At 45.2% G+C, this 144,179-nt stretch overlaps 1 protein-coding gene and 1 non-coding gene across 2 annotated transcripts; one reads left to right on the top strand and one right to left on the bottom strand.

Annotated features, from left to right (window-relative positions):
- Positions 1 to 40,384: 40,384 nt before the first annotated feature.
- Positions 40,385 to 139,166, bottom strand: pax1b (paired box 1b). The gene is made up of 6 exons (XM_078230495.1): positions 138,946 to 139,166; positions 137,554 to 137,883; positions 49,037 to 49,725; positions 47,102 to 47,244; positions 46,710 to 46,947; positions 40,385 to 40,476 (listed from the first exon to the last, which is right to left on the bottom strand). Exons 1-6 carry the CDS (start codon positions 139,164 to 139,166, stop codon positions 40,385 to 40,387), a joined length of 1,713 nt encoding a protein of 570 aa, XP_078086621.1.
- On the top strand, positions 73,449 to 73,642 carry LOC144504949 (U2 spliceosomal RNA). The gene has a single exon (XR_013499735.1). It is a non-coding gene; the product is annotated as a U2 spliceosomal RNA (small nuclear RNA).
- Positions 139,167 to 144,179: the final 5,013 nt, after the last annotated feature.

Here is a 144,179-nt window from a genome sequence, read left to right as displayed (position 1 = left end):
AGATGTTAAGTGCGGAGTTCCTATATGGCACCAGTGAAACCCGACTGTAAACATACTTGTGACTTCTGCCCTTTTGTTGATCATCATGCTGCAAATATAATTGACCCCAAAAATGCCGCGACAGTAAATAGATTCACCCTCCAGTGATAAGAATCAAAGTTCAAAATTTGCAAAGAAAAAATGTTCTTGGGTAAACCATGCATGGGAGCAATTGACTGATTGGCACCTTCAGTCACCACAGGGTCCTTTCACTTCTTCAAGCTCTTGTCTGTGTACAATCTGTGTGTGGCAATGATGTTTTGAATTCACCATGAGCACAACACATAATGCATGACGCCTTTACAGCAATTGAGCAGAACAAAAGATCAATGGGTTCATCTCTATAAGCCTTCGAGTGTTGCCAATTAAATATCCACACAAACTCTACAAATAAAGTTGCATGCTATACTTGTGCAATGTTAGTGCTATAGAGAGTATATGAAAATGAATATCTGATGCAGTGGGGACAATTGGTGCTTATTTTTTATTGTGGAATGATACCGCGCTGAAAGGGATTGTACAAGCATGGAAATTGATTTCCTTGTTAGTCTGATAGAACACCCAAACAATCACAGAATCACAGAATACTACAGTGCAGAAGAGGCCCTTTGGCCCATCGAATCTGCACCGACGCATGAAACGCCCTGACCTGCCCACCTAATCCCACTTGCCAGCACTTGGCCCATAGCCTTGAATGTTATGGTGTGCCAAGTACTCATCCAGGTACTTTTTAAAGGATGTGAGGCATCCCGCCTCCACCACCCTCCCAGGCAGCGCATTCCAGACCGTCACCACCCTCTGAGGAAAAAGGTTTTTCCTCAAATCCCCCCAAAACCTCCCACCCCTCACTTTTAACTAGTGTCCCCTCGTAAATGACCCCTCAACTAAGGGGAACAGCTGTTCCCTATCCACCCTGTCCATGCCTCTCATAACATTGTACACCTCAATCAGGTCGCCCCTCAGTCTTCTCTGCTCCAACGAAAACAACTCAAGCCTATCCAAGCTCTCTTCAGAACTTAAATGTTCCATCCCAGACAGTATCCTGGTGAATCTCCTCTGCACCCTCTACTGAATGATACACTTTGCTTTTCAAACGGTGTTAAGAAATTTATCTCATCCTTTCCAGTAGTTATTTCTAGTGGAGCCAGGAAGACTTCTTCACAGAATAAAAACCCTTTCCAGTATCAGCAGACAGCACCTTAGGATGGTAGATTTAATGTTCTATTTACAGCAGTTTTCAGACCACGGTTCTGAAATCTATGATATACTCTACACCAGAGCAGCATATCAGGGAGTCCCTTGATTTTCACTATCCCTAATGTACAGACAACTCTTCCTGAAGTTTCCTCTCCCAGTCCCTTTGTGAGACAACAACAACTTGCATGAGTTCCCACCTTGTAAAGTTTATTTATCAGTGTCATAAGTAGGCTTACATTAACACTGCAATGAAGTTACTGTGAACATCCCCAATTCGCCGCACTCTGGTGCCTGTCTGGGTATTTTGAGGGAGAATTTAGCACGGCCAATGCACCTAACCAGCACGTTTGTCGGACTGTAGGAGGAAACCCATGCAGACACGGGGAGAATGTACAGATTCCGCACAGACTGTGACCCAAGCCAGGAATGGAACCTGGGTCCCAGGCGTTGTGAAGCAGCAGCACTACCCACTGTGCCTGATTTGCCTCATCTGAGCCAAGCCAAAAGTTCATGTGCTGTGAATGGGCATCTTACCCAGGTCTCATTCCCGTAATCCCTTGTATTTACTCTGCCGACCTACACACTAAGGGGCAATTTAGCAAGACCAATCAACCTAATCTGCACATCTTTGGAGTGTGGGGGAAAACTGAAAACCCACGCAGACACAGGGAGAACGTGCAGACTCCGCACAGGCAATGACCCAAGCCGGGAATCGAACCCAGGTCCCTGGTGCTGTGAGGCAGCAGTGCTAACCACTGAGACACTGTGCCGCCCTAGTCAAAGAGATCGCAAAATTAAAACAATTGGTTGCTGCCCTGAGGTTAGCTATTGTTTCCAAATGTTCATTTAGCATTATTTTACTTCTGTGCTTCATGCTAGCTTGGGTTTTTTTTCTTATTTATTTGTGGGACAGGGGCATCACTGGCCAGCATTTATTGTCCATCCCTAGTTGTCTGAGGGCAGTTGATAGTCACACACATTGCTGTGGCTCTGGAGTCACATGTAGGCCAGACTGGGTAAGGACGGCAGATTTCCTTCCCTAAAGGACATTAGTGAACCAGATGGGATTTAACGACATTGGACGATGGTTTCATGGTCATCAGTAGATTCTTAAGGGGGCGATTCTCACAAAAGTGCTGAATTGGCGAGAAAACTGTTCCAGACCATGACTGTTTTTTCAGTGCAACTTCAGACTTGAATCTCCGCACTCTGTGCGCTGCAGAGGTCCCAGTCGTGAATCTCATTAAAAGCCCAGGGGGGTGGGGCCTATTCACACGGGAGTCTGACAGTTCTGGAACTCTGCGCATGCGCAGTGGCCCCGATCTGTCAGTCTTCCCGTTCGCTGGCCAGCCCGGGGTCCCTGCAGTGCTGCCCCTCCAGCACCCCCCACAACCTGATCACGGCCCCCACAACAATTCCTGGGCCAGCCACAAACCCCGCCCCCTTCCATGCCCCCCACCCCTGCCACCCCCCGTCCCGGAGCACCCTGATGTCCAGCGCCCCACATGCAGCAGTGGCGATCCCCCCACCGCCTCACCCAGGCAGACCCCCACCCACCCCGCTGAACCCCCACCCCTTTGGAGGCAGACCCCTCCAATGGGAGGCAGCCCCCCCCCCCCCCCACCCGCCCCCCCCCCCCCCCCCCCCCCCCCCCCCACAGCCCGCCCCGGTTGCTGGACTCCCTCCAGCCCAGACCGCTCCCCAGGCAGAGTGGCAGCAGGACCCTCCAACCCCACCGATCACCCCCTACACCCCTCCCACAATAGGCCCCGCCCCTTGGCATTGCCCGATGCCCAATGGGCAGTGCTAAGATTCCCCCTGGGCGTGGACACTTTGCCCCTTGGGCAGTGCCAGGGACACAAGCCAGTACTGCCAGGGTGCCCATGCCCATGGGGCACCACGCCCCCACCGCCCGACCCCCTGGCGCGTCCCAATTGCCACCCCATTACTCCGGCAGGGTTTCCCACTAGTTCCCCGAACGTGGGGAGCTACTCTAAACCCCGCCGGAGTGAAGTACTCCTGGCGGAGTGGAAGATGCTATCGGGCCCAGCAAGTTCCGTGCCGGGCCCGATAATCACACTTAAAACAGATTAAAAATACATTAAGGAAAGATTTAAATCACTTACCTCTCTTCCCACCGGTTTCCAGCACAGTCCTGACTGCGACTGTTCTCCGGCTCTGGGAGACGCGCATACATCGGGAACGCATGCGCGAATCTCACGAGATGGCCAGCACGCGCATCTCCCGACCCGTCCCACCAAAAAATTTGTGGGTCACAACAGGAGAATCGCCCCCTTAATTCCAGATATCTTTTATTGAATTCAAATTCCACCATCTGCCATGGCGGGATTCGAACCCGGGTTCCCAGGACATTAGCTGAGTTTCTGGCCAAATAGTCTGGCGATAATACAACGCGACCATCACCTCCCCACTGAGGCGATCAGTATTCTTACTGATTACTCCTAGCTTCCAATCTGAACAAACATAGGTTAACTGAATGATTTGAGTTACTTCGCATTAATATTGTGCAAGTTTCAGACTAAAGGCATGAAAAGTTTATTCGTTAGTCACAAGTAGGCTTACATTAACACTGCAATGTAGTTACTGTGAAAATCCTCTCGTCGCCACACTCCGGAGCCTGTTTGGGAACACTGAGGGAGAATTTAACATGGACAATGCACCTAACCAGCACATCTTTTGGACTGTGGGAGGAAACCGGAGCACCCAGACACGGGAAAACGCGCAGACCCCACACAGACAGTGACCCAAGCCGGGAATCGAACCCAGGTCCCTGGCACTGCGAGGCAGCAGTGTTAACCACTGTGCCACCGTGCCATCCTATTCTGTGCGGCCACGTTTAGTCATTTATGCCAGGTCCTTACGATAAGGTACACTTCGGAGAAATACTCCGGCTTTTGCACTGGGAGAGAAACACTTGTTATCAAGATACTGCCCCTGTGTAAATTATAGCAATGAGTTGACCACTGCAGCTTCCTCCAGGCTGATCGGACGGATGAACTAATCGAAGACTGTCATGCTAGCACTCTCATCTCCATTCTTAAAATATCTTTAAAGATTCTTTTTAACCACAGAGCTCATAAACAGTTCTGAATTATAGGCCTTGTATTAAATACGGGCACTCTCCTCACAGCAGTAAGTTTCTCATTACCTCATCTTCCATTCTGAAAGTCACTTCTTTTAGTCAATTCAGGAATGATTTCTATTGATTCCATACAATTGAAGGTGATTTTTATCATGCCGCCTCTCTGTCCTATCAATCTGTTATCTAACAGAAGGTCTTTTTTATGGAGCAACTGGGCTTTGATGTAATGGGCCGCAGATGTTTGTTTTCAGATTACTGGAATGTCAGTCAGCATGGCTACATAACTCCATTTTAACTCCCACCTTATTGCCACTTTTTTATGCACAAATGATAGATCAAACGCTTTTGCATCTGGCTTTGTAATTATACAACCCTTGGAAAAGATTACTATTATGATCTGCCATTAATATTCTACATGTCAAAGAACGACTGATTTTTGCTTGAAATCTCGATGTGATACAATAGTCGACTGAAATGTTGATTTTCCACTGATGCTAACTTTTTTTTATTCATTTGTAGGACATGGGCGTCGCTGGCTGGCCAGCATTTATTGCCCATCCCTAGTTGTCCTCAGAGGGCAGATGAGAGTCAACCACATTGCTCTGGAGTCACATGTTGGTCAGACCAGGTGAGGACGGCAGATTTCCTGCCCGAAAGGACATCAGTGAACCGGATGGGGGTTTTCCCAGCAATCGTTTCACGGTCATCAGTAGATTCTTAATTCCAGATTTACTTATTTATCTTTAATTGAATTCAAATTTCACCATCTGCCGTGGCGGGATTCAAACGCGGGTCCCCAGAACATTAGCTGAGTTTCTGGATTAATAGTCTAGCGATAATATTACTAGGCAATCGCCTTCCCTTGAAAGAATACAAGAATGGTTGCAAAACTAATTCATTTTGGAAGCAAATAGGGAGTAAGTGTTTGATACTTTGTCCTTTTTAAGTCATACTTTGGGCTTTTACTCTGACTTACGATCCCATCAGAAATCAAACTGCTTTTGGGGGAGGTAGTGGCGCAGTGGTATTGTCGTTGGACCAGTAATTCAGACATCCAGGGTAATGCTCTGGCGACCTGGGTTCAAATCCCACCATGGCAGCACGGTGGCACAGTGCTTAGCACTTCTGCCTCACGGCACGTGGCTGGTTTCAATTCCGGACTCGGGTGACTCTCTGTGCTGAGTCTGAATGTTCTCCCCGTGTCTGCGTGGATTTCCTCCGGGTGCTCCTGTTTCTTCCCACACTCCAGACTCATGCAGGTTAGGTAGATTGGCCATGCTAAGTTGCCTCTTACTGTCAAGGGGACTAATAGGGTAAATATGTGGGCTATAGGGATAGGGCCAGAGTGGAATTATTATCGGTGCAGGCTCGATGGGCTGAATGGCCCCCTTCTGCACTATAGGGATTCTATGATAGATGGTGAAATTTGAATTCAATAGAAATCTGGAATCAGAAGTCTAATGATGACCATGAAACCATTGTCAGTTGTTGTAAAAATCCATCTGGTTCACTAATGTCCTATAGGCGAGGAAATCTGCCATCTTTACCTGATCTGACCTGCATCTGACTCCAGATCTATGGCAATGTGGTTGACTCTCAAATGCCCTCAGGGATGGGCAATAAATGCTGACCCAGTCAGCAATGCCCACACCCCATGAACAAATAAAAATAAGTATTGCTATTGTTCAGTTGCTCATTTAAGCAAACATTACAAAAGACACATATATCAAACCAGTGTTTGAACAGATAGAATCACAGAATCGCTACAGTGCAGAAGGAGGCCATTCAACCCATCGAGTCTGTACCAACCACAATCCGACCCAGGCCCAATCCCCATAACCCCACATTTTTACCCTGCTAATTCCCCCTAACACTAAGGGTCAATTTAGCATAGCCAATCAACCTAACCTGCATATCTTTGGACTGTGGGAGGAAATCAGAGCACCCGGAGGAGACCCACACAGACACGGGGGGAATGTGCAAACTCCACACAGACATTGACCCAAGCGAGGCCAGAATTGAGCCCGGGTCCCTGGTGCTGTGAAGCAGCAGTCCTAACCACTGTGCCACACTTCTTCCCCTTGTGGCCAATGTCAGCACGATATTATCCTGAGTATTCATTGACAAAATGGCAATACATATAATGCAGAATGACATAGAATTTATTGACAGAAGCAGACTATCTGGCATAAGTGGTCTACTCCATATGAGTCTTTTTAAAAATTCATTCATAGGACATGGGCGTCGCTGGCTGGCCAGCATTTATTGCCCACCCCTATTTGCCCATGAGCAGTTAAGAGTCAACCACATTGCTGTGGCTCTCGAGTCACATGTAAACCAGACCAGATAAGGACGGCAGATTTCCTTCCTAAAGGGCATTAGTGAACCACAATCCTATCCATCGGTTCCTTTCTTCCTCAAGCACACATTTAGCTTTTCCTTAAATGCAAACAATTACAGTAAGTATTCAACATGTAGAATATTAATGGCAGATCATAGAACCCTACAGTGCAGAAGGAGGCTGTTTGGCCCAGCGAGTCTGCACTGACCACAATCCCACCCAGGCCCTATCCCCGTCACTCCACATATTTACCCTTCTAATCCCCTGACCCTAAGGGGTAATTTATCATGGCCAATCCACCTAATCTTCACATCTTTGGACTGTGGGAGGAAACTGGAGCACCCGGAGAAAGCCCACGCAGACACGGGGAGAACATGCAAACTCCACACAGATAGCGACCCAAGCCGGGAATTGAACTCAGGTCCCTGGCACTGGAAGGTAGCAGTGCTAACCACTGTGCCACCGTGCCACCCACAGCCATAATAGTAAAAGACTTGCCTTCAAAGAGCACTTTTTATGACCTCGGGACACTCCAAAGCTTTTGACTGCCAGTGAAATATTTTCTTTTTTTGATGTGAAGTTACAGTTGTAATATCAGAAATGTGGTTTATTAGTGACTATCGCATATTCATGACTCCTACGGATCCCCTTCACAAGCCTAATGTTTCCTCTACTTCTACTCTATGAAGTGATGGTGGTAGAATGGCAGTGTCACTGTACTAGCAATTCAGACGCCCAGGCTTACCCCCTGGGAATAGTGTTCAAAACCCAGCACAGCAACTGGTGGAATTTAAATTCAATTAATAAATCTGGAATTGACAGCCAGTAGTGGTGACCATGAAACTATCTTTCTGGGTGCACAGCGGTTAGCACTGGTGCCTCAGTACAAGAGACCTGGATTCAATTCTGGCCTCAGGTGACTTTCTTTGCGGAGTTTGCACGTTCTCCCCATGTCTGCATGGGTTTCCTCTGGGGGCTCAAGTTTCCTCCCACAAGCCAAAGATGAGCAGGTTAGGTTGATTGGCCATGCTAAATCACCCCTTAGTGTCCCGAGATGTGCAGGATAGGTGGATTGGCCATGCTAAAGTGTCCAAAGATGTGTAGGTTAGGTGGATTGGCATACTAAATTGCCCCATAGTGTCCAAAGATGTGTAGGTTAGGTGGATTGGCCATGCTAAATTGCCCCTTAGTGTCCAAAGATATGTAGGTTAGGGGAAGTAGCGGGGTAATTACGTTTGATTATGGGGATAGGACCTGGGTAGGATTGTTGTCGGTGCTTGTTTAATGGGCCAAATGGCCTCTTCTGCACTGTAGGGATTCTGTGATTCTTCTATGAAAGTACCTTTATAATTTTAAAGATCTCGGCCATCAATCTGAAACAAGCCACCTCGCTCCGACCTCCTTAATATAAATGACGCTCTCGCCATTCTCATCGTCGGTCGAAATCTTCCATCCTCTTTTCCGGCTGGGATTTTCCGGTGCCGATGGAGTTTTGACTGGAATGACAAGTTTTCCATGCTCACTCACAATGGGTCCCACTGTGTATCCCAAGCAAGTTTGTGACAACATGAAAGGAAAAGAAGGGAAACGTATAGTTATGTATGTCTTCAAGCTCCAATAAACCACTAATGTATTGCCATCTCTAGTGCTTGAAATCTTCAGCCATATCAACCATGACTGAATGGTGGAGCAGACTCAATGGGCTGAGTGGCCCAGTTCTGCTCCTATCTCTTATGGTCTTATCTCAGTCATAACTTGAATGTTCATGGAAGATATTTTTCACTTGGCCATGTCCAATCTACACTGATAGAACAAGGGATCCTGATCTTAAATGTGGAGCCAAATCAGTTACACCAAACACACGAACAAAATAACATGGAAGCTCGAAATATAAAATGCAAATAGAAGCTGCTGGAAAGGTCATCACCCAGACCAGCTGTTTCTCCCACCCAGACCTGTTGAGTACTTTGTGATTTAATTTCTGGATCTCTGACCATATTGTGTTCGGCACGACCGGGGTCATTTAAACTCCTGCTGACAATGTGGAAGGGGCGTTGTTGGATTGCCTGCCCGGGAGCCACCTCTCCCAAGTTTCCTACCTGTTCAAGACAAGTAAATCTTCTTTCCAATGGGATTATTTACGGAATGGACGATTAAGGGTCACAAAATCAGCTGCTGATCCAAAGGGACAGGAAAATGTTGAATTGAACAGTTTTTCAGGCCCAGCTGAAGTGCTCTTAGATATTCTGTAGAGTCATAGAATTCCGACAGTGCATAAGGGGGCCATTCAGCCCATCGGGTCTGCACCAACTCTCCAACAGAACATTTTACCCAGACCACCCCCCCTGCCTTATCCCTACAACCCCATCTATTTGCCCCACTAATCCCACAAACCCCACACACCTTAGGACACGATGGGGCAATTTAGCATGGCCAATCCACCTAACCTGCACATCTTTGGACGGTGGGAGGAAACCGGAGCACCCGGAGGAAACCCATGCAGACACGGGGAGAATGTGTAAACTTCGCACAGTTACCCATGCTGGGAATCGAACCCGGGTCCCTGGTGCTGTGAGGCAGCAGTGCTAACCCCATTGTGCCTCCCCATTCTGTGGAAGAACTTTATTTTCTTGCATAAGACATATAAATTATATTTTCATAGGTGATCATACAATTCCCTAATATCCTTATTGGCACCTGCCCTGCCTTAATAAGCATTCCTTTGATATGTTGGTACCATCTACTTCACATAGCATTACATAATTACATGGTATTGAGCTCAGAAACACAGGCCATTCAGTCCATAAGGTCCATGCCATTGACCATACTCTATTTGAGCCATCATCACAGGAGTGTTCCCTCTAGGCATGGTAGAGCTAGGTTGCAACCAAATTTAGTATATTTAAGGTGATGCGTGTGTGTATGAGTTTGCTCTTTGCTGCAGCAGTATCGCCTTGGTGACAAGGTGGTGCAGTGGTTAGAACTTCCGCCTCACAATGCCAGGGACACAGGTTCAATTCCGGCTTTGGGTAACTGACTGCGTGGAATTTGTACATTCACCCCGTGTCTGCGTGGGTTTCCTCCCACACTCTAAAAATGTGTAGGCTAGGTGGATCGACCATGGTAAATTGCCCCTTAGTGTCCAAAGATATGTAGGTTAGGGGGTTTGGCCATGCTAAATTGCCCCTTAGTGTCCAAAGATGTAGGTTAGGTGGATTAACGGGGCATATACATGGGGTTAGTGGAATAGGTTCTGGGTGGGAGGCCCCATCAGAGAGTTGGTGCAGACTTGATGGGCCGAATGGCCTCCTTCTGCACTGTACGACTTCCACGAACCTTCTTAATGCATTCTCTAGAATTTAATGCCGTGCTGCTGAGAAGGTATTGAGCAGGTTAATGTGGAAAAGCTATTTCCCTCTTGTGGGGAATGAAGAACTAGGCGGCACTGTTTAAAAATAAGGGATTACCCATTTCGGACAGAGGTGAGGATTTTTTTTTCTCTCTCTCAGGGTTGAGAGACTTTGGAATTCTTTTCCTCAAAAGGCAGAGTTTTTGAATATCTTTAAGGCAGGGGTAGATAGATTCTTGACAAGCCAAGGGTGAAATGTCAGAGATGGGCTGGAAGGCGAAGTTGAGGTTAAAATTAGATCAGCCATGATCTTATTGAATGGTGGAGCAGGCTCGAGGAGACTGAGTGGCCTACCTTTGCTCCTGGTGTGTATGTTCCTATGTCCTCTTGAGTGCATTCCCAGAGGCAGTTTGATGGAGTCAACAAGCATTGAAAGGTGGCTTCTTGTCTCCTCATTGTGGACATTGAGTGGCTTGTTGGCCTCACTTACTTGCTGACACATCCACTGCTGTTTGACGATGGGCCAGATGCCATCATTTTGCTAAGGAACAGCGACCTTGTATGTATAACCCGACTGCTGGCTTCTCCTCAGCATATCTGGCAATGGAGAAAACCTCTGGGTGACAAATGTTGCAGCAGGAAGGACATTAGTGATTCATTGCCCTTCTCCATCTTATTCCCCCGGCATCCAGAGGGTCATAAACAGAACTGATCCATGTTAGAGAGAGTACAGAAGAGATATACAAGAATGGGATGCAAAACTTCGGTTATGAGAAAAGGTTGGATCTGGACTCCTTGGAGAGAAGAAGATTGTGAAGGGGTCTGATATAGTTGCTCAAAATCATAGAATCCTCCAGTGCAGAAGAAGGCCATTCGGCCCATCGAGTCAGCACCGACAGCAATCCCACCCAGGCCCTATCCCCAGAGATTTACTCCACTAATCCCTCTCACCTACACATCCCAGGACACTAAGGGGCAATTTAGCATGGCCAATGCGCCTTATCCATACTTCTTTGGACTGTGGGAGGAAACCTGAGCACCCAGAGTGCACCCACGCAGAGAACGTGCAAACTCCACACAAACAGTGACCCAAGCCGGGAATCAAACCCACGTCCCTGGAGCTGTGAGGCAGCAGTGCTAAGCACTGTGCCACTGCGCCCCCTGTTATGAGGGGGCTAGACAGTAGATAGGGAGAAACTGTTCCTGTTCATAAAAAGGATCGAGAATGAGAGGGCACAGATTTTAAGTGATTTGCAACTGAAGCTTTTTCACACATCGGGTGGTTCGGGTCTGGGATGCACTGGCTGCAAGTTCAATCAAGGCATTCAAGAAGATATTGGATGATTATTTGAATAGAAGCAATGTGCAGAGGTAGGGGGAAGAGGCAGGGGAATGGCACTAAGTCATAATACTCATTTGGAGAGCCAGTGCAAACAAGATGGACTGAATGGCCTTAACAATTCTGTGATTGGAAATTGGATCTCAATGTCTCTGATGCAGTAGTGTGAGGATTCATGAACTAGATTTTTTTCTGTACAAAGGATTTCTAGCACTAGAGGTACTAGTGCTGGTTCCTTGTAGTTGCTGTACACTGGATGGAGAACTGCCTTTTCAAAACATGCTCCAGTGAAAATGCAGAGATGGAACCTCCCCATAGTCATCACCAAGCTTGGCAGGGAGTTTGGAGAACATTTTCAAATGACGATACGAAATGTTTGTGATCAGCAACTCCTTTTAAATGCAGGCATCTCTCGACCAGGATGAATACCAGGGCCATCTTATTAAGAAATGGTATTAACTGGCTATTCAGCCCACATATTCCTGCTTTCCCACTGCCATCATTACAGACACTTGTTTCGTCATTGTAATAGCTGCAAGGAACCAACAAGGGACCAACGCGACAAATAAACCAACGGGGGTTTATTTTGAGGAGAATGTCAATCTAGAAGACAGAGATCAGAATCTTTCTGAACTCCAGGGCTCCCAGACTCCAACTACCAGAAAGCCCGTGTTCCTGCTCTCGATTCACTTGCCTTGCCATGATTGGCCCAAAGAGTCATGTGACCCCCCACCAATAACTTGCCCCTTATTGGAGCATGCGACCACGGTCATGCTCTGTGATTCGCCTAGTGTCTATCTACATCCCAAGGGGCAAATATGCATGTGTTGATGCTTGATGGAGAATAATTCACTGCCAGATTCGTCTGAGGTGCTGGCTCCTTGTACAGTGAATCATAGAGTCCCTACAGTGCAGAAGAAGGCCATTCGGCCCATCGAGCCTGCACCAACCACAATCCCATCCAGGTGCTATCCCCATTACCCCATGTATTCACCCTGCTAATCCCCCTGACACTAAGGGGCAATTCAGCATGGCCAATCCACCTAACCAGCACATCTTTGGACTGTGGGAGGAAACCGGAGCACGCGGAGGAAACCCACGCAGACACGGGGAGAATGTGCAGACTCCGCACAGACAGTGACCCAAGCTGGGAATCGAACCTGGGTCCCTGGCGCTGTGAGGCAGCAGTGCTAACCACTGTGCCACCGTGCCGTCCATCATTTCGACTGTCACCTGAGTTTCGGGAAGACTGGCACTGGTTCGTTCCACCCAGTTTCCATTCAGCATCGCCCTCCCTAGGGATTTCTCGCATCGTTCCCTCTCCCTGGAGTTTATCAGTGCAGAAACCACCTGCCCTGGGTGGGGGTGTGAGGAAGTGGTCAACAGGCAATTCCGTCGGGTGACACAGGACCCAAATATGGCAAACTGCAAAAGAACAGAGAAGTATTTCTAATCTGTACAAGAGTCACGGCTGTGCGTGTGTTGCTACAACGTGAGTTGTTCTGTTCCGCATTTTTAAAAATGTTATTGAACAGACCTGGGAGTGAATCGGAAATATCTCTGCCTCTCTCCAGTGTTTCTGCTCGAGTTGCCCGTTTCAGAAAAAAGGTGTTCAACCAGTCACAATGCCTGCTCTGCACCGACCCACAAGGAGAAGTGTCCATAGTTCAAACTCCCGCTTTCCCCTGCTGAGGTCAGAGGTTAGGCATGGTGCTCAGGAATGACAACTTTACACAACACCTCAAACCCTGGAAACCACACGTGCGCTTTCGGCTTAGCTTTCCTCACCCGCTTTTAAACACGCACCATCAACCAAGCCTCATCTCTGTCCAACCGGCCCCCGTCCCTGCCCAATGGAAGGATTCTTGGAGTTGTGATGGTACTGTGCCTTTAAGAGGTGTACTTTGATCGTGTTTCTCTGCAGGATGTTTCGAGCAGGCCCTGGAATTTTGTTGGCACCGCGTTGTCTGTGACCGGTGTCCTTTATTAATGCTGGAGCAGGATATTTGAAGCAATGTTGATTTTAATCTGAACTAATGCAGTGTTCTGTGCTTTAATGCATCCACTCGGATTGCTAAGTGGAGCTTGGTTGGGGTTGATTGACAAGTCATGTCATGTGGCTCGGGGGCAGCTGTTTTTCACAGAACATGCCAAGCATTAGTTTCATTTTCAGAAGCTGCCTGAAGCTGTGAGAGAAACAAGTTTTTCCCCCTCTCTGGAGTCTGAAGACTGGAAGTCACCAGAGATTAATTTTACCCCTCTGAAGTTTGGCTGTTTTGATTATATCCTTCTCTGAAAACTGCCATAAGTGTTACAAAGCTGAAAATCCAGCATTACATGAGCATACTTGTTCTTCTGCCAAGTCTGAAGAAGTATGTCTGTGGGATGGTGTTTACCTTGGAACAACAGAGATAGCTAGCTGTTAAGGATGATACTGTGTCATGTTTAAGTCTTGTAATTGGTAAATTTATGCTAATCCTGTTATATTTTAATGTGTTAATAATATTATGATGCAGAGGTTGATCCCCTTTTGCGAAGCCACGCTGAATCCCAAAGAGGAATACCTCGCTTCGTAATCTGTTAAAAGTGTTTGGGAAGGTGTTAACTGTCTTCATTAACATTTAGAAATTCATTAACAGAAAGACCTGACACTCACTTTAAGTGAACAATTAACAAGTTATTTATTTAACCAACCTGGAACTTTAACTAAACAAGTAACACATCAATTAAAGTAAGGTTCTACTGGAATGCTGTTCAAATGAATACAAGGATCATTCATTACTAAAAAAAAAAATTTCGTCATTCTCAAAAAAATATACAACCAGGTGTCTTGGCTTTGCAAAAAACATTTGGAGTTCTTCTGTCGATTCCGCTATCTGGAAGCTCTTTCTGATTTTTGGTACCCTTTATTATGTAGATGGAGAGTTCTCTTGAGAGATATTTTAAGCTGGGAGGGAGTTGCTCTTGCCCACTCTAGGTGTTGAGAGGTGGCAGCCCTTCCATTGAACTACTGCAGACAGGCAGTTGAGTTTGTCTTTATAACTCTGATGACTGTCAATTTTCCCACACCAGGATTGGCCTGATGTTGTCAAAAACAGCAACTTCAAATTTGATAGGTTCCTGATAGCTGAGTGTCTCCCTTAAACTGATAGGCTGTCAAAATTCAAAAGTCTGAAAAGCCTGTTACCAAGGCAACCCTGATGCTTGGTCCTTGTTACAGATGTTGCAATCTGTGTACCCTGTGTTTTAAACATCGAAGCACTGACACAAAACCAGTTTTTAAAGGGACCACACTTCACAAACTCATCATCACAAAAATAAATAAACTTTGTTTGATAAAAGCTTTCTAGTGGGTCGCTTGAATCATAAAGGAATGAAACACCTTATGCTCACCAATGCCAAAATCAAACATAAAACTTAGGGTCTTGGCTAACTTCACAAACCACCTTGGAGTCCCTGGGTCTTAACAGAGGCTTCTAGAGTAGAAGGACAAACCTCAGAAAACAAGACTTGAAACACCCCTTCCAACATATAATGGTGTCATAACAGACGTGCTGGGATGTAGTATGAGTGACTGAGCTTGAGAAGGCTTCTGATTTCAATTTCCCTCACTTCCACTGCCCTCCGCATGCTTGCCTTCATCGGCCAGGGCATTGAGTTTAAAAATTGGCAAGTCATGTTGCAGCTTTATAGAACCTGAGTTAGGCCACACTTGGAACGTAGTGTTCAATTCTGGTCACTACACTACCAGAAGAATGTGGAAACTTTGGACAGGGTACAGAAAAGATTTACCAGGATGTTGCCTGATATGGAGGGAATTAGCTATGAGGAGAGGTTGGAGAAACTTGCTTTGTTCTAACTGCAATGACAGAGGTTGAGGGGGATAAAAGTCTACAAGATTATGAGGGGCATGGACAGAGTGGATAGTCAGAAGCTGTTTCCCAGGGTGGAAGAGTCAATTACGAGGGGGCATAAATTTAAGGTGGGAGGGGAAAGCTTTAAAGGAGATGTACGAGGCAAGTTTTTTACACAGAGAGTGGTGGATGCCTGGAACTCACTGCCGGGGGAGGTAGTGGAAGCAGACACGATAGTAGGTTTTAAGGGGCGTCTGGACAAATACATGAATAGGATGGGAATAGAGGGATATGGTCCCCGGGAGGCTAGGAGATTTTAGTTCAGTCGGGCAGCATAGTTGGTGCAGGCTTGGGGGGCCGAAGGGCCTGTTCCTGTGTTGTAATTTTCTTTGTTCTTTGTCCTCTCCAGACTCAGGGTTTTCAGTCTGGGCTCGGAGAACTTGAAGACTTGAAGTTGAAGAGCTGCTCCTCCTGTGTGAGTTGTTCCCTTCTGATTTGTGCCCCTCTGTCCTCGTCATGTTTCCGGATGCTGCATCTACTCTTGCCTGAAATACAGCTTGAATTATTTTCAAATATGTTTTGTGTTTAAGCTGACTTTTCAGGTGTTTTTTTCTGAGGGACTAGGTTGTGGTTCCAAAGTCAGATGAAAAAAGTGATTGATATGCAAATCAGGAGTTATTTTCCCCACAGACTATGGTGACTTTTCTACATTACAAATAAACACTCATTGACTTTGATTTTACGACCCACCTTCACTGCCGTTCCCCTCCCCCAACATCGGATTCTCTTTTTTGTTCATTCATGAGACATGGGCATCGCTGGCTGGCCAGCATTTATTGTCCATCCTTAGTTGCCCTACTGACCTATACATTTTTGGACACTAAGGGGCAATTTAGCATGGCCAATCCACCTAACCTACATATCTTTGAACACTCAGGGGCAATTTAGTATGGCCAATCCACTTAACCTACACATCTTTGGACACTAAGGGATGATTTAACATGGCCAATCCACCTAACCTACACCTTTTTGGACACTAAGGGATGATTTAACATGGCCAATCCACCTAACCTACACCTTTTTGGACACTAAGGGATGATTTAACATGGCCAATCCACCTAACCTACACCTTTTTGGACACTAAGGGGCAATTTAGCATGGCCAATCCACCAAACATACACATCTTTGGATATTAAGGGGGAATTTGAACATGGCTATTCCATCTAACCTACACAACTTTGGACTGTGCGAGGAAACCAGAGCACCCGATTGATTTAATATTATATGAGGCACATTCATTAATTCCATCATAGAATCCCTACAGTGCAGAAGGAGACCTTTTGACCTATCAAGTCTGCACCAGCTCTCTGACACAGAATCTTACCAAGGCCCACCACCAGCCCAAACCTGTAACCGCATCCATACATTATTACCCTGCTAATCCCCCTATCCGACACATCTTGGGACAAGAAGGGGCAATTTATCATGGCCAATCAACCTAACCTGCACACCTTTGAAATGTGGGAGGAAACCAGAGCACCTGGAGGAAACACACGCAGACACAGGGAGAACATACAAATACCACACAGACAGTGACCCAAGGCTGGAATTGAACCCAGGTTCCTGGCGCTGTGAGGCAGCAGTGCCAACCACTGTCCCACCATGCAAATGTAGCACATTTCAAGCACACATACAGAGAAACCCAAGTATCATCCTCTGACCCATCAACACTGAGTAAGTGCAGTTAGGTTACTTCAAATTTACAACATTAAGCCACTTTAAAATTGCAGTCCAGCAAAAGTTTAGGTTGTAAGTCGCAGTTTTGAATGTTCACCCTGCCCCAGTATGGCCATGAATACTACCTCCCTTGCATTAAGTTGATCTTTCTCTACACCCTAGCTATGACTGTGACACTACATTCTGCACTCTCTCGTTTCCTTCTCTATGAACAGCATGCTTTGTCTGTATAGTGTGCAAGAAACAATACTTTTCACTGTATACTAATACATGTGACAATAATAAACCAAATCAAATCAAATTGAACACTAAGTGGGGAATTTTCCAGTCCTGCCCACCATGGGAATCGTAGCAAGCGGGACACGGACCATGCAAAGGTCCATTGACCTCAGGTGGGATTTCCAGATTTGGGGCGAGCGCGACTGGAAAACCCCACCCTAAGTGCTGGTAATGTGTGCAAGCATCATATTTACAGTGCATCTAGTTTAAGTTTTTAAGTTTATTTATTAGTGTCACAAGTAGGCTTACATTAACATTGCAATTAAGTTACTGTGACAATCCCCTAGTTATCACACTCCAGTGCTTGTTCGCGTACACTAAGGGAGAATTTAGCACGGCCAATGCACCTAACCAGCACGTCTTTCAGACTGTGGGAGGAAACCGGAGCACCCAGAGGAAACCCACACAGACAAGTGGAGAACATGCAGACACCGCACAGACAATGACCCAAGCTGGGAATCAAACCCGGGTCTCTGGCGCTGTGAGGCAGCAGTGCTAATCACTATGCCACCGTGCCACCCTGATCTAGTTCTGTGACCTAGTCCCACAGTCCCAATGCCAGCAGTGGCAAACTAAAGTTAAAGTTAAGGTTTATTTATCAGTCACAAGTAAGGCTTACATTAACATTGCAATGAAGTTACTGTGAAATTCCCCGAGTCGCCATAGTCGCGCCTGTCCGGGTCAATGCGCCTAACCAGCACGTCTTTCAGAATGTGAGAGGAAACCGGAGCACCCGGAGGAAACCCGCGCAGACACGGGGAGAACGTGCAAACTCCACACAGACAGTGACCCAAGCCGGGAATCAAACCCAGGTCCCTGGCGCTGTGAGGCAGCAGTGCTAACCACTTTGTCACCCTGCCGCCCGAACATGAACACTGCCAGGGTACAATCACGGGAACATGGGACTTGAAAGGTTAAGCTTATAAATTCAGCTAATCAGCCAGTGTAAATTGAAATTAGTCTCGGGGAGGGCCACTTTGAAGTTTCACTACTGTAATAATGTACAAAACACTTAATATGTTTGTACAAAGTAAATCATATAACATGAAACGAACAGAAGAAAATGCTCAACTGAATCTCTACATTTTTTTTTCCCATGCAAGAAAGAATTGAACTTCGAACTTCCGTTCAAATTTTGTGGAAACCACTGAAGTTTATTTATTTATTTTTTTAAAGTTTCTCTTTAATTTTCGACAATTCTTTCATTCTTGTTTGACACGCAATGGTCCCTGCGAAAATTGTGCATTCATTGTACATCTTTTGCAAAAGTTTGATCTTTAAAAAAAAGCACTTTGAGTTAATCTGCCACATTGTAAATGTTTGAACCCCTCTGGGTCCAACATTTCTGAAGTGCCTTTTTAACCAACTTTTGTTTCCTAGCCCGGACTACTTACAAAGATAGTAGACATTTAGCATTAATAATTTTACATCTGCTGACATGGTTTCAAGGCTGGTACATAACCGTCATGTGTTGAGGTCATCAAATAAGACTGTTTCTCAGATATAATATGTTTTTAATTAATGGGCATGCTACCATAGAACTTTGATTTGTACCCAGTGTTCAAGCCAAATGATGGGCATGTTTAGCATGTCAGTGTGGACTACTTGCCAGACGTACATCCTCAATTCACTTTGTACGTTTTCTGGCTGATATTGTAATCTGGAACATCGTAAGATATTATTGTGTGCCTGTTGGAATGTGAACCGCATACTTCAGCCAATCACAAAATCTCTTCAGATGTAAATATGCAAAATATCAGCTCCATCGTCCGTTATTTCCACAGAAACGCTGGTCCACATGTCAAAAAAAGACTTGCATTAAGATAAGTGATGGCCTAGTGGTATTATTGCTAGACTATTAATCCAGAAACTCAGCTAACGTTCTGGGGACCCGGGTTTGAATCCCGCCACAGCAGATGGTGGAACTTGAATTCAATACAAATATCTGGAATTAAGAATCTACTGATGACCATGAAACCATTGTCGATTGTCGGAAAAACCCATCTGATTCACTAATGTCCTTTAGGGAAGGAAATCTGCCGTCCTTACCTGGTCTGGCCGACATGTGATTCCAGAGCTACAGCAATGTCGTTCACTCTCAACTGCCTTCTGAAATGGCCTAGCAAAGCCACTCAGTTCCACGGCAACTAGGGATGGACAACAAATGCTGGCCAGCAAGTGATGCCCATGTCCCACAAATGAAAAAAAATTCAGTGAAACGTAGAGTGGTTACATGACAGAAAAGTAAAGTTAAAGTTTATTTATTAGTCGCAAAGTAGGCTTACATTAACACTGCAATCATGCTACTGTGAACATCACCTAGTCACCACACTCCGGCGCCTGTTTGGGTACACTGAAGGAGAATTTAGCACGGCCAATGCATGTCTTTGGACTCTGGGAGGAAATCGGAGCACTCGGAGGAAATCCATGCAGACATGGGGAGAGCATGCAAACTCCACACAGACAATGACCCAAGCCGGGAATTGAACCTGGGTCCCAGGCGCTGTGAGGCAGCATGCCAATCACTGTGCCACCATGCCGCCCCATCAGCCCATCATGATTCAGCCCATCATGCGCCTGCTAACTGGAGAAAAACTAGCCACCACATAGCACTTTTCATAACCACCGGATGTCTCTACGCACTTTTTAGTCAATGATGTGCTTCTTGAAGTGTAATCACGGTTACAATGTAGGAAATGCAGCAGCCAATTTACATGCAGCAAGCTCCCACAAACAGCGATGTGACAAAGACCAGATAATCTGTCTCTGCGATGTTGGTTAAAGGACAAATATCAGTCAGGACATCGCTGCATGCTCTTCCAGGAGCACCAGGGGATCTTATATATCCACCTGGGGGGAATGTCAGTTTAACGCCTCCTCCAAAAGTCAGCTCCTCCGACAAGGCAGCACTCCCTCTCAATGCTGAACTGGACTGTCAGTTTTGAATCTTCCACTGGTACTTTGAGCTCTCAGCCTTCTGACTCTGAGGCAGTGGAGCTACCAACTTAGCCAAGGCTGCCCCACAATCCCACCAGTAAAATGTCTTTACAGAACTCCCCAGAGTAACAAAGTCATCAGGAATCAATTGTGGTTCATTGTCTGAAAACGGAAGGCTAGTCCCTTAAATCAAACAGCTGCAAAGAAATTTTTATAAATATTTGCACATTTGATTTTTTCTGTGATTTTTTTGACCAACTTCCCTTTAAATGTTGAATGATGCTGGCATCATGGAAGGTACGGGCGGCAGATCACAGCAGTGTGAGGGGAGCTGCACTGGCATTCACAGAGACATTAATTAACCCAGAATGTTTCTCTAACAGTCCTATTCCAGCCATGTAAGTACATTTCGTTTCCTCGCTCTGCTGGGTTCAGTCGCTCTGCCAAGCCAGTTCCCAGGAGATGCCATCACTATTAAAGTGAAAATATTCTAAAAGAATTCAACAAGCGGAATCGCTGCCCTTTGATTTCTGGAGGAGGTATTGCAGATCGGAAATGTGGAGCTAATTATGTGGTGCACATTTGATGATCTCATGATCACATGGCACAGCGTCAGCCATGTAACTGCTCTCAAAATTAACATTGAACCTCACAAATCCAATTTCACATGCTCTTTGGAACTTGGTGAGCAGAATTTAATGGCCCCCTTGCCCCTTTCTTGGGCAATTCAGGGGGATGGTTTTATTGGCTGGTAGGATACAGGGTGGAAATCCCACCCCTTACCAGACAACACCCTGATCAAGCTCAGGGTGGGAAGAACATAAGAACTAGGAGCAGGAATAGGCCATCTGGCCCCTCGAGCCCTGCTCCGCCATTCAATAAGATCATGGCTGATCTTTTTGTGGACTCAGCTCCACTTACCCGCCCGCTCACCATAACCCTTAATTCCTTTACTGTTCAAAAATTTATCTATCCTTGCCTTAAAAACATTCAATGGGGTAGCCTCAACTGCTTCACTGGGCAGGGAATTCCACAGATTCACAACACTTTGTAAAGGATAGAGGGTGACCTTCCTGCCAAGAGACTATTCAGGCCCTTACATGGTCACTTAAGGGCCTCATCCCTTAAGAGAGATGGTGGCGTAGTGGTATTGTCACTGGACTATTAATCCATAGGCCCAGAGTAATGCTCTGGCAATCCAGGTTCGAATCCCACCATGGCAGATGGTGAAATTTGAATTCAATAAATATCTGGAATTAAAGGTTCAATGATGACCAAAAAACAATTGTCGGTAGTCATAAAAGCCCATCTGGTTCATTAATGTCCTTAAGGGAAGGAAATCTGTCATCCGGGCCTGGTCTGGCCTACATGTGACTCCAGAGCCACAGCAATGTGGTTGACTCTTAAATGACCTCAGGGATGGGCAATAAATGCTGGCCCAGCCAGTGACGCCCACACTCCATGAACGATTCAATAAAAAAATCCCACCATCTATGGTGTGGTGGATTTTTGGGGGACTTGTCATCTGGGATGGTCATCTGCCATTTTCAGTGGCCTTGTTAATTCTGTGCCTGATCAAGGGACAGCATCTGAAAGAGGGAACCCAGCCTGAAAACCAACCCGCAGGCCTTGTTCCCGACCTGCTCCTCAAGACCCCCTTCCTGTCCACCCTCACCTCCATCTGGGGATCCATGGCTGATCCCTCCTGCAGGCCAAGCTGTAATACTGGTAGTGGCCATCGCCCCCGCTGGCACTGGCAATACGGGACAGCTGCCAGCCTCTAACTGGCCAGTAGCTCTCGGGAGCAAGATATCTCCCCTGCCTGGTGCTTAATTTGAGGTAGGTGCTTGATTACCCCATAATTGTGTCAAGCTTCCTAGGCAGAAGCGACACAGCCTACCATCAGTTCTGCAACTGATGCACAAGGCTTCACCACCACTCTGTTGCCCTCACTAAATACCGCCCAGTGCATCACTTTCCTTTGCACAGGGCAGGCGGCACAGTGGCACAGTGGTTAACACAGCTGCCTCATAGCATGAGGAACCCTGCTTGGGTCACTGTCTGTGTGGAGTTTGCACATTCTCCCCATGTCTGTCTGGGTTTCCGTTAGGTGCTCCGGTTTCCTCCCACAGTCCAAAGGTGTGTGGAGTATGTGGATTGGCCATGCTAAATTGACCCTTAGTGACAGGGAGACTAGCCAGGGTAAATGCATGGGGTTATGGGAATAGGGCTTCAATGGGATTGTGGTCAGTGCAGACTCGATGGGCCGAATAGCCTCCTTCTGCACTGTAGGAATTCTATCCTATTCTGCGATTATGAATGTGAGAAGTCTAATATAACATGCTGCATTGTCTTTCTGAAAATGTTGAAACCTGTATCAATATATCTTCAGCACTTACAAATACACATCAGTTTCTTATACAGTACATAGGTTAAAGAGAAAGCCAGGCATTCTGTAAAATAAACTCAAAACAAACACTTTCAGAAATGTTCAACTCTATCAAAACACCAAAGTATCTTTTTGCCACAGATGATATTTTTTTTTAAGGTTTATTTAGTAGTGTCACAAATAGGCTTACATTAACAATGCAATGAAGTTACTGTGAAGGTGCCACACTCCAGCGCCTGTTTGGGTACACTGCACGGCCAATCCACCTAACCAGCACATCTTTTGGACTGAAAGAGGAAACCGGTGTTCATCCAGAAAGAACTCTTCAAATGTAGACAATAAAAATATAACAAAACTTACTCCAACTTATAAATCAAAGAAAAGGTTTATTAACAAAACTTCATTACTGCACCCTGAGCCATTCCAAGCTCCCCACAATTCCCAACATGTTCTAATTTATACTGAGTCAGCTGGCCAGCTTATCATCACATCATTCTGTCATTGGTTACAGAGTTTACTGAATCAGCTGACCCTTACAGCTTGTTACCATTGGTCACATTACAACAGATGCAATGGTTACAGAATGATTATATTCTAACAACTGGAGCACCCAGTGGAAACCCACACAGACACGGAGAGAACATGCAAACTCCACACAGACTCTGATCCAAGCCAAAAATCGAACCCAGGTCCCTGGTGCTGTGAGGTAGCAGTGCTAACCACTGTGCAACCGTGCCCGCCAATTCCTTGTTTCTTCCCCGTTGCCCTGGCGCTGTGAGGCAGCAGTGCTAACAACTGTGCCACCATTGCGCCCACTCCTTGTTTCTTCCCAGTTTTCTCAGGCTTTTACATAGAATAATGTGATAGTCATGTTTCAATGTAAAAGCCTGAGAAAACTGGGAAGATACGTTCGATTCCCGGCTTGGGTCACTGTCTGTGTGGAGTTTGCATGTTCTGCCCGTGTCTGTGTGGGTTTCCTCCGGGTGCTCCGGTTGTTAGAATGTAACTGGTGATAACATTGGATCTGTTGTAGTGCGACCAATGGTAACAAGCAGTAATGGCCAGCTGATCCAGTAAACCATGTAACCAATGACAGAATAATGTGATAGTCATGTTTCAGTCATTGGTTACATGGTTTACTGGATCAGCTGGCCATTACTGCTTGTTACCATTGGTCGCACTACAACAGATCCAATGTTATCACCAGTTACATTCTAACAACCGGAACACCTGGAGGAAACCCATACAGACACGGGCAGAACATGCAAACTCCACACAGACAGTGACCCAAGCCGGGAATCGAATCCAGGTCCCTGGCACTGTGAGGCATCAGTGCTAACCACTGTGCCCCCTTGCCGCCCACTCCATGTATCTTCCCAGTTTTCTCAAGCTTTTACATAGAAACATAGAAACTAGAAGCAGGAGGAGGCCATTCAGCCCTTCGAGCCTGCTTTGCTATTAATTTTGATCATGGCTGATCATCAAATTCAATATCCCGATCCCGCCTTCCTCTCCCATATCCCTTGATCCCTTTAGCCCCAAGAGCTATATCTAATTTCTTCTTGAAATCACACAACGTTTTGGCCTCAACTGCTTTCTGTGGTAGTGAATTCCACACGCCTTCACTTCTGGGTGAAGAAATCTTTCCTCAACTCTGATATCTCGCAAATTGGCAGAAGTGCTGTTCAGTTAATGGAAATATAGAAGATAGGAGCAGAAGGAGGCCATTGGGCCCTTCGAGCCTGCTCCGCCATTCAGCACGATCATGGCTAATTGTCCAACTCAATAGCCTAATCCTATAGAAACATAGAAGATAGGAGCAGAAGGAGGTAAATGATGCATGGTGCTGGAAGAAATTTTCTTAAGAGATCTACATAGAGAGCAAGTGATAAAGCTTGGTTGGTTGCTGAGAAATATTGACTTAATCAGAATTTCCAGATTTGGCATAATTTGCTTTTGTGACATCTCAACGCTTTTATAATATTCTTTCCAATCTTCTGTGACAATGCCCGGTGGGGAGAAGTGACGTAATCTTTCAGTGAGAGGAGTTTAAAGGGCAGGGTATAATGTGACCAGGGCAATTCAATCCCCACTTTAAAGTTGTACATTCTGTCTTTATTGTTGTACGATACTCCAACCAAATGTGGAGCAGCTTGTGAAACAGAGGTGAAGAATTAGTTGCAGATTAGGGTTTTCTCTGCAACACAGACTGAGGAACTCAGAGGTGCAAAGTAGAGGGGCTACAGCACCACCACAAACAGGATGCTGCAATTACATTGTGATACCTCCGTGCAGGCAGGCTTCATTATGGACAAGTGCGTAAGAATTTATATTGGAAAAAGGTTGATACAGAAACTGCAGCAGACATAAATTTTTAATACAATCTAGATATACCCATATCATATATGCAGTGCTGTAGATGGAACTTTGCTGTCAGAAATGACATACTCAGGACAGCGACAATGCCAAAATTTCTCAGAAGTGTGTTAATTTTAGAAGAATGCTAACATTTTATTTTGCAAAGATCAAAATTAGGCAAAAGCGACCATTTATACACAATAGACACTTGTCTATTGGTGCAGGAGGACACCATTCAGCCCATCGAACCTGCACTGGTTCTCCAAAAGGGCATTCCACCTAGTCCCACTCCCCTGCCTTATCCCCGTAATCTTGCACATTCTTTCTCCTCAAATATCAATCCAATTCCCTTTTGAATACCTCGATCGAACCAGTCTCCACCGCTCCCTCAGGAAGTTCTTTCCAGACTCCACCCACCCTCTGGGTGATAGAATCTTTCCCCCTATTACTTTTGCATCTTATTTTGATTCTATGCCTTCTTGTCCTTGATGCTTCCTTGAGCGGGAACAATTTCTCACTATTTACCCTGCCCATAATCCTTAGGATTTTGAGGTGCTCTATCAAGTCTCCTCTCAGCATTCTTTTCGCCAAGGTAAACAGTCCCAATCTCTCCAATCTATGCTCATAGCTACACTTCCTTGGCCCTGGAACCATTCTGGTGAATCTTCTCTGTTCTCTCTCCAGTGCCCGGAGGCAATGGAAAAAATCTGATGCAACAAATGCAAATATTAGCAAAGAACAAAGAAAATTATAGCGCAGGAACAGGCCCTCCGGCCCTCCAAGCCTACACCGACCATGCTGCCCATCTGAACTAAAGCCCCCTACCCTTGCGAGGACCATATCCTCTATTCCCATCCTATTCATGTATTTGTCCAGATGCCCCTTAATAGTCACCAGTCACTTAAGGTATAAGACTTGTTCAAGGTTAGCGTTAATTTAAAATACCCCCTTCTTCAGGAAAAAATAAAAATCTGTGGCACTTTTCACCTGACAAATGAAGAGTTTTCCCTTGGTTCCATTCAAATATTGGATGTGGCTCATTTGGTAGCATTGGCACCTCTGAATCACAAGATTCCAGGTTCAAATCCCATTCCAAGCTTTGAGTACAAAACTCAAAGCTGACAAGCTTGTGTATAATGATGGAGACTATCAGAAGTGCTCTCTTTCAGATGAGATGTTAAACTGAGGCCTCATCTACCTGCTCAAGTGAAAGTAAAAGATCTCAGTGGCGGCACGGTGGCGCAGTGACCGACTCAAGAACAGCTTCTTCCCTGCTGCCATCAGACTTTTCAATGGACCCACCTTGCATTAAGTTGATCTTTCTCTACATCCCAGCTATGACTCTGCATTCCGTACTCTCTATGAACGGTATGCTTTGGCTGTATAGTGCAAGAAACAATACTTTTCACTATGCAATAATACATGTGACAATAATAAATCAAATCAAATCAAATCAGTGGTTAGCACTGCTGCCTCGCAGTGCCAGGGATCCGGGTTCAATTCCGGCCTATGGTGATGGTGTGGAGTTTGCACGTTCTCCCTGTGTCTGCGTGGGTTTCCTCCGGTGCTCCAGTTTCTTGCCACAGTCCAAACATGCGCGTGTTAGGTGGATTGGCCATGCTAAGTTGTCCCTTAATGTCCAAAGATGTGTAGCTTAGGTGGATTAGCCATGGTAAATGCACAGGGTTATGGAGATAGGGAGGGACCGAGATAGAATGGATGTGGAGAGGATGTTTCCACTAGTGAGAGAGACTAGAACTCAAGGGCACAACCTCAAAGTGAAGGGACGCTCCATTAAAACTGAGATGAAGAGGAATTTCTTAGCCAGAGGTAGTGAATCTGTGGAACTCATTGCTACAGAGGGCTGTGGAAGTCAGGTCATTGAGTGTCTTTAAGACAGAGATAGATAGGTTCTTGATCAATAAGGGGATCAACAGTTACGGGGAGAAGGCAAAAGAATGGGGATGAGAATCATATCAGCCATGATTGAATGGCGGAGCAGACTCAATGGGCCGAATGGTGTAATTCTCCTCCTATATCTTATGGTCTTATGGACCTGGGAAAGATGCTCTGTTAGAGAACTAGTGCCAATTCAATGGGCTGAATGGCCTTCTGCACTGTGGGGATTCTATGGACTACTGTGAAGAAGAAGAGTAGGATTATCCCCAGTGTCCGAGGCAATATTTATCCCTCAATTAGCATAAAAAAAACAAATTATGATGTTCCCTTTTCCACATCATTGGAGACCAGTGCACAGGTGCTTTATCAACCACTATTTGTAGCATGTGATGGTGATAGAGGGACTCTTGTTTGTCATGACTGCAGCCAAGTATTAGAAGGAGATGATTTACAGATATGGAAACTCAAACCAAACTTCACGTCAAGATGTGACAGAGTCACTCGATTCAGATCATTTAGCCTTCAAAGGAGAAATGTTTGTGTGTTGGGTAGGGGTTGGAGATTTCAAACACCAGATCGGTCACTAGCACATTGCTGTTTGTGCAAGATTGTGTGCAAATTGGCTGCCATGTTTCCTATATTATAACAGCGACTACAATTCAAAGAAAGTGCTCCATTGGTTGTAAGGCATTTTGAGACATGGTTGTGTAAAGCGCTATGTAAATGCAAGTCTTTTTGCTTCATTGAAAAAGTTGTAGTTCCATTTATAAAGCTGAGAGGATTAGACAAAATCATTTTTACATGCTCACTGAAGCGTTTAATTCATTTTGTGTTAAAACTCGGAGGTTTAAATCGTTGCTTACTGCATCAACCACGAAGAACAGCTTGTTTTAAAAAATCCATTCTTAAGAAACTCAGTACTGACTCATATGAGGTCTTATAACAAGTATTCAGTAAGAAGTCTCACAACACCAGGTTAAAGTCCAACAGGTTTATTTGGCATCACGAGCTTTCGGAGCACTGCTCCTTCATCAGGTGAGTTGCCTGATGAAGGAACAGCGCTCTGAAAGCTCACGATTGCAAATAAACCTGTTGGACTTTAACTTGGTGTTGTGAGACTTCTTACTGTGCCCACCCCAGTCCAATACCGGCATCTCCACATCAACAAACATTCAATGTTGGAATGTTTTCACATTTATATCCAGAAAAGGCTGGCCCTCTGGTAAATCATCTAATTTTAACTATATTTCCTTCATGTTAACCTGTATGTGAGTAGGTGTGCTTCAGACCATGAGTATCATGTTATAAAGCCTAATCAACTCACCTACTCTACACATGTAATATATACAATCTTCACATGTTCTCCCTCAAATTACAAAAACTAGCAGGCAAGAAAACATGTCGCTAATGGACAGTTAACTGGTGCATAATAAGGCTTGTTTAATATAAGGCACAAAATGGCAATGTGGTGTCTTATTCCAATTTCTTTTTATTAGAGTCACAAGTAGGCTTACATTAACACTGCAATGAAGTTACTGTGAAAATCTCCTAGTTGCCACACGCTGGCGCCTGTTCGGGTACACTGAGGGAGAATTTAGCATGGCCAATGCATCTAACCAGCACGTCTTCCGGACTGTGGGAGGAAACCGGAGCACCCGGAGGAAACCCACGCACCAATGGGGAGAACGTGCAGATTCTGCACAGACAGTGATTCAAGCCAGGAATTGAACCCGGGTCGCTGGCGCTGTGAGGCAGCAGTGCTAACCACTGTGCCACCATGTCGTCCATATGCCACCATACCACCCATTTTGTTCAAAATGCAAAGGGAAAATTGCCTGCTGACAGGTTATTTTTGTTTACAATTTGAGTTGCAAAGGTTCAATATCTTCCCAGTGTTTCAGGTGGACCCCGGCTTTTCTCCTTGACTGCAGGAGGCAAATTTCCCTCCGCCCATGGGTCTGTTTTGGTGTCAAAGCATCGGTGGGTGGTAACAGTGTAGTTATGGCTGCAGGAGGAGGCCATGACTAACTCTGTCATACTTCTGGTTTTCTGTTCATGCAAAGTAGTTTCAGATATGCATTAATGCAAGACTGTGGTACACCTCGTAAGTCCCCCATCTTATTATGTATCACAGTACAGATAATAGTCCCAGACCCCACAGTGTAACGTACCATTTGGAAAACATGGATTATAGCTGTATACATCTGGTACTCCACCCACTGATGTAAGAGTGCTATTTGGAACTCTGCTCCACAGCCAGATAGATTTAAATATTAGAATCATAGAATCCCTAGTGTCGAAGGAGGCCATTTGGCCCATTGACTCTGCAGCAACTCTCTCTGGCAGAATACCTTACCTAGGCCATTTCCCCCAACATATCTCTGTAATACCACACAGTTACCATGGCCAATCCATCCAACCTGCACATCTTTGGACTAGGAAAGCATGGCTTGAAGTGTGTGTTTTCTCCTGATATTGGGGTGGCACGGTGGCACAGTGGTTAGCAATCCTGCCTCACAGCTTCAGGGACCAGTGTTCGATTCCCAGCTTGGGTCACTGTCTGTGTGGAGTTTGCAAATTCTCCCTGTGTCTGCGTGGGTTTCCTCTGGGTCCTCCGGTTTCCTCCCACAGTCCAAAGATGTGCAGGTTAGGTGCATTGGCTATGCTAAATTGCCCCTTAGTGTCCCGGGATGTATAATTTAGAGGGATTAGCGGGGTAAATTTATGGGATTATTGGGATAGGGCGTGGGTGCAGACTTGATGGGCTGAATGGCCTCCTTTTGCACTGTAGTGATTCTATGATTAAATGTAATTCTGCCAAATGCCAATTTCCTGTCACCAAAACCCTTTATTGTGCACCAAAAGAAGAGGTCACTCCTGCGACTTACAGTCAGGTAGTCTTCACCCTGGGACCTACAACTCCGGTCCGGGGAAAGTTGTAGGCTTAAAGACCCCCTCATTGGGCGAGCCTCCATTCCTTTAATAAGGTACCTCCATGAAGCCCCCAGGTAGATCTATTGATGATCTCCCATGGCCTTCATAATCATCAGTGTTTCCCCAGAAGGAACTCTTCAAATGCAGACAATAAAAATATAACAAAACTTACCCCAATTTATAACTCAAGGAACGGGTTTAATAAAGAAACATCATTAGTCCAAACTTGGGGCCTTACCCTAGGCCAATCCAAGCGTCCCCCACAAGTCCCAACAGGTTCTTATTTATATTGTCAGTTGGTCAGATGACCATCACATCATTCTGTCATTGGTTCCATGGTTTACTGGGTCAGCTGACCCTTACAACCTGTTACCATTGGTCACATTACATCCAATATAAAGTTGTCATCGGTTATATTCTAATAATCATAACATGTTTTAAAAAGACTCAGTGGACCTCCTGAACTCTTAAAATATGGCTTTGCACCACCTTGTGTGATTGATGCCCATGCAAAACCCAGTGTGAGATTGCTATAAACTTACACCTCTTGGCTTCACAGAGCTTTTGAAAAGCCAGATTACCTCTTCACTCCTTTCTGCATTAATCAGGCCGAAAAAATGTTTACATCGCCACATAAAGACACTGTAAAGGCAAGAGGTGTGACACTGTCGAGGTGTTCCACTAACTTATCATATCTATATTCCACAGTGGAAGTCAAGCTTAGAAAGTTTTGATGATTGACTGCCTTCAGGTGTTTTATTGGAAATGTGTTCATCCGTGACAGTGATTCCAGTCCAAATATTAGAAATGTCACTGGCAGTTTCAGGCTGCTAAACAGACAGAGCTCTCAATGCGTGTGCTTTCAACCCTCTGATGCAGAACTCATGAATGGACTGTGGTGTCAGTAAGCAGTATAACTCCGCACTACCCACTTTACATGGGGTTAAATTGCCTTATTAGGATGTCTTTCTGGGTGGCACAATGGTTAGCATTGCTGCCTCACAGTGCCAGAAACCTGGGTTCGATTCCCGGCTTGGGTCACTGTCTGTGTGGAGTTTGCACATTCTCCCCGTATCTGCGTGGATTTCCTCCAGGTGCTCCAGTTCCCTCCCACAGTCTGAAAGATGTGCTGGTTAGGTGCATTGACCCAAACAGGTGCCGGAGTGTGGCGATTCGGGGAATATCACAGTAACTTTATTGCAGTGTTAATGTAAGCCTTACTTGTGACTAATAAACAAACTTTAGTTTGCCTGGATATCCGAGATCGCCCTCACCCTTTACCCACCTAACATCAAACATGTGTTTATCTATTGAAACTGTCGAATATTTATCATAGAATCCCTACAGTGCAGAGGGAGGCCATTCGGCCCATCGAGTCTGCACCAACCACAATCCCATCCAGGCCTATAACCCCATACATTTACCCTGACTAGTTCCCCTGACACTAAGGGGCAATTTAGCATGGCCAGTCCACCTAACCCGCACATCTTTGGACTGTGGGAGAAAACCGGAGCACCCGGAGGAAACCCATGCAGACACACATAGAATGTGCAAACTCCACACAGACAGTGACCCAAGCCAGGAATCGAACCCGCGTCCATGGCACTGTGAGGCAGCAGTGCTAACCATTGTGCCACTATGCCGCCCCAAGTGCTTCAATTCTCCAGTGCTTTGAGGTGCCTGATGTAAGGTTGTTCATGTCTCCAAAGCATATAGGAGCATGGGGTTCCCTGCTCCCCTGGATTACCACGACCTTCCTTCTCTTTCTTCCCAAATTGTAAGTTGCATGATTCTCCCTATAATGCAGATGTTATGGTTTCTTTTATTAATATGGCAACTCAATGTTACTTGTGATGATGATTGCAGAGCTGAAACATCACAGTTATTTTCAGTTGCTTTTTCTTGGAAACTAGTATTCTACGTAGGTGTACTGGCATGTATTTTAACATGTTTCTTTGCTTCATTGCAATCTATATACTTGCCGATATTTACCAATCTACAATGTGGCAGGAGAAGATGGAAGATATCACCTTAATGATGAAGGGGAAATGATTTAATTTTGCCACAAGAGGTAGGACACAGCAATAGGATTGACTTTGAACTGCCCCCAGAAATGGCCAAGCAAGCCATTCAGTTGAAGGGCATTCTTTCTGGATGTGTCACAGCTTGGTATGGTTCCTGCTCTGACCCAGACTGCAAGAAACTACAAAGAGTTATGAACTAAGCCCAGTCCATCATGCAAACCAGCCTCCCATCCATTGACTCCATCTACACTTCCTGCTGCCTCGTAAAAGCAGCCAGCGTAAACAAGGAGCCCACGCAACCCTGGGCATTTGCTCTGCCAGCTTCTTCCGTTGGGATAAAGATACAAAAGTCTGAGGTAACGTACCAACCGACTCAAGAACAGCTTCTTCCCTGCTGCTGTCAGATTTTTGAATGGACCTACCTTATATTAAGTTGATGTTTCTCTACACCCTAGCTATGAGTGTAACACTACATTCTGCACTCTCTCCTTTCCTTCCCTATGTACGGTATGCTTTGTCTGTATAGCACACAAGAATCAATACTTTTCACTTTATAACAATACATGTGACAATGATAAATCAAATCAAATCACTTAGGGATGGGTAACAAATATTGGCTCAGCCAGCGACATCCACATCCCGTGAATGAAACTTTTAAAAATGATTGGCCGCGCAATGAAATGTTTTGATCTGGGGAGATACAGAACAGGCTAGTGGTGCAGTGGTTAGCACTGCTGTCTCACAGTGCCAGGGACCTGGGTTCTATTCCGGCCTTGGGTGACTGTCTGTTCGCACGTTCTCCCCGTGTCTATGTGGGTTTCCTCCGTGTTCCTCCCACAGTCCAAAGATGTGTGGGTTAGGTTGATTGGCCATGCCAAATTGCCCCTTAATATCAGGGAGATTAGCAGGGTAGATACTTTGTGTTACGGGGATAGGGCCTGGTTGGTACTGTTGTCGGTGCAGGCTTGATGAGCCAAATGGCATACTTCTGCACTGATATTTCTTATTGGACAATACATGGTCAAGGCAAGGCAGAAGGTGATATTCATTGCATCTGGTTATGCTATATTGGCCTGGGTGCCTACAATGAAAATCTGTTCTGTTTAGGTACCATGAATTTTTAAGAAGTAGAGTTGAAAGAAATTGCAAATATTTAAGCAATTGGAAGAATTGTGGCAAATTTATAAGAATATTGCCAAAAACAAAAGAAATGGTGTAACATATTTACATTATGTTGAATAGAATTAAATTTTCTGTTGAGATGCTTCCATTCAGAGACTGGGTTAGAGTAAAGCACAACTTGGCCTTTCATTATGTTACAATCCCCATAAAAACCAATAACTTTCTTTAAAACTTTGAACTTCCAATGAATGGCTGAGAGGATCGCATGGACTGAATTTCAAGTTTTAAGACTTTCACTGTACCACATAAACTACAAACAATATTCACTCAACACTATTTCAGTAGGCAACGTATATTCTAAACTACAGAAAAGATCCCCCATTTAATATTTAAAATGCCTGAAACTCGCCCTCTGCAGTTAGAGTTTAATCAGTCCCTAAAGAAGACATTAGATTCTCCAGGAACCAATCCAAAGTGATGCTTAGCTCCTTTATTCCTTTTCCAACTGGATAACTTCTAATCCTCAAACTGACTTTCACACTGTGGGTCACCCTGGAAATCCCTCCCTCTAGCCAAAGCTGGATGAATCTAAACACTTATGACCTGGGTCTCTTCAATTTAAGCACAAATTCATTTTGAGTGGTGAACTTTCTCCAGCTATTTCTCTACTTTTGCTCTCTCACTCAGATTTTTGCAGACTGATCATTTCTGTGAGCTTCAGTGATATCACACCGCAACCAGTGTGATTCACGTGGGCCTTATATCCAGGCAGAAATGCTAATTAGCTAACTTGTTTACCCCCTTCCCTCCAAAGCCGCCTAACTCCATTCTATCTTGGAATTAAATAGACAAATTAAAGTACAACAGTTTGCAAAACCTGACCGTCCTATCGCCTCCCTGAAACTTGGAGACTAAGGGCGGGATTTTCGAGCTGCACTCGCTCCAAGACCGGAAAATTCTGCCCGAGGTCCTTTGCATGGTCCGTGCCCCACCCATTACAATCGCCGTGGTGGGAGACATGGGAAAATTCCGCCCTATCCACCATCAGCACAGCCGCTCTGGTAATTGTTTATAGACGTGAATATCTTGCACCTTCTTCCCAATGGGATGACCTGAGTTCTCCCTTTAATATTTAACAACCAAACCATCCAAGCTTGTTGCTCGTCCGCATTCAGAACAGGTTGCTTGGCTTCCCTTTAGCCCTCCATTTTATCCTAAATTAAAGGGATGGCCTTGAACCACAGCAATTTTATAAACCTCACATTTGCACCCATTCCAAACGCATAACCCTCCAGACATTCCCATGTTCTAAGCAGTATAAAGCACTGGTTGCAATCAATGTAAATGGCTAAACTAGTGTTAACTCGCACATGCAACAAAATAAAACTAATCTTTCCTGCATTTTCCAATGTAGGAGAACAATTGAATTCTATTACTCGGTCGTAAATCCTTCACATGATTTCATCTAATAAGTGCTGGTGTCTTTTTCTGCTGTTTTCAAATAGGTGAACAAACGCTTTTGATTTTGTGCGACATGACTGAAAGTAGGTGGGGAGCGGCATTGCATTGAGTGGTTACTGGTAAAGTAACAAAAATATCAATGATAAAGTTGGAAAATTAGCCCTGAAACATTTATAATGATCTGAATAGCCAGTCTATGCAGTTACAATGCATTGGCAGACACAGGGACTACGTTTGATAGAACAACCCAACATGTGGTCTCGGAGTAATATTCCGTTCTCTCACTCTCATCAACATGCTAATGCTATTGGATGCCTATTTCAATAATCAGAAACATAAGACTCTATAAAATACGGTCCTAAGGCTGAAATAGAAAATAATCAGCAGCGCATACCCCAGTAAGGCAAAACAACAGAGGTCCTTTATTTAAAGAAATTATGTGAAATATAATCAAGATGCCACAAATTATACATTGCGGCGTCACTTTTCACCCGTTAAGTGTTACCTTACATGTTCAAGAGACCAGTATGTAAAATAGCCGAAGTTAAGAATGAAACTTTAGATTTACATGCCGTTATGCATCATATAGTTTCTTAATAACATATCTAAAGGCATACATATAGTCCTGAATAACTGTGAGGAAAGATTGATGTTCCTGGATGATTGCACACATTCACTGAGGGAGGCGATGGCCTAATGGTATTATCGCTGGGCTATTAATCCAGAAACTTAGCTAATGTTCTGGGGACCCGGGTTCAAATCATGGTAGATGGTGGAATTTTAAAAATCTGGGAATTGAGAATCTACCGATGATCATGAAGCCATTGTCGATTGTCAGAAAACCCCATCTGGTTCACTAAAGTCCATTATGGAAGGAAATCAGCCATCCTTACATGGTCTGGCCAACATGTGACTCCAGAGCCACAGCAATGCAGTTAACTCTCAACTGCCCTCGGGCAACTAGGGATGGGCAATAAATACTGGCCAGCCAGCAATGCCAATGTCCCAATTTCAATATTTAGTGATACACTGAGGGAGAATTTAGCATGGCCAAATGCACCTTTTGGACTGTGGGGGGAAACCTAAGCACCCAGAGGAAACCCACACAGACACAGGGAGAATGTGCAAACTCCACACAGACAGTGACTCAAGCTGGGAATTGAACCCAAGTCCCTGGTGCTGTAAAGCAGCAGTGCTAACCACTGTGCCACCAGAGGAACACAGTAAGGAGTCTAACAACACCAGGTTAAAGTCCAACAGGTTTATTTATCCCCACCAGAGGAATACAGCGATCTCAGAGCTGTGAGTCAGGAGGAGATTACAGAGATAAGGAGGGATTTGAGGACAAGGATGAGAAAATCAAAAATCAAGAACTATTCTCTTGAATAAATTATTCCACAGCAAAACTTCTCGTTTCTGCGTGTGGGTTTCCTCCGGGTGCTCCAGTTTCCTCCCACATTCTGAAAGACGCGCTAGTTAGGTGCATTGACCCGAACAGGCGATGGACTGTGGCGTCGAGGGGAATTTCACAGTAACTTGATTGCAGTGTTAATGTAAGCCTTACTTGTGACTAATAAATAAACTTTAACTTTAAAAAACTGAGAACAAAGAAATCCCCAAATATCATCCTAATCACAGAACTTAAACCTCTTTTTGCAGCTGATAAGCTTTCCAATTTTCCAAGTTTTTTTTCTCTGCAAGTGAGAATACCATTTGCAACCTGATTTAAGCTTTAACTCCAAGCTGCTGTCACCAGGGATAGCCCGTTCAGGTGCCTGAGCTGCACTTGAAGTTGCAAGTTAGCCCAGAAATGATGACGTGAGTCTGGCCTTCCTGCAATGCATCTTTCTGACTCACCCACCTCTTTTAAGCGAAGGTTAAGAATTCCAGGAAAAGCAAGGTTGCCGTTCCTATTTGATTAATTTTTTCCACCCAAAGCGGCACCGAGTGTCATCACGATCAGTATTTTGCCAAGAGGGACATGTGTAAAAGTATCCCTCGGTTACATGGCTGCTTTGGGGGGTGTGAATATTTTCACATTAAAGTTGTCCTGCTATGAATGATATTGAAATATTTCAGCTTGCCTCATATTGAATCCTAAACAACGGTGATACCTCGCAAAGATATATGTTTTGCTGACACTCTATCCCAAGTGAAAACCTCGACCTCCTCCAACCTGAAGAACAATACACTGTTTGCCCATGTTCGCCATTCGGCGATGTTTATTTACAATCTGTAGACCATTTTTGAATCGCCCATCAGTATTTTTTAATATATATATTGTAACTCCATTCTGAAAATCATTTTATTTATTGGTGTCAGAAGTAGGCTTACATTAACACTGCAATGAAGCTATTGTGAAAATCCCCTAGTCACCACACTCCAACACCTGGGAAATGTTGGGATTTCAAAAAGATTCCCATCAATCAAAGATACTTTTTATTCAGGGCGAATATTAATATGTTTCATTGTTGAACACATTTTTAAGTATTATTTGTGCTCTAAATTCCTGCTGAAGATGAAGTTTATTTATTAGTGTCACAAGTCCGCTTACATTAACACTGCAATGAATTCACTGTGAAAATCCCCTATTGCCACACTCCAGCGCCTGTTCGGGTAACACTGAGGGAGAATTTAACATGGCCAATGCACCCTCACCCGCACATCTTTCGGACTGTGGGAGGAAACCGGAGCACCCGGAGGAAACCCACGGGGAGAATGTGCAGACTCCGTACAGACAGATCATCCAAGTGTACAGTGACCCAAGCCAGGAATTGAACTTGGGTCCCTGGTGCTATGAGGCAGCAATGCTAACCACTGTGCCACCATGCCACTCATGTGCCACCGTGCCACAAAGCCAATGTTCAGAATGGACTTCTGCCCTATGTACTCTATAAACAGTATGCTTTGTCTGTATAGCACGCAAGAAACAATACTTTTCACTGTACCCCAATACATGTGACAATAATAAATCAAATCAAATCCATTGCTTGCTTGCTCCAAAAACCAAATACAAACTGTATCCAATTTATGGTCCCCAGGAAAGAGACAAACAAGATCCAAGCTGACAAGATAAGGCATATTTTTGGCAATCCCTGACAAGATAAATCGTTGCACCCCACTTTGGGCTTGATCTGACGCTTGATCTTAGCCAAAAGGCCGCCAATACCAATGAGAAGTTTGGGTAATTAGTGTGGGGATAGTCAATTGAGTGGGAAGGTTGCATTGAAATCTGCTACACGTCCTTATGAATGTGGCGTTATTCTGAGGTGCCGCAAAAATGAACAGCCACGCCAGGATAAAATCGAAATCGACTTGTCACTGATATTAACTCTTGGAGATGAACGGATACTCATATTAACAATTACATGGTTATCGAAATGGGCATTTTAAATGTGGAAACGGCGACTCTACAAAACAGTTTAACTGCAGTTTGACTGGTTATCAGTAAAGGGGAAACATCTTGAAGAAAATGAGGCACAGACCGGGCGAGAACGATACAGCGACCCTACTAACATGGTCAAGGAGTTACCATTTACACTAAAGTGTGTAAAACTATTGCCAAATAAACCATTGCGGGGAGACGCCAGATGTTTGTCGACATTTACGAATTCTGTCAACATTTTCAAATAATGTGTATGATATTTCGTTACAGGGGATTTTTTTTACCCCTTGGTGTTTTTTTATGTAATCTAGGATTCCAGTAAGGTTGCGGATTGTCGATTAAAAAACGATATTATAACAATAATCACAATATCGTATCCGAAGCAACATCGCAACATTTTCTGAGGATAAAAATCCAACGATAGTGGGATCATACAGGCGTGGACATTTTGGGGGGGGGAGGGGGGGGGAGAGAGATATTTGAAATGTAGATATTCGATAGATAAAAGATTTAACCGCATACAATTCTATCAAACTGGATTCGGTCTTTCAAAGCAATCGGGATTATGTTTGAGAGTACTGAGTAATTTGAATATTGTAAAAAAAAATGCACGCGATACAGCCGTGTCTAAATTATACCTGGCGGGGCGGCGTCGCTTTTCATCAGGTGTTCTGTGTACAGGGAATCTAGCGATACGTAGTCAGATAATAGCCCATGTTAATTTCCATTTTAAAACAATGGAGTTGCGGAACCGATGAAGTTATAATCATTCTGAGCACAGTCTTTGGAAATTACTATCACTGGCAAGAGGAAGCTGCCGCAGGAATCTAAATCATGAAACGTATATTATGTACATCATGACAAAATATGAAATCGCCCCATCTTCCCGCCGCAAAACCCTTCACATTTATAAAATTCCAAATAAATTGTAGTCAAATTATATATGGATTCTGCGGCCAGATATCTGGGAAGGTGGACAAATATATTTCAGGGTGGAACTAAATAACTTGAGGACATTTTTTTCAGTGGATAATGTGCTTCATCGTTACGGTTGCATTTTAAGCATTTGAACTTGGATGATATAAGGGCGGGTAGAGGTGAAGAGGGGGAAATTAAGCGAATGAGGGGAATTTGCCTGCCCAACTCTTTTGTTGCAAAACAATTAAACTAAATGAAACAAACTGGGAGGGTTGGGGGGGGGGGGCAAAATAAAAGGGACAGGCTCTTAAAGGGATACTTCCCTCAGTCAACAACAGATAAAAATACAAATGAAACTTACATTTTTGCCGCCTCCAAAAAAACGCTGATTAGTTAAAGCACTTGTGTTGGCAGTTCAATAATGAGGTTGATACCACCGGGTGCTTACCTGATGTTTGCCCCCCACAGAGCAGTAGAAGTTTTTAAAGTTCAATTTATTAGTGTCACAAGTAGGCCTAAATTAACACTGCAGTGAAGTTACTGTGAAAATCCCCTCGTCACCACACTCTCGCGCCTGTTTGGCTACACTGAGGGAGAATTTAGCATGACCAATGCACCTTTGGACTGTGGGATTCCAAAGATGTGCGGGTTAAATGGACTGACCATGCCAAATTGCCCCTTAGTGTCAGGGAGTCTAGCTGGGGTAAATGCATAGGGCCTGGGTGGAGTGGTGGTCGGTGCAGACTCGATGGGCCGAATGGCCTCCTTCTGCACTGTCGGATTCTATGAAACCAGAGGAAACCCACGCAGACACGGGGAGAACGTGCAGACTCCACACAGACAGTGACTCAAGCCAGGAATCGAACCCGGGTCGCTAGTGCTACGAGGAGCAGTGCTAACCACTGTGCCACCCTGTGATTCAGTCCAGGCTCTTCTCGTATTTATCGTTGTGTTTCTTTTTATTGCAACATAAATGCACATTTTAAATTCGAAATATAAAAATATAAAATAGACCGCGAGGGCAAAATATTCTTACATTTACAGTCTCGGATATACATCAAAATGTTCACAATTTGTTCACGTCGTCTGTGGCGCCAACTCTTATTTTTAATGAATGCGATAGCCAAGGTTCATGAAGTTATATACAAATTACATTACACATAACTAAAGAGTGTGGGGGTGCGGGGGGGAGGGGGGGGGGAGATTTCTGCAGAGTTAGCAGGGACATCCAGTCTATATGGGCGAAGCCTGCGTTAATGAACAGAGGATCTGCGAGGGAGGTGGAGTGGGAGGAGTGCTCTGTCTTATATTATGGCTTATATTCCTATCGGCTACATATAGATGTGATTTATGCAACATTTCACCGCTACACGAAACGAAATCAAAACATATTGGCCCCCCCGCCACCACAGAAGCGGGGGCTGCAGGAGAATGTAAACCATTTTGTTTACACTCATTTTTGCTTAAATATCCTTTCCCTCCCCCTTTCCACAACAAGGTATATTTTTTTGAAAAAGAAATGCAATTGTTTCGCTGTTCTCTTGTATTTTCAAACAAATACAGCAGTCCATAGTTTGTTTTCATTCTCTGCATAAATGTCTCTCTCATTCATTCGCCTGCTCGGGTTCGCTGGGAGCCTTTCGTATTGTGTGTTATTCCCCTCCCCCCGTTACCGGTGGGCGAGTGAGTGAGTGAGTGAGGAGGGGGGGGGGGTGCTCTTTACGTGCTGGAGGCTGGGATGGAGAGGCCGTGCGGGCTGCTCAGAGCTTCGGGGGGCTTGATCGCGGGGCTGCCGGATTTCCTCTCTGCCACTGCAACATAAGCAGAGAGGGAGAGAGAATTAAAAAGGTGTGGAGAAAAAAAAAGACCATTCTTAACTTAATTTTTAATTAACTTAATTCTTCACTCAAAGCATGTTTTATTTTTCGCATTTTGATTAAGACGGACAGATATCGCCATGTTACAGATCCAGAATAGAACAGCAATGCTTTTCACTGTATACCAATACATGTGACAATAATAAATCAAATCAAATCAAGGGGGTTAACAAAACAGCTCAGAAGAGAAATGCATTAGAATCCCATTTGAAAAGCATTTCCAAGATTTTTTCATAGTTTCAATAAATATCTGCTATCAAATTAAATATGTTCCATATATATTAAATTTATATATTAAATATGGAACATATTTAATTTGATGGCAGATATTTATTGAAACTATGAACATATCTTGGAAATATACTTTGGAAATGCTATTCAAATGGGATTCTTCTGCATTTCTGAGCTGTTAACCACTTTGGTTTGATTTGAGTATATATATACATATTCATATATATATATATTTCATAAGATGTTCAAATGAATATGTTCCTGCAGATTTACTCTCTATTCGCTTGTTTTGGAAATATTAATGGGTCAGAATTGAGAATACTGTTGTTAAAACAATGGCTGCAGCACAGACCAAATGCGTCGGAATTCGAACCCAGAGATTTACACTCGCGATAAACCCCCCTGTATAAATCGCCATTCCGTTGGGAATATTTTTTTTCTACCATCCCAATTCCCCAGTTGCAAACCGGGGGGCATCTCTGAGATGTGAGTTAGCAGGCGCTACCCGCACTGTCCGATCCGGCATCACAGAGATAAAGCAGCCTATTTCGCGCGTTCAGTGTGAAACCTTTGGACAGAATTCCCAATGTCGCCACCGAAATATTCATCCTGGGCCCCTGGATATTCATCGACCTGCTCTGAGTGTTTTACAAAGCCTTAATTTCCTCTTTCCACTTATCTGGACTAGATTATACACCGCACAGGGCAGAGACAGACTGACAACATCGCCTTATCGTCCGGAGTAAAGTGTTATCGAAAACCTTTTGTCTCACCCACTTTGCCACAGAGAGCAATTGACTTGTAACACCGGCCTTTGGAATATCGAGATATTAAAGGGGTGATTGAGAATTTAATGTTAAGTCTTTACACTAGCTAAAAGGACTCCGACTGGACTCTGATAATGCAGTTGGGACCTGTACCTGGGACATCTACCAGCGGGAGAGAGAGTGATTCAATTGAACGGGGGTTCCCAGTTTAGCACGGTGTCACTATTAATGATTTCAGGTCATTAGCAAAAGCGATATGACAGAGACGGGGGGGGTGAATAAAAACATTTTTCACACAACGAGTGGTTAGGGTCTGGAATGCACTATCCCGCGAGTGCGGGATTCAATCGAAGCAGTCCAGAGGGAGTTAGATTTATCTTTCTCTACATCCTAGCTGTAACTGTAACACTACATTCTGCACCCTCCCCTTTCCTTTCCTATGTACGATATGTTTTGTCTGTATAGCGCGCAAGAAACAATACTTTTCACTGTATAATAAATCAAATCAAATGATTACTTGAAAAAGAAATACTTTGCCGGGGAGACCTCTTTTTAGGTCAAACCAAGTAAACAAACTCAAATTAAATCAGGACAAAGTAAAAGGGGCAGCTCCCCAAAAAGGAGGGGGAACAGCCCGAACAGAAATCAAAATGCAAAGGAAACTTAAAAACATCACTTTGCCGGGGAGACGGCAGGAGAAAGGCACTGAGTGAAAAGCGCGTGGGGTGAGCCAGTGCAGGAGGGACGAGCCGAATGTCCTCCCCCGGGCGATGTAATAATTTTGATGGTGTCCTATCCCTGAGGAAATGTTGGATAGTTTTGCCTCAGGTGAATATCGTGATATTAAACTTCCCTCAAACAGGGAGAGAAAGAGAGAGAGAGAAAGAGAGTTTAATTCCCCGCTTTTCATGATACAATAATGGGAGAACATGGATCCTTTGTTCGAATATTTCACACGCCTTGTTCTGTAAATCTATGCAAGTAAACACAAATAAATGCAGGTTATGTTTTGGGGATGTTAATGGGTCATTATTCGTCTGGGAAACTGCGTTGCATCAATTGTCTTATCCATAGTATTTCCAATTCCGACCCAGGGAATATTGGGAATATTAATAGGTCAGGATTGAAAAAACTGTGGATTGCTGCAACGCGGTTTCTCCAGACGAATAATAATGCCTGACCCATTAATATTCCCCAGAATAATCTGCGGTGATTTGTGTTTTAATTGCATTTACTTACAAGGTGGTGAAATATTCACACAAGGGATTCATGTCCTCCCTCTGGCCTTGGGTAAGGTGTTTGCTTGCTGACACCGTCCAGACACTTTGCTTATTCACCGTCACTGCATTAACTTTGTGTATAGCACGGGGGTGAGAGCGTTGGAAGCAATCTGGTGTATAAACCAATACAGAGGCGATGCCTGCTATCAGTGATTGCTTCTCTGTGTCCGAGAATCACACTGATATCTGCTTTCTCGCCTCCTCGCAAAACCTCAGATAAATCCCTCCTGATAATCGAAGGACTGACTACATCTTTCCCAGTTCTGGGTGAAGGGCGGACGATATCTCAATGGAAACTGAAAGGACCCTTTTCTTAACCCGGCTGTTCCCAAGTCAGGGGCAAACGCAGATAATGCACACTGCAGAAAAATATCAATTATCAATCTCCCCCAGACTTCACTGCAGTTTAAGGAGAAAATATCTGTCACCTGAGGAAACAACGCTAGATTTGACCATTATTTCAGACTGCTTTTATGCCAATGTACATGTACACTTATGTACACACCTTAGTGCCTACGAATGGCAAATTAAGGAAAATCTGTGCCCAACCCGTGTATATAAAGATTTGTAACATGTGTTGTTTTAATCTGAAGCATTGTACCAGCATCTTATGCTAGACCCACTTGCTGCTAAATGCAAGCGAAAGTAAATTTGATCAAATATTCTCGACATTTCCATGAATTTTTATTTTCTATTCTGCCGTTAAAATCTGCCTCCCGCCCAATTTTTGTTTTGCAATTTGAGATTCCGCCACCTGCAAGTTTCCCTCCACACCACATCTGGAAATATATCGGCCATTCCTTCACTGTCGCTGGGTCAAAATCCTGGAATTCCACCCCCCCCCCCCTCCCCAACAGCACTGTGGGTGTACCTACACCTCCTGGACTGCAGCGGTTCAAGAGGGCCATCACCTTCTCCAGGTCAATTAGGGATGGGCAACAAAAGCGCTCTGAAAGCGTGGAGCTTGTGCTACCAAATAAACCTGTTGGACTTTAACCTGGTGTCGTGAGACTTCTTACTGAACAAATGCTGGCCAAGCCAGCGACACCCACATAGGATAAGAAAAATAATCACTGCACTATCAGTTCTTTAAAAGGGTCGAAGCGGTAACTCTGTCTCGCTCTCCACAGCTGCTGAGTTTACCCAGCATTTTCTGTTGTTACTCTATATATAATAGAGTTACTCTATAGAGTTACTCTATATATAATAGAGTAACAACTCGCCATCTGGGAATAAAGGGCAGAAGCTCCTCGGCTGAATGCAAGCGCCGGGATGAGTGTTAATCTGGTTCCTGGTGCCCGGAGTGTGCACTTGAATCACCTGCAGCCGCCTTCACACCGGTTGAGAAAACAAAAATTCTTGGCTTTGATATCATGAAATGTCCACTGTCTTCTTGTGTGTTGGCTTTCCTACTGAAATGGCCCGCGAGAATTCATATCCAATCTATTAGCATTTAGCATTGCAACCCAAGGATTGCAACTTTCCGCTACAGATAATCAACAGATGAATAGATGTTGATAAATATTATAGCAGGGCATCCTTTATATCAGTCTCTGTAGTAAAGGGAATCTAAATCGCGTCTTTTTTCCAAAATAAATGTTGCTCAATAAACTGGGCAAGTTGATTTCAAATAACTCAAGCAGGTTTCACTTATGTTAACAAGGTAACAAGATACTCATCTCCTCACTATCACCGCATAAGTGAAAAATTCAAAATATGCCAATAAAAAAAAATTCAATTGTTTAACAGCCTTATTTGTTGGGTTTTTGCAGTTGTGGCGTCTGCACTTTGCCTGAGGCAAATACAAAAAGAGGAAAATCGATGATCGAGAAATTGATTTAAGTGCATGAAATGTTAAATGAGGTAAATAAGATACAGCTTTATTGCTTTCACGATACCCGGGTGGTGTAGGGGCGAAGGGTTCATAAGTACAAACTGGTGAAAATACATTTAGGAAGCCTCGGGTAACTTCGACAGAAAAGGGGTCTGTGTATTTGGGATAAACTGTACCCAGGAAAGGCCGTACACTGGGGGAGCGGGGAGCTTTCTAGACACAGTGGGATATCACAGAGGAGGACAGTTTAATTACTAGACCTGCGCCGGATTACCATTTTCTATACTTATATTCTTGGTTAACAGAAGTTTCAGTTTAAATCCCTTTTCCCCCCGCAAAGCGACTAATGTGTATTTTATCAAGACGAGAATCAATGATTCTGTCACACTCGGCGGGTGTCTCGACTGGAACACTGCCCAGCCAGTTTATGAACCCCCTAATTCTGGGCGCTTGGGATAAAGATTGCCTGTAACCTTAAATAGCGAATTTACCATTTACCATCTTGCCTTTCTAAAGCAAGCCCAGGGCATTGTCATCCAATTTGAGTGGAGATATCAGAAAGGTTAATATTCCAGCTTAAAGTTACAATCAGTCCTATGTCTGCCCACCGCCTGGCATTTGACTGGCAGAGTCTGATCCACGCACGATACAAGGCAATATGAGAACTTATTAATCAGTAATGCACACCTTGTCATTTTCAGCTGACAGACTAGGTGACCATCCAACATCAACCCCACAGTGACACAGCTCCTTATAGGCTGCTTCTACGCACCGTATGCAAAGATTGTTGTGCCTCTGGAATGAAACAAAAAGCAGCTTTTTTCGGAAAAAAAATATAATTGCCTTTAGATTGCAACTGTTCCAAGAACGACACCTCCCCCCCCCCCCCCCTCCCCCACGCCTCGCTGAATGAGTGAGTGCAAAATGCAATGTCGCAAAGCCGCCGTCACTGACAAACGCTGTCTCCTGACTAAAAAAACAGTTCAAAAAGGGAATAACTAGCTTTATGTATATGGGGAAAAAAAGAGTATTTCGAAATCCATTCCGGCATTGAGGTTGGACAAGTTGGTTACAGTAAATGTGCCATGTTTCTCAGTTACACTGACGCACCTCCGAGTGCAACCTTTACTATGTGGACAACCTTTGAAATGACATTGCAACGTTTGTAAGGTCATTGTAAAATGTCTGAAACGTTTCTTTGATTGCACTGAAGCATCTCAGAGTGTTACTTGATGTATGTAAGGAGCCGGAATATTATTGTTTTTTTTTGTGTGATGACTATTTTGGAATTTTGTAATGTTCTTGTAGACCTTTTGTGAATAAAGTATATTCTTATAAAAAAGAAATCGGCTAAGGTCAAACCTCAGACCAAGTCCAAGATGCCTTAACTTGTCAGCTTGGATTTTGTTTGTCTGCCTTGTGGGGACCGTGAATTGGATTCAATTTGAATTTGGCTTTTAGAGCAAGCAAGGAGATGGAATTGAGTTTGCCCTGCTCACTCTGAGCATTGGCTTTGTTGAGTAAAACATTTAACTTAAACAAAACTTTAGCCTGGTCCTGGGGGGCATGAATTGGATTCAATTGGATTTTGAAATCGGATTTTGGAGCAAGCAAGGAGATGGAATTGAGTTTGCCCTATCCATTCTGGGCATTGGCTTTGTAACTTCAAGTAAAAAAAACTGTTTACTGTAACTTAGGAAGGTTTTAGACAATAAACCATTTTATTCTGTTGCCCTAAACCTCGCGAATATTTGATCTGCTGTCCATGAATAATCCCATATCATTTATATATATATAATATGTATGTGAAGCCCAATTAAACAATGTTACCTGCAAAACAATCTACTACAATAACAATGTGTGTTTTATTTACAATCAGCCACTTTTGTTTCATTCCAAACGTTATGAAAACGCAACTTATCTTTGCTTCCCATTGTTCTTACCCAGTGTTGGGTGGGGAGGGGGGATATAAATGGGATGTGCCCCCCCCCCCTCCCCCCCCCCCCCCCCCCCCCCCCACTCACCCAGCAACTAATAATGAGCAAAGCGATTTACCTTCTCTGGCTGCGAGGTGTTTGAAGGGCATTGGTGCGTGGATCTCGCCGCCGTGCATGCCAATCCCTGGCCCGGAGTGGGAGAGGCTGCTGCTCTGGGATTGCCAAGGGTGACCCGTCACGTAGCCGGCTCCGGGCCCACTGTACACTCCGTAACCCGGCACCTGGTTCGAGGAGGGATAAGGGCCAACAGCACAGGCGGGGACGAAACCGCTCGCAGCCGGCAGCGCGGACGGGGTCTGAAAGGCAACCACATCAATTCTGTTTTTTTTATTTTATTTAACTTTTAGCTTTATTTTAAACTGCTGTTGCTACTGGAGCGAGGGAGAGTAAGAAGACATCATTCATTAGGTGAAAACATGTCTCAGGGCGGGTGGGGGGTTAGGTCAGTACCTGGGCGTATTTGAGATCCGGGTCGATGGCTTGTTTCTCAATCCCGTTGACACTCTGAGTTGAGGAAAAAGCTGCGCGATTGACATTGCTCCAATCTTCCATTTTAGTTTGATAAGCTGCAGCCTCGGTCCCACCATAAGCAGCTAAAATGCAAGTTACAAAACAAAACCATTGAACGGCGTGAGGGTGACATTCAGTCCGAAAGATGTGCTGGTTCGGTGCTAAATCCTCCCTCAGTGTACGCGAACAGGCGCCGGGAGTGTGGTGACGAGGGGACTTTCATAGTAACTTCATTGCAGTGTTAATGTAAGCCTACTTGTGACACGAATAAATAAAAAACTTAAGCAGCAACCTTTCAATTGCGTTTTTACCCTGATTGTCTTTGTAAATCTGTAAGTAGAAATGATACACCTCTATCCTTGCTCTAACTCTCCCACATTGGATTTATTTTCAAATTAATTTTAACAATTTTCACCTCTAAGGTGAGGTAAATTCTTATCTAACAATGTTTATTTTTATTCCATCTATAGAAAGCAGTGTTTAAGCAGAATTCTATCCCTCTGATTGCTTCGCTTGGCAAAAGCACTCTAAATGTCTTGGTAGAAATTATATAAATTACCCTCTCGGATTTTCACAGTAACCTCATTGCAGTGTTAATGTAAGCCGACTTGTGACACTAATAAATAAACTAGGGGAAAAAAACTTAACCAGCAACCTTGCATTTGCGTTTTTACCTCGATTGCCTTTGTAAGGGTGTAAGTAGAAATGATACACCTCTATCCTTGCTCTAACTGTACACTGGATTTATTTTCAAATTAATTTTTGCAATTTTCACCTCTAAGGCGAGGTAGATTCTTATCTAACAGTTTTTTTTAAAAATTCTACCTTTGGAAAGTAGTACTTAAGCAGAATTCTATCCCTCCGATTGCCTCTCGGTAAAAGCACTCCAAATGTCCTGGTAGAGATTTTATAAATTACCCTCTGGGATTTTCGCATTGCACTGTTAATATAAGCCTACTTGTGACACTCATAAATTAACTTTAAACCCTTTCTTTCGGGCCCAAACCAATCTCAGAAACAGGGTGAGCTTAAGTTCCTTCAGCGCGGGCACAGAATTATGTCCAACCCTGTCAACATTCAGGAATATTCCGACCATGTACAATTTAGCAAACTGTCCGGATTGTGTGTGCTTCAATGTAGGATTCTGGTTTTCGTTGCTAGAGTCCCATTCCACCCCCCTCCCAAAATAAAACAAATAAAGATTTCAACAAGTTTTGAAGTTAGAAAAAGTTTTCACCCAGCAAGGGTAAGGGAGTGGATGAAAACAGGGAGAATGGGTTCAGGGTGCAGCAGTAAAAGGCTAGGCCGCAAGAGTGCATCATTGTACTCTGCAGAAGAGGAACGTTTATTGTTTTAATGTTCGCGGGACAAATGTTATCCAGAAGTGAACACCGGGAAAGAGGGTCGATTTGTGCTTTGGACACACTGGCTGAGAAGGTGGATGAAGTGGCCGAGGAGGGAGGGAGGAGAGGGGGGTGTGGGGGGATACCTGTGAATTGAGTCCTGGCTGCAATAGCAACTTGAGTCGGTGCGGCCTTCTCCCCGTTTCTTCTGCGAACAACATGGTTAATGGGCATTACATCTGCCAGATGGCAAATAACGTTTATATTGTAATGCAACCCTCGTTTTGTTACACATCTGTAGCTTTTTTGCAACAGAAGATTCGCATTATATAATGAGCCATGTATGATTGGTGGGTCAGGCATAAAGGTCTATTTTGTGACATTTTTTAGGACAGAAAATCCACGATAATCCACCATAACCAACACTTAACTGGTGACACTTAACGTGGCGTATTTTCAAAAGGCGATACTTATACAATTTTCAAACAGGATAGGTTGGCAAGATGGGACTACCTCTTGCCCACTGACTAACCTGCCTGCTCCACGATGCTCCGGAGGCCGAGGATGTTGCTGACCGAGTGAGCGGAGGGCCAGGTCCGATGGATGCCTACATGCCCCGTAACGCCGGGCACCGGCACGCCGGCGGCGCTGCCCATCTTGGCGGCGGCGGAGGTGGGCATGTGGTTGGGGTAGGAGTACTGGTAGATGGGGTTGTAAGGCAGCGTGGGCTGCGGGGGGAGCTGCTTGCTGACCTCGTAGTGGCCCGTGTGCGACAGGTTCCCGATCTTATTCCGCAGGATCCGGCTGATGGAACTGACCGAGGGCACGTTGTACTTGTCACACACCGCGTCTGCCAGGAGCCTGTCTCGAATCTCCCAGGCGAAGATGCCCGGGTCGCCTTGCTTGTACTCCCTGATGTACTTCACCACTGTAGGGGTTGTCACCCGGGGCTTGCTGCCTCCGATCGCCCCCGGTAAGATGGAGCCCGTCTCGTTGTAACGGGCCAGAATCTTGCTCACACAACCGTGGGACACGCGGAGCTGGCGGCTGATGTCGCAGGGTCGAATGCCCAGTTGTGCCAACTCCACTATCCTCAACCTGATGGCGTTGGGAAGGGGTCTCCCGTTAACGAATACTCCTCCCAGCTGATTGACTTCCCCGTAAGTCTGATCTACAAGTAGGAGGGAGAAAATGGAAAGAGGCAAAGAGTGAGAATCAAGCCTCAAAACAAAAGAAGCAAGATGCGAGTTGAGAGGCAGAAAAACAAAGCAGCTGTCAAAACACAACACCTCCCACAAGTTAGTGGAAATAATCGCGGGGATCCAACAACAATACAACAGCCGATCTCAAAAATATAAAGGCTACATTTTGGGGAAAAAGGGCATTTCATTCGGATTCACCACCGTGTTGTCTGTTCCTCGCCGGAATCACCCATTGCACTGGCACACCGTAAGAACCCAGAAGCTTCTGAATTCACAATCTTGCCTAAATAAACGTCAGAAACACGTTCCTACCTCCCTTGCAATTCAGGCTGCTTCAAATAACGACCCACCAGCCCCCCCCCCCCCCCCCCCCCAACTCATTTGTTTTTAAATACGGCGTAACTGTGCCCTTAAAATCAAAACAAAGTCACTTTAACTTTTTTTCAATAAAATCTCTGACAACTTATCCCCCCCCTTTTGCGTCTCATCTTTAAGTGGCCGAGAGGGGGAGAGTGAGGGGGTGGGGGGGGGGGGGTGGAGGAGGTCTGGTTTCTGCCTCTAGACCCCTCGCCTTATGCAGGCGTCCAAGATAGTGCGTTCAAATCCAAGCTACTGGAACCACACCGCAAAATAAAAGGGAAAAATGAAATTGATGCTCACCCATTGCCCTGCGAAGCGGAAACTTTTCGGTAATGTCTCTCCCTCTCTCTCTTTCGCTCGCTCTCTAACAAATCTCCCTCTGCAATGGCTGGGAATTTTTTTTGGTTTTGTTTTTGCTTTCTCGACCCAAGTTGTGACCGGGACTGGAAAGGAACGGGGAGCCCGACTCCACACACACACACACACTCACTCACACACACACACAGGAGAATTCCTTCCGCGACACACACACACACACAGAAAGTTGGAGGGGTAGTTTGTCTAGGGGAAGGGGGGGTGGGGGTGGTGGGGAGGGGGGAGGGGAGGGAAAGAAACAATATTCAGACGGGACAGCGAGCAAAGCTCAAGGTGATCTTCATCTCATTAGGGCAAATTTGTATATCCTGGAGGCTGAAGTTACTCCAGATGAATTTTACGCGTCTCTCCACGTCAACCTTGAGATCACGCTGCTAGATTCTCATTCGACTGTCGGTGGCTCCCTCCCCTTCCCATTGGCTGCAGGACTTCATTAATTCTGCTCCCTCGACTTTCCGCCTTTTTTGCCAGCCCTCAAAGTCAGAATGGGGCAGTAACTTCGGAATACTTGCTTGTTAGAAATTGCAATTAGGATTCGCGGAAAGTACAACGCCTATTGGGTACACAGTAAACCACCCCCTCCCCCAACCCCACCACCCCAACCACTTTCCATATTTTAATTCAGATTTATTATACTAGCTAACACAGGCATTTTTTTAAAAGTGCAGGAAAAAAATCATCAAAGCCCAACCCCGCCCCCCCCCCCCCCCACCACCACCCTCCTCCCGCCACTCAATTCCCTCCCCAAAAATGCATACGGTCCATCCCAAGTTTAGACAAAAAAGTTGCCCATTGCAAACCCCGAAATGAACCAAAAAAAGAAAGAAAATCCACGTGCTATTTTAACTACCTGGCTCTAAAACGAAGACTAAATGTTGTATAATCGCACGTTACATTCTATGTGCAAACTCTGCGGTGTGGGTTATTGGGCACTTGCGATGGCGCTACCTTATCTACACATTTTTCCCCCATCAATTAAATCGTTCGTTAACTCTCTGGAAACTGGCATGAAACTAAACGGTTGTTTTAACTCCCCTCATTAAATCTCTTTAAAAAGATCTATCAATGCGTTATTCCATTTTAGTTTAGCGAATTGCGGTGCTTGGCCCGTGAGAGGTCCCAGCAGAGTAAAGTTGGATTTTAAAGAGGGGACAATTCAGCGGGATTTCAAAAGTCCACCTCCAATTAAAAAACAAAATCAGGATCTTTTTTCCAAGTTGCTGTGGCGTCTATCGTTTTTATTATTTTGAAGAAATGTGAAACTAAACATTAGTTCCAAAAAGAAAACAATGCCATTAATGAACACTGGTGTGAGTGAATATTTTCTATTCGGGTACGGGACAGAACATTTAGATAAAATTGTTGGAAAATGTTACTTGTGACATTCATACTCGTCTAGTTTCTATGACTGTAACACTACATTCTGCACTCTCTCCTTTCCCTCTCTATATTTTGTCTGTACAGCGCGCAAGAATCAATACTTTTCACTGTATACTAATACATGTGACAATAATAAATCAAATCAAATCAAATCAAAAATGACTTCAACACTATATTCTGCACCCCCTCCTTTCCTTCTCCCCTATGTACTCGATGAATGGTATGTTTTTGTCTGTGTAACGCGCAAGAAACAATACTTTTCACTGTATCCAATACATGCGACAATAATAAATCAAATCAAAAATGACTTCAACACTACATTCTGCATCCTCTCCTTTCCCTCTCTCCTATGCACTCTATGAACGGTATGTTTTGTCTGTATAGCGCGCAAGAAACAATACTTTTCACCGTATACTAATACATGTGACAATAATAAATCAGATCAAATCAAATTTCTGACTTAGTTGACGGCCAAAGCATGACAAACCACCTTTACAATTTGTATCATGCGAAAATGATCAAGCTGTACTGACCCAAAATTTATCTACAGTGACTTAAGGGGAGGTACAGTTGGCAAATTGAGATAATATAACCCCCATGTTAGTCACTACCTTGAGTCAAAGAAAAGCGGTATTTTGGTAATCGCTGCAGGATAAAGTGACTGAATTCAGTAGCACTTAAATGTCATCAATATAAATAATGCATTATTCCTCACAACACGGTCTGCGTCTGAACATCCTTTCTGATAACTATTTTAACTGCCTGTCCGGGGGGGAGGAGAGGGATATCACAGAAGGGAAACGGTTGGTATAAATCCATCAAGGAAATCCCCTTTTTTTTTAGCGTCTGTAACGAATCCTTTCTTTCCCCCTGTCGGGAGTAACAACTGAGGTACAGTAAGTTAGAATCGAATGTTTCACTCCGTTTCAGCCTTGCTGACACTTACAAAACATCCTCGCCAGCTTTCAAAATATCCCCCCACTGCAAAACAGCTCTCTCCAACTGACCTGAATGCCACCTTTTGAAGGCAAATTCGAGTCACTTTGTGTGATAATGGGAGGAAGACAATCTGCGCGCCGTATGTCGGCACTGGGAGGAGTGGGGGGGGGGGGGGGGGGATCGTTAATCTACTCATCTTTCACACAGTTGAAATAATAATATATCCGTCGTCCCACAGGTCACCCCCCCCCCCAAAAAAAGACTGTCAGGGCTCCTGGATGCAACACTTTATGGGTTTGGGACGTGTCTCTCTTAGCTTCTCCCGCGGAGAACACACATGTGAGAGATCAACAGAGGTCAAAATTGCAACCTCTACCCCCACCACCTCCCTCTCCAAGCGATTCGGAGGAGGGGGGGAGGGGTGGGTGTAGTGCCCAGATAAATAGGAAGATGATAGGAGTGGAGGGGGGGGGGCAGATACCATCAGCCCATTCAGGTGACGAACTGGAATTTGCGATTTCAAAAGGTCTAAACAATGTAAAGTAAGGAATTCCCCTGTGTCTCTGCCCCCCACGCCCTCACCCCCTTCCTCTCCCAGTCCTACAGTCAAATATCAGGAAACTACACATGTTTAAATAAAACATATCAATTAATCTTGTCCACCGACGCTTACATGAAGTCCCTGTCCATTGTGCAAGTTTGCAAATAAATGTCATTTCAATTCGGCAGACAACCCCTCAATGCTTTACCACATCTTACGACGAAACATTCTCTCCATAAACAAGCAGTTTAAATAACACAGAGTTATTATAGAATCGGAATGCAGAGCGATTATTCGCCAATTTGGAGGGATGGTGAAAGATAGTGGACACTTTTTTGTGGTAGAAAATTTAGACGAGGAATATTTGAAATGGAGCTATCTGAAAACTGAAATGCCATAATTTCCGCTGGTTAATTAAAGTTAATGTTGAAACTCATTGTCCGTTGAAGCCTTTAATAAAACGATAAATGTGGTGACGCTTGTCCTACAATAAGCCTTATTCGATGCGAATTAACTTTGGAAGATTGGTACCAGACGATCCAAAAAATCTCGCTTGAGAAGCAAATTTTGGCTAGTATTTATTTACCCCTGTCTAGTCTAGTAAAACGGCGCATAATATATAGATTTTATGAAATATCCGCCGTTTATGTATATGGCTGGGACTTATTTTTATTAACAGAAATCGTGAGACTTATTTGGAAAGTATAAATAAATAAGTGTTCTTTTGATGTCTCCTCTCCTTCTCTCAGTGACTGCACAGTACGAGAGAGGGCTTTATTAAATCTCCGAACGCCTTCAATGGAGACCACTGCATAGGCGCTGGATGAGGCAAAATGAGGTGCTACCCTCAACAGATAGCATCCAGTCCAATCTCAATGGTCAACCTCAAATTTGAGAGGATGTGGAACCCGTTAAAAGGGAAAATTGGAAGGCGAGTAAGCCATTCGGCCCTTCCAGGCTGTGTCATCATTCAATAAGCTCGCAGTTGACCTGTGTCTTAATTCAAATCCCCCAGCCTGGTTCCATATCCAATATTACTCGAGACCGAACAAAAAAGATCTCAGCCTCTTCGCGTGGACAATTTCAACCGGTCCAATCTCGACTGATTTTTGGAACAGAAAAAAATTCCAGATTTCACTTTCTGAAGAAGGAATAAAGGATTTTAAAAAGTGAGTTTTTTAAAAAAAGTTATACCCCGAGTTTTGGCGGGGGGGGGGGGGGGGGGGGGACAAATGTCTAGGATTGTTGGAATTTTGCAAGTAAAAAAAATCTACTGATTTGATTTGATTTATTATTGCCACATGTATTGGGATAAAGTGTAAAGTATAGTTTCTTGCGCGCTATACAGCCAAAGCATACCGTACATAGAGAAGGAAAGGAGAGGGTGCAGAATGTAGTGTTACAGTCATAGCTAGGGTGTAGAGAAGGATCGACTTAATGCGACGTAGGTCCATTCAAAAGTCTGAAGGCAGCAGGGAAGAAGAAAGAGTCAAACAGAGAAAAAGGTGTCTTCACCGGAGTGTAATTAGACAGAAAAGATGACCTGGGAAAAATACCTGTGTGTGCAGACGTGTAGCGCTTTAGAGGACCATCAGACCTTGCTAAAGGTTTTACCACCAATTAAGTAGGTTTGGAGTGTTGTTCTACAGGAAAAGGCTGCAAATATATGTACACAGCAAGATCCCAACGAGAAAATGCCTCTGTACTCTATGAATGGTATGCGTTGTCAGTATAGCCTGCAAGAAACAATGCTTTTCACTGTATCCCAATACATGTGACAACAATAAATCAAATCAAATCAAATGGACAGACAGATGGGACTTTCGTTTTAAGACAGCACCTCTGACAGTACAACACTCCCTCGGTACTGCACTTCCTTTTTTTGCGTTCATGTCGTGGATTGGGACTTGAACCAGGAATTCTGTGACTGGCGGGATGACAGTGTCGCATGAAGTGATATCCGGTTAATAAGTAGGTCAATGGGATTGGTTTTGAGTAGCATCTTTAACGTGGGGGAGGCTTTTCCCACTAAGGTGGATAGAGTTAAGGTACACATTAGCCATGAACGAATTAAATGATTTATCGAGTATTGGTTGGAGGGGCTGAATGGCCTACTCATTTGTCCTGCTACTCTGTTCTTGTGTTCCTCAAAGAGAGAGAGGTTGTTATGCATCTGGAGTGGATTCACAAATGTCGGGGTGAGGCAGGTGGGGTAATATTGAGGAGGAAGGGGGGTGCAGAGAATTTGAGAGCTGCAGAGATCTCAGAGCCGGACAGAGATAGGGAGGGAGAGGAGGCTGTGGAGGAATTTAAAAACCAGAGTGAGAATTTTAAATATGAAGGTCGGTACGGTGGCACAGTGGTTAGCACTGCTGCCTTGCAGCGCCAGGGATGCAGGTTCAATTCCCGGCTTGGGTGAAGTTTGCACATTCTCCCCATGTCTGTGTGGGTTTCCTCCGGGTGTTCCGGATTCCTCCCACAGTCCAAAGATGTGCGGGTTAGGTTGATTGGCCATGCTCAATTGTCCCTTAGTGTCAGGGGGACTAGCTAGGGTAAATGTGTGGGGTTATGGGGTAGAGGGCCTGGGTGGGATTGTGGTCAGTGCAGGCTCGATGGGCCAAGTGGCCTCCTTCTGAACTGTAGATTCTATGAGTTATTCAAGGATGTCATGAAGATGGCCAGAACTCTACAACCTCGCCCGCCACAGAATCGGAGCGGGCAAGGGTCTGACAATGGAAACCTCCATTGACCCCAGGCTCGAATTTCTGGTCTCGCCCGAGCTCGGAGACCTGATGTTTCCATTAGTAGGAGAGACGAGGATCCAACACCACAACCTCAGAACAATGGGACAATGCTTTAAGCACAGTAAGAAGTCTCACAACACCAGGTTAAAGTCCAACAGGTTTATTTGGTAGCAAATACCATAAGCTTTCAGAGCGCTGCCCCTTCGTCAGATGGGGCACATCATGATGGGGCACATCGTGACAATGCTTTAAAACAGAGATGAGGAGGAATTTCTTCAGCCACAGGATGGTGAATCTGTGGAATTCATTGCCACAGAAGGCTGTGGAGGCCAGGTCATTGAGTGTATTTAAGACAAAGATAGATAGGTCCTTGATTAGTAAGGGGATCAAAGGTTACGGGAAAAGGTGGGAGAATGGGGTCGAGAAACTTATCAGCCATGATTGAATGACGGAGCAGACTCGATGGGCCGAATGGCCTAATTCTGCTCCTATATCTTATGGTCTTATCAGATAGGAAAGTTGAAAAGAAACACTCAAATCGTCCCAGATCCGGCTCTGCAGCCTGAAGCCAGTGTGAGCTGGTGAAAGAAGCTGGTGTTCAGGTGCTGATGGAGTGGTCTGCATGACCTCCGGGAAACTCGAAACTGGGAATGTGGGAGAAGTTTCAGTCGGTGCAGGACCTGTTTTGAGTTTAACAGAAGGTGTCTCCCCCTGGTGGAAGTGGCGATCACTGTGACTGGGGAGGCGGGCGGGGGGGGGGGGGGGGGTTGGTGGCTGGTGAAAGGGGGAGCATTTCGCACGAGGGTTGAGAATGGAGCGGTGAAGTCCTAAAGTAACGCTGGCTGGACGATGGCAAATCCATTTCTGAAGGGTATTTTATTTTTTCTGGATTGCAAAAGCCCCGTTTTGCAAAATGCTACTAATCCGTGGCGTTGTTCGACTTGAAGAATCTTTGTAAATACCAGGTAAGGCGAGCTCTTGTATGTTTACATGGAGGGAGGGGTGGGGGTGATGTATGCTGTCTCTGAGTGCAAAAAACAAAACCCCAAAATGCTCTGGAGGCAAGTTGCAACACATACTTTTTCAGAGAGAGAAACGTTTAACTTTAGCTGCTTTATATTTTTGTCCCTGGAGTTGAATACGAGGTGTTTCGGAGTGAGCAAGCTCTATTTTAGTAGCACAACAGCATCTGAGCATCGGTCAAGCGGTTAAATAAATCAGCCGGAGAGATTTTCTTATGTTTCTTACTTTAACATGCGAGCACTTGTTTTTCGGCGCTGTGCTGTAAAGCCAGCGATGGAGTTCAGAACTCGAACCGCCCTGTTTATGGTGTGTGGACTGCAGGAAAACCATCGACCACACGCCCCATTGTTGTTTCGTCGCTGGCTGGGGGAACATCTGCCCTGCCCAGAGGTGCACTCCGAGGGACAAGCTCCGGTAATAAGAACCGTTCGCTGCCGTGCTGTACCGGTCCCGGACCGGACGGGAGCGAGACAAAATGTTTACCATTTCCTATAGATTACCCACATTTGTGTGTCTGTGTTGGAACTACACTGTGCTTGGTTACCCATCTCTCTCTCTCCAGGCAGTTTAACCCGGTATGAGATATTTATAATGTAGAATGCAATCCTAAATTGCCATGAAACCTTCTTAATCCTCCCTTAATATCTCCCCCTTTTAATGTCTCTCCTGCTTAATTTCCCTCCTAATTCCCCCTCTTAATCCTCCGTCATGTCAGTCCATCTTAATTCTCCCACTTAATTTCCCCTTCCCCTTAATTTCCCCCTTTTAATTTCCCCTCCGACTTCTCCCTCTTAACTTCTCCCCTTAATTCCCCCTCTTAACTTCTCCCCTTAATTTCCCCCTCTTAGCTTCTCCCCTTAATTCCCCTTCTTAATCCCCTTAAATTCTTCCCTCTTTAATTTCCCCAGCCCCTTAATTTTCTCACTTTAATTTCTCCCTCCTCCCAATTTAATCCCGCTGCTCTGTACCCCCCCCCCTCACTCCCCACTCTCCCACACTCCCCCACTCCCACTCCCCACTCCCCCACTCCCCACTCCCCCACTCCCACGTTTAAAGATTATGAAAGCAAGTAAACTGATCGCAAAGAGTGCTGTCGATGCCAAGGTCAATCCAAGGCAAATGGCATGAAATTGGGTCCGCCGTGTCCCCGTTCCAATTAACTGTGGATTGGGAGGGGAGGGGAGGGGAGGGGGTGCCTCTACATTTGGTGTCAGTTCTGTGCGATTTGTCCAAACGCAATCACAAATTGCTTCCCAAACCTGTCGATGGCTGACAGGTTTTTTTTTTGTAATGGGCCTCACCATGGGAATTTGGAATGATTAAATGGATGTAAGATTTCTGAAGCCCTGTTAAATGTACTGGAAGTCCTGGGTTAGATTAATGTCATCACGGACTAGCCTCCAGCCCTTGGTTGATTTCTGACTGGTCTCCAATTGGAATGACACAAAAATGAGCAGGAGAGAGCTGTATTTTTTTTAAATGGTGGAGTTAGAATAATCCCCTGCCCAAAATGAAAGGCGATTGTTTCTCTCTGTTCAGTTCCAATTCACACGGCTCTGCCGAGCGGACTGGGGCATATTTTAGATTCCATAATTCATAGAATCATAGAAACCCTACAATACAGAAAGAGGCCCTTCGGGTCTGCACCGACCACAATCCCACCCAGGCCCTACCCCCATATCCCTACACATTTACCCACTAATCCCTCTAACCTACGCATCTCAGGACACTAAGAGCAAGTTTAGCATGACCAATCAACCTAACCCGCACATCTTTGGACTGTGGGAGGAAACCGGAGCACCCGGAGGAAACCCACGCAGACACGAGGAGAATGTGCAAACTCCACACAGACAGTGACCCAAGCCGGGTATCGAACCCAGGTCCCTGGTGCTGTGAAGCAGCAATGCTAACCACTGTGCTACCGTGCCGCCCTGGTTTTTCTTAAAATGCTGTTACCTTCATTTTAAAACTAGAACCGTCCACTATGTAGTAAATATGCACTGAATAGCTATTTCATCAAAAAACTCCCTCCGAACAACATGACTTGGTTGTTGTCACTGCTCTGGTTAGTAAAGATTTGGCTTAGATCATAAGATATAGGAGCAGAATTAGGCCACTCGGCCCATCGAGTCTGCTCCGCCATTCAATCATGGCTGATATTTTTCTCATCCCCATTCTCCTGCCTTTTCCCCATAATCCCTGATCCCCTTAGTAATCAAGAACCTATCTATCTCTGCCTTAAAGACATTCAATGGCCCGGCCTTCTGCCACAAAGAGTTCCACCGATTCTCTGGCTGAAGAAATTCTACCTCATCTCTGTTTTAAAGGGTCGTCCCTTTCGCCTGAGCTTGTGCCCTCTGGTTCAAATATTTCCGACGAGTGGAAACATCCTCTCCATGTCCACTCTATCCAGGCCCCGCAGTATCCTGTAAGTTTCATATTTGAACCAATTAAATCAAATCGAATTGGTAAATGCACAATAATACTTATTACTGTGGCATCCGAGACCTATATCCATCATGCTGCCGGCTTTGGACTGGCGTGGGCACAGTAAGAAGTCTCACAACACCAGGTTAAAATTAAACCTGTTGGACTTTAACCCGGTGTTGTGAGACAATTCTTTCTATTTCAATCCTGGCAGGTTGATTCGGGAGAGTCGAATGCCCTCCTTCCTTGCTGGTAGTGACGGCAAGTGTTAATCCTGCCACTCACTGTGTCAGGATCAGAAACTGACACCTCGGATAATGAAACGAAGGCAATGGAGCGTGTGCTTAACTGCTGATGAATGTACCCCGGGATTGGTTTCAACGCGGGGACCAAGTTAAGTACATAAATTGGAGTCGGATAGCATTAATCACCCGTGAAGGCTCGCTGTTGGATTGCTTGCTGTGGGATCGGTTCTCGGAGTAGACAGGCCTTCTCTCTCTCTCTTTTGCACACTATCAAACCACAGTAAATTAAACTTGGCTTCGGGAGAGAAAAAAGGCGGATTTGCGAAGTTTCACTTCTACCCTTTCTCCACACTGAATTTAATCTACTCACACCGCACCAATTCTACACAAAAAAACAAGGCAGCAAGCAAACACGTGTCAAAGGAAAAAGACAACCCCGTTTGCCCGCATTCCCACTCTTCCTTCTTTTCCCAGGAAGGTTGTGGATTAATTTTATTTAACCGGGAATTCGGGATATTCTCACACGAACCTTCTCCTCATCTACAATATCGGTTCTGACGCCGGATGGGTGTATATTTCGGAAATGATTTCAAATGAGATATCTAATGTCCTTAATAAAACCGCGCACATTTGGATATTGCCCCTAAATTTTTAAAGCAAAATAAAAATAGGGGTGTAGTCTTTTTTTTTAAAAAGCACCACTCAATCTGCCTTTTCCCCCCCAATAGAATACAGCAAAACCCGACAACGAGCGAGTTAAGTTAATTAAAAGCAACTTAACATTTTTGATGCGAATTGTGCCTTTGGTACATTTTGGGAACTTCTGTTTTCATGTTATACAAATAATATACAATGGCATTCCAATATTCACTCAAAGGCTCCGACTTATTTCAACTGTCGATTCTAGCCGAGTGGACATCTCGGCGGATGAATATATCAAATATAGACAATTAAAAATACATGGGATCACTTGTAATCGATGTTAACTCGGTTTAAATGATCATTTCTGGTAACTATTATATTCTTCACCACTTTGGCTGCTCTGGAAAAATAATCGGTCCACCCAGAAACATAGGAATGGATCTTTAAGCCTCCATCATACAAGGATATTGTGCATGCATCATTGTAGAGTTTGTTTACTTACACGACATAGCTTGTAGTGTGGGGATCTGGAACGTTATATAAGTCACACTAAATGCTACAGCACCGGGGTGAGGAACAGCTTTCATATCTAATCACTTCCTTAAATCTTTGGCAGACAGCTATACAGCAGCAACCCGTCAGCATGTAGGCTTAAGATATCCGAAACCCTTTCAGTGTGGGAGAGAGTTGGAAGATTTGCTATTCAAATAGCAGCACAGACATTGCCCCCTCGTCGGAGCGATGGTTGGAGTTTTAATCTCATGTGCACACAATAATATTTTCTGTCAGATATGCTTTTCATTTTGCCCTTCTGTATAAACGCCGATTTTTAAATTAATATTCAGTTTTGCGCCGCCGCCTTTGATTTTACCCTATGTCCGTTTGTGATCTCATGGCCCAGTATGGAACACATTAGACTAGGTCGAGATTGCGTGCAATAGGCAGACCGGGAACAACATGGGGTGAAAAATAAGTAAGATTGTATAAGACAAAAGAAGTGGCACGTGGACAGAAATATATCCAACCCCCATTTTGACAATTGAAGTTTGAGCTAAATTAACTTGCCCTAGAATTAAATAAAATTCGTTACTCGTCGCTACTTTTTTAACACAAAAAGAGAAAATGCTGGAAAATCTCAGCGGGTCTGACAGCATCTGTGGAGAGAGAATAGAGCTAACGTTTCACGTCTGGATGACCCTCGCGTCAGAGCGTTTATTGCTTTTTTAGCTTTCATTTTATTATTTTTAAATGTCCACTGTTTCCTTCCCTTTCTCTTAATAGGGGATAAACGCAATTTAGAAAGTTGACTGGAATAAATTCAGTGTATAAATGATCACCCGTGAATGATTTGCTCTAATCTATTTTATGATGTGGAGATGCCGGCGTTGGACTGGGGTGGGCACAGTAAGAAGTCTCACAACACCAGGTTAAAGTCCAACAGGTTTATTTGGTATCACGAGCTTTCTGAGCGCTGCTCCTTCATCTGAAAGCTCCTGATACCAAATAAACATGTTGGACCTTAACCTGGTGTTGTGAGACTTCTTACTGATCTATTTTAGTAAGCCCTACCTTTGGAAGGAAAGATTATCAACAATTCTGAAGTGCTAAGATCTTCCAACAACTATTCTGCAAACAATGATTGAGCAAATGTCAATTCAGTTGGCCACTGCTTGGTGTTTTATGCATTACCACGATTTCCCCCAATGGGGACCCATTTCTATGGTCTTAATACAGTCTGCCTGGTGTTTATCCTGTTTAACATCTTGGATAGTCAGAATTAAGTTTAAGTTTATTCGTGTCACAAGTAAATTTACATTCACACTGCAATGAAGTTACTGTGAAAATCCCCTCGTTGCCACACTCCAGCGCCTGTTCGGGTACACTGAGGGAGAATTTGGCACGGCCAATGCACCTAACCAGCAAGTCTTTCTAACTGTGGGAGGAAACTGGAGCACCCAGAGGAAACCCATGCGGACACAGGGAGAACATGCAGACTTCTCACAGTCATATTACATATCACGCAGCAAGCTCCCTTCACTTTCCTGGAGATTGGCCCTTTAACACAGCAGACTTTACGCTTTGCTGTACACCCAATTTATCTCTTCACATTGCCCATGTTTTGTGAGGGCACGGGCCCCACTTAACTTTGGCAAATTCTCCAGAAGGACTTTACATGTCCCCGCTTGTGTAACAAAAAGCAGCCCAGAGACCTATCAGTTGATATCACCGCCTAACTCAGTCTGCCACCCATGGTTCCTCCTGTCTGTTCGCCAAACCGAGACTCTCAAACATTAGAAATAGGAGCAGGAGCAGGCCATTCGGCCCTTACAACCCTCATTCATAGAGTCATAGGATGGGATTTTCCAGCATCGCTCGCCCCAAAACTAGAAAATCCCCCCCCCCGAGGTCAACGGACATTTCCATGGTCTGCCCGTCACCCACTCTGATTCCCGTAGCAGGAAGAAGCTGTTCTCGAGTCGGTTGGTATGTGATCTCACACTTTTGTATCTTTTTTCCAATGGAAGAAGGTGAAAGAGAGTATGTCCAGGGTGCGAGAGCTCCTTAATTATGCTGGCTGCTTCACCAAGGCAGTGGGAAGTGTAGACAGAGTCAATGGATGGGAGGCTGGTTTGCGTGATGGACTGGGCTACAAATGCTGACCATTGATGCCCACGTTCTATGAAAGGATGTTTTTAAAAATCACAATTATATTTCCTGTACACAAATGGTCATTGCTTCTAATAATAGCTTTCTCAGGGATGCTGTTTCCAGTGCAAACAGCAACTCCCGGTAAGTGCTGTGAATGGCTGGTATTGCTTTCCTTCATGAGTATCTGTATGAATTGATTTCTGCCCCTCTGGTTAGCCTCTTTAGCAAGATAGTGACACCTCTCTGAGAACCTACCAGAACATTAAGTATTGGCTTCTAAACACAGACTGCAAAAGAACCTCAGAGGAATTTCTAGCACAGACAATACAATCGTGTAACCACACGTAATACCTTTCCTGTAAATCTTTTTCTCTCAGGGGAGGACCTTTGGTGCAGTGGGTAGCAAGCTGCCTCTGAGCCAGAATTCTGTGTTCATGAGCCATTTGACTTGATGGCCTTGGAAGGTGCATTCATAATGTGGCTAAACATGTTGATCATCATGCTGTAAATCCTTTCATTACGCCCATGGAAGGCATAAGAGGAGGAGGGTCTCTGGGTCAGTTGTATGGGCGGCACAGTGATTAGCACTGCTGCTTCACAGCTCCAAGGACCCAGGTTCGATTCCCAGCTTGGGTCACTGTCTGTGTGGAATTTGCACATTCTCCCTGTTTCTGCGTGGATTTCCTCCGGGTGCACCGGTTTCCTCCCACAGTCCAAAGAAGTGCGGGTTAGGTTGATTGGCCATGCTAAATTGTCCCTTAGTGTCCCGAGATGTGTATGTTAGAGGGATTAGCAGGGTAAATATGTCAGGTTCCGAGGATAGGGCCGAGGTGAGATTGCTGACTCAATGGGCCAAATAGCCTCCTTCTGATGTGTGATTTCTATGGTTCCTACTTGATACGGAGTAGCGCCCCTCAGCAAAGCCCCTAAAGCCTCCAGCGAAAGATTGGTGACCTCCTCCGGCGGGCGGGGGGGTGGTTGGTGACCTCTTCTGGGGGGAGGGGGGTGGTCCAGCTATGGATTAAAGCAGGCGGATGCATCTGCTTGAATCGTGCGTCATTAACTTTGATAAGTCTCATTTTTACTTCATGCTGCGAACTTTAATGGTTCATGTTCGTGAAAAATCCAAGATGGCATTTGAAATGTTTTTCATAAACAAACACTTGGTGCAAGTTGGCCTATCTTGCTAAAAACCTTTTTCTGATTTGTACTTCCTGAAATAATGAACCAATTTGCTACTTGCTGACTGTAAACAAAGTTGAAGTCTGTTTATCAGGCTGACAAGTAGGCTAACATTTAACACTGCAATGAAAATCCCCTAGTCGTCACACACTGGCGCCTGTTCGGGTACACTGAGGGAGAATTTAGCACGGCCAATGCACCTAACCAGCAACAGAAACCCATACAGACATGGGGAGAATGTGCAGACTCCGCACAGATAGTCACGCAAGCCAGGAATCAAACCCAGATCCCTGGTGCTAACCACTGTGCCACCTGTACCTGCTTGTTCATTTTGCTTTGCATTTATGTTATGAATATCAAAATGCTGAAAATTGCACACAGACAGGTGTAACGCCTAAACAATGATGGATAAAACATCAACTGCTTTTTTTTCCCATATGTCTCCTCACAATGACAGAGACATGACATTACAAGCTAAATGCACAAATGAAAGGCCTGTGGTACATCAATCTGTATTTGATAATATGACTGGATAATCCATGTAGTGATTCCAGCTCAGCATTTTTTGATTGGATAGCCAATGACTCATCTTAGGATGCCTGCACCTGACGATGGGCATTTTCATGGGACGGTGCAGCACTCTGCTGGTGTTGCATGGGCCATAGGCTGATGTGATGTTAATGCCATTTTAAAATGTAAATCATGTTGAGGACTTCCAGCTTCCGTCCAATTATTCCCTTTAGCAAATATTGATGTGTATGATTTTAAACACATTGCTGAATACTTCTCATGTCAAAAATGCAAAAGAAATTAAACATCGCCTAAAGAGCATAGCAATATTATAATCATACCATGATTACAAAATTGCCATCCTCTATAGGTTATTCCATGGGTGACAAGGTGGCACAATGGTTAGCACTGCTGCCTCACAGCACCAGGTGATCTGGTTTCAATTCTGGCCTTAGTTGACTGTATGGAGTTTGGACATTCTCCCCGTGTTTGTGTGGGTTTCGTCCAGGTGATCCGATTTCCGACAAAAGTGAAAAGGTGGATTGGCCGTGGTAAATTTCCCCTCAGTGTCCCAAAATGTGCAGGTTAGGTGGATTGGCCATGCTAAATTTCCCCTCAGTGTCCCAAAATGTGCTGGTTATGTGGATTGGCCATGTTAAATTGCCCCTCAGTGTCCAAAAATGTGTAGGTTAAGGGAGTTGGCCATGCTAAATAACCCCTTAGTGTCCAAAGGTGTGTAGATTAGGGGGGTTGGCCATGCTGAATTGCCCCTTAGTGTCCAAAGATGTGCAGGTTAGATGGATTGGCCATGCTGAATTGCTTCTTAGTGTCCAAAGATGTATGGGTGAGGGGGATAAGCCATGGTATAAACATGGGGTTATGGGGTTAGGCCTGGGTGGATGCTCATTAGGAGTGTCGGTGCGGACCTGATGAACCAAATATCCTCTTTCTGCACAGTAGGGATTCTATGGTTCGTTCCATCCATTAATAAGCACAGTGTCTTCATATTAATTCATACTGGACAATGATACCTCTCTGTCACATGTGCCCCACTGCTCATGACATTGAGTGCTTGAATCCACCAAGTCATGACTAACCGAAAGCCGTTGGGAGGTTGGTATCAGGGTTGCATAGTACATTTCTGAACCTTTTGCCATGCCTTTTGAGGGAATGATGGGACAGCAATGGCATGTTTGAACAAGCAGGGAAGCAAAGAATGGGGGAAGATGCTAGATATTGATAATTCAGGCACCCAGAGTGTGATCTCATCCCTCAGTCAGCTGCTATATTCTTGCTTCCCTGAGCGAGTTCCATCAATGGCAAGCTGTTGCTTCAATTTTTGGGTCGACATTGTTTGAAATGATTTTGGTGCCACCTGTGTGCCACTGTGGAAAGCAATGTGGGCTTGCCAATCTCAATTACAAGCACAATAAAATTAAAGCTATGGGATCATATCCAAGAAGCATTCAAAGTTTATGTCTGATGCTTTTAAGAGGAGAACAGAAATTATAGAGAGAGGAGGGAAAGACAGATCAGAAAGCCAAGGAGAGGGTGTGAAGAAAGACTGGCAGGTGAAAAAACGTAAATAATACAAGATTTTATAAACACACAAAACTAATCTCATATACAAAGCAAGGGTAGAGCTGACTGGAGATGAAAAGGGAAGTCTTCTCAAGGAAGACAAAGAAACAATAAATATACTAAATTAGTATTTTGCCAAGTTTTTCACATTAGAGTGCTGGGTGAAATGCAGGATTGCAGCATAGAATCCCAACAGTACAGCAGGAGGCCATTCGGCCCCTCAAGCCTGCACCGAATACAATCCCACCCAGACCTTATCCCTGTAACCCCATGTATTTACCCTGTTAATCCCCCTGACAATTTAGCATAGCCAATCCACCTAACCTGCACATCTTTGGGCTGTGGGAGGAAACCCACGCAGACAACGTGCAAACTCCACACAGACGGTCACCCGAGGCTGGAATTGAACCCAGGTCCCTGGCGCTATGGGGCAGCAGTGCTAACCACTGTGCCATTGTGCCGCACCTCAGGAGGTGACAGAATTAGGATTTCTATTTAAAGGGCATTATATCAAGTAAAAAAGAATTGAAAGATGCCAGGCTCTGATGCTAAATCGCACTGGGTGACCAGCCCAATATTTATACCTCAATTTGATTTGATTTATTATTGTCACATGTATTAGTATACAGTGAAAAGTATTGTTTCTTGTGCGCTATACAGTCAAAGCATACCGATCATAGAGAAGAAAAGGAGAGAGTGTAGAATGTAGTGTTACAGTCATAGCTAGGGTGTAGAGAAAGATCAACTTAGTGTGAGGTAGGTCCACTCAAAAGTCTGACAGTAGCAGGGAAGAAGCTGTTCTTGAGTTGGTTGGTACGTGACCTCAGACGTTTGTATCTTTTCCTGATGGAAGAAGGTGGAAGAGAACATGTCCGGGGTGTGAGAGGTCCTTAATTATGCTGGCTGCTTTTCCGAGGCAGCGAGAAGTGTAGACAGAGTCAATGGATGGGAGGCTGGTTTGCGTGATGGATTGGGCTTCATTCACAACCCTTTGTAGTTTCTTGTGGTCTTGGGCAGAGCAGGAGCCATACCAAGCTGTGATGCAACCTGAAAGAATGCTTTCTATAGTGCATCTGTAAAAGTTGGTGAGAGCTGTCGCATCACTGGAGAACAATTAGTTATCTGGTCATATTCACGCTGTTTGTGGGATCTTGCTGTGTTCATATAGGCTTCTCCATGTCCTACATTATAATGGTAACTACATTAAAAAAAATATATACAAAATTGTTAGGTTGGGATGTCCATAGTGGGTAAAAAAGTGCTTTATGATTGCAAGTTTGTTCTTTTGTTCATTTCCCAGAATGATCCAGAAGGCCACTGGGAGTGGGGAGGTAACCACAACCTTTAAAAATGCTTTGGACATGGAAGTTGTGCTGTATAATTGGAGAACCGCTCAGGGAGAGTTCCTGTTGGGAAAGGAGCAAGGGATAAAAATAGTGTATTTCGACTATTCAGTCTAATCAGTCGTTTACAAGCCCAGGAGACTAATACAGAATGAAATGAATGTTCAACTACAAAGACCTGGGTTAATTAAGGACAGATTTGTGTGTAAGTCTGGTGAAATAAATGCATTCTTTCAGGAAAGAATGGAGTGCAGGAAGGTTGTGTCTCTGAGTTTTCAGAAGGGACATGATCAGGTCCTACGTAGAAAGTTATTTGTTAAAATGAAAGTCACTAGTATTACGGAGAATGTGGCAGCATGGGTACAAAAGTTCATTAACAGACAGAAAAATAGAGGGTAATGGATTCTTGAACTGGGGCAACAATAAAGCAGTAATAACTTCCATAGGTTGGTGAGTTGGGCCCACTGTTCATAGAATCCCTACAGTGCAGACGTAGGCCATTCGGCCCATCAAGTCTGCACCAACCCTTCAACTGAGCATCCTATCCAGCCCTATCACCGTAACCCTACGTATTTACCCCACTAATCCCCTAACCCACTCATCCTGGGACACGATGGGGCAATTTAGCATGGCTAATCCCCCTAACCCACAAATCCTGGGACACTAAGGAGAAATTTAGCATGGCCAATCCATCTAACCTGCATATCTGTGGGAGGAAAAGTTAAAGTTTAAAGTTTATTTATTAGTGTCACAAGTAGGCTTACATTAACACTGCAATGAAGTTACTGTGGAAATCCCCTAGTTGCCACACTCCGGTGCCTGTTTGGGTACACTGAAGGAGAATTTAGCGTGGTCAATGCAAGTAATCACCACACCTTTTGGACTGTAGGAGGAAAACAGAGTACCTGGAGGAAACCCACACAGACGTGGGGAGAACGCGCAGACTCCCGACAGACAGCAACCCAAGGCCGGAATTGAATCTGGGTCCCTGGCACTGTGAGGCAGTAGTGCTAACCACTGCGCCACCATGCTGCCCAAATGTAGAGGGATATGGTCCACGGAAGGGTAGGGGGTTTTAGTTAAGTCGGGCAGGATGGTTAGTGCAAGCTTGGAAGGCCGAAGGGCCTGTTCCTGTGCTGTAATTTTCTTTGTTCTTTGTTCTTCTTCTCAATATCTGAAAATAATCACAGCTTGACGTGGGTGCAAATGTAAAAGTGCATTTAGGTATTGCAAATACGATATGTAGTTTCAAGGAATAGAGACAGGTTAATAACAAAAGCAGAAAATGCTGGAAAATCTCAGCAGGCCTGACAGCATCTGTGGAGAATCAGCAGGTTAATAGGTTGAGCAGCTAGATGTCAGATGGATTCTACAGTGGAGAAGTATATTAATATTAGGAGGAAAATTAATGAAATATACTTTAATTTGAAATAAATAGAGAAGCTGAGAGACTTAAGACACGCACATATTTAAAAGTAGGAGCATGGATAATTAGATCTATGAAGATAAGTTCCAGCAAATACCAAAAAATAATTGGCCAGTAATTATGGTAGCCAGAATATTGGGCGAACTTCCTTTTTCTTTTTTCATTGGATGTGAGCGTCGCTGGGTAGAATCATAGAATCCCTACAGTGCAGAAGGAGGCCGTTTGGCCAATCGAGTCTGCACCAACAACAATCCCACCCAGGCCCTATCCCCGTAACCCCACACATTTACCCTGACACTAAGGGGCAATTTAGCATGGCCAATCAACCTAAAGTAGCGCTTGTATATTAGTCACAAGTTGGCTTACATTAACACTGCAATGAAGTTACTGTGAAAATCCTCTAGTCGCCACACTCCGGTGCCTGTACACTAAGGGAGGATTTAGCATGGCCGATGCACGTAACCAGTATGTCTTTCAGACTGTGGGAGGAAACCGGAGCACCCAGAGGAAACCATGCAGACATGGGGAGAATGTGCAGACTCCACACAGGTAGTGACCCAAACCAGGAATCGAACCCGACTCCCTGGTGCTGTGAGGCAGTAGGGCTAACCACTGTGCCACCTCTATCATAGCCACTCAATGGGTAGGCCCATCCCTAATGATGCAACCACAAGCTAGAGTCACATAGAGGATATTAGTGAACCCGATGGGTTTTTGCAACAATCCATAAGTTATTCATGGTCATCGTTAGACCAGATTTTATTGGATTTAAATTTCACCATCCACCGTGGTGAGATTTGAACTGGCTCCCTTGACCATTAATGTGGGCCTCTGGATTTTAATCTCAGTGACGATATCACTCTGCCACCGCCTCCCCTTTCCTCCTTCAGCAGTTTCACAGGGTCTTTTGCATCCAGCTGAGGAGTTAGGTGGGACCTCAGTTTACCATCCTATTTGAAAGGGTGCCCTGCAAACAGTGCAGAGGACTCCTTCAGTATTGCAGTGAAGTGCGGCTCGCTTCACAAGCCGGGGTGCTGCCACCGACGCCTAAGCTCACAGAAGGTCAGAGTGCAAAATCAAAGAGGTAATGTGAAACCTATGCAAATCGCTGGTTATGCTGGAGTTCAAATATTTTGCCAAGGAGTGGGCATTCTACACAAGGAAACATGCCAACACCAAGGAGAAACTGCAGGAGAAATTCACATAGATGGGACTCTCGAGAAACTGAAGGTCTTTATGAAGAATATTAAGAACTTATTGACAGAGGCTGTTTTCGAAATGTTGTTGGAATTTGAGTAGGTAAATAGGGAAAGAAATCTTTTCACTAGTTGGTGTGTCTGTAACTCTATGACATAAATTTAAGATCACCACTAAAGGAAAAAAGACAAAGGTTAGGGAAATAGTTCTCTTTTTCACAGAGTTGCTAGGGCATGGAATGTCAGACCAGAAGTGCCATCCATAATAGTTTTTTTTTCAGCAAGGAAAATTAGTCACAAGTTGGCTTACATTAATACTGCAATGAAGTTATTTGAAAAATTAGAAATTGAACAGGACAAATAAATAAAAGGGAAGGAAATAGGATGAAATGGATGACTTGCAGGGACTTGGTGCAGGCACGATGGGCTGAATGGTCTCCTCCTGTGCAATAAAGCATCGCTAAATTCAGGGTGAGGTGCGGCTGACATTATACCTATGGACTTCTCGTTGGGCATCAAAATCCATAGATATCTGTCAAGTGACTAGTATAACCAGTATAACTGGAAGATCATGCCATTAAGATGAATTAATATACAAACAAGGAATAGATTGGCAAAAGTAATATAACATCATCTTGTATGTTGCAGATTGTGCTGTCAACTAGTCTGAATGTGATAATAAAAGTTAATAAAAGTTAAACCAAGATTCCCACGGTTCAGATATCAAATTAATATTCATCATGTGCAAGACTTTGAGCCATGGAAATGTATTTTAAGATTTGCCAATGAAGTTTCCATCATCTTGGGTCAACCAATCATTTAAAGTTTATTTTATTAGTGTCACAAGTAGGCTTACGTTAACACTGCAATGAAGTTACTGTGAAAATCCCCGAATCGCCACACTCTGGCGCCTATTCGGGTACACTGAGGGGGAATTTAGCATGGCCAATCCACCTAACCAGCACATATTTCGGACTGTGGAAGGAAACCGGAGCACCCGGAGGAAACCCACACAGACAAGGGAAGAACGTGCAGATTCCACACAGACAGTGACCCAAGCCGGGAATCGAATCCAGGTCCCTGGCGCTGTGAGGCCAGGGATCTTTAACCTGGTGTTGTTAAACTTCTTGCTGTGAGGCAGCAGTGCTAACCACTGTGCCACCATGTCACCCAATTATATTATATTCAGTTATATGCTGTAATGTAGAAAATGACTAATAAATTTCCTGAAGCACTCTTAATATCTTCAATACTGTATGATTAACCTGAAACAACTCAAATTAACACCACCCACATACTTCTCATTGAAACTTTAGTTGTACTCATACTTCCATAGAACATAGAACATAGAACATAGAACATTACAGCGCAGAACAGGCCCTTCGGCCCACGATGTTGCACCGACCAGTTAAAAAAAAACTGTGACCCTCCAACCTAAACCAATTTCTTTTCGTCCATGAACCTATCTACGGATCTCTTAAACGCCCCCAAACTAGGCGCATTTACTACTGATGCTGGCAGGGCATTCCAATCCCTCACCACCCTCTGGGTAAAGAACCTACCCCTGACATCGGTTCTATAACTACCCCCCCTCAATTTAAAGCCATGCCCCCTCGTGCTGGATTTCTCCATCAGAGGAAAAAGGCTATCACTATCCACCCTATCTAAACCTCTAATCATCTTATATGTTTCAATAAGATCCCCTCTTAGCCGCCGCCTTTCCAGCGAAAACAATCCCAAATCCCTCAGCCTCTCCTCATAGGATCTCCCCTCCATACCAGGCAACATCCTGGTAAACCTCCTCTGCACCCTCTCCAAAGCCTCCACATCCTTCCTGTAATGTGGGGACCAGAACTGCACACAGTACTCCAAGTGCGGCCGCACCAGAGTTGTGTACAGTTGCAACATAACGCTACGACTCCTAAATTCAATCCCCCTACCAATAAACGCCAAGACACCATATGCCTTCTTAACAACCTTATCTACTTGATTCCCAACTTTCAGGGATCTATGCACACATACACCTAGATCCCTCTGCTCCTCCACACTATTCAAAGTCCTCCCGTTAGCCCTATACTCAACACATCTGTTATTCCTACCAAAGTGAATTACCTCACACTTCTCCGCATTAAACTCCATCCGCCACCTCTCGGCCCAACTTTGCAACCTGTCTAAGTCTTCCTGCAAACTACGACACCCTTCCTCACTGTCTACCACACCACCGACTTTGGTGTCATCAGCAAATTTGGTGTCATCCATCTTCAGTTTCTCCAGTTCTCCTTTCCTATTCTGCATGTTCTATTTATAATTCCACTTTTTAAAAAAAATACCAGAGCCAACCCACCCTAAATGGACCATAGCAATAATTGGCAATTATATAATCACCCATGACCAGTATGTGAATCGGGAAATGAGAGGATGCAGCCAAATCATATCCACCTAGCATTTTGCAGAGATTGCTGGAGAAGAAATTCCCATTAAGACAACAACTTTTACATTCTCAGGATTACAAATAGGGAGAAATTGGTTTCTTTGGCAAATAGGTCAGTAACCAGATGAAATCAATTTAAAATAATTGGCAGAAGGACTAGAGGAAAACAGAGGAGAAATTTTGCGCCTCAAATGTTGTTAAGTGGAGGTGATGGCGTATTGGTATTGTCACTAGATTAGTAATCCAGAGACCCAGGTTAATGCTCTGGGGACCTGGGTTCAAATCCCACCACAGCAGATGGTGAAATTTGAATTCAGTAAAAAGAAAATCTGGAATTAAAAATCCAATGATGACCATGAAACTGTTGTCGATTGTTGGAAAAACCCATCTGATTTGCTCATGTCCTTGAGGGAAGGAAATCTGGTACTAGGTAGACCTTACCTAGTCTGGCCTACATGTAACTCCAGCCACACAGCAATGTGGTTGATTCAAAAATGCCCTCCAAAATGGATGAGCAAGCCATTCTGTTCAAGGACAATTAGGGATGGGTAATAAATGCTGACTCAGCCAGCGACACACACATACCCTGAACAAATAAAATAAAAAGACCTGGAACACACTGCCTGAAAGGAAGATTCTATAAAGTTGGAAATATACTTGGAGAGGACTAATTTGCAGGGTTATGGGACTAAGTTGAAAGGTTGAATGGCCTCCTTCTGTATCCTTAAGAGTGTATGATTGTCCCTTAATTGCTTTTCGGCCTTTTGGCTAAGATTAAGTGTAGTTTCTGTTCTTATCAATTTAATATCTGATATGTCCCCTACGTGGAGGCCAAATATTAAACTGATTTTGGTGACAGGGTGCTGGAAAAGGAGCTTGCTACTTAGCTGGTTCCATAGCTCAATTATTAGAGCACTGGTCTTGTAATCAGTTCAATTCTCACTGAAGCCTGTGAATAAAAAGTACAGCCAATTTGCACACAAGTCCCACAAACAGTGCGGAGATTAGGCTCTGGATAATCTGCTTTTTGAGATGTTAGTTTAGGCCAGGACACCCATAAGAATTCTATGTTCTTTTTCAAACAGTGACACAGAGCCGTTTATCTGCCCTCAGCTGAGAGACAGCAGAACACCTTTGTTGAACACCTTTTTGAAAGGCAGTGCTTCTCAGGATGTAACACCCCCTCGATATCAGACATAACCACAGTAATGACTTCAATCAGGCCATTGAGGTTGGCCTACTGGAGTATGAGCTTCGCCTTGTACTCAACCCGGAGTGTCCGTTCCTCTGGCATCCCCGTAGGTAGATTGCTAACTGGTAGCACTCTGTGTACTGCTGATAGAGTGGGTGACATGGTAGCACAGTGGCTAGCACTGCTGCCTCACAGCGCTAGGGACCCACGTTCGATTCCCGGCTTGGGTCACTGACTGTGCGGAGTTTGCACGTTCTTCCCGTGTCTGCGTGGGTTTCCTCCGGTCCTTCGATTTCCTCCCACAGTCTGAAAGATGTGCTGGTTAGGTGCATTGACCCGAACAGGCGCCGGAGTGTGACGACTAGGGGAATTTCACAGTAACTTCATTGCAGTGTTAATGTAAGCCTAACTGGTGACAAATAAATAAACTTTAACTTAGAGTTGTAAATAAAGGGATTTTGGTGAAGGGACTTCAGCCTCCACAGACTTATTACACCATCATTGTAGATTCTGTGCTCAGGTTCTCGAATGAGTCTTGAATTCTTGTTCTCTTAACCCAACATTGAAGGGAGGAGAAGTGGCAAGATGAAGGGGGTTAAGGAGAGAATTGTGCATGTGAAAATAATGTACACTTCCAATTTAATCTCGCTCAAAACTTTTATTTCTCAAGTAAATAGAAGTTAGAAGAGCAGATGAAACTTTAACTTCAATAACAATGTTTGTTGTTGTATTTCTGGCTTCTTTATACAAACTCATCAATCTTTCACACACAGCGTTGGGAAACTAGAAGTAGATTTGATCTATTTGAAGACGACAAATATTCCATATACACATTACAAGTTAGCTGAACAGACAGGCCTACTCTTTGAATTCAGCAACCACCATTATTTACAGCAACAGCTGTAACTACAGCAATGCCCTCCCCTGTCTGCTGGTCACAGAATGCTGCTTTACATCCTGCTTCCTCCATGTCGCATGCACATCATTTGCATATTCTCTTAAAGTGACATCACGGTATGTTCCATTTCTCATATGTGATCAAATAACCCACTGACGCGCCAATCGTCTTGATTTCCCCAAAAGCTAATGAGTAATCTCACCCTGGATTAACATAAAATTCCAAGACAAATTGGCCGGAATTGTATTGTTCCGCCCGCTGCGGGAATCGGAGCGGACGAGGGACGGACCATGGAAAGGTCCATTGACCTTAGGCGGGATTTTACAGTTTCGGGATAAGTGAGGCCATAAAATTCCACCTAAGTCTCTTGCTAAAGTCAATTCAATGTGTTGAATTCTTTTTCAGATTCAGAATCAGCCATCGTGTTACTTCTTTGATTTTTAACTGCGGTGTAGTGGTCTTGTCTAATAGTCCAGAGAGCCAGAACAAGATCTGGGTTCAAATCCCACCACAGCAGATGGTGAAATTTGAATTCAATAACAATCTGGAATTAATTAAAAAGTCATTGGAGGAAAAGCCTACCTGGTTCACTGATATCCTGTAGGGAAGGAAATCTGCCATCCTTACCTGGTCTGGCCTACATGTGGCTCCAGATCCACAGCAATGTGGTTGACTCTCAAATGTCCACATGGAGGCAGTTAGGGATGGGCAACAAATGCTGGCTGTCATCCCATAAATGAATTTTTAAAAATTGAGATGATTAATTGCAATTTTAAAATATATATTACTTCATGGGATGTGGGTGTCGCTAGGATGCCTTGAGAAGGTTTTCATGACATCCAGAAGACCATGGACTGCTCTCCCCTTGCCCCTCATTCAGGTGAGAGTCAAGGCTGAGAAGGCAGGCATTTCACAGATAACCTCAGCCGGTACGGGAATTGAACTCATGTTGTTGGTGTCATAGAATCATACAATGCAGAAGGAGGCCATTCAGCCCATCAAGCCTGCACCGACGACAATCCCATCCAAGCCCTCTCCCCATAACTCCACATATTTACTCTGCTAATCCACCTGACTCTAAGGGGCAATTTAGCATGGCCAATCAACCCAATCCGCACACCTTTGGATTGCAGGAGGAACCGGAACACCTGGAGGAAACCCACGCAGACACGGGGAGAGCGTGCAAACTCCGCACAGTCACCCAAGGCTGGAATCGAACCCGTGCTCCTGCCACTGTGAGGCAGCAGTGCTAACCACTGAGCCATTCACTTCACATCACAAACCAGCCATCCAGTCAACTGAGCAATTTGAATCTAATTTGTGGTCCCCATAAGAGAGATAAACAAGATTCAAGCTGACAAGAAAAGGCATTGTACCTGATCTTAGGCTTGATCTGACACTTGATCTTAGTCAAAAAGCCAAGATCAGCTGGTGCTTATTAAATGATGCTAATTGATACATCATAAGGTGCCTTATCTGCTGGACCATTCCACATCACCACTCCTCGAAAAAGGAAAGATCTTACTGTTACTTCATCTGAGGCTTGGCAATTTTAAATATAACCTCCTTCCTGGCCTGTGCTCCCGATACAAATCAAATGGCCAACTTGCATCAGCTGTCGTAGAATCCTACCATGCAGAAGGAGGCCATTCAGCCCATCAAGTCTGCAGCAACCACAATCCCACCCAGGCCCTATCCCCATAACACCATGCATTTACCCTAGCTAGTCCCCCCCAACATTAAGGGACAATTTAGCATGGCCAATCCCCCAACGCGCACATCTTTGGACTGTGGGAGGAAACCGGAGCACCCGGAGGAAACCCAGTCAGCCACGGGGAGAATGTGCAAACTCCACACAGACAGCAACCCGAGGCCGGGAATCGAACCCAGGTCCCTAGCGCTGTGAGGCAGCAGTGCTAACCACTATGCCACCGTGCCGACCCCAATCTCTTCAATCTCTTCTTTTCTTCAATCATCGCAATGTTAAACACAATGTACTTTGGACTTTTTGGCATTTAAGGAGCAACCAGATGAATACATGAATAGGATGGGAATGGAAGGATACAGACTCCGTAAATGCATACAGTTTTAGTTTCGACAGGCATCATGATTGATGCAGGCTTGGAGGGCCAGAGGGCTACTGTTCCTGTGCTGTATCTGTTTTTGTTCTACGTTCTTTCCAAGTCAGAGAATGATTCTGGTTTTCTTACTGTCAACCAATGTGTAACCACGTGAATGATCATTTATTTTGCTACAACATTAAAAGAAGGCTAAAATTGCTAATGCCGTTGGATTTTTGTGTGGATGCTTTGCTTTTAGACAAATGTGCTTTTGTTTGACTGTTCCTATATCTAAATGCCCGTGAAGCCAACTTTATATCTAATGAGTATTGGAAATGTGAATGCTGCAGTTGCCTTTTCTGTACCGATACAGGACTTTTGTTGTTGGAGGATTTTAATAGTTTTGCATTATTAAATAAACAAACATTTTTTTTTCATGTCCCAGTTCTGTCATAAATTCAAAGGGGTAAAAATAAATTCAATCTGAGGAGACAGTGTTGCATTATAGTGAAAAGGCCGCAACCATTTTTATTTACAGGCTCAAACAAACAACGCGGCAGAATCTAAACATGTTGCTTGGTTTTTTTTTAAAAATCAACATGATTTCTTTCCAAGTGTTGCTTCTAATGCATAAAGGTATCGCACTGTGATCCTTCTATCTTAGAAGATCGTAGTTCAAGGCCTCTGCTGGTCTGCGGACTGGACCTCACCTCAGTTCCTGAAGACGGAATAACGAGCAAGGTAGACTATCTCGTGCCGCCTCCTTCAGAAACCCAACTTATGCTGGTTTATAACTGGATGGGTTTCCCAGCTATCGAATGTCTTTTCACTTAGCTTGGCTAACAGAGGAACTTAGGAGGCACCAATACTGGGCCAAACCTGACAATGTGGAGAAATTCAAATAGAGCAACCAGAGGGGAGATCATGATGAATTTCACTGATTTTTCTTCACTCGTTGATGGGATGTGGCCATCGCTGACAATGACCAGCATTTGTTGCCCCCATCTCCAATTGCCCATACACCATGTGGCTTGCTAGGCCATTGTAGAGAGCAGTTAAGAGTCAAACACTTTGTTGTGGGTCAGGAGTCATAAGTAGGCCAGACCAGCTAAGGATGGGCAGATTTCATTCCCTAAAGGGATTTGAGTGAACCAGATGCGTTCTTACAACAATTGGTGATAGTTGTCATGGTTGCCATCACGGAGACTAGTTTATCCATTCCAGAGTGAATTCAAAATCCACCAGCTGGCTTGGTGAGATTTGAACCCCCCTCCATCCCCAGAGAATAAGTCAAGGCCGTGAGGTTACCAGTGACATTACCACTACTCAACACATCTCCCCCATATGCCGTAAGTTTTATTATGTAAGCTGTTATAATTTGGAATGCACCAACTGGTTAGTGGAAGCAGATTTAATAGTACCTTTCCATAAAGAGAAATGCAGATGTACTAACAACTTCCATTTATATCAAGTTTATTTATTCATCTCACAGGTAGGCTTACATTAACACTGCAATGAAGTTACTGTGAAAATCCCCTAGTCGCCACCCTCCGGCATCTTTTTGGGTACACTGAGGGAGAATTTATCATGGCCAATGCACCTAACCAGACCGTGGGAGGAAACTGGAGGAAACCCACATAAACACAGGGAGAACGTGCAGACTCTGCACAGACAGTGACCCAAGCTGGGAATCGAACCTGGGCCTCTGGCACTGTGAGGTAGTGATGCTAACTACTGTGCCACCGTGCCGCCTAACTTCAACAGAGTAAAACGTCCCAAGAAACTTCTAAGGAATTACTGTCAAACAACATGTCGCAATGATCCACGTGAAGAGTTGGTAGGGCTGGCAACCTAAAGTTTAATCAAATAAGGATATCTTAAAGGAGGGTAGAAAAATAGAGAGCATGGGAGATTTAGAGAGGGAATTTCAGAGCTTAGGGCTTAGGCAGCTGAAGGCCTGGCCACCAGTGATAATGAGGGATATCAGGCAAACTATATGATCAATAATTATAGTTCATATACTGGGTGCTGATTATTAAAATGGATCAAGTTTTTGTGGTTCCACTGGTATATCAGAAATAGACGTTATATGGTACTGATTTGAGCTGAAGAATATTATGATGGTGATTGTTCTATTCCAGACCAGTTGGTGGGTGAAGGATAGAACTGGAGTCAATCTTTGCACATGCTTATATTTATTTATAGAGATATACATTACAAGCATACACCTCCTAACCCAACAACCACAGATTTAGTCTGGATCTATTAATAGGGGGCTCAACTGAATGCCAAGTTAATGCCCACCACCTGTGTACAACAGAACACAAACAATACACAATGAGTAGGGATCAAATCTATCTCGGATCCTGTTCGCCTTATCCGCAATTAAACCTGTTGGCTGTCCCCCGAAAAAGTGAATCCCGAGGTTGGTTAGGATTAAGCCGGAGAAAATCTGGGAACGTCGACATCAGCGTGCTGCAGTTTGCGTGTGAAGCTAACAGTCACTTTCCCCTCTCAACACAAGGAACACTTTATCAGCTCTTCATACTGATGAATAGCAGCAAGCTTTCCAAGATTTCAGACAGGCAGCTGAACGAAATCCCAGGGCTGAAGAGGTGCTGAGGATATGGTTAATGGTGCGTTATGCTGGTGGAGATAGTTGCAGACATTCATAACGTAGGTATTGCATTTGGTTGCCAAATGAAATATTAACTGATCATTGACAATCTGTTTCATTTTGACATGAAGATGTATACATTTGCTTGCAACGAGTATGTTCTTTTTGTTTATTTCCCAATTCAACAAATGGAAAATCTGTCTAAAACGACATCATTATGGGTTGCACGGTGGCACAGTGGTTAGCACTGCTGCCTCACAGCACCAGGGACCCGGGATCGATTCCCAGCTTGGGTGACAGTCTGTGCGGAATCTACCCATTCTCCCCGTGTCTGTGTGGGTTTCCTCCAGGTGCTCCGGTTTCCTCCCGCAGTCCGAACGATGTGCTGGTTAGCTGCATTGGCCATGTTAAATTCTCCCTCGGTGTACCCGAACAGGCACCGGAGTGTGGCGACTAAGGGATTTTCACAGTGACTTCAGTGCAGTGTTAATTTAAGCCGACTTGTGACACTAATATCAAAATAAATTGAAATATTTTGTAAAATAATGGCTAGTAGGGAAATAATTATGATATTGTTTTGACAATTCCCTAATCTCCTTTAGGGAAGGAAATCTGCCGTCCTTACCCGGTCTGGCCTATATGTGACTCCAGAGCCACAGCAATGTGGTTGACTCTCAACTGCCCTTGGGCAATTAGGGATGGACAATAAATGCTAGCCAGCCAGCGATGCTCAGATCCCATAAATGAATTTTAAAAATGACTAGAGGTTTAAAAGCCCTGTAGAAAGATGTGAGCTTCCATTTTATTTTTGCTCTGTGCTAAGAGTTCTTGTATCCAATGTTTTTATTTTTAACCATCACAGATCCAGCCTCTTTTAGTTTGTATTAATATCATCTTCGTGAGCCAAGCCCTGCGATCCCAATGGATATTCTTTTAATGTTAGAAAGAGGCAAGCAAGTTAAACCTCTTTCTCATTATGTTAAAGAGTTCCAGAAGAGCGAAAGCACAGTTTAAGCACTTTATAATGTCCACCTTCACCCTGAATTGAGGTTAAACTCTCCCTGGAGCAAAGTTCAAATGGTACAAAGTAACTATGAGTATCTGCTTCCAGGGACCTAGTCCCTTCTGCGTCATTGCGGTGAAGTCCAGCCTTAGATTAAAAGTCTGCGCAGAAAAGAAACACATTTTTCAGAAATGAAACAATCCCCTGCAATCCGCATTCAATTAAATTCCATTCCATCTGAAGTTGTCCTTATGTGCTGTGTCGAACTCCAGTACTGTGCTACCATTTAAATACTGTTACAAGAGATACCCAGCCTTAATTTGAAAGGGGAAAAAAATCAACATTTCATTCCATGTGCTGCAATTTAACACCTCTTAATAAATTCAAACAAATTATAACAAATGTGCTAAACCTCCCCTGGAGCCTTAGGCATTTAACACGGGAAAGAAAAAGCTACTCAAATTCTAAAGTCTAAGAATTACTGAGAGTGACAGCGGGGAATCAAGCTTTATAGCAGTTGGCTTTGAGACTATGTGCACTACACTTAACTATCTTGCCTCGCAATTTCTCCTTTTGTTTGCCAATGGAATTCCAATAAAAAATAGCAAGCCCCCTGACAATAAGTGAGTTTGTTAAATGCATCTCACACACTAGTCAAGTAAATTAAGTTTATGCTGTAGCCCCTTTAACATTGCTGCAGGACTAAAAGGTGCAAAGGAAAGTTGTTCCTTTTGGATTCATTTTAAAAGGTGATTGAAAGCCTTCTGAGCAAGATAGTGAACAGATTTTTAAAAAATTAATTGAACTCAATTTTAATTAATTGAACTATGGGTGGCACAGTGGTTAGCACTGCTGCCTCACAGTGCCAGGGACCTGGGTTCGATTCCTGGCTTGGGTCACTGTCTGTGTGGAGTCTGCACCTTCTCCCCGTGTCTGCGTGGGTTTCCTCTGGGTGCTCTGGTTTCCTCCCACAGTCTGAAAGACGCGCTGGTTAGGTGCATTGACCCGAACAGGTGCTGGAGTGTGGCGACTAGGGGAATTTCACAGTAACTTCATTGCAATGTTAATGTAAGCCTTACATGTGAATAATAAATAAACTTTAACTTTAAGGTAATTGATTGTATTGAATTAAATCAAACTGAAATAAACCGATTCCCTAATAAGACAGATAATCATGTCAGCTCAAAGTAAATGTCTTTGATTAATTTTTTAGAATTAATGAGCAGATAATTGTGTCGCACCTAATGTGTTAATGAGAAAATGTATCACAAAACACCCAGCAAATCATGTTATGATTGACCTGTGTACATCTAAAGCTTTTTAAAAATTTAATAGTGTCACAAGTAGGCTTACATTAACACTGCAATGAAGTTACTGTGAAAATCCCCTAGTCGCCTAGTACTCCTGCACCTGTTTGGGTACACTGAGGGAGAATTTAGAGTGGCCAATGCACCTAACCAGCACGTGGGAAGAAATCGGAGCACCTGGAGAAAACCCACACAGACACGGGAAGAACATGCAGACTCCGCACAGACAGTGACCCAAGCTGGGAATCGAACCTGGGTCCTTGGCGCTGTGAGGCAGCAGTGCTAATCACTGTGCCACGAATAAGAGGCTAATGTGTTTGTTAAGAATGTGTTACTCGCAGTCAAGCTAAGATAATGCTGCCCACATGAAAACTGTGCTATAAAATTGTACCGTGGCTTCACGCAATATTTGTGTGGGTGTACATTTTCATTAAGTTGCGGGGGAGTGGGGGGAATGTATATTTTTGAAAATGCTGGAAGAAAGAAAATGATTTAATTACAAAAAATATACAGCATTTGCACAACTGAGCTTTGAAACAGTTAATGGAGGAAGAAGACAGCCTAAGATGACACCTAAAGGATTTATTAACTCCACTATTTCCAGTGATGTATAGCAGAAGAAGGTTGTAAACTTTTACAGACATCTGAGCACTAAAATCTTATTGTGCACTCCAAATGGAGTTTTGGTAATTGACCGATAGAATCCCGTGGTATCCCTCCAATGGAGAAGGAAGCCATTCGGCCCATTGAGTCTGCACCGACCACAATCCCACCCTAATCCCGTAACCCCATATATTTACACTGCTAATCCCCTGACACTCGGCTCAATTTAGCATGGCCAATCAACCTAACTCACACATCTTTGGAGTGTGGGAGGAAACCGGAGCACCCGGAGGAAACCCACGCAGACACGGGGAGATTGTGCAAACTCCACACAGACAGTGACCCGAGGCCAGAATTGAACTCGGGTCCCTGGCACTATGAGACAACTGTGCCACCGTGCCGCCTGTTGATATTAATTGTGCTTGGACTTCCTGCAATTAATTACACTCAAACTGAAAGTCATGATAAGCCATGATGCCACGCAGAAGCTCTTGTTTCAATATCAATTTGTATACAATTTATATCGCTTGCACTGTCAAAAAGGCCAAATGAATTGTGCAGACGTGGAAATAGTTTTAAATTTATACATTCAGGTTTTATGCATAAAGAAAGAAACAAACACCATGAAACACTGTTATGAAAAGAAACATCTTAAAAATACAAGCAGGAGGGTGTGGACAATCACATTTTTAATACAAAATTCCAACAGCTGTTCTTAAAATAAATTGAAGGTACTCCAAAAACAAATTTGCTGTTCCTGGTGGGCTTACATTTTGTGAACATAATTTAAATTTTAACAGTGCTATGAAAGAATGGGCACAGAAACAGAGAAATGTGCTATGTGCCTTGCGGGCGAGTATCAGTCATTTTATGTCACTTTGCAATTCTTTTCCTTCTAGGCATTGCTTAAACATTGTAAAGAAATAGCCCCCTTTGCCATTATTATAACAGAAGGTAACAACTAAAGAAACAGGACAACCATGGGGATTATCTGTAATTAAGCAAATTAGAAAAAAGAACTTAATAAAATTCAGAGCACTTTTTATTTAAAATCAATTAAAGTATTCTCAGAAAATATCAGGCATGAATGCCTATGCCAGAAGCAATTTAATCTGCTAAAAGTCATTTCTCTGAAGCAGAGCAAGAATCTTCTTGTTGGTGCATTTGTACATCCCGTTATGGCTTTAATGTCTTTACTGGCTCCTGAGCATAGAGGCCCATTTGTAATTACTATTAGACATATCTGAAAAGCGTTAGGATGGTGTGTAAATACTGATCTGTTTCATATTTATTTAAGACACCTACTTCACATTTATCCCCGGAGCCTGTACTGAAAAATGTCTATAAGTCAATGCCTTAATTATCATATCATTTTTTAAAAAAAGGAGTCATGAATACCAAACTTCAAAACATGTCATCCAATCCAGCACACAAACCAGCCTCCCATCCACTGACTCTGTCTACACTTCCCACCACCTCGGAAAAGCGGCCAGCATAATTAAAGACCCCCCATGCACCCAGACACATTGGGTGGAATTTTACCGGCACGTCCACCCGAGGTTCGTACAATCCCGCCCGAGGCCAACGGAGAACGCCGTTCTCCGAGCCCCCGGAATTGGGGCAGGCTTGCCGGTAAAATTCTGGCCATTCTCTTCCACCTTCTCCCTTTGGGAAAGAGATTCAAAAGTCTGAGGTCACGCACCAACCGACTCAAGAACAGCTTCTTCCCTGCTGCCATCCGACTTTTGAATGGACCTACCTCGCACTCAGTTGATCTTTCTCTACACCCTGGCTATGACTGTAACACTACATTCTGCACTCTCTCCTTCCCTTCTCTATGAACAGTATGCTTTGTCTGTATAGCGGCACATGTATACTAATACACGTGACAATAATAAATCAAATCAACAATCACTTTCTAAAGATCAAACGGTGTCAAAGACAAAAACGAGTGCTTACTTAATTTTGTAAGTTCACCTGAATGATGAACATCATTCTCACGCATAATCAATTTTATTTCTGAATGCAGTAACAAGGCGCGGTAAATTTCAAGGGAGTCAGCACACACAAAATATTCTTGCAATGACTGGAACCAAATCCGTTGCAATGAATCTAATTCTGGAACTGTGTATTTCTCTCACCAGTGCCATCAAAGGATTTATAGGAAATAACCAGCTTGACTGTCAGAAAACAATGGTCCATGCCTACATTAAATTTCAGAACAGTCTCGCAAGCAAAAGGGGAGTAATCTCAGATGCCGGAAGCAATTGCTCATGTCATCACTAACAAGTAATTAACCTCACTATGAATGGAACATTTGTCATCTTTTCTTCAAGGGTGAAATTTTAGCCAATTGATTATATCAGTGCCAGTTTAGTCTGAAGCATGTTAAATTATTTAGCAATGAAAACAGAAAATGCTGGAAAATCTCACCAGGTCCGACAGCGTCAGCGGAGAGAGTGAAATATGATAAATATGAAATACATCAATATCTGCACACTATCCTAACGAACCTGTTTCCAGAGCATCCGCAGTAATTTACTTTTATTTTATTTAGCTGTTTCTTTTCCCAACTTTATATTTAAAATATATTTAAGTTTTAAGTTCATTTATTAGTTTGATTTTGATTTTATTTTATTATTGTCACGTACTGAGATACAGTGAAAAGTATGGTTTCTTGCGCACTATCCAGACAAAGCATACTGTACATAGAGAAGGAAAGGAGAGGGTGCAGAATGTAGTGTTACAGTCATAGCTAGGGTGTAGCGAAAAATCAACTTAATGCAAGGTAGATCCATTCAAAAGTCTGATGGCAGCAGGGAAGAAGCTGCTCTTGGGCCAGTTGGTACGTGTTCTCAGACTTTTGTATCTTTTTCCCGATGGAAGAAGGTGGAAGAGAGAATGTCTGGGATGCATGGGGCTTTTCCGACGCAGTGGGAAGTGTTGACAGAGTCAATAGAAGGGAGGTTGGTTTGCGTGATGAATTGGGCTACATCCACGACCTATTGTGTGTCATAAGTAGGCTTACATTAACACTGCAATGAAGTTACTGTGGAAATCCCCTAGTCGCCACGCTCCAGCACCTGTTCGGGTACACTGAGGGAAAATTTGGCATGACCAATGCACCTAACCAGCACATCTTCCAGACTGTGGGAGGAAATCGGAGCACCCGGAGGAAACCCACGCAGACACGGGAGAACATGTAAACTCCACACAGGCAGTGACTCAAGCTGAGAATCGAACCCGGGTTCCTGGCGCTGTGAGGGAGCAGTGCTAACCACTGTGTCACCCAGCCTACTGCACCTGGCATTCCCAAGCGGTTTCCCATCCAAATACTAATCAGGCCTGAGTCTGCTTAGCTTCCAAAATCAGAGATCAAGCGTTTTCAGACTAGTATTGCAACACCAGATTGTTTTAAATCATGGCCAAGAGAAAGTTCATTTTTCCAGCAGATTTCAGTAATTTTATTTTGTTGGCAGTAGATTTATTATATTTAAGTCTCTTTCCTGTCCTATAATTACAGGGCTCATTTAAGATAGATATAAACTGTGATTGAGGTTGAGTTATAATTAAAACAGGACACCAGGTAGGGTAGAATTTTCTTTGATGAAAACCTGAACATCCATCAGAGTGAAACTGTCTCATATCATGGCACAGTGGATAGCACTGCTGTCTCACAGTGGCAGGGACCCGGGTTCAATTCCAGCCTCGGGTAACTGTCTGTGCAGAGTTTGCACATTCTCCCTGTGTCTGCGTGGGTCTCCTCCGGGTGCTACAGTTTCCTCCCGCAGTCCAAAGATGTGCAGGTTAGGTGGATTGGCCATTTTAAATTGCCCCTTAGTGTCAGGGGGATTAGCAGGGTAAATACTTGGGGTTACCGAGATAGGCACGCTCACCTGATGAAAGGGAAACGCTCCGAAAGCTCGTGCTACCAAATAAACCTGTTGGACTTTAACCTGGTGTTGTGAGACTACTTACTCGTCTCACAGTCTACCCCAGTCCAACGCCGGCTACTCCACACTACAGAGATAAGGCCTGGGTGGGATTGTTGTTGGTGTAGGCTCAATGGGCCGAATGGCCTCCTTCTGCACTGTAATGATCCTATGAATCTCACAGCTTAGATGGAGGCCATTCAACCCATTGTGCTTGTGCTGGTTCTTTGAAAGGACTATCCAATTAGTCCCACATCCCCCACTCTTTCCCCATAAGCCATGCTAAACTGCCCCATGATGTGTAGGTTAGGGGGATTGGTGGGGTAAAGATGGGGATAGGGCCTGGGTGGGATTGTTGTTGGAGAGTCAGTGCGGACTCGATGGGCCAAATGGCATCATAGAATCATAGAATCCCTACAGTGCAGAATGAGGCCATTTGGCCCATCGAGCCTGCACCAACCACGATCCCACCCAGGCCCTATCCCCGTAACCCCACAAATTTACCCTGCTCATTCCCCTGGGACTAGAGTCAATTTAGCATGGCCAATCAACCTAACCCGCACATCTTTGGACTGTGGGAGGAAACCAGAGCACCCGGAGGAAACCCACGCAGACACGAGGAGAATGTGCAAACTCCACACAGACAGTGACCCAAGCCGGGAATTGAACCCGGGTCCCTGGAGCTGTGAAGCAGCAGTGCTAACCACTGTGCTACCGTGCCGCCCATGAAATGTGGATGGATTTGAGTTAAAGGCCATTGGCATCCCATAATCTCAGAGGTCAGCACATATTTGTAAACACACCTGGTTTTATTTGTAATTTTTCGCAACTGCTCTCCGATACTTTTTAAGCTGCGCGACGGCAAGGTAGGATCTCGGTCCTTCATTCCATGGGATGTAGACATCACTGGCTGGGCCAGCGTTTATTTTCCATCCCTGATTGGGGTTTACCACTGAGGCCAAAACATTGACTGATTTCAAGAAGAAATTAGATATAGCTCTTGAGGCTAAAGGGATCAAGGGATATGGGAGGATATTGAATTTGATGATCAGCCATGATCAAGATGAATGGTGGAGCAGGCTCGAAGGGCTGAATGGCCTCCTCCTGCTTCTATGTTTCTATGATTGCCATTGAGAAAGTGGTGGTGAGCTGTCTTCTTGAACTGCTGTAGTTCGTGTGGTGTAGTCATACCTATAGACCGCAAGAAACTACAAAGGGTTGTAAACGTAGCCCAGTCCATCAGGCAAACCAGCCTCCCGTCCATTGACTCTGTCTACATTCCTGCTGCCTCGGGAAAGCAGCCAGCATGATCAAGGACCTCACGCACCCCGGACATATCCTCTTCCACCTTCTTCCATCGGGAAAAACTACAAAAGTCTGAGATTACGTACCAAGCGACTCAAGAACAGTTTCTTCCCTGCTCCCATCAGACTTTTGAATGGACTTACCATATATTAAGCTGATCTTTCTCTACGTCCTAGCTATGACTGTAACACGACATTCTGCACCCTCTCCTTCTCCCCTATGTATTCTATGATCAATATGCTTTGTATAGTGCACAAGAAACAATACTTTTCACTGTATCCCAATAAATTAAATCAGGTTAGTGCTGATAGGAAGGAAGTTCCAGAATTTTGATCCAACAACAATGAAGGAACAGCGGTTTGGTTGTAAGTATGTGCCTTGGAGGGAAACTTGCAGGTAGTGGTATTCCCATGCATCTGCTGCCCTCGTCCTTCTAGATTTTTGATTTGATTTGATTTATTATTGTCACATGTATTAACATACAGTGAAAAGTATTGTTTCTTGCGCACTATACAGACAAAGCATACCGTTCATAGAGAAGGAAAACAGAGCGTGCAGAATGTAGTGTTGCAGTCATAGCTAGGGTGTAGAGAAAGATCAACTTAATGCAAGATAAGTCCATTCAAACGTCTGATGGCAGCAGGGAAAAAGCTGTTCTTGAGTCGGTTGGTATGTGTTCTCAGACTTTTGTATCTTTATCCCGAAGGAAGAAGGTAGAAGAGAGAATGTCTGGGTGCATGGGGTCCTTAATTATGCTGGCTGCTTTGCCAAGGCAGTGGGAAGTGTACACAGAGTCAATGGATGGGAGGCTGGTTTGTGTGATGGATTGGGCTACATTCACGATCTTTTGTAGTTCCTTGCAGTCTTGAGCAGAGCAGGAGCCATACCAAGCTGTGATACAACCAGAAAGAATGTTTTCTATGGTGCATCTGTAAAAGTTGATGAGAGTCGTAGCTGACATGCCAAATCTCCTTAGTCTTCTGAGAAAGTAGAGGCGTTGGTGGGCTTTCTTCGCTAAAGTGTCAGCATGGGGGGACCATGGTGATCTGGACATCTAAAAACTTGAAGCTCTCGACCCTTTCTACTTCATCCCCATTGATGTAGACAGGGGCATGTTCTCCTTTACACTTCCTGAAGTCGATGACAATCTCCTTCGTTTTGTTGACATTGAGGGAGAGATTATTGTTGCCGCACCAGTTCACCAGATTCACTATCTCATTCCTGTACTCTGTCTCGTCATTGTTTGAGATCCGACCCACTATGGTGGTGTCGTCAGCAAACTTGAAAATCGAATTGGAGGGGAATTTGGCTGCACAGTTATAGGTGGATAATGATAATGGTCGCAGGTCTAGCCTTTGTAGTTTGAAGTCATCTCAAACTTTAATTCCACTGCAAACTTATAAACCCATTGTGGGATCCTCTGTATGGTTTGCCCAGTTAAAAGGCTTCATTTTAAGGTATTTCTGCCAAATGTAACTAATTGTGCTATGCTTTAAGCTAACTTAAGCTAATTTGGCCACATCAGATTGGAATTCTGGGTTCAGCCTAGAAACCTAGCTATATTCTCTGAAAATACAATGTAAGGTAAACAAGCTTGCTGATAAGGTAAATAGAAGCTTTCAGGGCCACAGCTGCCAAGTGTTTTTGTGCAACTAAAGACCTTGTACGCAGCTCTTTAATAACATAAGATAAGTATTCAGTTATACCGTAGACACAGAACGATGTTTAGTTAGTTCGATCCAGACTATATTTTGAGTTTATAGACCAACACAATGCTGGCTGGCTTTTGCTGCTTTTTCTATTTTCTCTCTCTTAAGTAATTCTTATTTTGCTTTCTGTCGAATGCTAGTTATAAAGGACCCGTAATAAAGAAGTTTCCACTTTGAACCTGTTGTGCCTACGTCTATTCTAAAGGAATGAATGGATCCTAAACCCATCCCAGATATTTGCCTTTCCCTGTGATTAACTACAGAAAGCAACACTAAAATAATACACATGCCTTTGTTCTCTCTCATATCCATAAGTGTTCCTTATTTTTCAGTTGGTAGCAATTACATAATAGGTTCACAATATAAGAACATTAAAAATTGCATGCCCAATACCCCTGCCCATTCATGCACCAAGGAATAGGTCACTCCATTGACCCATTGGCATAGAACATAGAACATTACAGCGCAGTACAGTCCCTTCGGCCCTCGATGTTGCGCCGACCTATGAAACCAATCTAAACCTACACTATTCCAATATCATCCATATGTTTATCCAATGACCATTTAAATGCCCTTAATGTTGACGAGTCCACTACTGCTGCAGGCAGGGCATTCCACGCCCTTACTACTCTCTTGAGTAAAGAACCTACCTCTGATATCTGTCCTATATCTCTCACCCCTCAATTTAAAGCTATGTCCCCTCGTGCTAGCCATCACCAACCGAGGAAAAAGGCTCTCACTGTCCACCCTATTCAATCCGCTGATCATCTTATACGCCTCTATTAAGTCTGGCATGCACCCATTGTCTCTTTATACAGGCAAGCCAAGGAGGAGGAAATATGCGTGCCATTACACTGAAGGAGTATTGCTAAATTGATAAGGAAACGTACCCAGTGCATTCAATTTACCAACTAATTCCACAACGGGGTGGAATTCCTGATAAAATCAACTTTATTTTTTGGAAAAAATGCATTCATGTTAATCGAGTAAACAATGTTTAAAACCAATTTTTAAAGTTTATTTTTAAAGGGACTTTCTTCCCGAATTGTTATTGTTAGGGTAGATTCTATAATACCCAAATGCCATCACCAGAAATCTACTAAAGTAAAACCTTTCTAAATCTAAAGTCTAGGTTTTGGCCCAATTATTTAGGGCCTATAAAGAGGTGGTCAAATGGAGTCTTAAGCTGAAATAAAGGTTTACCCGCACTTAGCACAAGATTTAGTTAAGCTGACATCAGTGTGAGGAATGGCCTCTTGAGGGCTTAAGAAGCATCTGATTGGCACTTCAGATGTCTGATGGTGCTTGTTAGAGAGGCTGTACAGCATTTTGGTGATAGGCCCGTCAACTAACTCCACTCCTAACAGTAAACAGCCATTTGGAAATAAACACCACATTGAGTTCAAGTACACCTTGAAGAAATAGTCACCACTTAAAGGAGTGCTCACCCTTTAATGTTCATTTGATGCTAGGGCTGCAAAGAGGACTTCTGACATGCATCGCGGGATGTCCCCGGACACTGACAAGACTTCATCAACACGCAAGCAACATTTATTCTGGAAATTCTCTGGGGACTTCATCTAAAAAAGGTGAGTGATCGGTTACTCTTAGAGTCACTGGCAAGGGGGTGCGGGGACATGTGGGTAGTGGGTAGGGAGAGGGCTTTATCATCCCTTGGTAGGGATGCCCCTTGATCTAGATGAAGAAAAGAAGGAAGATGTGATGCTGGGCAGGGATGCAGATGAGAGGGAGAGGAGGATAAGGGAGTGGATGGCGAGGGGGCAGGTCTGGTGGTCAAGGTAGCATCCTCGATTCCTTCAGGGCATCCCTCCTCGTCTGGGCCTCCTCCACCCAGAACTCGAGTGGCACGTCCGAGAGTCCATGTGCAAAATAAGCTAAACCAGCAGGAGGCGCCGATACTCCCAAAGAGCTGGTGTTGGGGTCATGCCTATTTCATGCTGTTAGCTCAGCATAGATTATCATAGAATCCCTACAGTGCAGAAGGAGGCCATTCAGCCGATCGCGTCTGCACCGATTCACCGACAAAGCATCTTATCCAGCCTATTCCTGTAATCCCACGTATTTTCCCCACTAATCCCCTTAAATCTTGGGGCACTAAGGGGCAATTTACCATGGCCAATCCACCTGACCTGCACATCTTTGGGGCGTGGGAGGAAACCGGAGCACCCGGAGGAAACCCACGCAGACACGGGGAGAACGTACAAACGGCACACAGACAGTGACCCAAGACCAGAATTGAACCTGGGTCCCTGGCGCTGTGAGGCAGCAATGCTAACCACTGTGCCACCGTGCCCATTTTAATTGATTCCAGCATCCAGCCAGTGCTATCTACGCTGTTGATTGATTGGATGGCTTTGCGTCAGGTCAATATTATGAGCAACTCGGACCAATTAAAGCTGACCTCCATCCCTTAAGGGTGAATCATAGAAACCCTACAGTGCAGAAGGAGGCCATTCGGCCCATCGAGCCTACACCAACAATAATCCCACCCAGGCCTTATCCCCGTAACCCCACATATTTACCCCGCTAATCCCTCTAACCTACGCATCCCAGGACACTAAGGGGCAATTTAGCATGGCCAATCAATCTAACCCGCACATCTTTGGATTGTGGGAGGAAACCGGAGCACCCGGAGGAAACCCACGCAGACATGGGGAGAACATGCATTGTGACTGCGGTGGATTTTGGGAGTTGTGCAGAAAGTGAATCCAAAAAGTGAGACATTGAAATCAGCACACAACAGGGACAGTGAGGCCTCCAAAGGCCTCAGTGGAAGGAGTGTGAAGGAGAGCAATGTCCTGCATCTACTAGGGTCAGTGGGAGGCAAAAGGAATTGGGAGTAGATAGCCATGGAGGTCAGTGGCAGGAGATAATCCCAAGGCTCTGGTGCCACAAGAAGTTCAATAACCTCACACAAGTGGTCAAGATTAGTGAGTGTATTTTCACAGGCATATCCTAATCGTTCCACCACTTGCCTCAGGCACTGTGCAAACCACCACACCCCTCATCACTCACCTCCCAGCAATCTCTGTTGATCAGAACGCATAATTGACATTCATTAGGTGTACCCCACCCTCACACACATTTTGCAAACCCCAAATCCACGATACACAGGTGACACACACTGCCAGCTATTCAACCGTGACAGTCACATCGCCCACACAGATTGCATCACAGTCTCTGACTCACTTTCCACTCTCGCAGGACAAGGCAACTGCAAGCAGCAGGAGGAAATCAGACAGAGACAGACAGACAATGCCTGCATTTTCCACCATGCTCATTTCTGAAGCTGCGGCCCAGCAGAGGAGGGGCGGATACTACCGAGGGTACAGAATCCTCCTCCTCAAGTCACATCTCCTTGTCGTATCACAGAAGCTTCAGATGGTGCAAGCATGCACCTGTGGCATGGTGCCGAAGTGGTTAGCACTGCTGCCTCACAGCTCCAGGGACCCGGGTTCGATCCCCGGCTTGGGTCACTGTCTGTGTGGAGTCTGCACATTCTCCCCGTGTCTGCGTGAGTTTCCTCCGGGTGCTCCGGTTTCCTCCCACAGTCCAAAAGACATACAGGTTTGGTGCATTGGCCATACTCAATTCTCCCTTGATACCCTGGGATGAGTAGGTTAGAGGGATTAGCGGGGTAAATATGTGGGGTTACAGGGATAGGGCCTGGATTGGTTGTTGTCAGTACAGACTCGATGGGCCAAATGGCCTCCTTCTGCACTGTAGGGATTCTATGATATCCGCCACGTGCTACCTACACCACAACCTGAATGTCATGCCTTTCTCCTTTTAGATACTCAAGAGGTGCCAAGCGTGGAAAAACAGCAGCAATGATGAAGCAACACGATTTTGCGCTCACAGCCAGCAGATCAGATATTGGCTGGCATTTTCCGGTCCTGTTGTGTTGGGATCCGGGGAATAGGGTAGGCCAGCCAGAAGCCCACTCACTGTTGGCAGGACTTGAAGATTCCAGTGGTGGGCGGGGCCGGAAAATCCCGACTATTGACGTCAAGTGTAACTTTGAGGAGGATGTGGAGGTGGGATGTGCACAGAGCGAGAAGCTGGCACGAGTGGGCTACAGCCAGGATAGGGGACAATGATGGCACAGGAGACTAGCTCACCGGAGGCAGAGGTCACACAAAGAATGGGATCCCCTCCCCCGCCACATCGGGGCGGCACAGTGGTTGGCACTGCTGCCTCACAGCGCCAGGGATCCGGGTTCAATTCCAGCCTCGGGTCACTGTCTGTGTGGAGTTTGCACTTTCTCCCCATGTCTGCGTGGGTTTCCTCCAGGTGCTCCGGTTTCCTCCCACAGTCCAAAGATGTGCAGGTTAGGTGGATTGGCCGGTTAGGTGGATTGGCCATGTTAAATTGCTCTTTAGTGTTAAGGGGATGTAAGGGAGATTAGTAGGGTAAATATGTGAGATTACGGGATTGGGCCTGGGTGGGATTGTTGTTGGTGCAGATTCAATGGGCCGAATGGCCTCCTTCTGCACTCTCGGTATTCTGTGATTCTATCCCTGTGGTGGGTTTTCCAGTGGTGGAGGCAGTCACCATTGGAGACCAGCAGGATCTTCCAATCGCAGCGATGTCTGCGGCGTTTTGCTTGGCTCGCCCATCCCGGCTGCCGAGGAACCTAACACGGGGGTGGGAGGTGGCCGTCTCCGATGGGATCGTAAAATCCCGCCGACAAGTTTGGACTGCGATGAGGATTTTATTGTAATGGCCTGCAGAAAAACCCAAAACTATGAAACACTCGATGCGTTGGGAAGCCCAACAGAAAGCCTGTGATCAGTGTGAAGGAGCATGGAGGGGTACAGCACCAACCTGGCACAGGGCTTTGCCCACAGCTGTGAGCCCATCCCTCCCAGCGTGGAAGGGGCGGCCAACTCCATTGTCACACTGGTGGACCCAACCGTTAGATAACTGATGCCTGATGACCGATGCCTCAGGTGGAACACAAGCAACTTCCAAGAAGTCCAAGTGGCAACTCGATTCATTAAATAGAGTTAGCAGACTGTGTACGTACACCTCTTTGCAAGCAATCAACGGCACCCTGCACCAAGCAAGGAAAAACCCGTACCCTGTCAATGTGGTTTGTAATAATGGGGAGTGTGTCAGTGTGCAGAGAATAGTTGGGAGTGGAGATTGGTGCAGTGATTGTCGCAGAATGAATGGAGGCAGGGGTAAGTGTTCTCGGTTTTGGGATTTGTTAGGCCGTAAGTGGTAGAGATTTGAATAGGGAGTAAGAAAATAGTATTCTGACCTTAAAGATTCTCGTCAGATCATTGAACTTTTTCCAATCAGAATCTGGATGCTGGGCTCCTGTCACTACTTTGTCATCTCTACCCATATATCTGATGCCGAGAAAGCTTTCTTCCCAAAGAGGGAAGAAAATGTCTCTCCTTCTGTCCACTGCCAATATCGAAGCCTCCCAGGCAGCATTAGAAAACCTGGAGCCACCCTTAAGCTTGTGCTTCAATCATTCCGCAGATTGAAAAATATTTTCCCACGTCTCCTGCCAGAATGTTACTCTCTATTAAGAGGTTGCCTCAAGTCTCCTACCCGGCTGCTACAAACCTACCACCAATGAGTAGATATCATAGGGAAGCAGGCTGAACATCAGCGCAATTAAAACAATGTTCAAACAGCACCGATATTGCACCATTGTCTGAGCAACTCCAAGAGCTTTCATAAAACATTTACTAAGGACAAAGATAGCTGTAAGAGCAGCAGATAGGAGGCGCAAATTCTGATTGGAGACCAGGCCATCAACAATGCCAAAATAAGTTAAATGACCTCAATACAGCTGTCAAGCTAAGGTTCCAAACTCTCCATTTGATTATTCTCCATTCACATCTCACTGCTGCCTCACAGTGCCAGGGACTCAGGTTCGATTCCTGGCTTGGGTCACTGTCTGTGTGGAGTCTGCACATTCTCCCCGTGTCTGCACACACATAAATTCACCCATGCACGCAAACACACACACACAGCCAATTGCCCCATAAAGAGAATATGCAACTTAAATTGTATACTGCAGATGGTTCCAAGTGTCTGAAGTCAATAGTTAAGCAGAATAAATGAGAAGAATTTAAACCACTTCCAGCTTCGGGGTAACAATTGCACTGACTTCCTCTGACACCTTCACAGGACATTCGACTACATCACACATACCCTCACCCTGACTACACTCTGTCTCCAACTACAACCCTCCCCTGACTACACCCCCTAGACACTGAGCCCGCCACTCACTCCCCACCCCCAATCCTGTCCATCGGATAAATGGGCGATAAATGCTGGTTAACAAATAAAGAAGACTTGGATTATTTTCTGCATCTATTCAAAGTGTTTTGATGATCGATGTACCTTGTCACCCAAAGTCTTCCCTTCTCCCTGGCCTCGCAGTGACTGGTCCTCTGGACCTTTAAGCTGAGCAGCTTTATGGCAGCAAGTGCTGTAAAAACTGAGCCCAGGTCACTTTCCTCTGACTCAGCTGCCTTTGGATGTAGACCTCGGGAGCGCGCTGCACTAAACAGAACTCACCTGGCTTGAGTCGGAAGATCGGGTGAAATAGGAGGGGCTCGATTTCAAGGGAAGTAATCACGCGCTGAGTGGCAACCCGACAGAATGGCCACTTCATTGAAAAAAAAAGGAACAGAGGAAATAGCCAAAGGTTTGACCAAGTTCTTGGCCAACAGTCTGAGGAAAGTCTCGGCCACCAGCTGGTAGGGGCGGCACGGTGGCACAGTGGATAACACTGCTGCCTCACAGCGCCAGGGACCCAGGTTCGATTCCCGGCTTGGGTCACTGTCTGTGCGGATTCTGCACGTCCTCCCCGTGTCTGCGTGGGTTTCCTCCGGGTGCTCCGGTTTCCTCCCACAGTCCAAAGATGTGTGGGTTCGGTGGATTGGCCATGATAAATTGCCCCAAAGTGTCAGGAGGACTAGGGTAAATGCAAGGGGTTATGGGGATAGGGCCTGGGTAGGATTGTGGTCAGTGCAGACTCGATGGGCCGAATGATCTCCTACTGTAGGATTCTATGATTCTCTGATTCTATGGTTCTAGATCCAGTGTGGGACCCTAACTTCAATTTCATAATGATCTTCCCATGTATTTCTAGTGCACCCATGGGCAGCCAATTCAATGTGGCAAGTGGAACACTTCTAGCAAGCTGTAGCTGCCTGTATTCCCCTCACCATATTAAGGGTTGGCAATGAAGGTTCCCTTTGCTGGGGGTGTTCACCATTTTAGAAATATTTTTTGTTTATTTATTCATGGGATGTGGGCATTACTGGCTGGGCCAGCATTTGATGCCCATATCCCTAATTGTCTTTGAACTGAGTGGCTTGCTCGGTCATTTCAGAGGACATTTAAATGTCAACCATATTGTTGCGAATCTGGAGTCACATATAGGCCAGGCCGGGTAAGGATGGCAGATTTCCTTCCGTAAAGGGGATTAGTATGGACGATCGATAATAGTTTTGTGGTCATCATTAGACTTAATTTCAGTCTTTTATTGAATTTCACCATATGCCCTGGTGGGGTTTGTGCCCAGAAATTACATTTTCGCGGGCTTTATTTATTTATTTGTTTATTTTAAAGTTTCAAATTGTACACCGGAAGTAGGCCGTGGGGTGTTCTGGGAAGGGTTTTTTGGAGTGTTTTTTTTTAGCGCGCGGGAGGTTTAAAAGTAGGCCGCACTATTCAGCGGACAGCGTTGTAGCGGGCAGCGGAGTGAGCAGGGAGCAGAGTGAGAGCTGAAGGGCTTTGGCTCAACGGGTTAGGAGGAAACGGGCAGAGGCAGGGTAGGTTCTGTTCTTTGTTTTTCCAGTAATTTAAAGAAAGGGGTAATTATGAGTGGGAGGCCAGTTTGTTGCTGTCGGTGGCGGATGTGGGAGTTCATGGAGTCGCCTAGCCTCCCGGAAGTCCATATCTGTACCGGGTGCGTCGAACTGGAGCTCCTGAGAGACCGCGTTAGGGAACTGGAGCTGCGGCTCGATGACCTTAGTCTAGTCAGGGAAAATGAGAAGTTAATAGAAAGAAGCTACAGGCAGGTCGTCACACCAGGGCCACGAGAGGAAGACACGTGGGTCAGGGTTAGGAAGGGTAAAGGTCACATACCAGAGAGTACCCCGGTGGTTGTCCCCCTTAACAATAAGGGATGGGTGACAGACAGGAGAGAGGAGGGGAGAGAGCAGTCAGTGATGGGATCCCCTGTGATTGTCCCCCTCCAAAATAAGTATACCATTTTGGATACTGTGAGGGGGGATGACCCTCCAGGGGTAAGCCACGGTGACCAGGTCACTGGCATGGAATCGGGCTCTGTGGATCAGAAGGGAAAGAGGGGGACTAGGAGAGCAATAGTAGTGGGGGATGCAATAGTTAGAGGCACAGACAGGCGGTTCTGTGGGCACGAACGAGACTCCAGGATGGTAGTCTGCCTCCCTGGTGCCAGGGTCCTGGATGTCTCTGAGCGGGTAGGAAGCATCCTAAAAGGGGCGGGTAACCAGACAGACGTCATTGTCCACATTGGTGCAAATGACGAAGGCAGAAAGAGCAGGGAGGTCCTGAGAGAGCAATTCAGGGAGTTGGGTAGTTGGCTAAAAAACAGGGCCTCTAGGGTAGCGATCTCTGGACTACTCCCAGTGCCACGTGCGAGTGAGGCTAGGTATAGGGAGATGGTACAGCTGAACGGGTGGCTAAAGGACTGGTGCAGGAGGGAGGGTTTCAGATTCGTGGATCACTGGGAAGTCTTCAAGAGAGGATGGCACCTGTACAAGAAGGACGGGTTACACCTAAACTGGAGGGGCACGAATATCCCAGCTGGGAGTTTTGCTTGTGTGGTTCGGGTGGATTTAAACTAATGTGGCAGGGGGGTGGGGATCAAAACAATAGGTCAATAAGCACAGAGGCTGGGGACGAGGTTGGGGCCAAGACAAGGCTATCTAAGAGGAAGAGCATTCTGGGGGAGGATGACCTCAGTGGGCCTGGAGGTCTGGAGTGCATCTGCTTCAATACAAGGAGCGTCACGGGCAAGACAGACAAGCTTAGAGCCTTAATGCTTGCGCGGAACTTGGATGTGGTTGCAGTGACGGAGACTTTATTAAAAGAAGGACAGGACTGGCAGCTGAATATTCCGGGGTATAAGTGTTTTAGGCGAGACAGAGAAGCGGCTAGGAGAGGTGGGGGAGTAGCAATGCTGGTTAGGGAGCATTAGGGAGCATATTACAGCGGTACAGAGGGTGGACAATTTGGAAGGGTCAGGTAACGAGTCACTGTGGGTGGAGCTCAGAAACGGGAACGGCGCAGTCACTATGCTGGGGGTATACTACAGGCCTCCCAACAGCCCACGGGAAGTTGAGGAACGGATATGTAAGGAGATTCTAGACAGGTGCAGAAAAAATAGGGTTGTTGTAGTGGGAGACTTTAATTTCCCTTGTATAGACTGGAAATCGCTTAGAGCTGGGGGCCTGGACGGGGAAGAATTCATAAAATACGTACAGGAAGGTTCTTTGGAACAATATGTTGACAGTCCAACTAGAGAGGGGGCTATACTGGACCTGGTACTGGGGAATGAGCCCGGTCAGGTCATCAAAGTTTTAGATGGGGAACAGGTGGCAAATAGTGAACACAATTCTGTAAACTTTAGGATAGTATTGGAAAAAGATGAGAGCTGTCCTATGGGTAAGGTGCTGAATTGAGGGAAGGTTAACTACAGCCAGATTAGGCAGGATTTGGTGGCTGTTGATTGGGAGAGGCTGTTCGAGCGTAAATCCACATCTGGCATGTGGGAGTCTTTTAAGGAGCAGTTGATAGGACTGCAGAACAGGCATATGCCTGAAAAGAGGAAGGATAGGAAAGGTAGGATTCGGGAGCCGTGGATAACTAGTGAAATTGTGGGTCTAATCAAAAAGAAAAAAGAGGCATACATGAGGTCCAGGCAGCTAAAAACAGATGGAGCACTGGAGGAATACAGAGAAAGTAGAAAAGAACTCAAACAGGGAGTTAGAAGGACAAAAAGGGGTCATGAAATGTCCTTGGCAGACAGGATTAAGGAGAATCCTAAGGCATTTTATACATACGTTAGGAACAAGAGGGTTGTTAGGGAAAGAATCGGACCTCTCAGGGACAAAGGAGGGGAATTATGCTTAGAACCAAAGGAAGTAGGAGAGATCCTAAACGAATACTTTGCATCAGTATTCACAAAGGAGAGGGACATGTTGACTGGTAATGTCTCAGAGAGATGTGTTGACCCGTTAGAAAAAATCTCAATTACAAGGGAGGAAGTGTTTGGTTTTTTAGGAAACATTAAGACAGACAAGTCCCCAGGGCCGGATGGCATCTAACCTAGACTCCTCAGGGAGGCAAGAGATGAAATTGCTGGGCCTCCAACAGAAATCTTTGTCTCTTCACTGGACACAGGTGAGGTCCCAGAGGATTGGGGGATAGCAAATGGGGTCCCATTATTTAAGAAGCAAGGATAACCCGGGTAATTATAGGCCGGTGAGCTTGACGTCCGTGGTAGGGAAATTGTTGGAGAAGATTCTTAGAGATAGGATATATGCGCATTTAGAACTGAATAATCTCATTAGCGATAGACAGCATGGTTTTGTACGAGGGAGGTCATGCCTCACAAATTTGGTTGAGTTTTTTGAGGAGGTGACAAAAACAATTGACGAGGGAAGGGCCGTGGATGTCGTCTATATGGATTTTAGTAAAGCGTTTGACAAGGTCCCTCATGGCAGGCTGGTGCAAAAGGTTAAATCACACGGGATAAAAGGTGAGCTAGCTAGATGGGTGGAGAACTGGCTTAGCCATAGAAGACAAAGGGTAACAGTGGAGAGGTCTTTTTCCGGTTGGAGGTCTGTGACTAGTGGTGTTCCGCAGGGCTTTGTACTGGGACCTCTGCTGTTTGTGATATATATAAATGATTTGGAGGAAGATGTGGCTGGTGTGATCAGTAAGTTTGCGGACAACACAAAGATTGCTGGAGTTGCGGATAGTGATGAACATTGTCAGAGAATACAGCAGGGTATAGATAGGCTGGAACATTGGGCGGAGAAATGGCAGATGGAATTTAATCCAGATAAATGCGAAGTGATGCATTTCGGTGGATCTAATGTAAGGGAGAGCTATACAATAAATGGCAGAACCATCAGGAGTATAGGCACACAGAGGGACCTGGGTGTACAAGTCCACAGATCCTTAAAGGTGGCAGCACAGGTGGAGAGGGTGGTCAAGAAGGCATATGGCATGCTTGCCTTTATTGGACGGGGCATAGAATATAAAAGTTGGCGTATGATGTTGCAGCTGCATAGAACGTTGGTTAGGCCACATTTGGAATACTGCGTCCAGTTCTGGTCGCCACACTACCAGAAGGACGTGGAGGCTTTGGAGAGAGTACAGGAAAGGTTTACCAGGATGTTGCCTGGTATGGAGGGTCTTTGCTATGAAGAGAGATTGGGTAAACCTGGGGTTGTTCTCCCTGGAAAGACGGAGGATGAGGGGCGACCTAATAGAGGTGTATAAAATTATGAAGGACATAGATAGGGTGAACAGTGGGAAGCTTTTTCCCAGGCCGGAGGTGATGAACACAAGGGGTCATGGATTCAAGGTGATGGGGGCAAGGTTCAACACAGATGTCAGGGGGATGTATTTTACACAGAGGGTGGTGGGGGCCTGGAATGCACTGCCAAGCAAGGACACGCTGGGATCGTTTAGGACGTATCTAGATAGCCACATGAACAAGCCACAGCAACATATTGCTGATGATACAAAGATTGGAGGTGTAGTGGACAGTGAGGAATGTTTTCAAAGCTTGCAGAGGGATTTGGACCAACTAGAAAAATGGGCTAAAAAATGGCAAATGGAATTTAACGCAGACAAGTGTGAAATATTGCACATTGGAAGGACAAACCAAAGTAGAACGTACAGGGTAAATGGTAGGACTCTGAAGAGTGCAGTTGAACAGAGGGATCTGGGAATACAGGTACAGAATTCCCTAAAAGTGACGTCACAGGTGGATAGGGTCGTAAAGAGTGCCTTTGGTACATTGGCCTTTATAAATCGGAGTATCGAGTATAAAAGTTGGAGTGTTATGGTAAGGTTATATAAGGCATTGGTGAGGCCGAATTTGGAGTATTGTGTACAGTTTTGGTCACCTAGTTACAGGAAGGATATAAATAAGGTTGAAAGAGTGCAGAGAAGGTTCACAAGGATGTTGCCGGGACTTGAGAAACTGAGTTAGAGAGAGAGATTGAATAGGTTGGGACTTTATTCCCTGGAGCGTAGAAGATTGAGGGGAGATTTGATAGAGGTGTATAAGATTTTGATGGGTATAGATAGAGTGAATGCAAGCAGGCTTTTTACGCTGAGGCTAGGGGAGAAAAAAACCAGAGGGCATGGGTTAAGGGTGAAAGGAGAAAAGTTTAAAGGGAATATTAGGGGGGGCTTCTTCACGCAGAGAGTGGTGGGAGTGTGGAATGAGCTGCCGGATAAAGTGGTAAATGCGGGGTCACTTTTAACATTTAAGAAAAACTTGGACGGGTTCATGGATGAGAGGGGTGTGGAGGGATATGGTCCAAGTGCAGGTCAGTGGGACTAGGCAAAAAATGGTTCGGCACAGACAAGAAGGGCCAAAAGGCCTGTTTCTGAACTGTAATTTTCTATGGTTCTATGGTAACAGACTGGGAATAGAGGGATACAAACAAATGGTCTAGTTGGGCACATGAGTGGCGCAGGCTTGGAGGGCCAAAGGGCCTGTTCCTGTGCTGTATTGTTCTTTGTTCTTTGTTCAGGTGCCCAGAGAAACCCTGCGTCTCTGGATTACTAATCCAGTTACTAATCCCTCATTGTTTGATTGATTATTGTCACATGTATTGGAATACAGTGAAAAGTATTGACTCTTGCAAACTGTTACAGACAAACACATACCGTTCATAGAGTACATAGCGGAGAAGGAAAGTATAGGGTGCAGAACATAGTGTTACAGCCACAGTAAGGTGAAGAGGAAGATCAGCTAAATATAACATAGGTCCATTCAAAAGTCTGAAGGCAGCGGGGAAGGAGCTGTTCTTGAGTCAGTTGGTATGTGACCTCAGACTTTTGTATCTTTTTCCCAACGGAAGAAGATGGTCTTGTGGGACGATGTAATTCCTAAACTGGAATATTTTCGAAAATGGTATAAAATAAGGTCTAAATTAATATAGACATAATGCAGTCTAGTTAAAATAATGTTTATTTATAAGTCGCAAGTAGGCTTACATTAACACTGCAATGAAGTTACTGTGAAAATCCCCCTAGTCGATGGACTCTGGCGCCTGTTCGGGTCAATGCACCTAACCAGCACATCTTTGGACTGTGGGAGGAAACTGGAGGAAATCCACAGAGACACGGGGAGAACGTGCAGACTCCACACAGACAGAGACCCAAGCCAGGAATCGAACCTGGGTCCCTGGCGCTGTGAGGCAGCAGTGCTATCCACTGTGCCACCGTGCCGTCCCTCTTTGTTAATGGCCCATGGCTTGTCGTGACTCAGGGTCATCTTCTGTCACCTGCAGCTCTGGGATTCTGCTGGGAACGGTTTGGATTTATATCTTTTGGTGTCAAATTGGTCAACCCATAGCACATGGACTGCAGCGATTCAAGATGGCAGCTCACCACCAGCTTCTCAAGGACAACAAGGGACGGGCAATAAACGCTGGCCAGCCAGCGATGCCCATGTCCCATGAATGAATAAGAAGAAATGAATCCTGTCGTGAAACTTTGGAATAAAAATGAACAGAAAGTAATGGAAATGCAACACAAGTAAATGAGCACCAGGAACGGATAGAGAAGTGAGTTGGTCAGCAGTAATCCTTCAACGTGAATCTCTGCAAGGTCGCAAGCCAAAGCTCTAACGTTTCTTCCACAGATACCGTTCATTTGATTTGATTTGATTTATTATTGTCACATGTATTAGCATACAGTGAAAAGTATTGTTTCTTGCGCGTGAAACAGACAAAGCATACCGTTCATAGAGAAGGAAAGGAGAGAATGCAGAATGTGGTGTTACAGTCATAGCTAGGGTGTAGAGAAAGATCAACTTAGTGCGAGGTAGGTCCATTCAAAAGTCTGACATCAGCAGGGAAGAAGCTGTTCTTGAGTTGGTACGTGACCTCAGACTTTTGTATCTTTTCCCGATGGAAGAAGGTGGAAGAGAGAATGTCCGGGGTGCGTGGGGTCCTTAATTATGCTGGCTGCTTTTCCGACACAGTGGGAAGTGTAGACAGAGTCGATGAATGGGAGGCTGGTTTGCGTGATGGATTGGGCTACAATCACAACCTTTTGTAGTTTCTTGCGGTCTTGGACAGAGCAGGAACCATACCAAGCTGTGATACAACCAGAAAGAATGCTTTCTATGGTGCATCTGTAAAAGTTGGTGAGAGTCATAGCTGACATGCAAAATTTCCTTAGTCTTCTGAGAAAGTAGAAGCATTGGTGGGCTTTCTTAACTATAGCCAATCACTGTGGAGGGACCAGGATAGGTTATTGGTGATCTGGACACCTAAAAACTTGAAGCTCTCGACCATTTCTACTTCGTCCCCATTGACGTAGACAGGGGCATGTTCAGTTTATTCAGTTTGCCAATCATTGACAATTCTCTTCTGTTTGCATTGCAGCTTTGTCGCATTTACTGTTTTCTTTCTTCATTTACTTTTGAGCTTTGGCAATCAAAACAAGGATCTGCCTGCACTCGAGCTTTAAAGACTCATCAGTAATGTGCAAACAAGTCAGCCCTGCTCAAGGTGGTATACTTTGTACAAGCACTGGAACATTTCTTTGATATTCAAAGGTGAGAAAAAATGTAAAAAAGCAACAACAGGTAAGGGAACATCAGGAGAGGCGATGGCCTAGTGGCATTATCATGAGACTATTAATCCAGAAACTCAGCTAATGTTCTGGGGACTTGGGTTCGAATCCCGCCACGGCAGATGGTGGAATTTTTCAATTAAAAAAATCTGGAAGTAAGAATGACCATGAGACCATTGTCAGAAAAACCCATCTGGCTCACGAATGTTCCTTTAGGGAAGGAAATCTGCTGTCTTTACCTGGTCTGGCCTACGTGTGACTTCAGAGCCACAGCAATGTGGTTGACTCTCAACTGCCCTCTGAAATGGCCTCGCAAACCATTCAGTTCAAGGGTCAATTAGGGATGGACAGCAGGTGTTGTCCCAATTAGGGATCGAACAACAAATTCCGGGCCAGCCAGCGACACCCACATCCCATTAACAAAAAATTAAAAATCTCAGAAGTGGATCAGCATTTTGGAACCTGTTTTTTTTAAATTAGAGTGCACATATTATGATAAGGTAAACCTTATGATAAGGCATTTTCACTGGTCATTGAGATGATACAAGCTTAACATAATTACAGAAAAGTAATTGAGATGTTTACAAAATTGAATTTGGGATTTTAACTTGTCAGTGCTGAACTTGAATACAGCGGTAAAGAGAAGCAATGGGCCCGATTTTACCAGAAAACGGGTGTGAATTCGCGGTAAAGTTGGGCGTCGGGCCTATACCGCGATCTGCACCCGATTCCGAGCAGATCGTGGCTTTACCGACACCCGATTCGGGCGCAGGTCCGGCCCGCTCCCGAATCGGGCGGCCCGACGATTTAAATGCATTTACGTGCATTTAAACCGACCTAATGAACCACTCTGCGGGCGATCCCTCCTCCCCACCGGAGGAACGAATCCCTCCTCCCGGAGTGGACGTGCGGCCATGCCGTCCCACGAAACCTTCAGGATGAAGCGATTCCTCAGCCACAGCCATCTCTCCCGCTCTCTTGGCCCTGCAGGGAAGAGTAATCTGTGGCTGGTAGTGTACCAGTGATGGTGTATCCCTTTACAGGCCCCGCTTGGTCATTCTCCAGTGTCTCCTCTTGGACTTGTACTGATCTTGTTGCCGGTTTTCATGCGGATCCACTGTGGAATCGGCCGGTTCTGCTTCATCTTCTTAGCGAGGAATCGCTTCATCCTGAAAGTTTTGTGGGATGGTGTTGTGGGAAAAATCCACCAGTAGTCAGACTTCGAGATTCAGAAAATACGATTTATTAAACGGAGCTCCGGGAGATAAGGCACTTTGTTCGTAGAACGCCTTTTCTCAATTGTATACCGGGAGCGGTTCATTTTTATACCCTTTACACAATGGGCATACCGGTGATTTGAACATTATCACATTGTTTAAGTGAGTACAAGTATTTAACATTTCATGAATGGGTACATTTCCCCATGTTTACAAGAGTACAAACAGGTATAGACATTTAACATTTTATGAATGGGTCTATCAATGGCTAGTTTCGTCTTGTGCAGGTGCTAATCGGTTCCCTCGCACTTATATTTCCCGCGTTCCTGTAACGTTAAGCTAGGCTCTTTGTTCAGGGGTTTCCTTATCTTAAAAGATGTTTCGACCCTTGGCTTTGGCTTCCTGAGGTGTTTGTTTGCTATGAGTCACTGTCTGTACTTTGTAAGTGGTTTGTCTGTCAGGATTCTGGCTTGACGTTATTTCTGAACAGCGGGAGCCTGTGGCTGTTTTTCTGGCTTCTTTCCCAGTTAACCCTGTGTGTGCCAGGCAGCCATTTTAGAGTGTGCTTTCTTGTGTTGCCATTTTAAAGTGTGCCCCCCTTGTATTTTCCCCTTTACAATGGCATGGCCGCACGTCCACTCCGGGAGGAGGGACCGGCCGCAGACGGGCAGCGGACCCCTCCCCCCCCCCCCCGCCCCCCCTCCAAACCAGAGGATGACCTGGGTCAGAGAGTCAGAGAGCCGCTGGAGGCTCTGACCCCACTCTTCGGAAGCTGCAGCGACGACTTCAGACTTTTATTCTGTAGGTCACTTACAGCGCGGATGCGGAACGGGCCAGAGGATGGTAAAGTGGGATTTGGCGGTCGGGTTGGGCGTGCGGTTCATTAAGTCGATTTAAATGCATGCAAATGCATTTCAATCGTCGAGTCGCCCGATTCGGGCGCGGGCCGGACCCATGCCCGAATCGGGTGCCAGTAAAGCCGCGGTCTGCTCAGAATCAGGTGCAGATCGCGGTACAGGCCCGATGCCCAACTTTACCGTGATTTCGCGCCCAAAAACGGGCGCGACGTTTTGGTAAAATCGGGCCCTTAGACTCAAAATGGTAAAATCAGGCCCAATGTTTGTAAATTTTGGCATTCTTCAATCTGTTCTAAAAAGCTTTGGCAACATGCCTCTTAATTCGGCAATAATACTTTGCTACAAGATGGAAACCCCCTAGTTTGAAGAGAACTGTTTAAGACTTATCCAGATAGCCATATGAACGGAGTGGGAATGGAGGGATACAAAAGAATGGTCTAGTTTGGACCAGGGAGCGGCACGGGCTTGGAGGGCCGAAGGGCCTGTTCCTGTGCTGTATTGTTCTTTGTTCTTTGTTCTTTGAATATGAACAGAGAGCCAAAGGGTGCGATGGAGTTTTATCTGCAAAAAAAACCCCAGCGTGATTGATCATTTTGTGTGGTGCAATATATTATTCTGCACCTGATTTCTTTGAGTAGATATTATGTTAGTTGATTGCTCAGTCATCACTTTTAGTTGAACAAAAACAGAAACAGATTGGATATTGGTTACGCAATTAGTACATCCTTTTAAATTCAGTCTGACAAACCTGGTATCTAATGCCAGCTGCGATTTTCCAACACCTTTTGTTTTTATATCACATCTCCAGCATCCACAGTATCTTGCTTTCATTTTGGCATTTTTTGCCCTTCTCCTAACTGCCCTTCAGAGGGTGGTGAGCCACCCCTTTGAATGGGGGTAGTTCATGTGGTGGGGGTCGTCCCCACGGGGCTTTTCACTAGGTAGTTCCAAGATTTTGACCCAGTGATGGCGAAGGAGCACCAATGCTTGTCCAAGTCGGGATGGTGTGTGACCTTGGAGGTGACGGTTTTCCTGTGTTGGAGTTCGCGATGCTTGGGAATCATAGAATCACAGAATCCCTACAGTACAGAAGGACGTCATTCGGCCCATCAAGCCTGTACCAACCACATAATAACACACATTTACCCTGCTCATCCCCCTCACACTAGGGTTGATTTAGCATGGCCAATCAACCTAACCCGCACATCTTTGTACTGTGGGAGGAAACTGGAGCACCTGGAGGAAACTCACGCGGAAAACTCCACACAGACAGTGGCCCGAGGCTGGAATTGAACCTGGGTCGCTGACGCTGTGAGGCAGCAGTGCCAACCACTGTGCTGCCCTAAGGGAAAAGAACATTTCACAAGACATTAGCAATTTCAAACCTCTGAATATGTTTCAAAGTATAAAGGCGGATGTCAGTAACTAGCAGGTTCACACATGTATGCAAAATTATTTGAATTTTCTGACGGTCTGTCTGCTAATTTGTTTGCATTGCATCAGCAACATTGGGTGCTGCTTTCAAGTTTGGCAGTGAGGGCACAGGGAGTGTAAAATGGGTTGCCTAGATAGAGAGGGAATATAGGAGCAATGCATAGCTCTTGCCTACTTTGCAATCCTTCCCAAGTGAAAATTCTGTGTATAATTTTCAGCATTTAGCAGTGTTCCAATCTAAAAAATGAGGGCCGGAGTGCGATTGTTCTAGCATTAAATTAAAATGCATTTTATGTGGTCAGCGGACAAAAAATATGTCTACTTGTAGGGCAAAGCAAAACTAGAGGCTGGGTAATTCGCTCCTCTGTCCCCATAAAATCCAACCCTGGATAATTCGCTCCTCTGTCCCCATAAAATCCAACCCTGGGTATCATGAATGTATGATAGTCACTAAGGAATCCAATAAGGAATTTAAGAGAAATTTTACACAAAATTGGAATGCAAAACATGCTAGCGGATGGAGCTGTTGAGGCAATGCACTTGAGGAGCAGTACTCATGTGAGGAAGAAAGAGATGGAGGAATTTGCTGATGGAGTTCGATGAAGAGGGGTGGGAGGAGGCTTCTGTAGAGCTTAGGGACTGGCACAGACACATTGGACTAAATCATAGAATCCCTACAGTTCAGAAGAAGGCCATTCGGCCCTTCGAGCCTGCACCCGAACACAATCCCACCCAAGCCCTATCCCCGCAATCCCACATATTTACCCTGCTAATTCCCCTGACACTAATGGTCAATTTAACCTGGCCAATCAACCTGACCCGCACATTTTTGGACTGTGGGAGGAAACCGGAGCACCCGGAGGAAACCCACGCAGACACGGGAAGAATGTGCAAACTCCACACAGACAGTGACCCGAGGGCCAGAATTGAACCCGGGTCCCTGGTGCTGTGAGGCAGCAGTGCTAACCACTGTGCCACTGTGTCGCCCTGCCCATAAATGACTCATGTTTATACTGTAAATTCAAAAACAAAATCCAAATTATTTGTTCATGTATCTCATTGGCATTTATGGGCTCTTGCTACGTGTAAATTGGTTGCCACGTCTCCTGTAATACAATGGGAACTGGACTTCATTGTGTTACACTGATTTGAAAGCACTCTGTGGACGCCTTGAGATTGTGAAAGGCAGCGGGTTCTTTATTTCTTTCAGGAAGCTCATTTAAAAAGGCCAGGCCCAACTTACTTGAAAGCTGTTTGAGAAATCTTATGTATGGTTCCCCCTGTTTGCTTCAGTCTTAGCAATTCATTTATGCAGAGACTTCATTTTAAGATATTTCTGCCAATGCAATTACATTTAAATGCTAGACTGTACGGATTAACTAACACTTAACCAGGGATCCAGGTTCAATTCCCGGTTTGGGTCACTGCCTGTGTGGAGTTTGCACGTTCTCCCCGTGTCTGCGTGGGTTTCCTCTGGGTGCTCCGGTTTCCTCCCACGTTCTGAAAGACGTGCTGGTTAGGTGCGTTGACCTGAACAGGTGCCGGAATGTGGCGACTAGGGGAATTTCACAGTAACTTCATTGCAGTTTTAATCCAAGCCTTACTTGTGACTAATAAATAAACATTAACTTTTTAACTTTAACTTGACTACATTTTTAAACTCAGAAGGCACGCTGGGTTAGCTGAAAATTGACCGCACCCCTGAAAAGTACACAGCAAGGAAAACAAGTTTCGATAACAACATCTGCAAGACCTGTTTTCTCTGGACAGAGATAGACTGCAAGGACACTCATAATAATGAGATAAGAATTAACATACAGTTTGGAACTGTGTGTTCAGCCTGCAGTTTGATTTTGAGATCTTGTCCAGTACAGTACTGAGACTGGCTTAGCTGCCAGTCTTGAAGTTTGCTTTTTCTTTTTGCTTCTGTAATGTTAATTTTAATTTCAGCTCAATAAAAGTATTCCATTTTTAAAATAGTACCAGCGCTGTCCTCGCCTATTCAAAGGAATGAATAGACACTACACTATTAGAAAAAGGATTGAGATGCCATCACCAAACTTAATAAATCTAGGACTGACGTAGAGTTATACAGGAAAAAAAATGACATTTTGATCATGACGTCCATTGCCATCAGATTTTGACAGTAATACCTAACTCTGGTATTTTTTCATAGTTCAGCTGACAAAGGAGAGGCAATGTGATTGAATCTTCAGTCCCAAAACATTATTTTGACACTGAAGCAACCAGCTGGGCTAAAAGGGGAGGCAACGTGATCATAATCTCAGTCCCAAATATTGCATAACAAAAGCCATACCTTTCCCATCAGCATTATTTTAACACTGTAGTAACTAGCCAGGCTAAATCTCAGCTAAAGCGCTGGTATCACACAGCCTTTCCCATTTTAATCTGGTGGCAAAATGTTCATGCAATTACTGGTAGCTGTAAAAGCAAAGAACTTGATATTGCTTATCACTGTTAGAATGTAACCAGTGACAACTTTGTGGGCCTGATTTTACCATTTTGAGTCTAAGTGCCGAATCCGGGCGTCAAATAGATCTGCGCCTGGAATCCTCTTTCAGTGCGCCCATGCGCGTTTTGCCGGCTCCGGCCCGATCCGCGCTGTGGGCGGGGCTTAGCGCTGGCGGACCAATTAGAGCTCGGAACTGCGCATGCGCAGTTTGAAAAAAATCTGACAGAGCGTGCCCGGGCACGAAAGAAAAAAAAAGCAGAAAGCGGAGAGAGCGGCTCTCTGACGGTCATCCTCTGGGTGGGGAGGGGGGGGTGGGAGGAGGGGGGGCGGAGGAGGTGGGGCGGGACCCAGATCATCCTCTGGTCGAGGGGGGGGGATCCGCTGCCAGTCTGCGGCCGATCGGTGGGGAGGGAGAGGGCAGGGGGGTCCGCCACCACTCTGCGGGCAATCCCTCCTCTCCACAAGAGAAACAAATCCCTCCTCCCGGAGTGGACCTGCGGCCATGCCATCCCGCAAAACCTTCAGGATGAAACGATTCCTCGCTAAGAAGATGAAGCAGAACCGGCCGATTCCACAGTGGATCCGCTTGAAAACCAGCAACAAGATCAGTACAAGTCCAAGAGGAGACACTGGAGAAGGACCAAGCTGGGCCTGTAGAGGGATACACCATCACTGGTACACTACCAGCCACAGATTACTCTTCCCTGCAGGGCCAAGAGAGCGGGAGAGATGGCTGTGGCTGGTAGTGTACCAGTGATGGTGTATCCCTTTCCAGGCCCAGCTTGGTCCTTCTCCAGTGTCTGCTCTTGGACTTGTACTGATCTTGTTGCCAGTTCTCAAGCAGATCCACTGTGGAATCGGCCAGTTCTGCTTCATCTTCTTAGCGAGGAATCGCTTCATCCTGAAGGTTTTGTGGGATGGCATGGCCGCACGTCCACTCCGGCAGGAGGGATTCGTTCCTCCGGTGGGGAGGAGGGATCGCCCGCAGAGTGGCAGCGGACCCCCCTGCCCTCTCCCTCCCCATCGATCGGCCACAGACTGGCAACGGAACCCCCCCCGCCAACCAGAGGATGATCTGGGTCCCGCCCCCCCCCCCCTCCTCCTCCCACACCCCCGCCCCCAACCAAAGGGTGATCTGGGACAGAGAGCCGTTGGAGGCACTGACCCCGCTCTTTGGAAGCTGCAGCGACGACTTCAGACTTTTATTTTGCAGGTCGCTTACAGCGTGGATGCGGAACGGGCCAGAGGACGGTAAAGTGGGATTTGGCGGTCGGGTTGGGCGCGCGGTTCATTAAGTCGATTTAAATGCATGCAAATGCATTTAAATCGTCGGGCCGCCCGATTCAGGCGCGGGCCAGACCCACGCCCGAATCGGGTGTCGGTAAAGCCGCGATCTGCTTGGAATTGGGTGCAGATCGCAGTATAGGCCCGATGCCCAACTTTACCGTGATTTTGCACCCAAAAACGGGCGCCAAGTTTTGGTAAAATCGGGCCCTGTATCAGATGTAATGTGACCAATGGTAACAAGCTATAAGGGTCAGCTGACCCAGTAAACCATGGAACCAATTACAGAATGATGTGATGGTCAGCTGACCAACTGATTCATTATAAATAAGAACCTGTTGGGAATTGTGGGGAGCTTGGATTGGCCCAGGGCGAGGCCCCAAGTTTGGAGTAATGAAGTTTCTTTATTAAACCCTTTCTTTGATTTATAAGTTGGAGTAAGTTTTGTTATGTTTTTATTGTCTACATTTGAAGAGTTGCTTCTGAAGGAACAATCACAATGGTGGTGGGATGGGGGGGCGTGGGGGGGATCATTTAGACAGCTTCTTATCAGCTGAAGTGGATTAGATACCAAATGATATTTTGCCACAGGAAACATTTTGCCACAGGGTTGCAAGGTGGCACAGTGGTTCGCACTGCTGCTTCACAGCGCCAGGGACCCGGGTTCAATTCCGGTCTCGGGTGACTGTGTGGAGTTGGCATGTTCTCCCCATGTCTGCGTGGGTTTCCTCCGGGTGCTCCGCTTTCCTCCCGCACTTCAAAGATGTGCAGGTTCGGTGGATTGGCCATGCTAAATTGCCTCTTAGTGTCAGGGGGACTAGCAAGGTAGATATGTGGGGTTACGGGGTTAGGGTGTGGTTAGGATTGCTGTCGGTGCAGGCTCGATGGGCCAAATGGCCTCCAGCACTCTAGGGACACTAAGTTTCTATGATATGTGAAGTTGGAAACGTCCCCTGTGAAGTATCTCATTGTATTGTCTTATGTGCTTGACCTACCAAGTTAAGTAGCTTCACTTTGAAATTAGTGCACAGCATGTGGTCGGATGCAGGCATGAGCTTACCTGGATTGAAGTTAAGCAAGCGGCCTGAGATCACATCCAAATTAGTCTCTCTTTTTTTCTCTTTTCCCTTTTTGAGCTGGCCCAGACACGATGGGCTGAATGGCCTCTTTCTGACCATAATAAATGCTGGCCAGCCAGTGACTGGGGAGGAGATGACATCATGGTATTATTTCTCAAATATTAATCCTGAAACTCAGCTAATGTCCTGGGGACCCGGGTTCGAATCCTGCCGTGGTGAATTGGAATTCAATTTTTAAACAAATCTGGAATTAAGAATCCACTGATGGCCATGAAACCATTGACGATTGTCGGAAAAAACCATCTGGTGCTTTAGGGAAGGAAATCTGCTGTCCTTACCCGGTCTGGCCTACATGTGACTCCAGAGCCACAGCAATGCAGTTGACTCTCAACTGCCCTCAAAGGGCAACTAGGGATGGGTAGTAGATGCTGGCCAGTCAGCAACGCCCTTGTCCCACCAATGAATAAGAAAAAAATATTTTCTATGGTTGAAGGACCATTGTCTAGTCCGACTTTGCTTTTGATTCCACATTGACAGTGGCACAACAAGTGCCGGGCATGCAGATCTCAGGCTGTTCAACGAGCTACTTATGAGGGGGTATAACACCCATGCTAATAATTCTGGAGGTGAATAGTAGCCATCTTAATAACCGTGTCCAGTTAAAGGGTTAAAAGAGACAAACCACAAAAGCCTTCGCAATGTTTCACTGCAGGATAGTAAGCAGCTAGTTCCAGACAGCTGACCTTCAGATAACAAAGGGAGAAAGATACTATCGTGTGGGATTGTTCTGGGAGAGGCCATTAAATCAGGCGGCTGGAAAGGGAAGATTGATTTGTGTTCTAACATGCAGGCTCAGCTGGGGTGTTTAAAGATAGTTGAAAACAATACCCAATTGGTACACTTTAAAACCTCATGCCAATTGGATATTATAATTCCACCTAGAATCATAGAATAATAGAATCCTTCAGAGCAGAAGGAGGCCATTTGGCCCATCGAGTCTGCACCAACCACAATCCCATCCAGGCCCTATCCCCATAACCACATGCATTTACGCTAGCTAGTCCCCCTGACAATAAAGGGCAATTTAGCATAGCCAATCCACCTAACCCGCACGTCTTTGGATTGTGGGAGGAAACCAGAGCAACTGGAGGAAACCCACGCAGGCACGGGGAGAACGTGCAAACTCCACACAGACAGTGACCTAAGCCAGGAATCGAACACGGGTCCCTGGCGCTGGGAGGCAGCAGTGCTAACTGCTGTGCCACCCTGCCGCCCCAATTAAACAAGTGTAAGGTCATTGTGATTGGTTTTAAAAACTGTACCTTACAGATGCCGTTACTTAAATCAATGAATGTGAGTGGATAGAGATAATGCCCGGGCATTTATTGATAGCTAATTACTTGTAATCGAATTTGAAATTATAATTGCTTGTGTATTTCTGAATACTGAGCCCTGGCTAGTTACAGAATGTGACCTGTGACTTTCCAGGGTCCAATCAATATAGTTTGATTAAAACAGCCACTTGAGAGAACTCTGTGACTTGGTCTGGTTACTTGAAGGGTAAAATTGTGATAAATTAAAAGGCTGACATCAAAGCCCGCAACAACCTGAAATGTTTCTGTTCTTCTCTTCGCAGCTCACTACACTAAACACTGCAGATTTTCGTTGGCTGCCACTAAAAATATTAAGAAGTCTCACAGCACCAGGTTGTGAGACTTCTTACTGTGCCCACCCTAGCCCAACGCCAGCATCTCTCCACATCATGACTAAAAATATTGGCCAACTTTACTGATGATACCTGGGCCCCCTGTGCATCTTTGTAAAGATATATGGACAGAGCTTCACTTCCGATGACAAGAGATAGTGGAGCCGTCAAAGTGTAATGTGAACCTGCCAACTTTGCATCAGACTTTGCAAGTACCAGTCTCAAACTGGCCACTCCTGTTTAATGGCATTCCTATTTTATTGTGACCAAATTAGAATTCTGCACCGAGTTTGAAATATATCTCTGCCCGTATGCTTGTATTTTCCAAAATCAGCGTTGCAGGGGACTACACAGTGAGGCACCGGCGAAACACATGAGGAATTTAGTTTATGCTCCTGGATTGAAAAGAGGGACCCTGTTTGGTCTAACGCACATGTTTGGTCATATTCTCCCGATTTCAGTAGAGGAATCATATTACGAGTCTGATGCAAGTCTCATCACACTCGTAACCCAATTCAGCCGTGCTTAATTCTCATCGTTTTAGTGGAGGGTTTAGAAACTATTCAATCACTCAACGCAGCAGTATCTCCAGCATCTTCTGTTATCATAATTCTGCAAAGAACTTGAAGTGAACCATGACGTGAAGGAAAGTTGTCCAATTGCCAAGATTTTTTTATTGTGCGCTTGCAAGGCCACATTGGGCGATCCTTGCTTTGTTGCCCTGACTATTCTCAATTTCACTAAACATTTGCCATTTTTGGCATCCGGACTTGACGGATTGTTGCAAGCTACAAGCCATTCACAAGAATGTCTAAGACGCTCAGTATGGTAACCAATATTACAGGTGCTGCATCATTTCAAGACTGCAGAAAGTCATTTATCGGCTTGTGGAAAAAAAAGGGCAATGTTTGCATTTTGTCGATAATTGAGGATCGGAAAGCTGCATGATACATTTTCTACAACTAATGCTGAGAACAATACAGTGAAAAGAATGCTATCATCCCAATTTTCCTTTACACTGTGATAACTTTGCACAAAGCGACAACACCCCAAGCAGAAATATCTCTCATGCACCAATGACTGCCATTGATCAGTTGTACTTAAGCACTTTGCTATCACACGGTGGCACAGTGGTTAGCACTGCTGACTCACAGCACCAGGGACCTGGCTTGGTTCATTGTCTGCACATTGTCCTCGTGTCTGCATGGGTTTCCTCCAGGTGCTCTGGTTTCCTCCGAAAGACGTGCTGGTTAGGTGCATTGGCCGTGCTAAATTCTCCCTCAGTGTACCCGAACAGACGTCGGAGTGTGGCGGCTAAGGGATTTTGACAGTAACTTCATTTCAGCGTTAATCTAAGCCTACTTTTGACACTAATCAATAAATAACATAAAGTTTATTTATTAGTCACAAGTCAGGCTTACACTAACCCATTAACACTAAATAAATATAAACTCCCTGCAGAATGACAACACTTGCCATTCAGCAACCAGTTGTAATAAAGTAAAGTTTCTTAGTCACAATTAAGGCTTGCATTAACACTGCAATGAAGTTACAGTCAAATTCCTCTCGTCGTCACACTCCAGCGCCTGTTCGGGGCAATGTACCTAACCAGCACGTCTTTCAGACTGTGGGAGGAAACCGGAGCACCCGGAGGAAATCCACGCAGGCACGGGGAGAATGTGCAGACTCCGCACAGACAGTGACCCAAGCTGGGAATCGAGCCCGGGTCCCTGTGAGGCAGTAGTGCTAACCATTGTGCCATCGTGCCACACCTCAAATAGCATTAATATATTGGCATGAGGTTAGGTCAAGAAGGCTTAACTTCATGGATCAAAACTTTCCCATGGGCAGGATAGTTTGAAGATTGAAGAAGGGAAACATTGATTATTAATGTACCCTCCCATGCTTGCATTAATCCACATTAGGATTTATTGCCAGTCACGCAGAACAGTATCATAAATCATTTGTGATTTTGACATTTCAGAGATTCCGCCTTTTGTATAGATTCCATTTGCCATTTGGGTTTCAGCCAAACTGTCATCTGATAGCAATATCCTATAGCTCTGCCATTGTCTGCTGAGAGACACCACTCAAATATAAAGAAAAATTTCAGTCCCCTATTTGTGATATGCAGATACCAATTATAAACTTCCAGTGAAATAGAGTGAAGCTATCAACTTTAACTTGAGCGGCAACTTTTCAACAAGTTTTATGAAAGAGAAGTGAAATATTTTTGACCTTTAGGTCTGGATTTTAACATTCACCATTCTAATGCAGATTAGTTTGACAGTTAAGTTTTCATTTTATTACTGTGGCAAAGTGTCTGAACAACAAGTTTGCCCGATTAACTAACTGAGATTTATTCCCAATTTGTCCAACGTTCATTTGCCTACGGTTTCTCAAAGTGAAATTGCTAAGTGGGCAACAATTATTGCTGTAGTTAATTATTGCAGCTGAGGCACTATTATAAGGCTGTTGGTTTGGGGTGGCACGCGGGCACAGTGGATAGCACTGCTGCCTCACAGTGCCAGGGTGCCCGGTTCGATTCCTGGCTTGGGTCACTGTCTGTGTGGAGTCTGCACTTTCTCCGCGGGGCTTTCCTCTGGGTGCTCCGGTTTCCTCCCACACTCCAGAGATGTGCTGGTTCGGTGCATTGGCCATGCTAAATTCTCCCTTAGTGTACCCGACCAGGCGCCAGAGTGTGGCGACTAGGGGATTTTCACAGTAACTGCATTGCAGTGCTAATGTCAACCTACTTGTGACACTAATAAATGAACTTGAACTTTAAACTTTGTGCCCTGTAAGAGTTCAGTATCCTCCCAAAATCTCCCAGTGAGGAATGACAGGCGACCTTGATTGATCTGAGCTGCATTCAATTGCATGCCTGAGTTACAAAGACAATATTCCGACCCACAGCGTTCCAATGCTTTTGTTTCCTAAGCAATACATGTCTGTTTTAAACTTGTTGAGCTAGCATTACAAGTGATCACAATATCAAAAACACATGGGTGATACTCGCGCCCTATCAAACCCACTCGGCAATCTTGTGGCGCGATCCCTGCCAGAAGCTCCGGGATCGAGTCCCACCCCAGGACTTGACGGCCAAGGAAGATGCATTCATAACACGGCCAAACAGGTTGAGTGTCAGCCTGCAAATCCTTCCAAACACGCAATGGCAGGTGGTAAGAGTTGGAGAGATTCCTGGTCAGCCATGATTGATGTGGAGTTGCACACTCTCAAGCTATGAGCCCCTGGCAAAAGACTACTGACCTGTCCCATGAATAATTAGCGATGTAACTAGCGATTAAAGTCTGCCGTAGTGCACCACTAGGTGTGGGAAGAGAATTGAAATTGGAACATTTTGAAAGGGGGCGTCTGCTGGGAACTCACGTTCTTGGTTCAGGTGGTAAGATCCTTTAGCATATAAATTGGAGTTCTAGTTAAATGTCCTTAAATATTACTTCATGAGGATAATAACTTAAATATTTTATTAAATTGCCATCAAACTTCTTAAAGCACTGAGAGGTCCTGTGTATGTTTAACCCTATCTGCTTCTGTCTATGCAAAGGCTTCATTTTAAGATATTTCTGCCTATGCAACTAACTCTACTAACTTGACTACATGGAGAATCAGAAGGCTAAAGGTTAGCTAAAAATTGACTGCATTCCTGAAGGGTACACAATTCAGGCAAACAAGTTTTTCATAAACACAGCTGCAAGGATTGTTTTTCTAAGATGGCGATAGCCTGAGATAAACATTTCCAATAACAAGATAAGGGTTGAAATATAGTTTGGATTTCAGTGTGTGTTTTTTCAGTGCGTTCAAGTTCAGTACAGGGCCTGGCAGTATAAAAGCCAGTCTCCAAGTTCACTTTTTCTTTTTGCTTTTGTCATGTTAATTTTAAATTCTGTTCAATAAAAGAAAACCATTTTTAAAAATCGTACCAAGTGCTGTCCTCATCTGTTCAAACAAATGAATGGACCCAACAAATACTTCATCGGCAGAATCTACAAAGGGTCATGAACAAAGTCCAGTCCATCAAGCAAACAAGCTTTGCGTCCATTGACTCCATCTATACTTCCTGCTACCTTGGAAAAGCAGCCAGCATAATCAAGGACATCACGCATCCCGGATATTCTCTCTTCCACCTTCTTCCATCAGGAAAAAGATACAAAAGTCTGAGGTCACGTTCCAACCAACTCAAGAACCATTTCTTCCCTGCTGCCATCAGACTTTTGAATGGACTTTTGAATGTGAAAGCACATTAAGTTGATCTTTCTCTACACCCATAGTCTAAAGATGTGCAGGTTAGGTGGATTGACCATGCTAAATTGCCCGTTAGTGTCAGGGGAACTAGTAGGGTAAATATGTGAGGTTATGGGGACAGGGCCTGGGTGGGATTGTGGTCGGTGTAGACTTGATGGGCTGAATGGCCTCCTTCTGCACTGTAGGGATTTCTATAGCTATGATTGTAACATACATTCTGCACCCTCTCCTTTCCTTCTCCCCTATGTACTCTCTGAACGGCATGGTTTGTCTGTAACAGCTCGCAAGAAACAATACTTTTCACTGTATTCCAATACATGTGGCAAAAGTAAATCAACTCAATTTTTTAAAAACTCGAGTTATCCAAACTAAATTAATTAGTAACAAGATGCAAATATACAATTGCCTTTAAATACTTTGAATTGTTCCATTAACCTTTAAGGAAAATCTATTAATTGCTATATCAGGCATTGAAGTGACTTACAAAATTAATACTTTGGGATGGACTTAAGAGACTGTAAACCCTGTTAACTTGGTAGCTTAGAAATACTTTGTAAAGCTCATTAACTTTTGTTATATTCTTTTCAATAGCCACTCCATCCTCTGATGAGACAAGCAACCCAGTACCAAACATCTAATTTATTTTTGGACTATCTGGATTGGAAATGGTGGATAAGCCATTGCTACTGAACTTTGCCTCAACCAGCCACGTTCTTCTGTATTCGTAGAATAAACATCAGCAAGCAGCAAGAACTAAAGGTGTCTATTGTGTTCAGTAACCGTCCTCCTACACAGTCATATTTCCTAGGAATATATCCACAAGTTGTTTCAACACCGATTTGAACTTGATGCAGTGTCAGGTATTGACTGGCTTAAACTACCTGATACAAAGGAATGCAGCGTGACTCCTCAGGGTGAGGTCACTTAGTTGCCATGCCATACGGCACCTCAACAGTGACTTCAGCAGGAATACTCTCTCTTCTGGAGACTCAGCCATTCTCCAGACAGGGGGAGGCGATGGCATGGTGGTGTTGTCACTAGATAGCAATCCATTCGGCCCGTCGAGGATTCCCTACAATGCAGAAGAGGCCATTCGGCCCATCGAGTCTACACTGACTCTCTGACAAGCCCTGTCCCACACCCTATCCCCGTAACCCCACGCATTTACCGTGGTTAATCCCCCTAACCCACACATCTTGGGACTCTAAAGGGTAATTTAGCATGGCCAATCCACCTAACCTGAACATCTTTGGACACTAAGGGGATCCCAAGGTCTGGGGACCAGGTTCGAATTCCACCACGGTAGATGGTAAAATGTGAATTCAAAATCTGGAATTTTAAAAAAATTTTTACTGATGGCCATGAAACCATTGTCAATTGTCATTAAAAAAACCCCATCTGGTTCACTAATGTCCTTTAGGGAAGGAAATCTGCCGTCTTTGCCTGGTCTGGCCTACATGTGACTCCAGAGCCACAGCAGTATGGTTGACTCTCAAATGCTCTAAAATGGAGGGCAGTTAGGGATGGCCAATAAATGCTGGAACCTGCCAGCGATGCCCACATCCCGTGAATAAATTAATTCAAAAGCACTGATATTGGCAACCTCAGGCATTGCCTAAGTCCTCAGCTCTTCACGTCCCATATCTTCCCTCTATCCATTTGAAAACTCTAATTCATATCAGGTATTTGTGTTTTAGGGTTTTATTTTCCACAGTTCAGAAATCATAGAAACCCTACAGTACAGAAAGAGGCCATTCGGCCCATCGAGTCTGCACCGACCACAATCCCACCCAGGCCCTACCCCCATATCCCTACATATTTTACCCACTAATCCCTCTAATCTACGCATCCCAGGACACTAAGGGGCAATTTTTAGCTTGGCCAATCAACCTAACCCGCACATCTTTGGACTGTGGGAGGAAACCGGAGCACCTGGAGGAAACCCACGCAGACACGAGGAGAATGTGCAGACTCCGCACAGACAGTGACCCAAGCCGGGAATCGAACCCAGGTCCCTGGAGCTGTGAAGCAGCAGTGCTAACCACTGTGCTACCGTGCCGCCCCGCCCCAGTTGACCTTTTGTACATCAACTGGCACATTTCACCTCATTTTTTGAAAAGCATCTCTGTCCTCTCCATTAAACAAAATTAGTTTCTTTGTACCAGTTATCAACACGTCTAAGCAGCGTCCCTCCTTCTCCCCTTGTTTTAACCAGTCAGTTCAACAGAACAGCTCACCCCTGCACCCCACCTTCCAAACCCCACAGTGGCGATGTCTGAGTTGGTTAACCTGCCATCTCTTTCATCATATTCTTATGCACCTGCTGCTTGCATCCATCATTTCATAGAGTCATAGAATCCCCACAGTGCAGAACAGGCCACTCGGCCCATTGAGGATTCCCTATAATGCAGAAGAGGTCATTTGAGTCTGCACCAACTATTCGACAGAGTGTCTTACCCAGGCCCTCTCCCGTGCCCTATCCCCGTAACCCTACATGTTTACCATGGCTAATCCTTCTAACCCACTCATCTTGGGATTCTAAAGGGCAATTTAGCACAACCAATCCACCTAACCTGCACATCTTTCAGAGTGTGGGAGGGAACCGGAGCACCCGGCGAAAGCCCACAGAGAACGGGGAAAACGTGCAAACTCCACACAGTCATCCGAGGCCAGAATTGAACCCAGGTCCTGTGAGGCAGCAGTGCAAACAATCGTGCCACCATACCATCCTACTTCCTTTTTACTTGCAATGGAAACCATTCCAATTTTCAACTTTGAAGCATATTGAGATTCTGTACAGAGACTCCTGTTCACAGCTAACTACTGTTACAGACAGTAAGGCGTTAAATTTATACAGCCCTGATTTTACAGCTCACTACTCATCCGTAAGCAGAAAGATGTTTCTGATTTCTGATTTCCCCCTTTATAATTGGTGGTATATTCTCCCCAACTCTTGAGTGTTGGAGATATCTGATCCTCCATTAATAACCCCACAGCAAACTCGCAACAGGTTTAAATAAGAGGATTGCAAAAACAGGGGAAGAGGTTTCGCAATATCCGCCCCTTTTGTGGTCATACAATAAAAGAGGGAAAAGAGAAAGGGGTACAGGGCCAGACCACGATAAAAGTAGGAATCATTGGGCGAGATTCTCCAGCCTCCCAGTCGCGTGTTTCCCGGCGGTGGGAGGTGGCGCGTTGTTTGCTAGCGGCGGGATTCTCTGGTCCCGCCGCTGTCAGTGGGAATTCCCATTGACATCCCCCCATGCCGGCGGGAAACCCGTGGGCGGGGTGCACTGCCAGGGGGGAGCAGAGAATCCCGTCGGTGTGAATGGCCGGAGAATTCGGCCATTGTTTCCAATGAGTCCAGAGGCCAGAATCCAAAGTCCAATGACATATTCCTTCAGAGGGGAACATGCTGACTCTTGCAGGGTGGTCTATCTTTCATACTTAAAGATTTCCGTGATAGGCGAAGGCAAGGAATGATAAATTAGTCTGATTGGCACTGATACAGGAGTTCCAGTGAAGATGAGGACGGGGCAATTCACCTGCACAGAGTCCTTTCTGCTGTTACCTGTTGGGTGGTAAAATGGTGGACTGCCTGGACTCAGTTCCACGCAGCAATATTACAGGTTCCAGCAGCTTGGGGGGGGGGGTCATGGGGCACAGCTCCCATCACTTCTCCTGGGTGTTGGATAATGGATGCACACTTCCAGGTCTGGAATCATAGAATTCCCTATAATGCAGAAGGAGGCCATTCAGCCTATTGAGTCTGCACTGCCCCCTTACAGCATCCTATCCCCACAACCCCACGTGTTTACCCCACTAATCCCCACACCCTGGGACACTAAGGAGAAATTTAGGATGGCCAATCCACCTCACCCGCACATCTTTGGAGTGTGGGAGGAAACCAGAGTACTCGGAGGAAGCTCATGCAGACACGGGGAGAATGTGCAAAATCCACACAGGCAGTAACCCGAGGTTAGAATCGAATCTGGGTCCCTTGCGCTGTGAAGTAGCAGTGCTTTCCAGTCCTTTTGGAATGCTTTTAACAGTTGTTCTTTCGCTTTTCAGCCTTCTCTTTTCCAGTGAGAACATGTCCAATTTATTTAATCTTTCAGCCCCTCAATCATTTGTGCTTCCCTCTTTAATTATTTGCCGAAATATCATGTTTCTACTCCAGTGACCAGAACTGTGCACAGTATTCCAACAATTGAAGCACTCATGATTTTAGTGAGGATTACCTCATTAATATGGTTCATTACTGACCTATTAATGAATTCCAATTAATGAATTGATACTCACTGCCCTTCAAACCTAGTTGTGATAGCTTCAATGTATTGTTGGCCTTTTAGCAGAATCATAGAATCCCTACAATGCACAAGGAGGCCATTCAGCCCATTGAGTCAGCACCAACTCAGCATCTCATCCAAGCAATACCCCCGCAACCTCATGTATATACCCCGCTAATGTCGCTAACCTACACATCTTGGGACACTAAGGTGCAATTTAGCATAGTCAATCCACCTAACCCGCACATCTTTGGACACTAAGGAGCAATTTAGCATGGTCAACCACCTAACCTGCCCATCTTTAGGCTGTGGAAGGAAACCGGAGCACCCGGAAGAAACCCACGCTATCACAGGAAAAATGTGCAAACTCCGCACAGATAGTCACCCGAGGTTGGAATCAAACCTGGGTCCCTGGCGCTGTGAGGCAGTAGTGCTAACCACTGGGCCACCCTGCTGCCTTAAACACATATTTTCTTTTCCATTTAAGCAATTGACCCTTCTTGAAATGTTTTGATCCCATAGGGCGGCAAGGTGGCACAGTGGTTAGCACTGCTGCCTCACAGCACCAGGGACCCAAGTTTGATTCCGGCCTTGGACACTGTCTGTGTGGAGTTTGCACATTCTCCCTGTGTCTGCGTGGGTTTCCTCCGGGTGCTCTGGTTTCCTCCCACACTCCAAAGATGTGCGGGTTAGGTTGATTGGCCATATTAAATTGCCCCTTCGTGTCAGGGGGATTAGCAGGGTAAATGGGGTTCTGGGAATAGGGCCTGGGTGGGATTGTTGCCGGTACAGACTCGATGGGCCAAATGGCCTCCTTTTGTACTGTAGGGATTCGATGATTCTATGATATAATCCTATGATTGATGTAAAGCAGTTGGCACATGGCATTTAATGCAATCTATCTGCTCACTTCCCAAAAACATTAATATCCTCACTCATTTTTGCTCAGCTGTTACAGTCCATCACTGTTGTTAACTGCGTCTCATCTGCAAAGGTAGCCATCATGTTTGTGACATCTAGCGCCAGATGATCAGTAAAGATATCAAGAAAGTTTACTGCACAGAAAGAGGCCATTTGACCCATCATATCCACGCCAGCTCAAAAACGAGCCATACGGCCTTATCTCACTGTGCACTATTTCGTCCAATAGAATCATAGAAAATAGAATCATTAAAAAGATAGAATCATTAGACCCCACTCGTTGCATTGTCCAGTTGACAGTCTCTGTACCACAATCTTTGGGTTCTACAGTCGTGTATCATTGAAAAAAGATACCTGTTGAAGTTTTTCATCTTGCACTCATCAGGACTCATTCATACTCTCTTCTTTTTTTTCCCTACAGTACAGAAGGAGGCCATTCAGCCCATCGAGTCTGTACCGACCACAATCTCGCCCAGGCCCCATTCCCCTAAACCCAACACATTTACCCTGCTAATCCCCCTGACACTAAGGTCAATTTTAGCACGGCCAATCAACCTAACCCGCACATCTTTGGACTGTGGGAGGAAACAGGAGCACCCGGAGGGCACCCACGGGGGGAGAACACGCAAACTCCACACAGAGAGTGACCCAAGTCGGGAATTGAACCCGGGTCCCTGGTGCTGTGAGGCAGCAGTGCTGACCACTGTGCCACCGTGCCGCTTGTGAAGTCTACATTCTTGTTACTTTTGTGTTTGGTATTCTTGTGAATATCCTTTGGGTTCTATTAGGCAACCAATTGTTTGTCCATTGCAAGTATATTTCTACTGATACCCACTTTCTTTATTTTTAGTGCAAGCCTTTCCAGAGGAACTGAATCAAACATTCTACTGAAATCTAAGCAGCGCACATCAGTTGTTGGGTTTCTTTTCCACATCCTCAGAAAAGTTAATTGGTAAAACCTCCCTATCAATGATTTTGATTTATATTTTTGACACATTTCTGGCCTGATGCTCCATATTTTTATCAACAACAAGGATTTTTTTTATTCATTCATGGGACATGGGCGTCACTGGCTGGCCAGCATTTATTGCCCATCCCTAGTTGCCCTTGGAGAGCAGTTGAGAGTCAACCACACTGCTGTGGCTCTGGAGTCACATGTAGGCCAGACCAGATAAGGATGGCAGGTTTCCTTCCCTAAAGGACATCAGTGAACCAGGTGGGTTTTTCCAACAATCGACAATGCTTTCATGGTCATCAGGAGAGTCTTAAATCCAGATAATTTTTATTGAATTCAAATTTTACCACCTGCCGTGGTGGCATTCGAACCTGGGTTTAGCTGAGTTTCTGGATTAATAGTCTAGCAATAATACCACTCGGCCATCACCTCCCTCCTTTCTATAGCCTTACCTACAAATTGGCACGAAACTCACTGGTGTGCAGTTTTCTGGGTCAATAATAACAATTGTTCTGAGGAAGACCTATATTAAACGCAAAACGCTAACTCTGTTTCTCTCTCCACAGTTGCTGCCAGACCTGCTGAGTATTTCCAACACTTTCTATTTTTTATTTTAGATTGCTGGGTACAACTTTTTTTTTAAATGGAGATAACCTCTGCCTTGCTTTGGCCCCAGGCACCACAGTAAGGAGTCTAACAACACCAGGTTAAAGTCCAACAGGTTTATTTGGTAGCAAACGCCACTAGCTTTCGGAGCGCTGCTCCTTCGTCAGATGGAGTGGAAATCTGCTCCGAATAAACCTGTTGGACTTTAACCTGGTGTTGTTAGACTACTTACTGTGTTTACCCCGGTCCAACGCCGGCATTTCCACATCCAGGCACCACTCCAGTATTTGCCAATTTTAGATGGATTTGCATGATTCCTCCTGCAAATTATGAACGCCTCTACTTTCTCAGAAAACTAAGGAAATTTGGCATGTCCACTACGACTCTCACCAACTTTTACAGATGCACCATAGAAAGCATTCTTTCTGGTTGCATCACAGCTTGATATGGCTCCTGCTCTGTCCAAGACCGCAAGAAACTACAAAGGGTCATGAACGGGGCCCAGTCCATCACTCAAACTAGCCTCCCATCCATTGACACTGTCTACACTTCCCACTGCCTTGGAAAAGCAGCCAGCATAATCAAGGACCCCACGCACCCCAGGCACACTCTCTTCCACCTTCTTCCGTCGGGAAAAAGATACAAAAGTCTGAGGTCAACGTACCAACCGACTCAAGAACAGCTTCTTCCCTGCTGCTGTCAGACTTTTGAATGGACCTACCTCACATTAAGTTGATCTTTCTCTACACCCTAGCTATGACTGTAACACTACATTCTGCACTCTCTCCTTTCCTTCTCTATGAATGGTATGCTTTGTCTGTGCAGTGTGCAAGAAACAATACTGTTCACTGTATACCAATATATGTGACAATAATAAATCAAATCAAAATCAAATCAAAATTCCTCTGTCGTTCCTTAACAAATGCTTGTGTGCATCTTATCTGGCTGCTGAGATTTATTTATCTTAAGTTCATTAATCATGCTGGTCCTGATCTGAACAGTGACACAGTTCACCTCTTCGTCACCTCTATTTCTCTATCCCAATCTGATAACACCTCCATCTCCTCCTCATGGAAAATCCGAGATATAAAGCCTGCGTAGCAATTGTAACAGCCTCACCCAACCAAAACCCGGCAGCCTTACTCTTCCTTCAATTTACTTCTGCTTTTTGTAAGGCCAAAGAACAGTCCTTCGCCTCATGTTATATTCAATTCCAGATCTTCCTTTGTCGTGACAATGCCCTTAAATTACTCACATCTCACTCTTGCAGCCATTTTAGTATCGAACCTTTTTAGTATTGGAGGATATTATTAAACTAGAAAGAGTGCAGAAAAGATTTACCAGGATGCTACCGGGACTTGATGGTTTGAGTTATAAAGAGAGGCTGGATAGACTGGGACTTCTTTCCTTGGAGCATAGGGGTGATCTTATAGAGGTCTATAAAATAATGAGGGGCTTAGATCGGCTAGATAGTCAATCTCTTTTCCCAAAGGTAGGGGAGTCTAAAACTAGAGGGCATAGGTTTAAGATGAGAGGGGAGAGATACAAAAGAGTCCAGAGGGCAATTGTTTCACACAGAGGGTGGTGAGTGTTTGGAACACGTTGCCAGAGGCAGTAGTAGTAGAGACGGGTACAATTTTGTCTTTTAAAAAGCATTTAGACAGTTACATGGGTAAGATGGGTATAGAGGGATATGGGCCAAATGCGGGCATATGGGACTAGCTTTATGGTAAAAACAAGGCATGGACAAGTTGGGCCAAAGGGCCTGTTTCCATGCTGTAAACCTCTACGACTCTATGACTTGTCTCGTTACTGATCATTTTTCCTTCAGGGCCATCAATGCTGCTGAATTCTTTTCTCGATTCTTCCATGGGATGTGGGTGTCATTGGCAAGGCCGGCATTTGTTGCCCATCCTTAATTGCCCTTGAACCGAGTGACTTGTCAAGTCATTTCTGAGGGCAGTTAAGAGTCAACCACATGGCTGTGGGTCTGGAGTCACATGTAGGCCAGATCAGGTAAGGATGGCAGATTTCCTCTTAATGAGAACCAGATGGGTTACAACAATCATTTCAAGCTCCACACAGTCACCCAGGCCAGAATTGAACCTGGGTTCCTGGCGCCATGAGACAGTAGTGCTAACCACTGTGCCACCATAATACCACTAGGTCATCGTCCCCCTGCCTAACATAAAATAATGGGTACAATTCCAAAGTACCTTCAGGAGCAGAGGCACCTGGGATATATATGAACAGATTGCTGAAGGTAGTGAGGGCGGATTGTAAAAGTGATCAATGAGGCAGATAGGGTCTTGAGCTTTTTAGATAGGCCAGGATTTTCCAGTCTTGCACTACTGCTGCCAGCGAGAATGGAGAACTTGGCCAAATTTCCATTTGCTGCAGCGGGACTGGAGAATCCCAGCCACAGGTGAGGCCGGAGAATTCCGACAACAAGTGCATAGACTACAAAATTAAAGACGTTACGATGTATCTTTTATAAAACACCAGTTCAACTTCAACTGGAGGAAAGTGTCTAATTCTGGGCACCACGCTTTAGGAGGAACGTGAAGGTTCACCAGGATTGTTCTAGGGATGAGGAACTTCAGTTACATGGATGGAGAAGTTGGTCTTGTTCTCCCGAGAGAAGAGCAGGTTGAGAGGAGATTTGATGGAGGTGTTCAAAACCGTGGACAGAGTAGATAGGGAGAAACTGTTCCCATTGACAAAATGATCAAGAGCTGAAGGATACCAATTTAAGATGATTGGAATAAACAAACGTGGAAAATGATATTTTTCACGCATCGAGCGGTGAGGATCTGGAACGCACTGCATGATGAGTGTGCAGGAGAAAGATTTAGCTGTGTCTTCCAGAATGGAACACAAGGGATGCGATGGCCTAGTGGCATTATCGCTAGACTACTAATCCAGAAACTCAACTAATGTTCTGGGGACCTGGGTTCGAATCCCACCACGGTAGATGGCAGAATTTGAATTCAATAAGGAAATATCTGGAATTTAGAATCTACTGATGACCATGAAACCATTGTCGATTGTCAGAAAAACCCATCTGATTCACTAATGCTCATTAGGGAAGGAAATCTGTTGTCCTTACCTGGTCTGGCCTACATGTGACTCCAGAGCCATAGCAATGTGGTTGACTCTCAACTGCCCTCCAAGGGTAACTGGGGATGGGCAATAAATGCTGGACAACCCCAATGTCCCACAAATGAATAAAAAAAACTGAAGAATGACCTAAAGATGAATTTGCAGGGCTCTACGGGGAAAAGGTGGGCCTAGCTGAGAAGATCTTGCAAAAGGACCGGCACTGACAACGGGCCAAATGGCCTCCTTCTATGCTCTAACCATTCTATGACCACAAGGTTCCACTGCCAGGATGGTTGAAGGCAGATTAGATGGAATTTGCCATATTCCCGAGAAATGGCACGCCAAACAGAATTCCTTTGGGGCAAATTAACTTGCAATTCCAATCTCTCTTTGGGTGGGATTTTCCAGCCACGCTTTCCCCAAGACTGGAAAATACCTCCCCCCCCCCCCCCCCCACCCAAGTTCAACCTTTGCATGGTCTGTGTCCAGCCTGCTATGAATCCCATGGTGGGCGGGACGGAAAAATTCCCCATTTTGTCTCCACCTCAATAGAAAAGCACAATAATCCTGATAAACATGTCAGCCAATCAGAGATGACCTTACTTAACCCTTTGTAACAGTCATGTGATATGACGGACTGCATCGTTTCCATTGGTGTATTTTTTGACCAGTATTATTTCAGTAAGCAATCTTCTATCGATACTTTTTAAATATTTACACACTGCTTTCTTAAAATAGAATATTTTGATCATCCAAAGAGCACTGGAGTCCGACAGTGCAGAAGGAGGCTATTCGGCCCATTGAGTCTGCACCAACCACAATCCCACCCAGGCTCTATCTCTATAACCCCATGCATTTACCCTAGTTAGTCCTCCTGACACTAAGTGGCAATTTAGCATGGCCAATCCACCCAACCCGCATATCTTTGGACTATGGGAGGAAACCGGAGCACCCAGAGGAAATCCACACAGACACGGGGAGAACGTGCAGACTCCACACAGGCAGTGAACCAAGGCGGGAATCGAACCCAGGCCCCTGTTGCTCTGAGGCAGCAGTGCTAACCACTGTGCCACCATGCCGCCCTTCACATAAGGTTAATCAAGTCTTGCATGACAATCAGGATCGGCCTTTCTTTTAAGGATGTGTTGATAAGTTTATTTATTAGTGTCACAAGTAGGCTTACATTGACACTGCAATGAAGTTACTGTGAAAATCCCCCAGTCGCCACATTCTGGTGCCTGTTCGGGTACACAGAGGGAGAATTTAGCATGGCCAGTGTACCTAACCTTCACATCTTTCAGACTGTAGGAGGAAACCGGAGCACACCCATGCAGACAAGGGGAGAATGTGCAGACTCCACACAGATAGTGACCCAAGCCGGGAATCGAACCCAGGTCCCTGGCGCTGTGAGGCAGCAGTGCTAACCACTGTGCCACTGATCCGCCACTAGATTGAAGGCTATGGGCCAAATGTTGGTAAATGGGGTTAGGTGGGAGGTCAGGTCTTTCATGCATGTCGGTGCAGACTCAATGTGCTGAAGGGCCTCTTCTGCACTGTTCTGTAAGCCATGATGTGGAGATGCCGGTGTTGGACTGGGGTGAGCACAGTAAGAAGTCTCACAACACCAGGTTAAAGTCCAACAGGTTTATTAGTGCTGTCAAATAAACCTGTTGGACTTTAACCTGGTGTTGTGAGACTTCTTACCCAGATTCTGTAAATACAGACAGGAATCAACATAACTGGCCGGGGGGGTGGCGGGGTGGGGGGAGGGGGGGGGGGGTCAATAAATACTGAACCATGAGCCAAAACCATTTTTTGTGTGTGGCTTAATTCTCTGAGAAAACTTCCAGTTGATTCTTTCACTCAATCAGTGATGGCCGAAAGGCAATGTCCTCCCATTAAATGGCAACATCCCTTTCCATCGCAGTTGCTTGGAGGTAAAGATCTCTTGTTGGTGCAGTGCTCCTTTTGGCCAGCAGATGGTGATGGTAGACCATGTGTGCCGACTCTTCCTATGGCACTTTATCTTTCTGCTGTCCCTGCATTCAGTGCAGTGCTTCCTAAACTTCATTCTGGTGGAAGGACCCTTTTTCAGATGAGTTAATAATCTCAGGCCAAACCTCCCCCATTGGAATTATGACACTGTAAATCTCTTGCCTGTTTATGTTCATCAGTGTCCTGTTAAAGGGTCTTGCCTGGTATAAGGTGCAATGATGTGATGTGAAAACATATAACGTTCTGTTAGCTGCAAGGTAACCCTGCAGGTTCAGTGACGTGCCTGTTGAAAGACTTCACCACACGGCACCTCCCTGCTCTGCCTGAAGTGGAATTGGCTCTGTGGCATGATGGCGCAGTGGTTAGCACTGCTGCCTCACAGCGCCAGGGACCTGGGTTCAAATCCCGGCTTGGGTCACTGTCTGTGCGGAGTCTGCACTTTCTCCCCGTGTCTGCGTGGGTTTCCTCCGGGTGCTCTGGTTTCCTCCCACAGTCCGAAAGATGTGCTGGTTAGGTGCATTCGCCAGGCTAAATTCTCCCTCAGTGTACCCGAACAGGCGCCGGAGTGTGGCGACTAGGGGATTTTCACAGTAACTTCATTGCAGAGTTAATGTGAGCCTATTTGTGACAATGAATAAATAAATTGAACTTCCCTCTGCCTCGAAAAAGCAGCCAGCATAGTCAAGTATCCACGCACCCCGGACATTCTCTCTTCCACCTTCTTTCGTCAGGAAAAAGATACAAAAGTCTGAGGTCACATACCAACTGACTCAAGAATAACTTCTTCCCTGCTTTTGAATGGACCTTAACATACACTTAACTATGACTGTAACACTGCATTCTGCACTCTCTCCTTTCCTTCTCCCCTATGTACTCTATGAATGGTATGCTTTGTCTGTGTAGCGGGCAAGAAAGAATAATTTCACTTTACACCAATACATGTGACAATAATAAAACAAATCAAATCTCACTCTGAGGCAGAGATTTCGCAACAGCATTATTCACCTCAAGGTGGCGCCAGAACGAAGCGACTTCTTGCAAGCTGTGCCCAGCAAACCTTCTAATTCTATCTTTTACTCTCGTTCTATGCTTCTAAAACTTTATTCTAACTCTTTTAAGCTCTCTAACAATGCTTTAATGCAGTATCTTACAAATTTGGTGACTTTTGAATGGATCTACCTTGCATTAAGTTGATCTTTCTCTACACGCTAGCTATGACTGTAACACTACATTCTGCACTCCTTTCCTTCTCTATAAATGGTATGCTTCGTCTGTATAGCGCGCAAGAAACAATACTTTTCACTGTATGTTAATACATGTGACAATAATAAATCAAATCAAATCAAAACCTCGCAACACGCATCATTCAAGATAGCCAGCAGATGGCAGCATTGCCATGTATAAATACATGTAATGAGTTACAACCTGGAGCAAGAGGGGCTCATATTTTAATGGAGTGCTTTTTAAATGGAGAAGCAGCCTGACCTATTAATGCACATTGAATAGAATCCCTACAGTGCAGAAGGAGGCCATTCGGCCCATTGAGCCTGCACTGACTTCCCGATAATGTTTCTTACCCGGGTCCATCACCCATCCCTATCCCCATAACCCCCTGCATTTATCATGACTAACCTACACATCCTGGGACACTAGGGGCAATTTAGCATAGCCAATCCCACCTAATCCGCACATCTTTGGACTGTGGGAGGAAACTGGAGCACCCGGAGGAAACCCACGCAGACACGAGGAGAATGTGCAAACTCCACACAGGCAGTGACCCGAGCCGGGAATCGAACCTGGATCCCTGTGAGGCAGCAGTGCTTTCCAGGACTCCATGAGGCTGCGCTGATTTGATTTCCAAAGCCCCAGCAGTCCACTTCCCACCAGGAACCGGAAACGATCAGGCAACTGGTTTCCAAGAAAGTGTTGAGGTTAGGGATTTGGGGAGGGTTGTACTCTCGGGAATTGTCGGGGAGGGGTGGGGGGGATTGGGGTAGGAACTCCAGGGCAAGGGAAGCCACAATCATCCTTGTGGTGCCAGGAGGAGAACTCCACATTTCCCGTCAGGAGAATTGTATCTGGGCCCAACCATCTTCAGTTGCTTCATCAATAACCTTCCTTCCATCCTAAGGTCAGAAGCAGGGATGTTCACTGATGACTACACAATATACATGACTCCTCAGATACTGAAGCAGTCCAGGTCTCTATGCAGCAATACCTGGACAACATCCAGATTGGGTCTGTCAAATGGCCAGTAACATCCATACCACACAAGTGTCAGGCAATGAACATCTAAAACAGAAGAGATTTGAATCATCTCCCCTTGATGTTCAATGGCATTACCATCACTGAACCCCCTCTACCAACACCCCGGGAGTGACCACTGACCAGAACCCGGATAGAACCAGCCATATAAATTCTGTTGCTACAAGAGCAGGTCAGAGCCTGTCTATCATCTACTAGGTACAAGTCAGGACTGCGGTGGAATAGTCATAGAATCCCTACAGCACAGAAAGAGGCTATTCGGCCCATCGAAGTTTGCTATTCCGACCCTATTCCCCACATATTTACCCTGCTAATCCCCTTGACATTAGGGTCAATTTAGCATGGCCAATCCACCAAACATGCACATCTTTGGAATGTGGAAGGAAACCAGAGCACCCGGAGGAAACCCACGCAGACACAAGGAGAACGTGCAAACTCCACACAAACAGTGACCCAAGCCAGGAATTGAACCTAGGTCCCTGGCGCTGTGAGGCAGCAGTGCGAACCACTGTGCCACCGTGTCGCCCCACATAAATACAATACACTCTCCACTTGCCTGTGTGATTACAGCTCATACAAAGTGGGGCAGTGGTATTGTCACTGGATGAGTTATCCAGAGACCCAGGGTCATGCTTTCGGGACCTGGGCTCCAATCAAATGTTGAAATTTGAATTTTTAAAAAATCTGGAATGAAAAGCCTAATGACATCGTCGATTGTCGTAAAAACCCATCTGGTTTATTAATGCCCTTTAGGGCAGGTGATCTGCCGTCCTTACCTGGCTTGGCCTACATGTGACTTCAGAGCCACAGCAATGTGATTGACTCATTAACTGCCCTCTGAAATGGCCTAGCAAGCCATCCAGTTCAAGGGCAGTTAGGGCTGGGCAATAAATGTTGGCCCAGCCAGTGGCACCTTCAACTCATGAATGACTAAGAAGCAAAGACAAGCCCTGGTGCTGGGAGGTGAACTGTCTACTCATCCTGAGTCCACCGTACAAAAGTATCATGACGTTATCTGCCCCTTATTGCTGAAGAGCTCCGATAGTATCTCTAAGGGCTGTTGGTTAAAGCCAGGTGGAAAAACCAAGCACTAACACAGCTGAGGGAGGATTTTGGGCAGGGTAGTTTACAGCCACGAAGACCTCGATTCACATAATGAAGTCCCTCAGTAACTGTTTCCACTGGGTTTCCCTGAAGCCATGGAGTCCACCTGCTACCAACCAACTGGTAAGGAATGAGAGATCATGGCCCATCGACACTGCCAAATCCCAAAACAGTTACGACGTGGGCCTGTTCCACTCTGCTTGAGGGGGGCAGCAGATGTGAGAGCGAAGGAGGACGTCAGTCGGACCGGTTTAATGGCAAGGAGACAGCGGACTCAATGCGGGACGATTTCTCGAACAAGACAGTTTATCCAAGCTTGCAAGCAGGGGAGAAGCACTCAAGACTGCTCTCACGGTACTTCTCAAGGTACATGAGTTTGTGAGCTACATTTGCATACTCATCCTTCCAACTGCTTACGTAACCCGTCCTGCTTTGTTCCAACCACTGCCCAGGCTGAACCTTTACATGATTTTCTCTTCTTGTGACGACCTCACTCCCTCATTGTTCTTCTTTTGGTATATTTCCTGATTGAGATGAATTGTCACATCTGACCACTGGTCTTTCCCCTAATGCAATTATGTCTCCCAACGCAATTAGAAGTCACACCTTAACCCTTAAAGTCTTTTATTTCCCCGAACCAACCCCCCTCTTGGCCCTTGGCTAAGCCCAAGGCAGGCCAACACCTACACCAGGCTTACAAGGCCATCATCATAAGCCATAACAGGAACAACAGGGGTTGGGGAGCAGAATCGGGCACGGGCACATTTCAAACAATTAGGGGGAGTTATTACAGGAAGTACAGACCTGAGCTGAGTAAAAGGGACAATCTGGAACTAACTACATCAGGGAAGTTAGCAAATATCTGCCCGTCCTTAAAGGACAAATAGTCGACTGGCAAAAGGTTAGGGATTGGGAACTCAAACAGACAGAGGTCAAGGGGGCAATGCCAAAACCTGGAACAAAGGTTATGGTCAGGCAACAGACCAAAGGCCCTGGACTGACCCCGATTTGGGGTGGACCCTACACAGTAATAACAGTGAGGGGTGTGTGTGCTTTAATTGATGAAAGAGGTGACGGGAAATGGAAACATTTGACGCAGTTCAAACCATATTCTAACTGATTTATTCTCTCTCTCTCTCTTATTTTCTTAACTTACTAATAGTTCGATATTGCACCTGGCACTTTTCTCCTTACAGAAACATGGGGTCCCCAACGCTTAATTCTACACCACCTCATGAGGAACATTATCATCCACGCCACAAGTGCTGTGGACCAATCACATTGCTCCTAATACCCTTAGTGCTATTGTTAAATGGTTTTTGTTGGAATGTCCCGCAGGAGAACTTCACACGGAATGGATTCATAGAATAGAATCCCTACAGTGCAGAAGGAGGCCATTTTGCCCATCGAGTCTGCACCAATCACAATCCCATCCAGGCCTTATTCCTGTAACCCCACATATTTAACCGCTAATCCCCTGACACTAGGGGCAATTTAGCATGGCCAATCCAACCTAACCCGCACATCTTTGGACTGTGGGAGGAAGCCAGAGCACCCGGAGGAAACCCACGCAGACAGGGGAAAACGTGCAGACTCCACACAGGCAGTCACCCAAGCCGGGCATCGAACCCGGGTCCCAGGCGCTGTGAGGCAGCAGTGCTAACCACTGTGCCACTGTGCTGCCCCTTCCACAAAATTCCTGCAATAGTTAAGGAGAGCCAATAGTTGCCTAACCCCTTTGACTGTGTGAGGTCTAGGCATGTGTAAAATAGCTAATTTTCTTTCATTAGGGATTCCTTTTTGTCTTGGGGAGATAATGTAGCCCGGGTACTGTACCTTTCCCTGTCGCAATTGGGCCTTTTAGCTTAAAGGCCTGCGCCTTGATGGCTTGCAGGACTTTGTGCACAGCCTTCCAGTGATGGTCTTCAGATGGGGGAGGCAATGAGTATATCGTCTACATATTAGATGATAATGCTGGAGGCTAACTGCAAGGGAGGCAGAGTTGAGGCCATGTAGCGGTGAAAAATGGCTGGCCTGTTATGGAAGCCTTGCGGCAGTGTGTTCCATGTGCCTGCTGCCCACCTTAAATGCAAACTTATATTTATCCTTCTCTGCTATGGGAATTGAGCAAAGCCCATCGGCTATATCTAAAACGGCAAAGATCTTTTGTTCAGGTCCTATCATATGCACAATGGTTGCTGGGTTTGCCACGATTGGGTCCTCCTTAGTGGCATACTTGTTCAGGTGTGTGTAGTCAATCGTCAATCGATGGGACCCATCTGGTTTCCTAACTAGCCGAGTTGGGGAGTTAGTGCTGGAAGTAACCTCTTTTACAATTCCGCCTTTCACTAAGTCCTGAACTATCTGCTTCACGGCCTCCAATGCTTCCCTTTTGATCGGGTATTGCCTGTGTGGGGAATGTCCATCCTCCGGGATTTCGACTGGGGTAACAGGCAAATTGTCACAGGCCTGTTTATGTGTGGCCCAGACTTTAAAGTGTAAGGGGGCCAATTTTCTCCCACTTATTCCCAGTGTCCCACTTTCTGAGTGTCACTATAGCCGCTCCAATGCCTCGTCCTTTCCTATAAGTATCCGTGATCCATATGTTCCACCTGATTTGATTTGATTTGATTTATTATTGTCACATGTATTACAGTGAAAAGTATTGTTTCTTGCGCACTCTATAGATAAAGCATACCCCACATAATCAAGGAAAGGAGAGAGTGAAGGATGTAGTGTTAGCTAGAGTGTAGAGAAAGATCAGCTTAGTGCGAGGCAGGTCCATTCAAAAGTCTGACAGCAGCAGGGAAGAAGCTGTTCTTGAGTCAGTTGGTATGTGACTTCAGACATATGTATCTTTTTTCTGATGGAAGAAGGTGGAAGAGAGCATGTCTGGGGTGTGTATGATTCTTAATTATGCTGGCTGCTTTTCCGAGGCAGTGGGAAGTATAGATGGAGTCAATGGATGGGAGGCTGGTTTGCATGATGGACTGGGCTTCACTGATGACCCTTTGTAGTTTCTTGTGGTCTTGGACAGAGCAGAAGCCATACCAAGCTATGGTACAATGAGAAATAATGCTTTCAATGGTGCATCTGTAAAAGTTGGTGAGAGTCGTAGCTGACATGCCAAATTTCCTTAGTCTTCTGAGAAGGTAGAGGCATTTGTGGGCTTTCTTAACTATAGCATCGGCATGGGGGGACCCCCTTAACAGCGCTGTCACAAAATCCAGGGTCCCTATCCTTATTCTTGAGGGCCGCTCCATGTCATTGCTGAAGAAGTTTCTCGAGCTCAGAGGCTTTTACAGATGCACCATAAAAAGCATTCTTCCTGGCTGTGTCACAGCTTGGTATGGCTCCTGCTCTGCCCAAGACCACAAGGAACTACAAAAGGTCATGAATGTAGCCCAATCCATCATGCAAACCAGCCTCCCATCCATTGACTCTGTCTACACTTCCGACTGCCTCGGAAAAGCAGCCAGCATAATCAAGGACTCCACGTACCCCAGACATTATCTCTTCCACCTTCTTCCATCGGGAAAAAGATGCAAAAGTCTGAGGTCACGTACCAACTGACTCAAGAACAGCTTCTTCCCTGCTGCTGTCAGACTTTTGAATGGACCTACCTTGCATTAAGTTGATCTTTCTCTCCACCCTAGCTATGACTGTAACATTACATTCTGCGCCCTCTCATTTTCCTTCTCTATGAACGGTATGCTTTGTCTCTATAGTGCGCAAGAAACAATACTTTCCACTGTATGCTAATACATGTGACAATAATAAATCAAATCAAAAGTGATCCGAAACCACAGTCTCTCGGTCTTTGTTGGTGTTGTGGTGGGGCTCAGGGTGTTAATATTGTTGTTATCAGGGGCTTTAATGGTGTTGTTCTTCTGCTGTTTAGGTCGCTGACCTTCCTTTCCTCCCCCATTCATCCAGCAATCATTCCTGATGTGTCCCAACTTTCTACAATTACTGCAACGGATCTTTGGTTTGGTGCCAGGGTCAGTGTGGTTACATTCCCGAGCCAGGTGTCCTTCCCGGCTACAGTTACAATATGTGATTGCTCCAAAATCAGCAGCATCTTCTCTCGGGCCTAGGGTTTCTTCATCCTCTGCTGTTGGTGCTGCTGAAATTCTGCCAACATAGCCCAATTCATAACTTCTTCAAGAGTCTCTCCCACCAGGATACCTAGAGCTTTAATCCTCTGAAGATGTTCCCCAAACCCATCTTTACGTTGTTGGACGAATGCGTCATCATCCTTAGAGGGATCAGCAATCCCCCGACGTGCCTGGGATGCGTTCCACTTCCTCTCTGCCTAATCATGAACCTCTTCTCCCCACTTCTGCTTCATCAACCCAGTTGCTCTGGGGTCTCCCCTCAATGCCTCCGCCCCTGCCTGTCTCCCCTATATTTCTGGTCATGAATCCGACCCCCTCTTCATCCTCCATTGCTTATCCTGGTGCATGGGAGAAAATCAATCATAGACCCCCTTAGGTGGCTTCGCCTTAACCAAGTGGGCAAAATCGTCCAGGGTCAGGGAGTGGATTTCCTTAAGTTGCTGCATCTTATCCCAAAACTCAGTGCTCGCACTCTTAAGTTCGAGTTTAGGCAGGGAGTCCAACAACATCTCTTTGTCGGAGGGTTTGATAAGGGTTGTACCTCATAACGAACAGATGTATTGCCCTGTGGGTCTGTTTTTGCAACTATTTTAACCGGTGCCATTTTCTGCAGCTCCGGATTGTTCACATAAGGTGGGGGTTGGTTATCCCCCCCTTCCCGTGCCGTCTACAATCCTCCCTCTCATGATAACTGTAGCTATGTTCTTCCCCGGGTGGGTGGCACGATGGCACAGTGGTTAGCACTGCTGCCTCCAGCACCAGGGTCCCGGCTTCGATTCCCGACTTGGGTCACTGTCTGTGTCAGCGTGGGTTTCCTCCGGGTGCTCCGGTTTCCTCCCACAGTCCGAAGATGTGCAGGTTAGGTGGATTGGCCATGCTAAATTGCCCCTTAGTGTCAGGGGAACTCGCTAGGGTAAATGCACGGGGTTATGGGGATAGGGCCTGGGGTGGGATTGTGGTCGGTGCAGACTCGATGGGCAAAATGGCCTTCCGCACTGTAGATTCTATGATTCTTTTCCATGGTAGATTCCAATCATCCCCTTTCCCCAAAGGAGGGGGTGCTGAGGGGACAAGTTGCCCCTGTGGTTTATTCAAATTTTCATGGTGTTTATGTACTGCTGCTATTCTCTGATCTTTATAATATTTCTGTTTTAATAAGGCGGCGGTGACAATCATTGCCTTTTCATATCGTTTCTCTTGTCTTATGCACCATGACAGCATTCGCTCCTGTGGCATAGCTGGTTTAAATCCCTTCTTTGTCATTTTCTTAATCAAATCTTTATTGTTATCCACTATCATCTGTACTATATTTCCTTCCCTTCCCCATTTTGGTTGCCCTTCCTATGGAGCTTTCTTATTTTCTTGTTTCTTAGACATGTCTGTGTATTTTATGGCCTTATTCAGTGGGAATTTCTAACATTTACGCGTGTTATCACCATTAACTGCGATTCATTTCTGCCTCTCCGCACGCCTCTCTCAGCCCCGCTCGCTACCTCAAAAGTGCCGCAGTTATTAAACTTCCGGTTCGGATCGCCAACCCGTCCTAAACGCAGAAGCAATTTGTGCGTCGCAGTTGTTCAAGTATCGTCCCCTCACCGGCCCAGACTCCTACATCTAAAGTTCTTTGCTGCCGCCACTTACAGAGTCCCCTGCCCAAGGTCTCCTATCTAACTACAGGGTGGCAAATAAAGGTACTCACCCGTCTTTAGACCTCAGTCGGTGTTGACTCCCGGGATGGCAACCTGCTCGCAGCGCCAAACTGAAGGAGGACGTCAGTTGGATTGGTTTGCTGGCAAGAAGACAATGGACTCAATGCAGGATGATTTCTCAGACAAGATGATTCATTCAAGCTTGCAAGCAGGGGAGGAGCACTCAAGACTACTCTCAAGATACTTCTCAAGGTACATGATTTTGTGAGCTACATTTATATGTTTACAAAAGTTGCATACTCATCCTCCCAGCTGCTTATGTAACCAATCCTCCTTTGCTCCTTTGCTCCAACCACTGCCCAGGCTGACCCTTTATATGTTTGTAACCTACACATCTTTGGACAAAGATGTGTAGGTTAGGTGGATTGGCCATGCTAAATTGCCCCTTAGTGTCCCAGGATGTGTAGGCTAGATGGATTAGCCATGGTAAATTGCCCCTTAGTGTCCAAAGATGTGTAGGTTAGGTGGACTGGCCATGCTAAATTGCCCCTTAGTGTCCCAGGATTTGTAGGCTAGATGGATTAGCCATGGTAAATTGCCCCTTAGTGTCCAAAGGTGTGTAGGTTAGGTGGATTGGCCATGCTAAATTGCCCCTTAGTGTCCCAGGATGCGGAGGTTAGGTGGACTGGCCATGCTAAATTGCCCCTTAGTGTCCCAGGATGCGTAGGCTAGATGGATTAGCCATGGTAAATTGCCCCTTAGTGTCCAAAGATGTGTAGGTTAGGTGGACTGGCCATGCTAAATTGCCCCTTAGTGTCCCAGGATGTAGATGTGTAAATTAGGTGGATTGACTATGGTAAATGTGTGGGTTACAGGGATAGGGTAGGGAAAAGGGCCTAGGTGAGACACTCTGTCAGAGAGTCGGTGCGGATTCAATGGTCCGAATAGGCTCCTCTGCACTGTAGGAATCCTATGATTCTATGATATATGATTTCGTTCCCCACCCCCCTCCTGTTGACAATCCATTTGAACACTGCCAGAAGTGAAGAGGTGAGCATGGCTAAAGGACAGGATCAGATTCGTGTGGAAGGCTTCACCCAGAAGTACGTAACCTCTCTGACCCCTCAGCAATTAGACTCTCTTGTGAAGGGTGGCCAGTTGATCGAGGTCAGAGGGACACAGGTGCCAATACAATCGACTGCTCCTGAAGGTAAGTAGAGAGGAGAAAACAGGAATATTTCTACAAACGGTGTCCTCCAGACAATAATTGATTCCCTGAGTAAAAATAAATATATTGCAGTAAAAACGCAATGGCCAGCATCTCCTTTCTTGTCTTTGGCACCTCCAAGGTCACTGAATGGTTTGCCAATCAATATTTCAAGTTACATTTTCTTGAACGACTTAACATTAGTGTCCTTGCCCAAGCCATGGAGCGTTGTAGTTTTTTAATTTGAGGAGCATTGTTCAAAAGCCCTTTTCTCAAGCGGGCCACTCCAGAAAGCTGTTAAATCCTCAAGTCATCGCTCAGAATTGATTGTTAAACACTTTGTACTGCGTCCCCAGAAGAAACGTACATGGAAATATTGAGAACAGGGCGAGAAAGGGCGGCACGGTGGCACAGTGGTTAGCACTGCTGCTTCACAGCTCCAGGGACCTGGGTTCGATTCCCGGCTTGGGTCACTGTCTGTGTGGAGTTTGCACATTCTCCTCGTGTCTGCGTGGGTTTCCTCCGGGTGCTCCGGTTTCCTCCCACAGTCCAAAGATCATAGAATCATAGAAACCCTACAGTGTAGAAAGAGGCCATTCGGCCCATCGAGTCTGCACCGACCACAATCCCACCCAGGCCCTACCCCCATATCCCTACATATTTACCCACTAATCCCTCTAACCTACCCATCTCAAGACACTAAGGGGCAATTTTAGCATGGCCAATCAACCTAACCCGCACATCTTTGGACTGTGGGAGGAAACCGGAGCACCCGGAGGAAACCCACGCAGACACGAGGAGAATGTGCAAACTCCACACAGACAGTGACCCAAGCCAGGAATCGAACCCAGGACCCTGGAGCTGTGAAGCAGCAGTGCTAACCACTGTGCTACCGTGCCGCCCTATGTGCGGGTTAGGTTGATTGGCCATGCTAAAAATTGCCCCTTAGTGTCCTGGGATGCGTAGATTAGAGGGATTAGCGGGTGGGATATGGGGGTAGGGCCTGGGTGGGATTGTGGTCGGTGCAGACTCGATGGGCCGAATGGCCTCTTTCTGTACTGTAGGGTTTCTATGATTTCTGTGAAATCACGAGCACGAGCAGCCTATTCGGTCCTTCGAGCCTGCTCGGCGCCATTCAATATGATCCTGGCTGATTATCAATCTCAATGCCACACTGTGCTCTCCCCACACCCTTTAGAGTCTGGAAATCTATCTATTTCCTTCTTAAGTATATTCACTGATTTGGCCTCCACACCTTTCTGTGGTGGAGAATTCCATAGGTTTGCTACCCTCTGAGTGAAGAGGTTTTTCCTCATCTCAGTCCTTATATCCTTAGACTATGACCCCTTGTTCTAGACCCATCCCCCAGCCAGAGGAACATAGAACATAGAACAGTACAGCACAGAACAGGCCCTTCGGCCCACGATGTTGTGCCGAGCTTTATCTGAAACCAAGATCAAGCTATCCCACTCCCTATCATCCTGGTGTGCTCCATGTGCCTATCCAATAACCGCTTAAATGTTTCTAAAGTGTCTGACTCCACTATCACTGCACGCAGTCCATTCCACACCCCAACCACTCTCTGCGTAAAGAACCTACCTCTGATATCCGTCCTGTATCTCCCACCACGAACCCTATAGTTATGCCCCCTTGTAATAGCTCCATCCACCCGAGGAAATAGTCTTTGAACGTTCACTCTATCTATCCCCTTCATCAATTTATACACCTCTATTAAGTCTCCCCTCAGCCTCCTCCGCTCCAGAGAGAACAGCCCTAGCTCCCTCAACCTTTCCTCATATGACCTACCCTCCAAACCAGGCAGCATCCTGGTAAATCTCCTCTGCACTCTTTCCAGCGCTTCCACATCCTTCTTATAGTGAGGTGACCAGAACTGCACACAATATTCCAAATGTGGTCTCACCAAGGTCCTGTACAGTTGCAGCATAACCCCACGGCTCTTAAACTCCAACCCCCTGTTAATAAAAGCTAACACACTATAGGCCTTCTTCACAGCTCTATCCACTTGACTGGCAACCTTTAGAGATCTGTGGATATGGACCCCAAGATCTCTCTGTTCCTCCACAGTCTTCAGAACCCTACCTTTGACCCTGTAATCCACATTTAAATTTGTCCTACCAAAATGAATCACCTCACATTTATCAGGGTTAAACTCCATTTGCCATTTTTCAGCCCAGCTTTGCATCCTATCTATGTCTCTTTGCAGCCTACAACAGCCCTCCACCTCATCCACTACTCCACCAATCTTGGTGTCATCAGCAAATTTACTGATCCACCCTTCAGCCCCCTCCTCTAAGTCATTAATAAAAATCACAAAGAGCAGAGGACCAAGCACTGATCCCTGCGGCACACCGCTAGCAACCTGCCTCCAATCCGAAAATTTTCCATCGACCACCACCCTCTGTCTTCGGTCAGACAGCCAGTTACCTATCCAATCGGCCAACTTTCCCTCTATCCCACACCTCCTCACTTTCATCATAAGCCGACCATGGGGGACCTTGTCAAACGCCTTACTAAAATCCATGTATATGACATCAACTGCCCTACCTTCATCAACACACTTAGTTACCTCCTCAAAAAATTCTATCAAATTTGTGAGGCACGACTTGCCCTTCACGAATCCGTGCTGACTATCTCGGATTAATCCGCATCTTTCTAAATGGTCGTAAATCCCATCCCTAAGGACCCTTTCCATCAATTTACCAACCACCGAAGTAAGACTAACCGGTCTATAATTACCAGGGTCATTTCTATTCCCTTTCTTAAACAGAGGAACAACATTCGCCATTCTCCAGTCCTCTGGCACCATCCCCGTGGACAGCGAGGACCCAAAGATCAAAGCCAAAGGCTCTGCAATCTCATCCCTTGCCTCCCACAGAATCCTAGGATACATTTCATCAGGCCCAGGGGACTTATCGACCTTCAGTTTATTCAAAACTGCCAATACATCCTCCCTCCGAACATCTATTTCCTCCAGCCTATTAGCCTGTAACACCTTCTCTTCCTCAAAAACATGGCCCCTCTCCTTGGTGAACACTGAAGAAAAGTATTCATTCATCACCTCGCCTATCTCTACTGACTCCATACACAAGTTCCCACGACTGTCCTTGACCGGCCCTAACCTCACCCTGGTCATTCTTTTATTCCTCACATAAGAGTAAAAAGCCTTGGGGTTTTCCTTGATCCGACCCGCCAAGGACTTCTCATGTCCCCTCCTAGCTCTCCTAAGCCCCTTTTTCAGCTCATTCCTTGCTAACTTGTAACCCTCAATCGAGCCATCTGAACCTTGTTTCCTCATCCCTACATAAGCTTCCCTCTTCCTTTTCACAAGACATTCCACCTCTTTTGTGAACCATGGTTCCCTCACTCGGCCATTTCCTCCCTGCCTGACAGGAACATACCTATCAAGGACATCCAGTATTTGTTCCTTGAAAAAGT

This window comes from Mustelus asterias, chromosome 15 (genome assembly GCF_964213995.1).
Source record: "Mustelus asterias chromosome 15, sMusAst1.hap1.1, whole genome shotgun sequence".
NCBI lineage: Eukaryota > Metazoa > Chordata > Chondrichthyes > Carcharhiniformes > Triakidae > Mustelus > Mustelus asterias.
The sequence above is the reverse complement of the archived record's forward strand: the minus strand, read 5'-3'. Positions and strand labels throughout refer to the sequence as shown.

Excerpts from the sequence above, each read along its gene's own strand:
- pax1b (XM_078230495.1), bottom strand. The coding sequence starts at position 139,166 with ATGATAGTGGATAACAATAAAGATTTGATTAAGAAAATGACAAAGAAG. Across the intron at positions 49,726-137,553 it reads ACAAAGACCGAGAGACTGTG|GCTTGATTCTCACTCTTTGC; the intron begins GTTTCGGATCAC and ends TTTTGTTTTGAG. Across the intron at positions 46,948-47,101 it reads CGGATCTCAAATACGCCCAG|ACCCCGTCCGCGCTGCCGGC; the intron begins GTACTGACCTAA and ends GTTGCCTTTCAG.